The 144,179-nt window shown below is 34.6% G+C and overlaps 1 protein-coding gene and 1 long non-coding RNA gene across 3 annotated transcripts; one reads left to right on the top strand and one right to left on the bottom strand.

Annotated features, from left to right (window-relative positions):
- Positions 1-27,664: 27,664 nt before the first annotated feature.
- On the bottom strand, positions 27,665-53,528 carry LOC139854756 (ATP-dependent DNA helicase RRM3-like). The gene is made up of 3 exons (XM_071844040.1): positions 53,238-53,528; positions 41,609-42,226; positions 27,665-27,802 (listed from the first exon to the last, which is right to left on the bottom strand). Exons 1-3 carry the CDS (start codon positions 53,526-53,528, stop codon positions 27,665-27,667), a joined length of 1,047 nt encoding a protein of 348 aa, XP_071700141.1.
- A 44,289-nt stretch (positions 53,529-97,817) lies between these two features.
- On the top strand, positions 97,818-100,669 carry LOC139853587 (uncharacterized). Of its 2 annotated transcripts, XR_011761369.1 has the most exons (9): positions 97,818-98,008; positions 98,117-98,152; positions 98,268-98,523; positions 98,797-98,850; positions 98,963-99,093; positions 99,170-99,238; positions 99,318-99,387; positions 99,949-100,026; positions 100,387-100,669. It is a non-coding gene; the product is annotated as an uncharacterized lncRNA (long non-coding RNA). The 2 variants fall into 2 exon arrangements; XR_011761368.1 differs by having other exon boundaries at positions 98,117-98,523.
- Positions 100,670-144,179: the final 43,510 nt, after the last annotated feature.

Below are 144,179 nucleotides of genomic sequence, written 5' to 3'. Positions count from 1 at the left end.
CCTTGATTCCCTGGATTGTAACTTGATTTCTTGTCTTTCACCGTTTTCGCTCTAGAATCTTCGTTTTAGCTCCGATTCTCTTTATTCTTTTTGCACCGCCTTCGTAATTACTTGTTCTTCAATTCTAACCTACGAAGTGGGTATTTTGCTGACAAAGTTCGAATCTTTCTTGTTTTTGGGCCTCAATACCGGGGTGAAAACTTGACTTTTTAGCCGATATCACCAACCCAGACGACGAAGAACATACCTATGCCTTAAGCTTCTCTTTCCCAGTTTCCAACAATGAAGCCGAATATGAAGCGTTACTCTCTGGGTTACGCATAGTGGAAAATGGGTGTTAAGGCATTGAAAGTGGCGGTTGATTCACAGCTGGTGGAAAATTAGTTGAACGGAATGTTTGAAGCTAGAGATCCTGCAATGCAAAAATATTTTAAACTAGTGAAAGAATTGGCTAACAAATTCGATTCTTTTTCAATCACGCAAGTGCCTCGATCAATGAACAAGAAAGCTGACGCCCTCAGCAAGCTTGCTTCGTTGACGTTTAGCCACTTCGCTAAGGACGTATGGGTTGAAGTCATTGAGAAAAAATCTACTGACGTGGTACAAGTATCAAGCCGTCGCGCTTATAAAACCTACATACCACTAACAAGTTAATGGTAAAAACATGTTCAGGGACAATTAGCCTTGCGTAACATTTATAACGTGATGCTTTGCAGGTGGCAGCACCAGTCGAGGAAGTGAACACTTGAATGAATCCCATTATCAATTATCTCAAAGATGGCACGTTACCCATCGATAGCGTAGCAGCCCGGAAGATTCAAATGAAAGCACCCATGTATGTCATACGTGATAATGTACTCTACAAAATGTCCTTTTTGGGCCCGCTACTTCGTTGCGTTGGTTCGCAAAAGTCTGAAACCGTCATTAGGGAAGTACATGAAGGAACATGCGGGATGCATTCAGGGTTTCGTACCGTCATGAGAAAAACTATGCGTTTGGGTTACTACTGGCCATCCATGTACCGTGACACAAGTGACGTCATCAAAAACTGTGTTTCTTGTCAACGCCATGCGCCTTAAATTCACGCGCCATCTCATGAGTTGATCCCTATCTCATCAGCTTGGCCATTTTACAAGTGGGCGATTGATTTGGTTGGTCCGTTTCTAGATGGGCATCATCTTGTTATAGCAATTGATTTCTTCACTAAATGGGTGGAGGCAAAACCGTTGAGAAGCATTACTGGCAAGCAGATTGTTAATTTTGTTTGGGAGGAAATAGTGTGTCGCTTCGGTGTACCACATAAAATTGTAAGTGATAACGGGAAACAGTTCGCACATGATCCATTTCTTGCTTGGTGTGATGGGCTAAATATCAAGCAAAGCTTTAGTTCTGTTGCTCACCCGCAAGCAAACGGGCAAGTAGAAGTCACTAACAGGGATATTGTATCCGGTGTCAGAGCTCGGTTGAATACGAACCGTAAAGGTTGGGTAGATGAATTACCAATGGTTCTATGGGTGTTCCGGACCACACCTAAGGGAAGCAATCACGAGACGCCTTTCAGTCTTGTTTATGGATCTGAAGTTGTCATTTCAGCTGCGATAGCAGTTCCAATGCAAAGCGTCATGGAATTCAATGAGGAAACAATATGATACACCTAAAGGAAAATCTGAATTTGTTGGAGGAACGCAGGTGCATAGCAGCCATCATTGAAGCGTCCAACAAACAAAAAATTGCCAAGTACTACAACCGGCGCGTACACTAACGCTCGTTCCATCCCGGTGATTATGTTTGGCGCAATAACAATGTCAGCAGAGTTGAAGACCTTGGAAAGTTGGGACCTAACTGGGAGGGTCCGTACGAAGTTGTGAACGACCTTGGTAAAGGAGCGTACATCTTGAAGACGCCTAATGGCAAGTTTGTGCCACACATATGGCACGCAACCAATCTCAAGAAATTCTAGGTTTAGAATGTTTGGAATGTTGAAACTTGATGTTTTCCCATTTTCAATGTTTTTTACTTTTATTTTGTGACTGATCACCACAACGATGTAAGCGCGATGCGCCATGTATTGGTTTATTTTGGTTTAAATTTAATGCATTTTCCAGTTATTATCTAATGCGTTACGTAACTGTTTATGGCAACACTTTGGTGTATTAATTGTAAGTCCATTCCTATGTTACACATGCCTTGAACAAAGAATAATCTAGCTTTCGAACGGCATGAACGGCGCTTCACGTTTAAACGTACGCTGAAGTAACACCGTAACGGGATGCCTTCAGGTTTCGTACCCGTCGCGTCAATCCCGACATGGTCTAGATACATGCAAGTCATGAAAAATTTATCAAGTAAAACCTTGAAATGTCACGCTACCGTGATGACGACATCGTGCTAAACGTGAGCAAATGATACATATTGAAAAAATAATTAATATACATGGGATACAATTAAACATTTCCATTTAAAATAAAATTGTTCGATAACAACCATCAACAATTCACAAAATTACCGACCCTAATCTATTTGAGAATCATCCCTTCGATCTTCTTCACGTCAAGCCCTGGCTGGCTTCCTATCTCCTCCACAAAGGGAACCTTAACCCCCCTGATATCGGCTAAAAAGTCACGTTTTCACCTTGGTATTAAGGCCCAAAAACAATAAAGTTCCAAACTTTATAAGCAAAGTACCCGCTTCGTAGGTTAAAATTGAAGAATAAGTGATTACGAAGACGGTGCAAAAAGAATCAAGAGAATCGGAGCTAAAACGAAGATTCTAGAGCGAAAACGGTGAAAGACAAGAAATTAAGTTACGATTCAGTTAATTCAGCAAACTAGGGCAGGCCAAACGGCTTGCCAAATGGCCTGCCACTAGGGAAAATGACCTGTCACATGGCCAAGGCAAACGGGCACTGCAAACGGGAAAGTATGGCAAACGACCCCTGAAAACGGCTTGCCAAATGGCCTGCCAGCCGTTTGCAGGCAAATTTCAAGTCTATTTAAAGGGTCTTTGTCATCTATTTTTACATAAACTTCAATTCACTTTTTTCTCTATCTTTCTACAATATTAGTCATACTTTCAAGGTCTTCAACTCCGTGCGGGAAATCTAGTACCCGAAGAAGAACGCCGAAGATTGTATTAGGAGCGGTCTGGAGTTTGAAGTTGTCACTTTTGTATTCAGAACTCGTTTATTCTACTGGTACTTCTATCCTTTGTCTTTATATAATGTTTTTCATTATTATGCCTTGTGATATTGTTGCCATGATCAGCGAGTAGTTATCTTTAGTGTATGCTATGATGTAGTCAGTCATTATGCCGAAATAATATTATGGTTTGTGTATGTTGTCAAGACGCTTTTCGATTATGCTTTAAACTCAATCACTTTTCTAACTAATAGAACGTAGTTATTGGCTCTGTTATTGGAAAGTCGCAAACCCCGATCCAGAGTACACTATCTGTGTCACCCTTTGGTAAGAGAAGTCTATCAGATACAACGTAAGTTTGACCGAGGCACACCGGTTGTAGTAAGTCCACCGAGCCTTGGATTCCGACTGAGGATTCTTTCCTAGTGAAACATCTAACTAGACCCCTAGTACATTATCGGTCCTAGACCATGCTAGTGTAGTCACTAAGCGTATAAACTTCGTACGTGCATGCTGAAGCACAGCGGTTGTTGTAAGCTGTACCTCTGCTAAGTAAGGCCATGGAACCCGATCAGTGCTGATTAGTACACTTCACCATAACGCGGTCTCAAGCATTACACCTCGCTTGAGGGATTCTTGATTAATTAAGGAACTGTTTGTTTAAACACATAAAGAATTGGACCGTTAGGATAACCGAACATGTTCATGGAAAACCCGACTTGGCCATGGTGTTCTTATGGTTGAGCTCTTTTAAGGGCCTAACTATCTTTTAAACCGAATCACTAATGAAAGCATCGAAGCACATCACGTCTCTCGGATATGGCATGCCCTGTATTATATTATGCTTAAGAAAGTTTAAACCTTTGTGGAATGGTAATACGTTACTCAACCGAGTCGCTCAATTGGATGAGCCGTCTGAACATGTATGCCTGTAGTTAGACTGCACGGGCATCGGGGTAAGGGGCGTTGTTGTCTATTCAGAATCTTCAAGCCTATCACATTACCCAGTGACATGTCTTATGACAGGGGCGTTTAGGATCAGTGTAATGAATACAAGGCCACTACCTATTCATGAGCCAGCATTCCATAATCTCGGTAAAGTAACTGATGAAATCATAGCATGCGCTTGTTTTAACCTTATCTGAATTACAAATTTCACCGTATTTACTTTACTTCATCTTATAAACTAGAAAACCCAAAATTAGGTGACAAACCACTACTCTTTCATGCTAGGATTATCTTAAGCTTACTTATAGGTTCGATTATACTGATATCTCAAAAATATGACTCTAGTTCATACTTCCCTTACTCACAATAAGAAGTAGTAAGATTTAGGCCCCGCTTTATATAAATTTAAAACTATTGTTCGCTACCTTGATCAGCCGATTCTGACGGTGTGCGACCTGACGATACCGCATAAATAAAACCGTCCGTTTTGGCCATATCACCCCCTTAAATTCTAAGGCAACTGCATCATACTTATCGTACGCATCCGGGTTCAGGTTGTCTTGAAGTGCGTCGGGTAACGGGTCAGGCATCCGGGTTCAGGTTGTCTTGAAGTGCGTAGGGTAACGGGTCAGGAAGCATGGCGTTTTCATTAATCAAGGTATACACTTCCAGACGCCCAACACTTTTGGTGACATCAAGAAGTCTGCTGAACGGTCCCATGACATGGGATGGAGTGATGCCTTTGTTGAAAATGGTGGGGATCATGGAGCAAAGTTGTTGGAAGTCATTCGTTGCCTTTTTATGGGCAATGGTTGCGTCGAAAGGAGCTCCTTGCTTGCCTTTTCCTCAGATAATTCCTTCTGAGCCACATTTAAATCCGCAAGAGCCTGCCGTTCCTTTTCGACAATGGCTGCCAAATTCTTTGCAGCCCGCTGCGCCTCCTTCAGCGCTGTGAGCTTCTCACACTCTGCCTCCGCCTCTTCCACTGCCTTCCGGTTGTCAGCCATCTCCTGCCTCAACGTTTTAATCTCAACATTCACCCCCTTGAAAAGCGTCTCGGCCTTGCGGCAGCGCTGTTCCATCAAATTTGACCGAACAACTTCATCATGCGTCAGTGCTAGGCCTTGGTGAATGTGTTGGATCCTTGCACAGTGCACATCGCTGTTCGACATCTTAAGCAGTTCCTCTGATAAAGCAGGTGGACAGATAATTTGAAGATATTTGAATTGGGAGTACGCGTCGCCATGCGACAAGTCCCACATGGTGTTGAGATGGATAAAGGTTGGCTGTTTGCCAAACCCTGGAGTATGTGGAATCTCATGTGAGTCGCTGTGGTGGCTGGATTGTTGTTGACCGGAACAAGTGCCAGAATTGGACAACGTCACAGCCTTTTCTTTCTGTTGCACGTGGGAGATGTCCTCAATGTTGATGATTGGTGGGTTGGTATGTTGCCCTGAAATAATAACTTTTATTAGTTTCCGCCATTGTGATCTTGGTGACGTATTAGCATTATTATCGGGATTGTAATAATACCCACCCTGGCTGGGGTCATGTTGAAAACTTGCCAAGTAGCTCTTGGTAATTTTCTTGGCGCTTTTCGGCCTTTTGTGTACGCCGGGAGTAACCAAAAATGTGGCGGGTCTGTAACGCTTCTGCCCAACTGAGGGTTCCGGGATAACGACGGATATTGGATCCGGATTGGTGATCGGTGTGGATGTCTGTTTTTATGAAGCGCCACTAGTTTCGGTGGAGGCATTCATTGACGATTAGACGGATGGATCCCCCTGTTTTCGGGAATCACCTTCCGGCAGCTTGGAAATGGGCACCCTCTTGAATTTAAACCCTTCGGTGTTAGGGTGGCGGATTGCTTGGCCAAAGTCCATCTCTGCACAAAAAGACAATTAGTAAATATGAATAACAGTCGGAACGGGGAAACTTACAAAGAACGCTACGGAACGAAGAGTATACCCATTCCGTTGCAGATCACCATTGGCACCCTATTTGTCCAAGGCCAGTAACATTGAATGTTACCTAGCTTTAGCATCACATCGCCGTAAGGACGCATGTCAAACTCAGCGTCCTTACAAAAATTGAAAAGATCCTTTTCTTCGGAGTCAAGTCTGGTGTCTTTATAGTTCCGGAGAACGGGTGAAACGCCACGGAATCAAATGGGCATGACCTTCGCCTAGCGCGTCCTGGTGAACAAATATAAACATGTCCCTCCAGTCGTGAAGGGATGGGGATTTCTTCGAAGTGAAGTTACACTTCTTTTCAAATGTATACCAGCCCTTCCCAGACGCTGACAACTTGAACGTTGCTCGAAAAACGTTCAAGAGCACCGACCGGTCCTGTCCCCTAAAGAACATCTCAAATATGATTACGCTTTGCCACGTGTGAGGATGAAGTTGGGAAACACTAATTTGATAGTGCTCCAATACAGACGCAACGAAAGGCGTTAGCGGCAAGCGTAGGTTGCCAACCGATATCTCCTTCATATATAGCGTGAAATAATTAGTGGGTGGGGAATGGGCACGCTGTTCATCTGTCGCTACCATCGTATGCCACCCGGCAAGCGGCGGATAATCACCGATAAAGTCCTCAAGTAAATCCGTTGTGACACTACTCTGTTCCGTCGCAACATCCGCTTTAGACATGATGTACTAACCTTTGAAAATAAAATAATGGTACGCGACGAGAAAATGAAAAGCACGTGAAGAAATTAACAGCAATAGACTTGAATGATAATGTGCAAATGCAAGGGGTAAGTAAAAATGAGAGGGTAAACCCTCTATTTATAGAAAATGTTTTGGATGGGCCTCATTAGTGGGCTTTCATCCTGGGCGTCCACGTGTTTCTTCACCATGGCTTCTTGACCATTAGATTCGCACCATTTCAGTTCTTACAGCTGTAACAATGATGGCATTTACCTAGGGAACATCGCGTTTGGCGGCTGATGGGATGTTTTCTATATCAGATCCACTCATGATGTTCTTTAAACATTATAAAAATAAGGCCATTCAACATCACTTTGATAATGTACAAATACCGTCATTTCGCGTGTCGTATCGCCTATTATATCAGGTTTATATTTTAGGACTATTAGTTTGGTCACGTACAAGCACATTTTGTACCCAACCAAACTGGAGGGACTTAATGACGTACGTCACGCCACGCTGCGTCACGTGCTGCATCATGTGCAACGCATGGCGCCCAACACACTAGAGCCTTGGTCAGGAGCTTGTTTAATGCTGTGTCACGTGACACCCGCGACGTCCAACCAGCTGAACCGTGGCTAGTAGCTTCAGTATATTCAAGTCAACGCCACGTGACTGGTATCGTGACGACCTCACGGTTTTGACTTGTTATTGATGAGCTGGACTAAAATCCTACATATCAGGAATGTGGAGTAGGTTGTAGGCATGATTAGAAGGTTCCAGTGACAGTTATGGAGAGTGGACACTATTATAGCGGTTATTATACATAACCGCCTATCATCCATCTATGAATAGTGCTCCTTAGCCTCATTTTAAGGCTAATCAACTTGCACACATTCTAATCTTTTTTCATATCTACCTTGGAGGCTCGGCAAAAGATAAACAACACCACACCCCTCATATTCCATTTAACCGGAGGAACCCCTTCCAAAGGTTAGATTTTCCTTTTTTATTCACCTGCACTCAAACCAGACAACTTTGGTTTGATCACAACCATAACATTTAAACACGAAATAATTTTACGAACAAAACTCAACAAATTACATCGTAAACGACTAAACGGACGGATTTTGGTGGAATAATTTAAAGTTAAAAGTGAAATTATGAAGTTGAAGAAGAAAATTTAAGATGAGAACTAAATATGAGTTCGGTGAGGATGACATTACTTAGTTATTTTTCAATAAATACCCCTCAATTATTATTCCTATTTTATTTTTAACACCTCATTATAATAGTATGTCAATATATTCTACATATACAACTATATCACGTAAATTTGGAAGCCACATAAATAGTACAATTATTTTATTTTTGGTAATTAGTACAAAAATGATTTTTTTTTTTTTTGAAAGGCAGAAGAGATTTCATTAAACTAGAAGAAAAATAAGAATTAGTACAAAAATGATGGTGGAACTATAACTTTATAATTTATTATTTTAATAAATTAGAATAAGCCTCATACTTATATATGTAGCAATACATTGTATTTAAATTGTATTTAAACTATTAGTATCTAATCTAATTAACAAATTAGACATGGTAAAACATCTGAATAAAACAGGAATTGTATCATCCGTCATAGCGCACAGTGACAATTTCTAGTCACATATATAAAGTGTCAATTCAGGTTTTAGTAAAACCACCTTCACACATATTGCTAAACGGGACCCCGCACGTTGCAACGATAAAATTAGTGCAATACTGATTCGTGACAATGTATGGAGGGGTATTATTTAGCAACATACGTTATACTATATATTTATATAAACTAGTGTAATGTAGTTTTTACATATGTGATCGAATAAAACATTTGATAGTTATAGTGACGTCTGTGAACGTGGGTGTTTTTAAATTTTTTATTACGTATATATCGTTCATAGATTTAGCATTCTACCATCTCATATGTTGTATCAATAAAAATTTGATTATACATGTGGATGTAATTGTTTAAATACATAAAAAAATATGTTTAGAACATATGCATAAAAAATATGTCGCTCAACTATGTTTTTCTTTTTTGTGATGATTTCTCATTTTTGCATGATCACCTATTTATAAATGAAGACATACATGCATACACTTTACTTGGACAATTTCTAGCTACTTGTTGCATGCCTTCTTTGACTTGTAAGAAAACAAAATCAAACTTTGCTACATCAACAACCAACTTGACATATGAAAACAATAAACAAGTTGCTACCATGCAAAATCCTAATTTACTACCATCTTTGACTACATAACCATGCAAAAGGCAATTTTTATTTGTCTACTAAATGTTTGTCATAATTTGACCATAATTTGACCACTTTCCAAAAATCTCCACCTTGACAAACATTTATCTTCTTCGTCACCAAAAATACTATCACCTAGTACTTTCACCATTGGCCTCCGTTGAAATGTCCCGTTCATAATAATTATAAACGTTTCATATTAATTGATTTCATTGCGAGGTTTTGACCTCTATATGCGACGTTTTTCAAAGACTGCATTCGATTTTTAAAACAAACCATAACCTTTAAAATATTACGACGATTATCAAATAATGATAATCTAAAATATAGCGTTTTCACACGACCATTACATAATGGCTTACAATCATATTACACAACAATATATGTCTTCGAATGCAGTTTTTAAACAATATTATACAAGCATGCAGACTTCAATCCTATCTTTATTTAGCATGCAACAGCAGAAGCTCTTAATAATCACCTGAGAATAAACATGCTTAAAGCGTCAAGAAAAATGTTGGTGAGTTATAGATTTAACCTATATATTTATCAAATCGTAATAATATACCACAAGATTTCATTTATTCAATAATCTTACACTCGCAAGTGTATAAAAATCATTCATATGATGAACACCTGGTAACCGACATTAAATGTAATGCATATAGAATATTCCCCGCATACTCGCAAGTATGTCATAATTTAACAATCGGAATCACCATATAAATCGAAGTACTAAAGCCATTCATAACTTGAATGGGGGTTGTTAGGCCCAATAGATCTATCTTTAGGATTCGCGTCAATTAGGGGTCATTTTCCTAATTCTTAGGCTACCAGACTTGAAGGGGCAATATTCGATTTAATAATCCAACCATAGAATGTAGTTTCGCGTACTTATGTCTATTTTGTAAAACATTTATAAAGCTGCATGTATTCTCATCCCAAAAATATTAGATTTTAAAAGTGGGACTATAACTCACTTTCACAGATTTTTACTTCGTCAGAAATAAGACTTGGCCACGGGTTGATTCACGAACCTATAACGAATATATACATATATATCAAAGTATGATCGAAATATATTCACAACATTTTTTATTACGCTTTAACGATTTAAGTTTGTTAAGTTAGCAGTCCAACGTTACTAATCTACAACTAGTTGTCCACAGTTAGATGTACAGAAATAAATCAATATAAATTATATCGAATCAATCCCACGACCCAGTGTATACAAGTCTCAGGCTAGATCACAACTCAAAGTATATATATCATTTTGGAATCAACCTCAACCCTGTATAGCTAACTCAAGCATTACTGCATATAGATTGTCTATGGTTGTTCCCAAATAATATATATAGATGGGTCGATATGATGTGTCAAAACATTGTATACGTGTCTATGGTATCCCAAGATTACATAATATTTGTTAGAATACATGTATAATACAATATAAGTTAGTTAAGTTATAATTTGTATAGATTTGTTACAAATTTCACGTAGCTACAACAAGCAAAATTATCCAATCTTGTTTTACCTATAACTTCTTCGTTTTAAATCCGTTTTAAGTGATTCAAGTTGCTATGGTTTCATAATGAACTGAAATTTATGAAACTAAACAGAAAAAGTATAAGTTTATAGTTGGAAATACAGGTTACAAGTAAATATTGTAAGAGGTAGTCATTTCAATCGAAAGAACGACGTTTTGATGACCATTTTGAAAAACATACTTCCACTTTGAGTTTAACCATGATTTTTGGATATAGTTTCATGTTCATAAAAAAATCATTTTCCCAGAAGAACAGCTTTTAAATCAAAGTTTATCATAGTTTTTAATTAACTAACCCAAAACAGCCCCCGGTTTCACTATGACGGCGTATGTCCGGTTTTACGGTGCTCTTCGTATTTCCAGGTTTTAAATCATTAAGTTAGCTTATCATATAGATATAGAACATGTGTTTAGTTGATTTTAAAAGTTAAGTTAGAAGGATTAACTTTGTTTGCGAACAAGTTTAGAATTAACTAAACTATGTTCTAATGATTACATGTTCAAATCTTCGAATAAGATAGTTATATATATATGAATCGAATGATGTTATGAACATCGTTACTACCTTAAGTTTAGTAGGTAACTCTACTGGAAGTGACAAAAATTGATCTAGCTTTAAAGGATTCTTGGATGGCTTGAAAGTTCTTGAAGTAGAATCATGACACGAAAACAAGTTCAAGTAAGATTTCCACTCGAAATAAGATTATTATAGTTATAGAAATTGAATCAAAGTTTGAATATGAGTATTACCTTGAATTAGAAAGATATATTACTGTAATTAAGAAAGATTTCTTAAGATTAGATGATCACTTGAAATGGATTTGCAAGATTGGAAGTAAGACTTGCAAACTTGAAAGTATTCTTGATTTTATGAAACTAGAAGTTTTAGAACTTATGAAGAACACTTAGAACTTGAAGATAGAACTTGAGAGAGATCAATTAGATGAAGAAAATTGAAGAATAAAAGTATTTGTATGTGTTTTTGGTCGTTGGTATATGGATTAGATATAAAGGATGTGTAAGTTTGTTTTCTTGTAAATAAGTCATGAATGATTAATAATATTTTTGTAATTTTGTGAGATATTTCATGCTAGTAGCCAAATGATGGTTCCCACATATTTGATGACTTATTAAGGGCTGCTAAGAGCTGATCATTGAATGTATATACCAATAGTATATACAATTAGAAGCTGGGTATTGTACGAGTATAACACCCCAGATATATATATATATATATTTTTTTTACAGCGGAAGACCAATTTAACTAATACATAAGTTAAAAATGTATGTATATATATATATATATATACATATATATATATATATATATATATATATATATATATATATATATATATATATATATATATATATATATATATATATATATATAATCAACTTAATGATAACACGTTAATAAATAAACGACCAGGTGTTATATTAAAACGTAAATACAACTTTAATAGAAAAAAGCGACATCAGAGTTTCCGGCTTTGTCAAACATATCTTCTAACATCCCATCTTCGCCCTGATAACTAGCATACAACAAATCCATAACCTGCAGGGAAGATGTGGGGGATTAGCACGAAGCTAAGTGAGTGCAACTAGCTACAGGCAATAGTATACAGGAACAGTCGTACTAAACATGTCACATAGTCTAACACATAAACATCACCCAAGTGCTGTCTACAGAGACTCTGGCGGCTCGGCCAAACCATTAACCACCAGCTGATCAGACTGGGGCTTACCAGAAGTTCCTCCACCACCGTGTGTATATATATAATCCACACGCGATGAACACGTCATTCACATATGTATACACCTCGATTGTCTAGGCTACCACATGAGGAACCCAACCCGCAGGTTGATCTCTCCTACTGAGGCTACCACACAATAGGGACGCACTGGGCTCTAGCAGACAAGCATCAACTAACATGCATTCATCACAACATACTAACTAACCACAACAATAAGTATATCTAACAAGCATGGCAATCATAATATAACATGCTACTATATACTATGTTCTCCAGTTAGTCCCACTCACCGATACCGATATCACTCGGTAGTCTAATGTCACAGAGTCTTCTGCTCGTCTGTATCACCTGAAAACAATACTCACAAGTTAGTTAGTTATAATATTATTATCATCAAAATACAAACGGGCAGCATAACGGCTAAAAATCAACACTTAGTAAAATTTTACACTGCCAAAGACACTCGGTCGACTGTCAGAGACAGTCGGCTGAATGTCTACACTCACTCGACCGAGTATCTAGACACTCGATCGATGGTCTCTCACAGACACACTCGGCCGATGGTCGAGTCAGTCGGTCGATTATCAAGAGACAGTCGGCCGACTGTGTTTATCTGCAGAAGCTGAAGAAGAAAGTGACGGGTTTCACCCAAAATCGACCAATTCTTGCTCTAGAGCTCGATTACGACCTCAAAACTGATCAAATCGAAGATACTAAACATGTAGAAACATAAACCCACAAGATTTGGACTCAAACAACATCAAATCTAACCATTTTGACCCAAATTACACACTTTGTAAAAACTAACACAAAACTCCATTTTTCTCAAAGATTAAAGCATGAAGGCTTGTGATTCTTACCTTGTTAGAATCAGTAGACAACAAAGAACACGATTCTAAGATCAATTTGAGCCCAAGAACAAGTTTTGATGACTAGGGTTTCAAAGGAGAAAGAATTAGGTACGGGGTATTATTTTGGAAGCTTCAAGAAAATGAGAGAAGAAGTAGTTTCTTGCTTTTATACATAGGTTAAAAACAATACCCCATAACACACGGGTATTTATCAGTTACCTGATATCTTTCGTACCTAATTTGACTGCCCTAACGGAGTCCAAATTAAATAAACAAACCTGTTCTGTGTCCCTTGTCACAAACTGGTCCTATCCACATCATTAAATAATACAAAATATAAAATTAGAATAAAAGCATATAATAAAACCACACAACCTGAGGGCAAAATAGTAATCTAACAGCTAGGCCCGCTTCGAGAGTGTTACAAATCTACCCCCTTAAAGAGATTCCGTCCTCAGAATCTACTAAGTCATAGCCAACACGGGTCAAAGGTAACAAATACCAACACAATTGGTCACACCGGTAGCTACACCAAAACACATCCTAAGATAACAAGCATTGCCAAGGTTCATTAGTATTCTCATCTGTCAATCCATAAGCTAAAAATCATCAATTTAAAAACCCACCGTCACTAAGTCAATGCCAACCCGTTCTGTTACGACCAACTCCAATCACGCAACACAACATTCGGATAATTTATCCCACAATTGTCTATAACATCATAATTATCGCTTGAAGGGGTAACCAACTACCAACAATCTACTGTTTAACAAGGTCCGTGCACATCATCATTTATCCTACCGCTAAGCTATGAGGATAACGATCAAACAATTCAACACTAGATGCAATCAACATTCATTCAAATACAAGACAACCCAAAAGTATTATATAGACCCATCATCAACTTAAATGACTTCCACGAAACGATTCACAACAAGTTTCCACTTACATATCGTATTCTCGAATCATATGTAACTATCCATCATTTAGTCCTCTAATTTACATTAATCAGTCTGCATTCCTTGGTTTTCCACGAAAATTTTCACGTCAAACTGTCACTACACACCACTTTCTGAAGATACCAACGGTTATACACTGTCAATTTCATTGAATCGGACTGATCCATCAAATTTCCCATTCAGTTTATTCTAAGTCATCTGTCTGTTGCCCACGTGTCACATGAAGATACAACTCAGTTAAGCCCACAATTCTACATCATCAAATCAACAAAGGTCATGGGTATTACAAACCACCACAACGGGCCACAACATAATCTAAGTCAAAACATGTCCTACGGTCATACACCTTACAAAGCTCCGTCCATTCTCGTAGGTTAAAAGCTAACTTATCGGTCTAAGGCCAAACACATCATCTGCTAGTCTACTATCCAAGGGTCAAAGACCCGCCATACACTGATATGCAAACTTACTTACTTACACTACACGATATCCGAATCGTTCTTCACATTCTGGTCTAGAAAACAGTCTTTACCACTAGCTAAAGAAATTCAATGCTGACAATCTGCCTCTATCGAATAACTGAACAAGTATAATTTCGTCTGAATTCCAAACTTGATCTATCAATAATCTTACGAAATACCACGAAAATTCCATCTCATGTCTAGGTTTTACACACTAACTCTCGAGTCACTACTAATGACCCACTACATTATATTTGTCAATCATGATTTTAGGTTATTCTCGAGTCACTTTGATCAAATTTCCTAGATCAACCCACTCTAAAACACTGAATAATGGTTATCATTTACCTTAGAATACACAAACTTAGCTAGTTTCATCACTACAACATAGCCAAATCAACTCGGATTACACTAAATTTCCCAAACTCCGTAATTTAATACTTGTTTCAATCCCGATATTTAAGAATTTTATTGAAATTCGCTTATCTGGTTCAATATTCACCCAATTATTCAACGACTAAATCGTGATTTTGGTTTACTCAATCATAGTAGAAATGATTACCAACTCAATTTCAAATCAATTCAATCATTACATCAAAAATCTTGAGTAAAGAATAATCGTCCACACATTCTGAAAGTAATTATCCAATTATTAATTTCCTTAAGTAACATCAATACACATGCCCAACACCGATACAGTTACATCAGATAGATCGTTACTTGGTTAAAGTGCTACCAGAACCCACAATTAAATACCTAGTTCAAAATCAATTTCTAAGGGTTTCGTCATAAATCACTTATCTAGGTCGATACTTACCCGAAATTCATCACTTAAAGCATGGCTTTATTCATTTCATCATTAGAAGAAACACTTACAAATGCAATATTAAACCAACATTAATCATTCGAACATGGATTTCAAGTCAACGATATCCACTACCACAAACAATAATATGCATCTAGCAATTAAGTCCGTCAAATGACATCAATACATGCATTTGACACCACTAAAACGATCTCTTTATCGACTTAATTTTTGCTTCGAACTTCATCAGAACTCAAAACTAAAGCTTATTCGATCATCAATAGCCTAGGTCCAAATATTGTTCAACTAACATTACTATGTCAGAAAAGTCTACTCTCGGTCAATAGTTCATCGAAAATCACATTCATCGTCAAACAACACCCAATCTAACACTCGTTACATCTCTTTCGACTCTCGAAACTACTGTATGATTTAATACAATGTATTTCCGTTGGCCAGACGAAATACATCATTTTAAATCACACTTTCATTTCGAGTATTTCAGAACAAGACCTTAATAGAGTTCATCAATACAACACAATCTATTTTCTCAAGTCACTGGTAGTTATAAATTCTCCACAATACCCCAATCAAATAGATTTTACAATCTAAGACTATCAAAACCACAAGAAGTCTTGTAAGTAAACACCTAACTCGGTTCTAGCTCGATCTTAATTCTACTAAGTCCTCTTTAGCAACCACATTTGAAAATCCGATCCAACATTCAATAAACTATACTTACTTAATTCGTCTTATTTGAAATACTGTTATTGTCCGTCCTCAACCTTGCATTTAAATCTTTAAAAGATAAGATATTCACATTAGTCACTATCGAACTATCAAATAAATGATTCTACCTTAACAGTAATATGATCACTTGTCCTAATCATGTCTACTAACCTATTCAAGATTCATCACAATTTAGCTCGAACTGAATTCCTATTCCGATTAAAGTCTTCTCCACTTCCAAAAAAGTAACTAAACGAACGTCTCCTATACTGACATCTAATGAGTCACATCAATTCACAAAAGTCAACAACTTCTCAGGACAACTCTACAGGTCCTACTTCGCTAGTCAAATCCTGCAACAGTACATCCAGGCTAATAATACTCCTCACATAACGACAAAACATGGTTTTCCTATTTTTCAGTCAAGACTACATGGAAAACTCCATTCAAACTTACTTCTAAAAGGTCACCACTAACTCACATTAGTTTATGGTAGGAAAATGATTCTTCAAAGTCTTACTACGGCCACAATCATCTAAACTAAAAGTCAACATCATACGTGACACGCAAACCACCTACATATGACAACAACAAACAGGGTTCGGATCCTCTTATGAGAAGACAAGGAAACTACTACTCTATTTCAATCCTTAAGGGCCACTACGTATGTCCCGTCGATCCATGGGAAAGAATTACATTTCACCTAAGTCCATCACAACAAGTCCCGTCATACTATAATATCATAGGGTCCGTCATCTACTGGTTCAGTCACGGTCGCCAAGCATGAAGACTACACTTCACATAGTTACACAATAGGGTTCGAGACTTTCACTACTCATCAAGGGGTCATTACCCTAATCAGTCTTTATGGGTCACTACGTGTGTCCCATCAGTCAACGGTCAAGAAATGACTTTATATTCGTCTTTTGTTAATACTACAAATCATTCACTTTAATTCTTCTAGTCTAGGCCAACAATAATCTCACATATAGTACAACAGGCCATATAACAAACAATTCACAATAGCATGACACCATATCACAAAGGTCATATCTATAAAGTCTCACAGAACATAGCAGTCAGTCTAATGGAATAAAATCCCGATAGTGGCAAGGGTAGCTCTAGACACAGTCGCCGTAACTGTGTCCGTCAACTGTCATCTACTTCTATCTTACAAGTATAATTAATCAATCGTAACTTGAAACACTAATCGTCACAGATTATCATTACAACAAACATACAATTGACAAAAGCATGAACACAATCTACAGGTTCATTAATAATAACAGTTACAGTAATGTAACGGGAATGTACCTTTATGAATAAGAAGACATCTTCTGTTTCTATCAACACCTCGATCGCACCCGCACCCTTAACCCTCATCAACTCTGCAACCGAATCATCATCATTGGAGCCACGTCAACTAATACTCGTCAAATCCTTCATCCAAATCGGCATAAAAACGCATCCACCGAAGTTCTGTCAGCACTGAGGGTCAACGGGGCTCCAGCAGGGTGGACTCGATCTTCATACCTGTCTTATCACAACATCTCACACACAAAAGCTTAGTAGATAATCTGTTAGCTTCTATCAACTAACACATAGACACCTACTTCATTCACTTAACCCATCCCCGAGATATGTTTGACTCAACAAACGGTTTGGGAACATGTCACTTCCGTGCACATGCTGCCGAACCTCGCTCTGATACCAACTTATAACACCCCAGATTTTTTTTTTACATCAGAAGACCAATTTAACTAATACATAAGTTAAAAATGTATATATATATATATATATATATATATATATATAATCTACTTAATGATAGCACGTTAATAAATAAACGACCGGGTGTTATATTAAAACGTAAATACAACTTTAATAGGAAAGAAGCGACATCAGAGTTTCCGGCTTTGTCAAACATACCAACTTATAACACCCCAGATTTTATTTTTTTATTTTTTATTTTTTACAGCGGAAGACCAATTTAACTAATACATAAGTTAAAAATGTATATATATATATATATATATATATATATATATATATATATATATATATATATATATATAATCCACTTAATGATAGCACGTTAATAAATAAACGACCGGGTGTTATATTAAAACGTAAATACAACTTTAATAGAAAAGAAGCGACATCAGAGTTTCCGGCTTTGTCAAACATATCTTCCAACATCCCATCTTCGCCCTGATAACTAGTATACAACAAATCCATAACATGCAGGGAAGATGTGGGGGATTAGCACGAAGCTAAGTGAGTGCAACTAACTACAGGCAATAGCATACAGGAACTGTTGTACTAATCATGTCACATAGTCTAACACATAAACATCACCCAAGTGCCGTATACAGAGACTCTGGCGGCTCGGCCAAACCATTAACCACCAGCTGATCGGACTGGGGCTTACCAGAAGTTCCTCCACCACCGTGTGTATATATATAATCCACACGCAACGAACACGTCATTTACATATATATACACCTCGATTGTCTAGGCTACCACATGAGGAACCCAACCCGCAGGTTGATCTCTCCTACCGAGGCTACCACACAATAGGGACGCACTGGGCTCTAGCAGACAAGCATCAACTAACATGCAGTCATCACAACGTACTAACTAACCACAACAATAAGTATATCTAACAAGCATGGCAATCATAATATAACATGCTACTATATACTATGTTCTCCAGTTAGTCCCACTCACCGATACCGATATCACTCGATAGTCTAATGTCACCGAGTCTTCTCCTCATATGTATCACCTGAAAAAAATACTCACAAGTTAGTTAGTTATAATATTATTATCATCATAATACAAATGGGCAGCATAACGGCTAAAAATCAACACTTAGTAAAATTTTACACTGCCAAAGACACTCAATCGACTGTCAGAGACAGTCGGCCGACTGTCTACACTCACTCGACCGAGTGTCTAGACACTCAGTCAGTCGATGGTCTCTCACAGACACACTCGGCTGATGGTCGAGTCAGTCGGTCAATTATCAAGAGACAGTCGGCCGACTGTGTTTATCTGCAGAAGCTGAAGAAGAAAGTGACGGGTTTCACCCAAAATCGATCAATTCTTACTCTAGAGCACGATTACGACCTCAAAACTGACCAAATCGAAGATACTAAACATGTAGAAACATAAACCCACAACATTTGGACTCAAACAACATCAAATCTAACCATTTTGACCCAAATTACACACTTTGTAAAAACTAACACAAAACTTCATTTTTCTCAAAGATTAAAGCATGAAGGCTTGTGATTCTTACTTTGTTAGAATCAGTAGACAACAAAGAACACGATTCTAAGATCAATTTGAGCCCAAGAACAAGTTTTGATGATTAGGGTTTCAAAGGAGAAAGAATTAGGTACGGGGTATTATTTTGGAAGCTTCAAGAAAATGAGAGAAGAAGTAGTTTCTTGCTTTTATACATAGGTTAAACACAATACCCCATAACAAACGGGTATTTATCAGTTATCTGATATCTTTCGTACCTAATTTGACTGCCCTAACGGAGTCCAAATTAAATAAACAAACCTATTCTGTGACCCTTGTCACAAACTGGTCCTATCCACATCATTAAATAATACAAAATATAAAATTAGAATAAAAGCATATAATAACACCACACAACCTGAGGGCAAAATAGTAATCTAACAGCTAGGCCCGCTTCGAGGGTGTTACAACGAGTACGAGTACCGAACGAATACGAGTAGAATTCTTGATGAAAATGTATGAGAATGCAATTGTAACCAATTTTGTTAAGTACAAGTATTTTGATATGTGTCTTGAAGTCATCCAAAAGTGTACTAATACATCTTAATATATTACAATTATATACATTTTAACTGATTCGTTAAGTCATCGTTAGTCGTTACATGTAAGTGTTGTTTTGAAACCTTTAAGTTAACGATCTCATTTAATATTGTTAACCCAATGTTTATTATATCTAATGAGATGTTAAATTATTACATTATCATGATATTATGATGTATGAATATATTTTAATATGGTATATATACATTAAAATGTCGTTACAATGATAATCGTTACATATATGTCTCGTTTCAAAATTCTTAAGTTAGTAGTCTTGTTTTACATATGTAGTTCATTGTTATCATACTTAATGATATATATATATATATATATATATATATATATATAATTATCATTTTATCATGTCAAATATAGTGTAACAATATCTTAATATGATACATAAGTATTTAGTAAAACATTGTTATAACGATAATCGTTATATATATCGTTTCGAGTTTCTTAACTAAGTAGTCTCATTTTTATGTATATAACTCATTGTTAATATACCTAATGAGATACTTACATATCATAATATCATGTTAACTATATATATATATATATATATATATATATATATATATATATATATATATATATATATATATATATATATATATATCATCATATAGTTTTTACAAGTTTTAACGTTCGTGAATCGCCGGTCAATTTGGGTGGTCAATTGTCTACATGAAACCTATTTCAATTAATCAAGTCTTAACAAGTTTGATTGCTTAACATGTTGGAAACATTTAATCATGCAAATATAGTTTTCATTTAATATATAATCATGGAATAATCATGGAAAAGTTCGAGTCACTACAGTACCTACCCGTTAAATTAATTTCGTCCCGAAATTTCAAGCTGTTGGAAGTGTTGACGCATCTTCTGGAAATTGGTGCGAGTATTTCCTCATCATCTGGTCTTTACATTCCCAGGTGAACTCAGGTCCTCTACGAGCATTCCATCGAACCTTAACAATTGGTATTTTATTTTGCTTAAGTCTTTTAACCTCACGATCCATTATTTCGATGGGTTCTTCGATGAATTGAAGTTTTTCATTGATTTAGATTTCGTCTAATGGAATAGTGAGATCTTCTTTAGCAAAACATTTCTTCAGATTCGAGACATGAAAGGTATTATGTACCCCCGGCGAGTTGTGGTGGTAAGTCAAGTCGGTAAGCTACTGATCCAACACGATCTTTGAATGGCCCAATGTACCTTGGATTTAGTTTTCCCCGTTTACCAAATCGAACAACGCCTTTCTATGGTGAAACCTTAAGCATGACCATCTCCCCAATTTCAAATTCTATATCCTTTCTTTTAATGTCCGCGTAACTCTTTTGTCGACTTTGGGCGGTTTTCAACCGTTGTTGAATCTGTATGATCTTCTCGGTAGTTTCTTGAATTATCTCCGGACCTGTAATTTGTCTATCCCCAACTTCACTCCAACAAATCGGAGACCTGCACTTTCTACCATAAAGTACCTCAAACGGTGCCATCTCGATACTTGAGTGATAACTGTTGTTGTAGGAAAATTCTGCTAACGGTAGGTGTCGATCCCAGCTGTTTCCAAAGTCAATAACACATGTTCGTAGCATGTCTTCAAGAGTTTGTATAGTCCTCTCACTTTGCCCAACGATTTGTGGATGATAGGCAGTACTCATGTCTAGACGAGTTCCCAATGCTTGTTGCAACGTCTTCCAGAATCTTGAAACAAATCTGCCATCCCTATCAGAGATAATAGGGATTGGTATTCTATAAGAGGATTCTACAGTGAATGCGTGTGAATATCGGAGCAGGTGAAGAAGATCTTTTGATCTTCTAAAGTACTTTATAAAATATTCACGGTCAACGCTTTTCCCGGTGTTCTTTTTTGGGCCGTATTAAATGGGTTGATCAAGTGTTCAATGTATTTGGGCTTGCACCAAATTATTGTAAGATGCTGAATATTTTTTTGAGCCCATAAGTATGCATACATTTGATTTAGCTGGTGGATTTTTTTTTTTAGATTTCAAATGTCTGTGTTTGTATAATTTAGCACTTTTAAGTGTTAAAAAAGGACTTATTTGCTGATTGCAAATACAAATAGTATATGCAAATACAGATAGTATATGCATTTTCGTATACAAATAGTATGATAGTTATCTATTGCGCATTGTATTTACATGAGAAAGTAGTGTAGGGTGTAAAAGTTACCAAAACCAGGATGTTAGTGACAAACATAATTTAAAATGTAAAATATTTAGTTGGTACAATAAAAGTTACAGTTACAAATGTATTATAATTTACATGCTGAATTTTGCTACAATTAGAAATTTACAACCATGCGGCTACCCAAAAATGTAAATTGTTTTTCGGATAGGAACTTAGAAGTTCATACAACATTTCCACATCCTCGAAAAATATATACCCTGACAGTTGTGTACAAAAGAAAGGTTTTTGTGTACAAAAGAAAGGTTATATTGCAGCACCAAAAGACTATCGATCTTAATCAGCTTTCTAAAGCGCGTGTTTACTGTCCAAGACAACGAAAAAAGTTTTCAACCTCCTGAAAAACCCGATCATTAATTTATTGCCTGCGACATACCTATTAGCAACCAAAAACTTCAGCCCGCCTGTATAAACCAAAAGCTCCTTCTTCCTTGTTCCTCTTGCCTGAATCAAACCCCCGCCGTTGAGGTCCAGGCGTTGATAACTGGATCTAGCATTGAGCTCTCTAAGTTGATTAAACTCTGGAGGCAGTTCCTGAATGATACCAGGATTAAATTATTAAAGCGTTGTCAATTAATTAACCGTGAGTAATATTTAAACAAATGTTATTAACTAATTTGTCTTAAAATGTAACTAACTCACCCAAAAAGTTCCTTATGGGATTTTGAAAAACGTGTATGTAACATCGACAGTCCCCCAATGTTATACCGCTCAGTGAATGCTAGCTGTTGCTCAGCACGTGTTGGTCTTGGACTTGAAGATGCTTGACTTGAACATGTTTAATTTAATTGGCATAAACATATAACACAAAATGTTAGTTATTAGGTTCATCAATGAAAGCAAATGGTGTATTATGGTTAAAAAAATAAGTAAACAAATTGACATTTGTTATCCATCCAAATATCAAAAAGTGAATATATCAAATAAATGTTTATAATCCACATTAGGTACATAAAGTCTAAGTGTGTGTCTGCTTGTTTACAGGCACAGATGTTTTTGCAGATAATGTAATTTATGAATATACTCAATATGAACTTAAATTCATGATAACCTTTAAAGCATTGTAAATGTTGTAAAATCATGAATAGCTCAATAAGCAAGTGTTAAAAACAGAAACTAAGCTACAATCTTCAGTTATGAGTTTCTTTTACAATGAAAGATTTAACTAAACAGTCAATTTATGTGCAATTTAAGGACACAAACTGTACTTGTGCAATTAAAAAGGTTGATTCAAATTTTGTAGGGTTTCATATCTTTAAAAAATGGTCTCAGTGTAAAAGACATCGCCATCATTAACCTTATTGATTTGTGTGTTTAAAAGTTGTAAAAGCTAGAGTGTTACAATTATCATTTGTAAAAAATTGAAACAAAACTGACAATTATAAACCCTAACACACATTTAATAATAAGAAAGTTTGCGAATCACTTAAGCTATAAATTTACTTTACAATCAAAGATGAACACAAACAACAAATGTATGTGCAAATTAATGGCATAAACTGCACTTATGCGATTATAAAGCCTGAGTAAGTTCTTTAGGGTTTCATATTCGCTATCGCTGATATGAATGTACAGTGCATGCATCCACAAGTATAAAGTAACCTAAATCTTTTTTGAGGGAAAAGGGATAACCTGAAGTCGCCATGGAAGGGTTGCGTGTAGCTGAGCAGTTGAGTATAGGCTGGATGAAAAATGATGGCGGTTGAGAAGGTTTTGTAAGAAAAGAGATGGTGTTAGTTGAAGAGATCTTTCTAATGTACTTCGTATCTATTTGAGCAAGTGAAGAGTTCTTGCTTTAAAATACTCGCTGCTTTATAGGTAGATTTTTCCTTTTTTTTTTCCTTTGGGCCGGATGAAAAATTTCCCACCAAATAAGTTATCTCCAGTTTATACAATTGCTGTTTCTTTATTTTTATGTTTTTTGCAACCTTTAACTGTTGTTTTAGTTATCTATTAAATTGTTTTCATTCACATGACCATCCACTTTCATTTATTGATTGTTTGATATGTTAGAGTGTAAATTCCTAGCACACTTAAACCATTGGATAGTTGCTTAATGCACAAAATCTAGGGAATTAGGAATGATTACAAACTGTTTTAGTAACGATAACAAAATTAACAAATTAACGATGTTTTCATTAACGAAATTGCACGTTACCACATGAAAAATACAGTACGATAAGATTAGAAACCCAAGTTACATTACATCATCTATCGTTTTACTAACGATTACAAAGTTAACAAATGACCATAATTTACATCATAAAGTGTCAGATGATTACAAGCATCTAAAAAGTTAAAGTCCAAACATATAAATAAACGGATTAATGGTAGTTTTGGTAGTTTTCCAAAACTATACAAAGGTTTTTAGGGTGCTGCCTTGTTACCGTTAACGCCCCAAAAAATAAAGCAGTTGTGCTCTTCTATTTTCCCTCTTCCCCGCGCATTTTCTCTGCGCCTCCCACATTTGCATCATGTTCTGTAGTAAATAGAGTGCGCCAAGCTGACCTGCAGTTTATGACATCCTTTGCCTCTTTAACTAGTTCTGGCTGTTCACTTGGTGGAGGTGGTGTGGTGGCCCCCAAGCCTGCTCAATGGCATATTGGGTATAATGAGCATACATATATTGAAGGTTGAAAATGGAACAACAATAAAACTGCAAATGAGAAGGTCATGGAAAAAAACTAAATATAATACAGCAGGGAAAATAAGAAGAAGATGGTCTAAGAGTTGAACCTTCTGGGCCTTGTTGGATGTCCGTCGGGCTGTGAATCGGGGTGACAATTGGTGTGTCGTTGGGCACTTCATCAAGCAGCCTGTCAACAACAAATTATGGGTATTGTTTCCTCGATTGCGGATTATAATGGAATTGAAATGTGTGTGACTGTCCTACAATAGCTTTTATAATGTCTGGAAGTTCATGGGCCTGGTCAAAACCTCTAACTGTCACTAGCTCACTGCATGTGTGGCCAACAATTTGGGTTCCAGCGTCACCAAAGAATGTAAAAAATGCAGTTGTTGAGTCATCATTGATGATTGTTTTTAAATAGTATCTGACACATATAGAAAATATTTTTAACTTAGTATAAACATAGTTGACGCGTAAAGAGTTGGGTAATTTTATTAGCATGAATATGGCGGGAACAAAATTAAGGTGTTATCATTTCATACGCTGGTCTGTAGGTTGCCTGCGGGCCATGTGTCCTGCAAGTGTATTTGTCAGGCTCATCGACTTCCTCTACAACCTTGATGGTGCAGTCATTGCAACTTTTATAGTACCAGTCTCTGTTACCACCTACTTGCTCGATAATGGCCTGGCAAGTGAATTCTACAGACTGCACAAGTATTTTTATTCGCATGTAACGAACGTGCAATTACAAAGGATTCTATTTTTTTAAAAATATTATACTTACCCTGTAGTTGTTGAGATTGTGTGTCAGTAGTTTTGCGATGGGAAATCTGTTGCGGTTGCGCTCAATTGCAAGGTCAGGAGATTTTTGTCGGTTAATCAGCAATGGTGGGTTGGCTAAGAAACGTGCCCTGTGCCTGTGTAAATAAGTCATGGCAATTATTGTCAAGTATTTATTTATAAATGGTTTCCATAATGGGAGTAAAAGTGCTTCTCACTCATTAATCGAATCGATAAATTCTTGAATTGGAGGATTGAAGTAACAATGTGTAGCCTGTGTTCCATTAAGTTGCAGCACACCTTTTGAAACAGAAAATGTAAAAGTTAGTTAGTAAATCAGTCATCATTGACCCATGAGTAGTTCAAAAATTTGGGAAGCAAGCAAGTATTATTTTGTTTTTTTTTTGTGTTGTTACCGCGGTAAACTTTTGGTCGACATGAGCTGACTGCCAAAATAACGGGTTTTTCCATAGAATCGTACGTGTCTGCATCAAAAGCAATTGCTAGCTCATTCCAGAGGGTTACTTGAACTGCGTCACCGCTGCATATAAATTTGCAGACAAAACATTATTTAGAAACTAATTATGGGACTACGTTGTAAAAGTCGCCTATTGTACAATAATGCTTGGAGTAAAAAATACATAAAAAAACAGTTTTAAATTGTAAATGGCTAAATGTTTCTAGCTGTATAGCCTAAATAAGGTAAATTATTTTTTTATTTTTTTTCAAATTTTGGTTAACAATGACTTACTTGAGCTTTGTGAGATCAATGGTTCTTCTTATAACCTGCCTGCGATTAGGATCTCCCATGACTATCGAGTCTTCAAGGCGGTCAATACAACCAATGTAGTCTGTTTGTTTAAAACATATATCAATGAGTGTCTAAGTGTAAGCTTAAAAAATAACTGCAACCATGGTAAGTTTACCTGCAAGTACAGTGTTGTTTGGCACATGGCTACGCAGCTGATTGTATGCTACAGAATCAAAGAAGTGGTCGGGGAAGTCTGCAAGTGGGAGGTTTTCGAAAGTTGTATTACGATCAAAAGCGAGGGTTGTCGGACTGGCTAACACTTTCTCCCACCTAGTTGTGTCATGACATGAGAAGTTTCGAATCATGTACACTTTGTTCAAATGCATAAGGTTGTCAAGAAAATCTTTGTCACCGTAGCGCATGTTCACAAGCATAGGATAATTCTGCCTAATGAAATATAGAATGCCAGACATGTGTATCAAATTGAAAATACAAATATCTTACAAAGTATTGTGAAAGTAACAAACCATTTCATCAATGAGCATGCAGCAGTAGCCAGTAGGTGCCTGGTTATGATAACTGTAAGTTACCCACTTTCGGTAGATCCTAGCTGTGATTGTCCTGTTTCTATCACCCGGTATTAACTGTCCTAGAGCTGTTATTTGTGCCATACTATTAAAGTAAAAAATATATTAGTAATATAACAATACATATGTATTAACTATGTACATATTTAATTTTCTAGCTTTTTTTTTAAACAGACACTATGGCCATTTGGTCCTGGCTTAAAATCGGCAATCGAGGAAAGGAAATCTGTGTAGACGATGTTCTTTGTTACATTGGGCCCACGATCTTTTTGTTGTTTTATCAACACTTTTAAACCTTATGGGGAAGTAGCTCGTGAGAGTGCAACATATAATTGCCCATGACCAAAGATAGGTTTTGGTAAATAAACACCTATCTTGTTGAGTGATTGACCTTGACTTTTGTTTATGGTCATCACATACGAAACTTTCATCGGAAACTGTAGTCTTTTTAAAACAAACGGTAATGATGGTTCTTTGTGGATGAGTTTCATTCTTGGGAAGAAGACTTTCTCACCAACAAGGGTGCCCGTGATTATTTCAGCCTCGACTGATTTAGTTAACAGTTGAGTGATAATCATTCTTGTACCATTACAGAGGCCACCAGTAACATTTACATTACATAGTAGAATGGCTGGTACGCCCACTTTCAAATTTAGGATGTGTGGTGGGAGGACAAGGTAGTTGAGCGAGTTTAAGTACTCCGTTGGATACAACATTTATGTCGCACCACCGTCATTTGCATGTGGTGTTGCACTGTCATAACTATTGCAGGTTGTTACTGGGCCATCAACCATGTCAACAATTAACTTGTTTATAGCATCTGCGTCGTCATTTTTTGGACAAACGATTGCCTTCTGTTGTAGTTCAACGGCAGTTGGATGGTACAACGATTCTGAAATGTCCCGTTCTTATTGATTAAAAACGTTCCATATTAATTGATTTCGTTGCGAGGTTTTGACCTCTATATGAGACATTTTTCAAAGACTGCATTCATTTTAAAACAAACCATAACCTTTATTTCATAAATAAAGGTTTAAAAAGCTTTACGTAGATTATCAAATAATGATAATCTAAAATATCCTGTTTACACACGACCATTACATAATGGTTTACAATACAAATATGTTACATCGAAATCAGTTTCTTGAATGCAGTTTTTACACAATATCATAAAAACATGGACTCCAAATCTTGTCCTTATTTTAGTATGCAACAGCGGAAGCTCTTAGTATTCACCTGAGAATAAACATGCTTTAAACGTCAACAAAAATGTTGGTGAGTTATAGGTTTAACCTATATATATCAAATCGTAACAATAGACCACAAGATTTCATATTTCAATACACATCCCATACATAGAGATAAAAATCATTCATATGGTGAACACCTGGTAACCAACATTAACAAGATGCATATATAAGAATATCCCCATCATTCGGGGACACCCTTCGGATATGATATAAATTTCGAAGTACTAAAGCATCCGGTACTTTGGATGGGGTTTGTTAGGCCCAATAGATCTATCTTTAGGATTCGTGTCAATTAGGGTGTCTGTTCTCTAATTCTTAGATTACCAGACTTAATAAAAAGGGGCATATTCGATTTCGATAATTCAACCATAGAATGTAGTTTCACGTACATGTGTCTATTTTGTAAATCATTTATAAAACCTGCATGTATTCTCATCCCAAAAATATTAGATTTTAAAAGTGGGACTATAACTCACTTTCACATATTTTTACTTCGTCGGGAAGTAAGACTTGGCCACTGGTTGATTCACGAACCTATAACAATATATACATATATATCAAAGTATGTTCAAAATATATTTACAACACTTTTAATATATTTTGATGTTTTAAGTTTATTAAGTCAGCTGTCCTCGTTAGTAACCTACAACTAGTTGTCCACAGTTAGATGTACAGAAATAAATCGATAAATATTATCTTGAATCAATCCACGACCCAGTGTATACGTATCTCAGTATTGATTACAACTCAAACTATATATATTTTGGAATCAACCTCAACCCTGTATAGCTAACTACAACATTCACATATAGAGTGTCTATGGTTGTTCCGAAATATATATAGATGTGTCGACATGATAGGTCGAAACATTGTATACGTGTCTATGGTATCTCAAGATTACATAATATACAATACAAGTTGATTAAGTTATGGTTGGAATAGATTTGTTACCAATTTTCACGTAGCTAAAATGAGAAAAATTATCCAATCTTGTTTTACCCATAACTTCTTCATTTTAAATCCGTTTTGAGTGAATCAAATTGCTATGGTTTCATATTGAACTCTATTTTATGAATCTAAACAGAAAAAGTATAGGTTTATAGTCGGAAAAATAAGTTACAAGTCGTTTTTGTAAAGGTAGTCATTTCAGTCGAAAGAACGACGTCTAGATGACCATTTTAGAAAACATACTTCCACTTTGAGTTTAGCCATAATTTTTGGATATAGTTTCATGTTCATAATAAAAATCATTTTTCCAGAATAACAACTTTTAAATCAAAGTTTATCATAGTTTTTAATTAACTAACCCAAAATAGCCCGCGGTGTTACTACGACGGCGTAAATTCGGTTTTACGGTGTTTTTCGTGTTTCCAGGTTTTAAATCATTAAGTTAGCATATCATATAGATATAGAACATGTGTTTAGTTGATTTTAAAAGTCAAGTTAGAAGGATTAACTTTTATTTGCGAACAAGTTTAGAATTAACTAAACTATGTTCTAGTGATTACAAGTTTAAACCTTCGAATAAGATAGCTTTATATGTATGAATCGATTGATGTTATGAACATCATTACTACCTCAAGTTCCCTGGATAAACCTACTAGAAATGAGAAAAATAGATCTAGCTTCAAAGGATCCTTGGATGGCTTGAAAGTTCTTGAAGCAGAATCATGACACGAAAACAATTTCAAGTAAGATTTCCACTCGAAATAAGATTGTTATAGTTATAGAAATTGAATTAAAGTTTGAATATGATTATTACCTTGTATTAGAAAGATAACATACTGTAAGTAACAAAGGTTTCTTGATCTTGGATGATTACTTGGAATGGATTTAGAAAACTTGGAAGTAAACTTGCAATCTTGGAAGTATTCTTGATTTTATGAAACTAGAACTTTTGGAATTTATGAAGAACACTTAGAACTTGAAGATAGAACTTGAGAGAGATCAATTAGATGAAGAAAATTGAAGAATGAAAGTGTTTGTAGGTGTTTTTGGTTGTTGGTGTATGGATTAGATATAAAGGATATGTAATTTTGTTTTCATGTAAATAAGTCATGAATGATTACTCATATTTTTGTAATTTTATGAGATATTTCATGCTAGTTTCCAAATGATGGTTCTCACATGTGTTAGGTGACTCACATGGGCTGCTAAGAGCTAATCATTGGAGTGTATATACCAATAGTACATACATCTAAAAGCTGTGTATTGTACGAGTACGAATACGGATGCATACGAGTAGAATCGTTGATGAAACTGAACGAGGATGTAATTGTAAGCATTTTTGTTAAGTAGAAGTATTTTGATAAGTGTCTTGAAGTCTTTCAAAAGTGTATGAATACATATTAAAACACTACATGTATATACATTTTAACTGAGTCGTTAAGTCATCGTTAGTCGTTACATGTAAATGTTGTTTTGAAACCTTTAGGTTAACGATCTTGTTGAATGTTGTTAACCCATTGTTTACTATAACAAATGAGATGTTAAATTTTTATATTATCATGATATTATGATATATAATATATCTTAGTATGATATATATACAGTTAAATGTCGTTACAACGATAATCGTTACATATATGTCTCGTTTCGAAATCATTAAGTTAGTAGTCTTATTTTTACATATGTATTTCATTGTTAATACACTTAATAATATATTTACTTATCATTTAACATAATTAACCAAGTGTATCAATATCTTAATATGATTCATATGTACCTAGTAAGACGTTGTTATAACGATAATCGTTATATATATCGTTTTCGAGTTTCTTAAATTAATAGTCTCATTTTTATGTATATAACTCATTGTTAAAATACCTAATGAGATACATACTTATAATAAAATCATGTTAACTATATATATAACCATATATATGTCATCGTATAGTTTTTACAAGTTTTAACGTTCGTGAATCACCGGTCAACTTGGGTGGTCAATTGTCTATATGAAACCTATTTCAATTAATCAAGTCTTAACAAGTTTGATTGCTTAACATGTTGGAAACACTTAATCATGTAAATAACAATTTCATTTAATATATATATAAACATGGAAAAGTTCGGGTCACTACAGTACCTACCCGTTAAATAAATTTCATCCCGAAATTTTAAGCAGTTGGAGGTGTTGACGTATCTTCTGGAAATAAATGCGAGTATTTCTTCTTCATCTGATCTTCATGCTTCCAGGTGAACTCAGGTCCTCTACGAGCATTCCATCGAACCTTAACAATCGGTATCTTGTTTTGTTTAAGTCTCTTAACCTCACGATCCATTATTTCGACGGGTTCTTCAATGAATTGAAGTTTTTCATTGATTTGGATTTCGTCCAACGGAATAGTGAGATCTTCTTTAGCAAAACATTTCTTCAAATTTGAGACGTGGAAAGTGTTATGTACGGCCGCGAGTTGTTGAGGTAGCTCCAGTTGGTAAGCTACTGGTCCGACACGATCTATAATCTTGAATGGTCCAATGTACCTTGGATTTAGTTTCCCCCGTTTACTAAATCGAACAACGCCTTTCCAAGGTGAAACCTTATGCATGACCATTTCTCCAATTTCAAACTCTATATCTTTTCTTTTACTGTCCGCGTAGCTCTTTTGTCGACTCTGGGCGGTTTTCAATCTTTGTTGAATTTGGATGATTTTTTTGGTAGTTTCTTGTATTATCTCCGGACCCGTAATCTGTCTATCCCCCACTTCACTCCAACAAATCGGAGACCTGCACTTTCTACCATAAAGTACTTCAAACGGCGCCATCTCAATGCTTGAATGGTAGCTGTTGTTGTAGGAAAATTCTGCTAACGGTAGATGTCGATCCCAACTGTTTACAAAATCAATAACACATGCTCGTAGCATGTCTTCAAGCGTTTGTATCGTCATTTCGCTCTGCCCATCAGTTTGTGGATGATAGGCAGTACTCATGTCTAGACGAGTTCCTAATGCTTGCTGTAATGTCTGCCAGAATCTTGAAATAAATCTGCCATCCCTATCAGAGATAATAGAGATTGGTATTCCATGTCTGGAGACGACTTCCTTCAAATACAGTCGTGCTAACTTATCCATCTTGTCATCTTCTCTTATTGACAGGAAGTGTGCTGATTTGGTGAGACGATCAACTATTACCCAAATAGTATCAAAACCACTTGCAGTCCTTGGCAATTTAGTGATGAAATCCATGGTAATGTTTTCCCATTTCCATTCCGGGATTTCGGGTTATTGAAGTAGACCTGATGGTTTCTGATGCTCAGCTTTGACCTTAGAACACGTAAAACATTCTCCTACATATTTAGCAATATCGGCTTTCAAACCTGGCCACCAAAAATGTTTTTTAAGATCCTTGTACATCTTCCCCGTTCCAGGATGTATTGAGTATCTGGTTTTATGAGCTTCTCTAAGTACTATTTCTCTCATATCTCCAAATTTTGGTACCCAAATTCTTTCAGCCCTATACCGGGTTCCGTCTTCCTGAATATTAAGATGCTTCTCCGATCCTTTGGGTATTTCATCCTTTAAATTTCCCTCTTTTAAAACTCCTTGTTGCGCCTCCTTTATTTGAGTAGTAAGGTTAGTGTTAATCATTATATTCATAGATTTTACTCGAATGGGTTCTCTGTCCTTCCTGCTCAAGGCGTCGGCTACCACATTTGCCTTCCCCGAGTGGTAACGAATCTCAAAGTCGTAATCATTCAACAATTCAATCCACCTACGCTGCCTCATATTCAGTTGTTTCTGATTAAATATGTGTTGAAGACTTTTGTGGTCGGTATATATAATACTTTTGACCCCATATAAGTAGTGCCTCCAAGTCTTTAATGCAAAAACAACCGCGCCTAATTCCAAATCATGCGTCGTATAATTTTGTTCGTAAATCTTCAATTGTCTAGACGCATAAGCAATCACCTTCATTCGTTGCATTAATACACAACCGAGACCTTGCTTTGATGCGTCACAATAAATCACAAAATCATCATTCCCTTCAGGCAATGACAATATAGGTGTCGTAGTTAGCTTTTTCTTCAATAATCGAAACGCCTTCTCTTGTTCATCCTTCCATTCAAATTTCTTCCCTTTATGCGTTAATGCAGTCAAGGGTTTTGCTATTTTGGAGAAATCTTGGATGAATCTTCTGTAGTAACCAGTCAATCCTAAAAATTGACGTATATGCTTCGGAGTTTTTGGGGTTTCCCACTTTTCAACGGTTTCGATCTTTTCCGGGTCCACCTGGATACCTTCTTTGTTCACTATGTGACCGAGGAATTGAACTTCTTCCAACCAAAATGCACACTTTGAAAACTTAGCGTACAGTTTTTCTTTCCTCAATACTTCTAGCACTTTTCTCAAATGTTCTTCGTGCTCTTGATCATTTTTTGAGTAAATAAGTATGTCATCGATGAAAACAATGACAAACTTGTCAAGATATGGCCCACACACTCGGTTCATAAGGTCCATGAACATAGCTGGTGCGTTAGTCAATCCAAACGGCATAACCATAAACTCGTAATGACCATAACGCGTCCTAAAAGCAGTTTTTGGAATATCATCCTCCTTTACTCGCATTTGATGATATCCAGAACGTAAATCGATCTTCGAATAAACCGACGAGCCTTGTAGTTGATCAAATAAGTCGTCAATTCTCGACAGTGGATAACGGTTTTTGATGGTAAGTTTGTTCAACTCTCTGTAGTCAATACACAACCTAAATGTACCATCCTTCTTCTTGACAAACAAAAAAGGAGCTCCCCGTGGTGATGTGCTTGGTCGAATGAAACCACGTTCTAATAGTTCTTACAGTTGGCTTTGCAGTTCTTTCATCTTGCTGGGTGCGAGTCTATAAGGAGCACGAGCTATTGGTGCAGCTCCTGGTACAAGATCTATTTGAAATTCAACAGATCGATGTGGAGTTAGTCCCGGTAATTCTTTCAGAAATACATCGGGAAATTCTTTTGCGACGGGAACATCATTGATGCTCTTTTCTTCAGTTTGTACTTTCTCGACGTGTGCTAGAACAGCATAGCAACCTTTTCTTATTAGTTTTTGTGCCTTCAAATTACTAATAAGATGTAGCTTCATGTTGCCCTTTTCTCCGTACACCATTAAGGGTTCTCCTTCTTCTCGTACAATGCGAATTGCATTTTTATAACATACGATCTCTGCTTTCACCTTCTTCAGCCAGTCCATGCCAACTATTACATCAAAACTCCCTAACTCTACTGGTATCAAATCAATCTTAAATATTTCGCTACACAGTTTAATTTCTCGATTCCGGCTTATATTATCTGCTGAAATTAATTTACCGTTTGCTAATTCGAGTAAAAATTTACTATCCAACGGCGTCAATGGACAACTTAATTTAGCACAAAAATCTCTACTCATATAGCTTCTATCCGCACCCGAATCAAATAAAACGTAAGCAGATTTATTGTCAATAAGAAATGTACCCGTAACAAGCTCCGGGTCTTCCTGTGCCTCTGCCGCATTAATATTGAAAACTCTTCCGCGGACTTGTCCATTCGTGTTCTCCTGGTTCGGGAAATTTCTAATAATGTGGCCCGGTTTTCCACATTTATAACAAACTACATTGGCATAACTTGCTCCGACACTACTTGCTCCGCCATTACTCGTTCCGACACCATTTATTCCTTTCGTTCTGTTAACCCCTGGTCCGTAGACCTCACACTTCACCGCGCTATGACCATTTCTTTTACACTTGTTGCAAAATTTGGTGCAGAACCCTGAGTGATACTTTTCACACCTTTGGCATAGCTGCTTCTGATTGTTGTTGTTGCGGTTGTTATTGTTGTTAGGATGATTGTTGTAGTTGATGTTGTTGTTGTTGTTGTTGTTGTTGTTGGGCCGTTTGTTGTAGTTGCGATTGTTGGGATAATTGTTGCGATTATTATTGTAATTGCTGTTGTTGTTGTATTGGTGATTCTTATCACCATTTTCCTCCCACTTTCTTTTGACTTGCTTCACATTGGCCTCTTCAACCGTCTGTTCTTTAATTCTTTCCTCAATCTGGTTCACTAGTTTGTGGGCCATTCTACATGCCTGTTGTATGGAGGCAGGCTCGTGTGAACTTATACCTTCTTGGATTCTTTCCGGTAATCCTTTCACAAACGCGTCGATCTTCTCTTCCTCATCTTCGAACGCTCCCGGACACAATAGGCACAATTCTGTGAATCGTCTTTCGTACGTGGTAATATCAAATCCTTGGGTTCGTAACCCTCTAAGTTCTATCTTGAGCTTATTGACCTCGGTTCTGGGACGGTACTTCTCGTTCATCAAGTGCTTGAATGCTGACCACGGTAGTGCGTACGCATCATCTTGTCCCACTTGCTCTAGATAGGTATTCCACCATGTTAACGCAGAACCTGTGAAGGTATGCGTAGCATACTTTACTTTGTCCTCTTCAGTACACTTACTTATGGCAAACACCGATTCGACCTTCTCGGTCCACCGTTTCAATCCGATCGGTCCTTCGGTTCCATCAAATTTCAAAGGTTTACAGGCAGTGAATTCTTTGTAGGTGCATCTTACACGATTTCATGTACTGCTAGATCCAAGGTTATTATTGGTATGTGGCGCAGCCTGTACTGCAGCTATGTTTGAAGCTAGAAAAGTACGGAATTCCTCTTCATTCATATTCACGGTGTGTCGAGTTGTCGGTGCCATTTCCTTCAAAATAGTCAAATGGAACAAGTTAATCATACAGAATATTAAGAGTAGTTAATAGTATTTCGTAGCATAATATGAACTCATTTATAAAAGCTTTTTCTTCATATTAGCATTTTATAAGTTTAAATTTGGGTAGTACCTACCCGTTAAGTTCATACTTAGTAGCTAATATACAATTCAACTACTACAATTCTATATGAAAAACTGATTATAATAATATTTCGCGTTCAAACTTTTATACAATATTTTACAAACTTACCATACCGCTTATTTTACATAAAGCATGAAATATAGCACACAATAACTTTAATACAAGATAGTTGTGAAGATAATTCTAGCTAGTACACAAGTCGTTCAGCAAAGGCAATAAAGACACGTAATTCATACGTCCAGAAACAAGTCATGCATTCTGGTTTTACTAGGACTACTTCCCATCCTTGGTCTTGTGGAACATAACCGTTATGGCCGTTGATAAGACAGCGTGTTGTAACATCGTCAAAGGGATGAGGGTTATGTAATGTCCAACAGTCCCGTAACAATCTAAAAACCTTGTTTCTCACCCCAACTACTGACTCCGTTACTTGTGGAAATTTTTTGTCTAATAGTTGTAGCCCGATGTTCTTGTTCTCACTTTGGTGAGAAGTGAACATTACTAACCCGTAAGCATAACATGCTTCTTTATGTTGCATGTTAGCCGCTTTTTCTAAATCATAAAGTCCTATATTCGGATACATTGAGTCAAAATAATTTCTTAACCCGTTGCGTAAAATAGCATTTGGGTTCCCTCAATATATGCGTCAAAGTAAACACATCGTAACTTATGGGTTTCCCAATGTGATATCCTCCATCTTTCAAACGAAAGTCTCTTATAAACCAAGACATTCTTGGAACGTTCTTCGAATGTCTTACAAACTGATTTCGCCGTAAATAGTTGTGCCGAAGAATTCTGACCGACTCTAGACAAGATTTCATCAATCATGTCTCCGGGTAGATCTCTTAAAATATTGGGCTGTCTATCCATTTTGTGTTTTTATACTGTAAAATAGACAAGAGTTAGATTCATAAAAAAAAAAAACTTATTAATACAAGCAATTTTTACATATATCATAAAGCATAAGCACACTATATTACATATATTACACCACACGAATACAACTATCTTATTCCGACTCGCTCGTTTCTTCTTCTTCGGTTTTGATTCGTTTTGCCAAGTTTATAGGGATATATGATGTTCCCCTAATACGAGCTGTCGTTTTCCACAACGGTTTAGAAAAACCTGGTGGTTTAGAGGTTCCCGGGTCATTGTTACAACTTAAGGGCTTCGGGGGTTGACGATACATATAAAGTTCATCGGGGTTGGAATTAGATTTCTCTATTTTTATGAACTTTCCCTTATTATTTTCTTTTGCCTTTTTAAATTCAGTTGGGGTAATTTCTATAACATCATCGGAATTCTCGTCAGAATCCGATTCATCGAAGAATTGGTAATCCTCCCAATATTTTGCTTCCTTGGCGGAAACACCATTGACCATAATTAACCTTGGTCGGTTGGTTGAGGATTTTCTTTTACTTAATCGTTTTATTATTTCCCCCACCGGTTCTATTTCCTCCTCCGGTTCCTCCTCTTCCGGTTCTGATTCTTCTTTTGGTTCTGATTCTTCTTCCGGTTCTTCTTCGGGAACTTGTGAATTAGTCCAATATATATTCGACTCTTCGTTATTATTAGGTGAGTCAATGGGATTTGTGCTAAAGGTAGACATCTATCACACAATATCAAACATGTTAAGAGATTAATATATCACATAATATATACATGTTAATAATATATAGTTTCCAACAAAAATGTTAAGCAATCATTTTTAAAGAAAACACGGTCGAAGTCCAGACTCACTAATGCATCCTAACAAACTCGATAAGACACACTAATGCAAATTTTCTGGTTCTCTAAGACCAACGCTCGGATACCAACTGAAATGTTCCGTTCTTATTGATTAAAAACGTTCCATATTAATTGATTTCGTTGCGAGGTTTTGACCTCTATATGAGACATTTTTCAAAGACTGCATTCATTTTAAAACAAACCATAACCTTTATTTCATAAATAAAGGTTTAAAAAGCTTTACGTAGATTATCAAATAATGATAATCTAAAATATCCTGTTTACACACGACCATTACATAATGGTTTACAATACAAATATGTTACATCGAAATCAGTTTCTTGAATGCAGTTTTTACACAATATCATACAAACATGGACTCCAAATCTTGTCCTTATTTTAGTATGCAACAGCGGAAGCTCTTAGTATTCACCTGAGAATAAACATGCTTTAAACGTCAACAAAAATGTTGGTGAGTTATAGGTTTAACCTATATATATATCAAATCGTAACAATAGACCACAAGATTTCATATTTTAATACACATCCCATACATAGAGATAAAAATCATTCATATGGTGAACACCTGGTAACCGACATTAACAAGATGCATATATAAGAATATCCCATCATTCCGGGACACCCTTCGGATATGATATAAATTTCGAAGTACTAAAGCATCCGGTACTTTGGATGGGGTTTGTTAGGCCCAATAGATCTATCTTTAGGATTCGTGTCAATTAGGGTGTCTGTTCCCTAATTCTTAGATTACCAGACTTAATAAAAAGGGGCATATTCGATTTCGATAATTCAACCATAGAATGTAGTTTCACGTACATGTGTCTATTTTGTAAATCATTTATAAAACCTGCATGTATTCTCATCCCAAAAATATTAGATTTTAAAAGTGGGACTATAACTCACTTTCACATATTTTTACTTCGTCGGGAAGTAAGACTTGGCCACTGGTTGATTCACGAACCTATAACAATATATACATATATATCAAAGTATGTTCAAAATATATTTACAACACTTTTAATATATTTTGATGTTTTAAGTTTATTAAGTCAGCTGTCCTCGTTAGTAACCTACAACTAGTTGTCCACAGTTAGATGTACAGAAATAAATCGATAAATATTATCTTGAATCAATCTACGACCCAGTGTATACGTATCTCAGTATTGATTACAACTCAAACTATATATATTTTGGAATCAACCTCAACCCTGTATAGCTAACTCCAACATTCACATATAGAGTGTCTATGGTTGTTCCGAAATATATATAGATGTGTCGACATGATAGGTCGAAACATTGTATACGTGTCTATGGTATCTCAAGATTACATAATATACAATACAAGTTGATTAAGTTATGGTTGGAATAGATTTGTTACCAATTTTCACGTAGCTAAAATGAGAAAAATTATCCAATCTTGTTTTACCCATAACTTCTTCATTTTAAATCCGTTTTGAGTGAATCAAATTGCTATGGTTTCATATTGAACTCTATTTTATGAATCTAAACAGAAAAAGTATAGGTTTATAGTCGGAAAAATAAGTTACAAGTTATTTTTGTAAAGGTAGTCATTTCAGTCGAAAGAACGACGTCTAGATGACCATTTTAGAAAACATACTTCCACTTTGAGTTTAGCCATAATTTTTGGATATAGTTTCACGTTCATAATAAAAATCATTTTCCCAGAATAACAACTTTTAAATCAAAGTTTATCATAGTTTTTAATTAACTAACCCAAAACAGCCCGCGGTGTTACTACGACGGCGTAAATCCGGTTTTACGGTGTTTTTCGTGTTTCCAGGTTTTAAATCATTAAGTTAGCATATCATATAGATATAGAACATGTGTTTAGTTGATTTTAAAAGTCACGTTAGAAGGATTAACTTTTATTTGCGAACAAGTTTAGAATTAACTAAACTATGTTCTAGTGATTACAAGTTTAAACCTTCGAATAAGATAGCTTTATATGTATGAATTGATTGATGTTATGAACATCATTACTACCTCAAGTTCCCTGGATAAACCTACCAGAAATGAGAAAAATAGATCTAGCTTCAAAGGATCCTTGGATGGCTTGAAAGTTCTTGAAGCAGAATCATGACACGAAAACAATTTCAAGTAAGATTTCCACTCGAAATAAGATTGTTATAGTTATAGAAATTGAATTAAAGTTTGAATATGATTATTACCTTATATTAGAAAGATAACCTACTGTAAGTAACAAAGGTTTCTTGATCTTGGATGATTACTTGGAATGGATTTAGAAAACTTGGAAGTAAACTTGCAATCTTGGAAGTATTCTTGATTTTATGAAACTAGAACTTTTGAAATTTATGAAGAACACTTAGAACTTGAAGATAGAACTTGAGAGAGATCAATTAGATGAAGAAAATTGAAGAATGAAAGTGTTTGTAGGTGTTTTTGGTCGTTGGTGTATGGATTAGATATAAAGGATATGTAATTTTGTTTTCATGTAAATAAGTCATGAATGATTACTCATATTTTTGTAATTTTATGAGATATTTCATGCTAGTTACCAAATGATGGTTCCCACATGTGTTAGGTGACTCACATAGGCTGCTAAGAGCTGATCATTGGAGTGTATATACCAATAGTACATACATCTAAAAGCTGTGTATTGTACGAGTACGAATACGGGTGCATACGAGTAGAATTGTTGATGAAACTGAACGAGGATGTAATTGTAAGCATTTTTGTTAAGTAGAAGTATTTTGATAACTGTCTTGAAGTCTTGCTCATAAGTTATGCTAGTTGACTAATTGTTGGTTACACATGTTTGTTGACTATATAAGGCTGCTAAGATCTGAATTATTATGTATATATACTAATAGTATATTCGTCTAGGAGCTGGGTATTGTACGAGTACGAATACAGTTGCATACGAGTAGAATTGTTGATGAAAATGAATGAAAATGCAATTGTAAGCATTTTTGTTAAGTAGAAGTACTTTGATATGTGTCTTGAAGTCTTTCAAAAGTGTACTAATACATCTAAATACACTACATGTATATACATTTTAACTGAGTCGTTAAGTCATCGTTAGTCGTTACATGTAAATGTTGTTTTGAAACCTTTAGGTTAACGATCTTGTTGAATGTTGTTAACCCATTGTTTATTATAACAAATGAGATGTTAAATTGTTATATTATCATGATATTATGATATATAATATATCTTAGTATGATATATATACAGTTAAATGTCGTTACAACGATAATCGTTACATATATGTCTCGTTTCGAAATCATTAAGTTAGTAGTCTTATTTTTACATATGTATTTCATTGTTAATACACTTAATAATATATTTACTTATCATTTAACATAATTAACCAAGTGTATCAATATCTTAATATGATTCATATGTACCTAGTAAGACGTTGTTATAACGATAATCGTTATATATATCGTTTTCGAGTTTCTTAAATTAATAGTCTCATTTTTATGTATATAACTCATTGTTAAAATACCTAATGAGATACATACTTATAATAAAATCATGTTAACTATATATATAACCATATATATGTCATCGTATAGTTTTTACAAGTTTTAACGTTCGTGAATCACCGGTCAACTTGGGTGGTCAATTGTCTATATGAAACCTATTTCAATTAATCAAGTCTTAACAAGTTTGATTGCTTAACATGTTGGAAACACTTAATCATGTAAATAACAATTTCATTTAATATATATATAAACATGAAAAAGTTCGGGTCACTACAGTTTCACGGGGGTATATAAAAGAAATTAAATTTTCTAGACCATTTTCATCATCGGGATTGTAGTACCTATCTGGGATACATACCCAACGACTATTATGTGGGTCTTCCGATTCAGGAGTCCCTATAAGACCGTTTTCCAAACTTAATAAGCACCGCGAAAATTCCTCATTCCTCGCCTTTTCAGATGCTGACAAATCTGGACGGAGTAACCTCATATTTTGTGTTAGAACAAATACTTTGAAGTCTCGCCACAGATATGAAGTTGTAATGCAAGCACGTAAAATGTCAGATTTGCTCCCTTTTTTCTTTACTGGTAGCGTTTGCTTAAAATCACCCCCAAGAATAAAAGACTTTCCCCCAAAAGGTGAATTGTTTTCTAGGATGTCTCTTAGGCTCCTGTCTAGAGCTTCGAAACAGCGCTTTTCATTCATTGGTGCTTCATCCCAGACAATTAGATCTGTACTCTTGATCAACTTTGCCATCTGAGTATTTTTCTTTATATTACACATTGATTCATCTGTTGGGTCCAATGGCAGTTTGAACCGAGAATGCGCAGTTCTTTCGGAAGGCAGCAGTAGCGAAGCAACACTGGACGATGCCACAACCAGTACAATCTTCCCTCTTGCTCTTAATGCTGTGATAATTGACTTCCATAAGAAAGTTTTGCCCGTACCGCCATGTATCACACCCCCAGTTAGGGCCTGGGCAAAATGTGACTTAATATCAAACAACCAACATATTATAATAAACGAGAATAATACTAAATGATAAAATCAAACTTTATTGAGTGGAAAATGATATGTCGTTACAAAGGAATAAAGTAAATGTTTAAATGCAATAGTAATAAATGCGATATCTCTTGATCCTATATCCAAGTAGCATCACATAAGCAGTAAGTATAAGAGCTTGAATTAAACAGCACCTGAGACAAAACATGCTAAAGTGTCAACCAAAAAGGTTGAGTGAAGTTCATAGGTTTAACAAATATGTTTGACCGTTGTTTTAGACCACAAGATTTAGTTTGTAAAGTTGATCTCCCGCAGGATCAAAAAGTTATGCCAAGGCGTGATATTTAGACTAAACGTTCAAGTTTGCCCCAATGACAAGTTGTGTCTGTCCTTGTCGGTTTAATTTCATTATTAAGTAATACAAAGACTTAGTCAAATGTATCGGGGACGTTACTCCCGATAGGCCTACCCCCAATAAATAAGGATCCAATCAACGAGTAATTAAAAATATCACTGTAGGGACTTAGTCGGACATAGCCGGGTATAGCATAGTTTTAGCAGTTGGTACTTGTGTCTAAAGTGTAAAATGTAAAAATAGCATGTGTCTCACCCCAATAAAAGTAAGTAAGTTTGCTAGCAATAAAGAGTGGGGCTATGAGTTCACCTTAGTAAGCAGAGAGATGAGCTAGTTATTCCTCGGAATAGAAAGTTGGAACGAACAGAAAGTCAACCTATTGACATTTAAGAGTAGTAAGTGTTTTTGCCCATGTTTAAGTAAATGTTTAGGTATGATAGTGTTTTAAGTATAGTTCGTTTTCCTTTTCTAGTAAGTTTCTATTTTTAGAAAGTTTTCACTTTTAGTAGGTTTCTTATCTTAGTAAGTTTCTATAACTAGAAATTTTCTACTTTAAGAGTGTTTTCCATTTTAGGATACTTGCCGTATTAGATAAGCTTCCAATCACCCCTTTCCCTTCGAATGGCCATTTCAGGTCTAGGGGCTTGATCTATAGGACCCTTTAAATCAGAAATCCAAACCCTTCTGCCTAGAGTTTCGTAGAAACCATTCGTCAAGAAAGTTTGAAGATCTATACATCTCTAATACATATCCCAAAATGTTTTTATGTGTTATAATATAAGTAGTAGGTTATAGGTATTAGTAATAGTAATAGTGTATACATGTTAATTAATAGTATAAGTAGTATTAGGGTTTCATTAATTAGGGTTAGTTAATTAAAGTAGTATTTAATAACTAGGGTTTAGTAATTAATGTCCTAGGATTTAATAAATTAGGGTTTAGTAAATTAGGGTTTTATTTAATGTAGTAATGATTAGGGTTTTAATAATTAAAGTGGTATTAAATAATTAGGGTTAGGTTTAATGAATTAGGGTTTAATAATTAATTAGGTTTAGGGTTTAAGTAATTAGGGTTTAGTATATATATATATACATATATATATATATATATATATATATATATATATATATATATATATATATATATATATATATATATATATATATATATATGTATGTATATTTTCGTGTGTGTATATATATATATATATATATATATATATAATAAAAATTTTTTTTTACATGTATATATATGTATATGTCGATATATATGTATATGTATATATATTTATTTTGTCTCCTAAATTAACCATAAACAAATCTTTATCTAATCTCCTAGCTTTTAAAGATCAAACTTCCTTTTCCCCCCTTTTTTTTAAAAGTCGACATGTATGTATGTACATGTATATTTATTTTTTTACATGATCAATATAAATGTATATGATCCAGGTGTGTTTATGTATATACTTATGAATAAACAAGTTTATATTATGAATATGAATTAACAAAGATCAAGTTTATATAAAAAGTTTAGGGTTTATGTTATACCTTTGAAGATTCAAGGTGACTAACAAAGAAGCGATGAACACGATGAAGATTGAAGATTGAAGCCTTGATAAACTTGAAGAACTCCTTGAAGACTCTTGAAGAACATGAAGAACGCGAAGAACACTTGAAGATCACTTGGAAATCCCTTGAAGATTTCGATGGTGATGATGGTGTTGGGGTTCGGTTTTGGCCGAAAACAAGAGAGGGGAGAGAGATTTTTGGGAGAGAGTTTTAATTGTGATTTGGTACATAGAATGGGTTAGGTTAGGCCTCTATTTATAGGAGTGCTAGGAGGATTCTAAAATTAGAGTTTAATTAGGAATTACTTAGGGAACAATTTGGCTTGAAAAGGGGGTTAGGGTTGGTCATGGGAGCCGAAATTTTGAGGGGTAGAAGGGGTATTTTACCCTTCCAAAATTGGCTAGGGTTTATGGAGCTAGGGTTTAGGATTTTTCACTTTAGTCCTTGTACTTAAATTTAGCTTAAATAATTCTTTAATTATCCAAGTTTAATTATTTTAATCACACAAGTTTTAAAGTTATTTATTTACTCACAAAAGTTTATTAACTTATTATTTTTATTAACTTGTCGATTAATGTACAAGGTTAATTAGTATATTTTATAATTATTAACGCTTAACAATTATCGATTAAAGTTTAATTATATTGTTTGGCATTTAATAAGGAAAAGTTTAGAATGGAAAAATGAGAAATATAGAATGGAAAAATGAGAAATGTAGAATGGAAAAAATGAGGGTCGTTATAGTACCTCCCCGTTATTGAAAACTTCATCCCGAAGTTTTTAGGTAGATTCCTCGTTTGCATCAGCAGTTGAGAAGAGATGGGGATATTTCCGTTTCATGTGGTCTTTGCATTCCCATGTATATTCGGGGCCTCTACGCGAATTCCAACGGACTTTAACGATAGGTATGTTGTTTTTACGCGTTTGTTTGACCTCTCCTTCCATGATTTCTATAGGTTCTTCAACGAAGTGCATTTTCTCATCAATGCGGACATCATCCAAAGGAATAACCAGTGTGTCATCAGCAAGACACCGTTTAAGATTTGAGACATGAAACACATCATGTACTTGACTGAGTTCGTTTGGTAGTTGTAATCGGTACGCCACGGGACCAACTCTTTGAGTGACTGTGAAAGGTCCAACATATCGTGGACTTAGTTTACTTCGTTTATCGAAGCGAACAACACCTTTCCAAGGGGATACTTTCAACATGACTTTATCTCCAACTTGGAATTCTATATCCTTTCGTTTCTTGTCGGCATAGCTCTTTTGTCGGCTACTAGCAGTTTCTAAACGTTGCTTAAGTTGAGCGATCTTTTCAGTAGTTTCGTGAATGATTTCAAGACCAGTTAAATGTCGGTCCTCGAGTTCGTCCCAACACAAAGGGGATCTACACTTCCGGCCATATAAAGCTTCAAAAGGTGCAGCTTTAATACTGGAGTGATAACTGTTGTTGTAAGAAAATTCAACTAAAGGTAGATGTCTATCCCAACCTTTGCCGAAATCAATTGCACAAGCACGTAGCATATCTTCCATGGTTTGAATAGTTCGTTCACTCTAACCATCAGTATGCGGATGATATGCTGTACTCATGTCGAGTTGAGTTCCAAGATCAGATTGTAAAGTTTTCCAGAATCTGGATACGAATCGACTGTCGCGATCAGAAATAATCGAGATAGGAACACCATGACGTGAGATAATTTCTTTAATATAGAGTTGCGATAATCTCTCCATCTTATCGGTTTTCTTGATCGGTATGAAATGCGCAGATTTAGTAAGGCGATCAACTACGACCCAAATAGTATCATTATCGTTTGCAGTCTTAGGTAACTTAGCAACGAAGTCCATAGTGATACATTTCCACTTCCACTGCGAAATATCGGGTTGAGTCAACAGACCAGAAGGCTTTTGATGTTTGGCCTTGACCTTCAAACAAGTGAGACACTTACTAACATAAGTAGCAATGTCGGCTTTCATGTTAGGCCACCAGTAGAATTGCTTCACATCATGATACATCTTACTGGAACCGGGATGAATAGAATATCTAGTCTTATGTGCTTCAACCAAGACTAGTTCATGGAGATTACCGAAGCGAGGAACCCAAATTCTGTTGTCAAAGTACCGTGTACCATTAGCTTTCACTTGAAGTTGGTTCTCAAAACTGATAGGTCCTTCACCTTCGATAAGTGTCGGTTTAATAGCTTCCAATTGAGCTTCACAGATTCGTGATATAAGATTCGATTTGATTTTTAAATTTAGAGCACGAACACGTTTGACATCGTCCTTCCGACCAAGGGCATCGGCAACTACATTCACCTTGCCAGGATGATATTTCAGCTCACAGTGATAATCGTTCAATAACTCGAGCCATCGGCTTTGCCTCATGTTCAGCTGTTTTTGATCAAAGATGTGTCGAAGACTTTTATGATCAGTGTACACCGTAAACTTAGTACCATATAGATAATGTCTCCATATCTTTAATGGAAATACCACGGTACCTAACTCAAGGTAATGTATGGTATAGTTCTCTTCATGTTTCTTTAACTGCCTAGATGCGTAGGCAATGACCTTTTCTCGTTGCACAACCAAAGCCTTGCTTCGAAGCATCGCAGTAAACAACAAAGTCGTCAGTACCTTCGGGTAAAGATAGAATCGGGGCTGTGGTCAATTTCTCCTTCAGAATCTTGAAAGCAGATTCCTATTCTTCGGACCACTCAAACTTCTTTCCTTTTTGAGTTAGCTTTGTAAGAGGTTTATCAAGTAGGGAAAAATCTTTTATAAACCTTCGATAGTAACTGGAAAGTCCCAAAAATTGACGAATATACTTCGCAGTCTTTGGTATCCCCCAGTTCTGAATAGCAGTAATCTTAGCTGGATCGACATGTATTCCATTTCTATCAACAACATGTCCAAGGAATTGTACGGTTTTGAGCCAAAACTCGCACTTAGAAAATTTAGCATAGAGTTGTTTCTTTCTTAAGAGTTCAAGAATCATGCGCAAATGTTGCTCATGTTCTTCCTCACTCTTGGAGTAGATCAAAATGTCATCAATGAAAACAATGACGAATTTATCAAGATAGGGTTTGCAAACACGGTTCATAAGATCCATGAACACAGCAGGTGTGTTAGTTAAACCAAAAGGCATGACACAAAATTCATAGTGTCCATAGCGAGTGCGAAAAGCAGCCTTAGGAATATCGGATTCCTTGACTTGGAGTTGGTGATAACCAGATCTTAAATCAATCTTTGAATAGATGCTTGACCCTTGGAGTTGGTCGAATAAATCATCAATACGCGGCAACGGATAACGATTCTTGATAGTAAGCTTGTTAAGTTCGTGATAATCAATGCACATCCTTAATGTACCATCTTTATTCTTAACAAACAGAATAGGAGCTCCCCTTGGGGACGAGCTTGGATGAATAAAACCTTTATCCAAAAGTTCTTGGAGTTGGTTGGATAATTCCTTCATTTCGGAGGGCGCTAAACGATACGGAGCTTTAGCAATAGGAGCAGCACCGGGAGTTAAATCAATTTGAAATTCAACTTGTCGAGGAGGTGGAAGACCAGGAAGATCTTTGGGAAACACATCAGAAAAGTCTTTAACCACTGGTACATCTTCAATATGCTTCTCTTTCGATTCAATCATCTTAACGTGTGCTAGAATAGCTGGATAACCTTTCATAAGGTACTTGCGAGTTTTAATACAGGAGATAATGTTGAGATTGGAACCACTCTTTTCACCTTGGATGATGAGAGTCTCTCCATTTCCCAATGGAATTTGGACAGTTTTATCGTAACACATGATAGCAGCATGTAATGGACGTAACCAATCCATTCCAACTATGACGTCAAAACTTCCGAGCTCGACCGGCAAAAGGTCTATCTTAAATTCTTTATCGGCTAAGATTAGGTTGCAGTTATTATAGATTTCATTGACTTGCATGACTTTTCCATTGGCTACTTTTACTAATCTTTTAGTTTCTAAGGGTTGAGGTTTTTCAGTAAATAGGGTACAAAAATCACTAGACACATAATTTCAGTCGGCACTAGTATTGAATAAAATAGTTGCATAACAATTATTGACAAGATACGTACCCGTGATGACCTCATCCTCATCTCGGGCTTCAGCAGCAGTAATAACAAACGCACGACCCTTCGCAGCAGTAGCATTAGCTCCAGTAGCAGGATTATCCTTCTTCTTAAGACAATTTGGACTAATGTGTCCCTTTTCTCCACAAGTATAGCAAGTTGGAGGAGCTTTAGCTGGAACAATAGCCTTATCCTTTGGAGGAGTCTTACACGTCTTAGCTACGTGTCCCACTTTCTTACACAACGCATAAACAGCAGTACACTGCCCAGGGTGATGCCTCTCACAACGAATACAGAAAGGATATGAACCCTTATAATTCGACTTTGTACCATCCGCAGGCTTCTTACTAACATTCTGAGTCAAACCTTGAGATGGTTCAAACTTCCTCTTACCATCATTACCCTTAGTTTCAACCTGCTTATTAGCCGACGCTCTCCTTCTCTTGCCTAACATCAGATTTTGTGCCATGAGAATCACATCATCAAGAGTAACCTTCTCGACAGTAATAACATTCCCTTGAACATACTCGGGGAGACCTTCAATATATCGTTCAATCCTTCTAGCTTCGGTAGGAAACATCTCGGGACATAGAGTAGAAAGCTCAAGATAACGGTTGGTGTAGCTTTCAATATCAGTTCCCTTTACCTTTAATTCCCAGAACTCAGCTTCAAGTTTCTGAACTTGACTTCGAGGGTAGAATTTATTAATCATCATGCTTTTGAGTTCGTCCCATGAAATTTCATTAGCATTATCAATTCCTATGGACTTGGCATGAGCAGACCACCAAGTTAAAACATTGCCACCCAATGAGCTAGTGGCATACTTTACTCGATCGTTATCACCACAGTTGCAAATACGAAAAATGGATTCCATCTTCTCGAACCAGCGAACTAGTTCAACTGCTTCTTCATTTCCCTTAAATGCAGGAGGATTACAGTTTGTGAAATCCTTGTATGAACAAGGTTTTAGTTGAGGATTAACATTAGTGGCTTGAGCGTTGCCTTGTGCGGCAGTGAGTAGTTGTTTGAATTTTCGGTAGTCAATACGATATTGTTAACAGTAGGTGCATCTGGACGAACCATGATGTTGCTACATAAGTGAACATAAGCCGGATAAGTTAACAAGTTATAGGGTTGAGCAATTACAAGTAGGAGTAGGATAAAGTATTGATATCACATGATATAAATAAAACACTTTATATTATTAAGGAACGAGGCGTTAAAATAAGCCTTTTAATACACGATTCGGGAATAGGAATAGTTTAAGGCATAGCCTTTACATAGATGGAAAATGGAAAAATAACTAAAGAATATTAAGATTGAAGTAGTCTTCATATTTCTTCTTCTCGTCCTCAAACTGCTTCATCACTTTCTCCATGTTATCCTTCACAAGTTTCTCTAACCTTTCGGTTTGAGAATCGAGGGACTCTTTGATAATTTCCTTCAAGATTTTGTTTTCTTTTTCTAGGTTGTTTAGACGCACTTCTATTCGAGCAACATGACGTCTACTAAACTCCCTATTCTTCTTACAACTACTCTGAAGGTTGATGATATCAGACTTTACCCTTACGTGTTTCATGTTATTAAAAAATAATGGACTGGTAGCGGGTTCCGGTTGCTTCCTCTTTAGAGTTGAGTTTTCAGATGATTCTTCAATAGGTTCTTCTTCAGGTTCGTAATTTGAGAAGTCACTGTCTTAGTTAGGGAGGTTTTGAAGAGCATCCCATTCAGGAGTACTCATTGGTTTATGTACCAATGAGTGAAAAGAGTCAGAGTCAGCAGAATCAACATGGCTTTCTCCTTTGCTTTTCAGATCCTTGAGTTGGGTGAAATTCAGGAGAAGCAGGTAGAGTATCTGGACTATAGTTTGGTGATGGTGAGGCAGGACTATAGGAAGGACTTCGAACAGGTCTCGAAGTTGCAGAGTGTCCAACACCTACTTCGGTGGTAGGGTTATGAGTTACTTTGTTAGGTTTATTAACGCTTGAGCTTGACATCCTAACATTAGGAAAGAGACTTTGATTAGAATCTTTTAGTCAAGTTTAGTGAAGCATAAATGTTAAGATTATAGGGCAATCCTAAGTGCTTTAAAGTCTAAGGCAGGAAAGGTTATAGTTTCCTAGATTGCTAAGGCACCCTAGCTAGCAAATTAGGCACACATAAAGATGCAATCCTGGTTCTCAATAACAACCTGGTTTGATCTGATACCAATCTATCACACCCCCAGTTAGGGCCTGGGCGAAATGTGACTTAATATCAAACAACCAACATATTATAATAAACGAGAACAATACTTAATGATAAAATCAAACTTTATTGAGAGTACGCAGCGTAAAATGATATGTCGTTACAAAGGAATAAAGTAAATGTTTAAATGCAATAGTTATAAATGCGATATCTCTTGATCCTATATCCAAGTAACATCACATAAGCAGTAAGTATAAGAGCTTGAATCAAACAGCACATGAGACAAAACATGCTAAAGTGTCAACCAAAAACGTTGAGTGAAGTTCATAGGTTTAACAAATATGTTTGACCGTTATTTTAGACCACAAGATTTAGTTTGTAAAGTTGATCTCCCGCAGGATCAAAAAGTTATGCCAAGGCGTGATATTTAGACTAAACGTTCAAGTTTGCCCCAATGACAAGTTGTGTATGTCCTTGTCGATTTAATTTCATTATTAAGTAATACAAACACTTAGTCAAATGTATCGGGGACGTTACTCCCGATAGGCCTACCCCCAATAATTAAGCATGCAATCAACGAGCAATTAAAAATATCACTGTAGGGACTTAGTCGGACATAGCCGGGTATAGCATAGTTTTAGCAGTTGGTACTTGTGTCTAAAGTATAAAATGTAAAAACAGCATGTGTCTCACCCCAATAAAAGTAAGTAAGTTTGCTAGCAATAAAGAGTGGGGCTATGAGTTCACCTTAGTAAGCAGAGAGATGAGCTAGTTATTCCTCGGAATAGAAAGTTGGAACGAACAGAAAGTCAACCTATTGACATTTAAGAGTAGTAAGTGTTTTTGCCCATGTTTAAGTAAATGTTTAGGTATGATAGTGTTTTAAGTATAGTTCATTTTCCTTTTCTAGTAAGTTTCTATTTTTAGAAAGTTTCCACTTTTAGTAGGTTTCTTATCTTAGTAAGTTTCTATAACTAGAAAGTTTCTACTTTAAGAGTGTTTTCCATTTTAGGATACTTGCCGTATTAGATAAGCTTCCAATCACCCCTTTCCCTTCGAATGGCCATTTCAGGTCTAGGGGCTTGAGCTATAGGACCCTTTAAATCGGAAATCCAAACCCTTCCGCCTAGAGTTTCGTAGAAACCATTCATCAAGAAAGTTCGAAGATCTATACATCTCTAATACATATCCCAAAATGTTTTTATGTGTTATAATATAAGTAGTAGGTTATAGGTATTAGTAATAGTAATAGTGTATACATGTTAATTAATAGTATAAGTAGCATTAGGGTTTCATTAATTAGGGTTAGTTAATTAAAGTAGTATTTAATAACTAGGGTTTAGTAATTAATGTCCTAGGGTTTAATAAATTAGGGTTTAGTAATTAGAGTTTTATTTAATGTAGTAATGCTTAGGTAATGATTAGGGTTTTAATAAATAAAGTGGTATTAAATAATTAGGGTTAGGTTTAATGAATTAGGGTTTAATAATTAATAGGTTTAGGGTTTAAGTAATTAGGGTTTAGTATATATATATATATATATATATATATATATATATATATATATATATATATATATATATATATATATATATGCATATTTTCGTGTGTATATATACATATAATAAAAATATTTTTTTTACATGTATATATATGTATATGTCGATATATATGTATATTTATATATATTTATTTTGTTTCCTAAATTAACCATAAACAAATCTTTATCTAATCTCCTAGCTTTTAAAGATCAAACTTCCTTTTCCCTTTTTTTTTAAAAAAAGTCAACATGTATGTATGTACATGTATATTTAGTTTTTTACATGATCAATATAAATGTATATGATCTAGGTGTGTTTATGTATATACTTATGAATAAACAAGTTTATATTATGAATGTGAATTAACAAAGATCAAGTTTATGTAAAAAGTTTAGGGTTTATGTTATACCTTTGAAGATTCAAGGTGACTAACAAAGAAGCGATGAACACGATGAAGATTGAAGATTGAAGCCTTGATAAACTTGAAGAACTCCTTGAAGACTCTTGAAGAACATGAAGAACGCGAAGAACACTTGAAGATCACTTGGAAATCCCTTGAAGATTTCGATGGTGATGATGGTGTTGGGGTTCGGTTTTGGCCGAAAACAAGAGAGGGGAGAGAGATTTTTGGGAGAGAGTTGTAATTGTGATTTGGTACATAGAATGGGTTAGGTTAAGCCTCTATTTATAGGAGTGCTAGGAGGATTCTAGAATTAGGGTTTAATTAGGAATTACTTAGGGAACAAGTTGGCTTGAAGAGGGGGTTAGGGTAGGTCATGGGAGCCGAAATTTTGAGGGTTAGAAGGGGTATTTTACCCTTCCAAAATAGGCTAGGGTTTATGGGGCTAGGGTTTAGGATTTTTCACTTTAGTCCTTGTACTTAAATTTAGCTTAAATAATTCCTTAATTATCCAAGTTTAATTATTTTAATCACTCAAGTTTTAAAGTTATTTATTTACTCACAAAAGTTTATTAACTTATTATTTTTATTAACTTGTCGATTTATGTACAAAGTTAATTAGTATATTTTATAATTATTAACGCTTAACAATTATCGATTAAAGTTTAATTATTAAGTTTAATTATATTGTTGGGCATTTAATAAGGAAAAGTTTAGAATGGAAAAATGAGAAATATAGAATGGAAAATGAGAAATGTAGAATGGAAAAAATGAGGGTCGTTATACCATGGCCATACACAAAAACTAATTCAGGTTGGTTAACAATAGAAGAATTTGTTACCAGTTGATACACTTGTTTCTGTTCTGAGTTCATACTACGTTCCATCTCCAATCGTTCGACGTCGAGAGCTTCGCGGTTGTAGTTTTTCTCCTCCATGATTAGCCTATTTGCTAGATCGACAAGGAGGTCGGCTGGTAATGTTGGAAGCGCATAATCAGAAATTGACTTTGAATATTGATTTAAAAGGACTTCAACCTCAAACAGAACATAATTATGGAGGTCCTCATCATTTATGTGCAGACTTGGCATATTTAATGTCGCTGCTGCACGTAGTGGTATGTCGTCTGACATCAATTTCCAATGGTTCTCTTAGAGTTCAGCTGGATTACTGACCATGCAGTATACCAATATATGAGCAAAAAAGGAGCGAAGCTATTGCAGAAGTAGATGCTTCCTTCAATGCCGTTGCCCATTCTTTATCATCGCCTAACAAACCAGCAGACTGACAGGCCAACCGATATGTACCATGGACAACTTTGTTAACAGTTCTGATATCTTCAAAACTTTGGCAACCTGTCTGATGGCAAAGTAACATTCTAAGAAAGAAAGCCTCTTCATACGAAGGATGTATGTAGGATATTCTCCCAATAGAAGGTTTCTTCAAGTTTGTTCGCCGTTGCCAACATTTTTTTGCGTCGTACCAAACAAATTCAGAAGGAAATTCCAAATAGGTGAGGTGTTTTCCAAGGGATGAAGACGCGTTATAACGTAGCCACTCAGTTAGAGTTGTTTTTTTCATCGGATTGTTTGCAATCACCGAGGTGAGCTGTTGCTGTTCATGAAACATCATTAGTTGCATGTTTTCTAAATGAACAGCGAGGATCTGAACAGCTGGTTCACGGTGATGAATTGGGAACTTAAAAATGCGCCAGCAAGCTTCATGTGGGCATATAAAGCGGGCGTCTATAAAATTCTGTATCTCATCAACCGGTTGAGAAGTTCTAGTTGACCTGTCGCTACCACTGCCTATTGGTTTGGTAATGCGAGAAGCCACGCGATCAGTACCCTTTGAGATGTATTTAAAGAGATATTTGATAAGAGTAGTCGAGCAGCAGCACTCAACATTGATGTGAGCGTGATAATTCATACATAACAGTCTATTATAAGGTACAATGTAACTGTTATCTAGCTTAACACCATTTCATGTGGTATAGACACCAGTACTGCGCCTTCGGTAGTGTGCGCAGCCATCGGTGTCGAAGAAAGTCTTATTGTTTTATTTATTTTGAAACTTCTTTTTACAAGCAAAACCTTCCATACATGGTGCACGAGGTTTTTTTGCGCCGCATGGCCCGTGCATTATAGTAGCGGAGATGACTGCGTAACCAGCCGGATCACTTTTGGGATCAGGGAGTTCCATACTTATGTAATCATCTAGGCATTCGGTTATTGAAGTTGAAGCTGTAGAATGCAGCCATAACAATGTATGGCAGTGTGGTAGGCCTCTTTTTTGAAATTCAATCGTATAGAGAACTGAAAAAAAAGTTAAGTGATGTTTTTTTTTGTGTATAACATAGATGATATAAAGTAATATTACCCCCAAAAACTTTAAAAGATAAAGATAGATCAAGTAGTACCTCCTCTGAAATCGCCCAAGGGTTGCTGCTCTTTTAAGAACACGATAAACTCTTTATCTTTCATGTAAAATACACGAACAACAACATCAGCCCGATCTGAAGGTGTAAGTCGTGGATAAGCCCGTAAATATCGAGTTATCTCAGGCCACTTAGCGTTACAGGTGAAAGTGATAAAAAATTGTGGATTTACAAAGACCCGGCAAATGGCCAGAGCATCTAGATAATGGCTATACATATAACGGGGACCGCCAGTGAATGAAGCTGGAAGAATAGTCCTGCTCCCAACGTCTGAACCACGCTTGTCACCTCTATCAATAGCATCATACAAACCCGAAAAGTATTCACTGCGTATATCTTTCTACTTCTTTCTAATATAATCCATCCGATCAAGTTCTATACTGCAATAAACTATCACCACATACTGCTGGAACAGGCGTCCACACTTTAACATAAGGCTGTAAACATTAAGCCTATCATGAATCTGATAACTATAGTACATGTTCATTGACCTTTTCTTCGCCCGTCCGCCCTGCGAACTAAGTATACCACGTAGCATCAAGTCGGGATGGAAACCTTGTTCACCGTAGAAAAACATTAACGGGTACTGTAAAGACATGTATAATGGGTAAAGCTTGTTAACTCTCGTCGGTCTATCAGACCTTGGTTCAATTATTACGTAATAATCAGAAATAGTTTGCGGACCACTGTCGAAGACAATAGCCCCAACTACATCGAAGGTTGGAAGAGCACGCTGCTTTGAACCAGCCAAGCTGAACAATTGAACTTTGAAAGTTGGTACCTCCTCAGCAGAACACTTGTCTCTAGCGGTACGGAACAGCTTTACCAGCTTATTATGAAAATCAAGGAGATGTATCAGCTGAGTGACAACTGCTTGGCAAAGTCAGTTTGATTCCTGCCCACCAAAGTGGGCCATCCTGTTTTCAACTTCATTATCAGTATCGTATATATGATGCTTGTAGCATCTCTTACACTGAGGAAGGGTACCTTTGTAGTTAGGGTTTGAGCTAGGATTCAGGTTCGGGTTCATCCAGTCGTTGTTCCCTTTGAAATTCTCATACCTCTTAACTGGGTTCTGGTCAAAACATTTTCCCTTGTTTTCGTCCCACTTACGTTTCCCATTACTAGTTCCCGATTCTGATTTCGCCTTCTCTGGCTCTTGGCGGGTAATCTGATTCATCAGGGTGTGTGCCATACGCATAGCTTCTTGGACATTCACTGGTTTTGATGAAGTGACATTTCCTTGAATATCCTTGGGGAGTCCCCACAGATACCTCTCCATCCGCTTGTACTCCGGAGTAACCATTGTGGGGCACATCAATGCTAACTCCAAGTACCTTCGGTTATAGCCATCAAGGCCAGTTCCTACCACTTTCAGTTCCCAAAACTCTGCTTTCATCTTCTGAATTTCTGTCCCGGGGCATTACTCCTCGATCATAGCCCTCTTAAACTCTTCCCATGGTGTAGCATAAGCTTCGTAAATTACCTGAGCCTGGGCAAACGTATTCTACCAAGTCAAAGTGCCATCTGACAAAGTGCAGGATGCAAACTTAGTCTTATTCCCTTCAGAGCAGTTACTCACACGGAACACAGATTCCAACTTCTCAAACCATCTCGTCAGCCCAACTGGCCCTTCTGTTCCATTGAAATTATGGGGCTTGCAGCTCTGGAACTCCTTGTAAGTACACCCGTTCTGAACAGCTGGGGTAGCCGGTGGAGCTGGAGCAGGGTTGGCATTCGCTATAGCCGCGACTACTCGAGTAGCTATCATCTCCTCGATCTGAGCTGTGGTGGGGATTTCTTGCAGACCTCTTCCGTTAGCCATCGATATTCCAAACAAAAATTTCGACTTAAGTCAAAATCCGGTAATCGGTAACGTCATAGCATAAGGTAAACAGTATGGAAACAACACAACACACGATTACTAAGCATGGTAACAAGCAGCAGGTAGCACAAAAGCCAACATGTAATAAAACGTTGTACAACAACTAAGTAGCAGTAATCCCATTCATAATAAGAAAGTTACGTACAATGGCATGAGGTTCGTATAATACATTAATGAAAACAGGAAACTACAAACGGAATACATAAGGAAATCTAATACAATAGTCCTAGGGCGAAGGTGGGTAAATGATGTCCATCAGGTGGGACATCTGATCCTCGAGCTCAGTTACCCGAGCACGGAGGGCATGCACTTTACTCGTCAGTTCCTCGATGACGGGGGATGCTGGTGGGGCAGGTGGTGCAGGTGATGGACCAGATGATGTAGATGTAGACGGCACAGTGCGGGCGGTCTTACGCACGAATGGATCGGCAGGATACGGTACGACCCGCTTACTGGCTGTGACCCTAACCAACTGTCCATGTGCGTCCACGAACGGCCTTCCTCCGTTAACCCCTGGAATAACAGTACCATCGAAACGTTACAGGTGAAAGTGATAAAAAAATTATGGATTTCCAAAGACCCGGCAAATGGCCAGAGCATCTAGATAATGGCTATACATATAACGGGGACCGCCAGTGAACGAAGCTGGAAGAATAGTCCTGCTCCCAACGTATGAACCACTCTTGTCACCTCTATCAATAGCATCGTACAAACCTGACAAGTATTCACTGCGTATATCTTTCTGCATCCTTCTAATATAATCCATCCGATCAAGTTCTATACTGCAATAAACTGTCACCACATACTACTGGAACAGGCGTCCACACCGTAACATAAGGCTGTAAACATTAAGCCTATCATGAATCTGATAACTATAGTACATGTTCATTGACATTTTCTTCGCCCGTCCGCCCTGCGAACCAAGTATACCACGTAGCATCAAGTTGAGATGGAAACCTTGTTCACCGTAGAAAAACATTAATGGGTACTGTAAAGACATGTATAATGGGTGAAGCTTGTTAACTCTCGTCGGTCTGTCAGACCTTGGTTCAATTATTACGTCATAATCAGAAATAGTTTGCGGACCACTGTCGAAGACAATAGCCCCAACTGTATCGGAGGTTGGAAGAGCACGCTGCATTGAACCAGCCAAGCTGAACAACTGAACTTTGAAAGTTGGTACCTCCTTAGCAGAACACGTGTCTCTAGCGGTACGGAACAACTTTACCAGCTTATTATGAAAATCAAGGAGATGTATCAGCTGAGTGACAACTGCTTGGCAAAGTCAGTTCGATTCCTGCCCACCAAAGTAGGCTATCCTGTTTTCAACTTCATTATCAGTATCGTATATATAAAGTTGTAAAAACCTTGGTTGACTTCCCTCTGGAGGACATAGAGCACCAATCCAATGGTAAATCTGGCCAGAAACTTTGAACACGTAAGGTGAATGACCAGTATTTACACTGTCATCAACGTGGGCACCAAAGGAAGTCATGCTAAACATCTGGTTATAGGTACAGATGTTTTCAATGAAACCATGACGCTCTAGTAGTTGCCTTAACACAGTAGGAGGATCTTCATAACGTGGCAAACGTACGCGTCCATTCTCACAACAATGATATTAATGTATTTTTTTATCTTTAAAGGAGCCTGTAAGGCATTCAGCACGCCAAAATAGTGCCCCACACGGTGAGCATACGCATGTGGAGTCACCCAAATCACAATACAAAGGTGAAATAGCTGGAATAAATAAAAAAAAAATCCATCAGTCATGCAAGTTACTGGCAAGGGTAAGAAAAAAAATAAAATAAAATAAATATAGTTGTAAGTTATTTGACCCTCTTTAAACAAAGCTTGCTTTATATAAAGGCATACCCATTTGAGACAATAATAACAAAGTAAAAAAAATCTAAAAACAAAACAAATACAGACATGAGATTAAACAAAACATATAGGAACTCCTTGGTTTTGAAATTTTCCTCAAAAAGAATTTTTAATGACCCACACCGACCCCCAAACAGGAAAGCTAAATCAAAACAGTTTCAGAGACTCAGGGATTCCAAATTGGTTACAACTTTTTACCCCGTAATTTTTTAAATGGGTTATATGTGTCTTAAAAAAATAAAACTAAATAAAATGTATTACTTGGACATTCGAAACAATAAATACCAGTAACTCACAACCAAGTTTGTACATATCCACTTGTCAACATGAGAAAATAATAACAAAGTAAAAAAAGTAAAAACAAAACAATTGTAAGTATGAGATTAAACAAAACATATAGCAATTCTTTGGTTCTGAAATTTCCTAAATTAATTTTTTTAAAGACCTACATGTGCCTCCCAAAACCAAAGCAAAAGCAGAGTTGTTGGTAAAAACATGGTTACTAAATACAATAATATTAGGGAGGATAAATAAAAGAAATTTCACTATTCTGCATGTACATATTTTTTGTTTTTTTTTCTATTGGTAATATAAACAACACACACATGTTGTATCTTTTGTTAATTTAATTCAATCAAGCAAATACACTCTCAACAACATTTAAGCAAAGCATTAACAATAACGTGCTAAAGAATTCCTAAATAACAAAATATACTCTAAAAAACACAATGTAATGACCCTGGATTTTCCAACGTTTATTTATTAATAATTATTATTATTAATACGTGTGATAAAACGAATGTACGTTATTACATTTACATGTTGCCATGATTGCCCGAAACGTCTTTGTGACACCCGGAACTTTCACGAATAATATTTTTAGATATTATTTGCATTCATGATTAAGTTTATTAATCATTTTAATTAACTAAAGTTATTAGTTAGTTACTTGGGCTTTTAATTGGATTAACTTGTTAATTACATACATACTTGGGCTTTTATTTGAACTTGGGCCTTTATTAGTATTAGTGGACTTTAGAAGCCCACCCTACACTTTAATGGACTTATTTAGCCCACTCATTCATGTAAGTATCCATTTAGTTATAACTAGTTAGTTTAAGAAGACTTGGAATCTAGTTGGCACATAATCCCCATGAACTAACACCAAGTATCCAACTTTTAAGACTTTTCATCCAAGTAACCAACAAACAAATCCTTCCCCCTTCTTTTTTACTGCAGGCTGTGGGATACCATGGGGGGAATGGGATTCAAAATCTTTTCTTTTACATCACTTGTTCATTTGTAAACCTCATTCTTCACACACACACTTTACTTGCAAAATCCTCTCAACATTTCTCTCATTTATTTCTCTCTTTTCTCTCTAACAATTGTAAGTAACATGAAGCTTTTCTCTTTTCTTTCTTTGTCCTAAAACCGAACCAAAACACCCCTATATCATCATCAACTTTGTTCTTTAATGTTGTAAAATTACTTGATACTTGTTAGATGTTGTTGTTACTTTGTTACTTATTCTTGTTATTACTTACTTATATGTTTAAGAATCAAACTCTTTAGTTTGATTCTCCATAATATCTTGTATTTTTCAAGAACACAAGAACATAAACTCACTAGTTTATAATGCTACATTTATTGTTTCAAAAGATTTAAGGTTCATGTGTTGTACATCATACTTGTAATTCATGTTAGTAAACTTTAAGGTTTACTTTCTTAAAGATCAAACTTTAGTTTGAATCTTTAAAGTATGAAACCCATGAACTTATTTACTTATTTATTTAGTTTTACTTGCACTTTAATTTTATGATTTTGGTTGTTGTTGGTCAAGTACTACAAGTTAGTCTTGATCTCATATCTCTTGGAACTAAAAGTTAAATTAATAGTTCAAGAACATGTAAATAAGTTTTCTTTAAATATAACTTTGTATACTTATGCTTGATCTATACTTTTGGGTCTTGGATCTTCAAGATCTAACTAAGAACTATGTTCTACATCTTAAGATCTTGATTAGTTAGTTTACTCTCAAGTTTGTAACTTGTTATTAGCTTTAAAGTTCATGTATATGTTAGATCTAAGACTTTGATGTAACTTTGGTTCATCAAACTTCATACAACTCTTAAGTGAGTTGTGCTTCATGTCTTAGACTTACACTAGGGTTATGATGGTCAAAACTTGGTAAATATGATGTAAACACATCAATAAGTTGTACACTTGAAGCTATAGGCATCAAGGATGAGAATCATGATGAACATCAAACACCAAACCCACCGGAACCCATTATTTTTCTGCCTACTGTTCCCTGCCTACTGTTCTGCTGTTTCTGTAACAGACCAGTAAACCTGGGCTGTTGTGATTATGATTTTCAAATATCTCTTTTCTAGTATATAACTTTTCATATAGGACTCGTCTTAATCCGAGTTACGGTTTAGGATTTATGGTCCTCCGATCGTCACTATGTCCTTTTAACGTTGTGCAGAAATTTCTGACCTACTCGCACTTAGACCGTCACCACAGTCAAACAAAGACGAGTTTGCTTCTGTAAATTTTACCACACTTAAAGGACTCATATATGGAGCCATGGCCACTGGTCTCACCTTAATTCAGTACGGGTAGAGGCCGTGGTGACTGACTGAAGTCAGTCTTTGTTTTAAACTACTTTCATAAACGAAACTTACTTTACGCCTTTTGTTTGATGATGAATGATGATGACCCTTAAGACCTTATTTACATACTTTTAAACCTATTAAGACGATTTACTGACTTAGTACTATTTGCCTTAGTTTGAGGACCTTCGGACCGATTACTTGCACACCTTTTCCGAACCGACTTTACGACTACATTATCATTGTGAGTTATAGCATTCCCTTTTTACTTTAACTTATTTTGGGAACTGAGAATACATGCGGATTTTATGTTTTACATACTAGGCACGAGTACTTAAACTTATATATGTGTGGGTTATACAACGGCATAAACATTCCCTTTAGCTCGGTAACGTTTAATCATTGGTTTTTGAACCATGAATGCGAATCTTAGATATGGATCCATAGGGTTTGACATCCCCACTCGGGCTAGTAGCGCTAGCATTTAACGAGTGTTTAATACTTCGTAGACATACGCACTTGCCAAGTGTACTTTCAGGGGGTATAAACGTTAAGTTAGTTACCAAGTGCCCACGGTTAACATATACTTTATCATACTGTTTTGAAACGCTCTTTGTAGCACTGAAATCTCGTGGCCTACCTTACTTACTGTTATACTTAAACTATAGCTCACCAACATTTGTGTTGACGTTTTTAAGCATGTTTTTCTCAGGTGCTTGAGGTTAGCTTCCGCTGTGTACTAGTCGTGCTGTAGACACCCGTTGCTTAGAGTTGTCATCGCATGAACTACTTTACCTTGCATTCAAACTTTAGTACTTTTGAATTATGACTTGTAACGACCATTGTGGTCACATACACTTATTATTTGCTTCTACTTAGTGAAGCATGCTTTTGGATTGTAAAACATTCGATGTTGGTTTAGACATCACTTTATTTATGAATGCAAACTCTTTTTGAAATCGCATGTAGTACTTAACCTTGTAATGATCCTGTTGTTGATGACTCGTACACGATGGTTTTGTACGGGGCATCACATTTGGTATCAGAGCATTGGTTGTAGGGAATTAGGTTGCATTAGTGAGTCTAAGACCGACCCGAGTAGGATTAACTAATAGGACTAATCTACAACTTGCTAGTTTACGTGTTTCTGCTGAACTTACTGCATGCTGCTGCTTACTGTTACTGCTATATGCCGTATGCTACTACATGATTTCACTACTGCATGCTATTACTTGCTTTCGATTGCATGCTACTTCTGTATGATACGTTATTATTGCCATGCTACTTATTGTTATACATGATTTAAACTGTTGGCCTAATACGTGCTTGCTTTATGACTTACTGACATGGAAAATTTATTTTTCCTTGTTCAGATGTCGGATGTACCACCTGCTAGCATTTTGGGCAGTTTAGACTCTTCAGCTACTCCACCTACCACCGTTGCCGATCCACCGATCCTGATACGCACGAGTGACCCTGGCGCTTCATCTTCCGGGACTAGCAGCCAGCCGCCTGCACCAGTGGCTACTATTGACGAAAATGTGGATCCTACGGAGATTCCAGCTCCGTCTGCTCCCGGACCCTCGGATTCACAGCCCCATATTGGTGGTGTTGTGATCTCCGCGGAGTTCGGGGAAGGGCCATTTCGTAACCATATGCGCATGCCGTGCCGACGCGCTCCAGATAGACGTTTAGTGCCGATTCCGCCAGGTAGACACAGAGAGATGTTGGCCTCCTTCGGACTGCCAGTTCAGCCACCCGTACCACCACCATATGATTCTGATGATCCTTCATCCGATGACTCCTCTACAGATGACTCCAGTGACTCTGACGAAGAGAACCTTGATGACGTACCTATACAGGCACCCTCCACCCCGCCGAAGAAGCGGTACCGTCCTGATGGCACCGTCATTCCAGGGGTGAATGGAGGTCGTGCTTTCACTGACGCTTTTGGTCGACGTCGGAGGGTTACTGCCCATAAGCGGCTTGTGCCATACCCTGCCGACCCACTCATACGTAAGGCACCTCGTTACGTGCTGACTATTTCTGGAGCCGGGACATCTGCACCCCGTTTCGTGCGGTCTGCACCACCCGCTCCACCAGCACCATCCGCTCCACCGGCCCCACCTGCACCACCGGCACCACCTGCACCGCCGGCACAGCCTGCCCCACCATCTCCCACAGTCGAGGAATTGACAAGGGAGGTAGAGATTCTCCGAGCTCGGGTTACTAAGCTCGAGGAGCAGCTGGCACAGGTTTTGGACATCCTACACCCACCTTCACCGTAGGACTTTTGTATTAGATTTCATGATGTAATCTAGTAGTAGCTTCTTGTACTATTTATGTATTGTAAGAACTTATGCGGATGTATGAAACTTATTATTAATGAATGGAACTTTGCGTTATTTAAATTTTTGCACGATGTTCTATTTACATTAATGTACGATGATTCTGTGGTATTTGTACCTAGATGCGTTATTTAATAACATGTGATGTTTTGATTCCATGTTGGTTACTATATACTATATTATTACTGTATTGAATGCTGGATTTTGACTTGAGTCAAAATTTTTGATTAGAACATCATGGCTAACGGTCGATCCACACCTACTGCTGCTCAAATTGAAGAGATGATCCAAGAACGTGTAGCCGCAGCCCTAGCAGAAAGAAACCTCCAAGCTCCACCACCACCACCACCAGTTATCCCACCCGTTCGAAATGGGTGTACTTACAAGGAATTCCAGAGCTCCAAACCACATAACTTCAATGGAACCGAGGGACCGGTTGGTCTCACCAGATGGTTCAAGAAACTTGAATCAGTATTCCGAGTTAGCAACTGTTCGGAGGATAATAAAACCAAGTTTGCTTCGTGCACACTATCTGACGGCGCGCTAACGTGGTGGAACACGTTAGCTCAAGCGAAAGGTATCGATGAGGCGTATGCTACGCCATGGGAGGAATTCAAAGCGGCTATGATTGATGAGTATTGTCCGAGAATCGAAATCCAGAAGATGGAAATCAAATTTATGCAGTTAAAGGCCGTTGGGAACGACCTTGATGGTTACAACAGGAGATTTTTGGAACTAGCTCTTATGTGTTCGACAATGGTCACCCCGGAATTCAAGCGTATGGAGAGATACTTCTGGGGACTCCCTAAGTCCATCAAAGGAAACGTCACATCGTCCAAACCACCGAATGTTCCCGAAGCAATGCGCATGGCGCATACCCTCATGAATCAGATTCTTATTGATGAGCCGGAGAAGGCTAAGTTTGAGGCTGGTAGTAGCGAAAAGAGGAAATGGGACAACAACCACAACAACCACAACAACAACAACAACAACAACAACAACAACAACAACAGGGGGAGAAACTACGAATAAACCCCCGCCAAGAGGCACAACAACGGTGGAAACCCTAATCCCAACAACAACACCAACTCCAACCCGAACTACAAAGGAACCTTACCACAATGCAAGAGGTGTTACAAACACCACACTGGGTATTGCAATGTTGTCTGCGAGAAGTGTCAACGGGCTGGGCATATCGGGAAAGACTGCAAGGTCACCACTTTGAATGGGAAGCCAAACACCAATGGGCCGAAGAAGTGCTATGAATGTGGACAGACGGGCCATTTCAGAAATGCGTGCCCAAACAAGCGAAAATATGGCGGACCACCCCGCGCTAGAGCTTTCAACGTTAATGCAAGGGACGCACGCGAAAACCCCGACTTGGTAACAGGTATATTCAAAATCAATAATCTGTTAGCTTCTGTCTTGTTTGATACTGATGCGGATAGAAGTTATGTATGTAGACATTTTTGCGATAAGATTAATTGGTCATTAGTCCCGTTAAAAGAGAGTATGCTTGTCGAGGTCGCCAATGGAAAACTTGAGAAGGTTGACCACATTAGTCGTGGAGCTATTATCAACATAGCCGGTGCAGATTTCGAAATTGATTTGATACCTATCAAACTGGGAAATTTTGACGTGATCGTTGGTATGGATTGGTTGAGCAAGATAAAGGCTGATATTATCTGTGGAGATAAAGCACTATGCATACCACAAGGAGATGGCGAACCACTGGTTATCTATGGAGATAGATGTACCTCGAAGTTGAACCTCATTAGTTGCGTGAAAGGGCAAAAGATTATGAATAAGGGACGTTTTACTGTCCTAGCACATGTGAAAGCGGTAGAAACCGAGGTGAAGAGCGTGAACGACGTTCGAATTGTGAACGAATTTTCTGATGTCTTCCCAGAGGAATTGCCTGGATTACCGCCGCAGAGAGCAGTAGAGTTTCAGATTGTTTTAGTGCCAGGAGCTACACCTGTAGCTCGCGCACCTTATAGACTCGCACCTTCCGAGATGCAAGAATTACAAAGTCAACTACAAGAACTACTTGATTGAGGATTTATCCAACCAAGTTTCTCGCCTTGGGGCGCACCTGTTCTGTTTGTGAAGAAGAAGGATGGATCCTTCCGTATGTGTATCGACTACCGTGAACTCAACAAATTGACTATCAAGAATCGGTATCCTCTTCCACGAATTGACGATCTTTTTGATCAACTACAAGGATCGAGTGTCTACTCAAAGATCGATTTGAGATCCGGATATCACCAGCTGAGGGTGAAATAAAGTGACATGATGAAAACTGCATTCAGAACTCGTTATGGTCATTATGAGTTTCTCGTGATGCCATTCGGTTTGACAAATGCATCTGCCGTGTTCATGGACCTCATGAACCGTGTCTGCAAGCCGTACTTGGATAAGTTTGTTATCGTCTTCATAGATGATATCCTCATCTACTCTAAGAGCAAAGAAGAGCATGAGCAACACCTCCGACTAGTACTTGAACTCTTGAGACAAGAGCAACTTAATGCCAAATTCTCCAAGTGTGAATTTTGGTTAAAGGAAGTCCAGTTTCTGGGTCATGTTGTGAGTGACCAGGGTATCAAAGTTGACCCCGCCAAGATTGAAGCCATCAGCAAGTGGGAGACCCCCACTACTCTGACTCATATTCGCCAATTCCTAGGTCTCGCCAGTTACTACCGAAGATTCATCGAAGGATTTTCTCTGATTGCGCGTCCTTTGACCGCGCTGACTCACAAGGGCAAGAAGTTCATTTGGTAACCCGCACACGAATCAGCATTCCAAACATTGAAGAAGAAGTTGACCACCGCACCTATCCTATCACTTCCTGAAGGCAGTGACGACTTTGTTGTTTATTACGATGCGTCGAAAAGTGGTTTTGGTTGTGTACTGATGCAGCGATCAAAGGTTATTGCCTATGCCTCCCGCCAATTGAAGATTCACGAGCGGAACTACACTACTCACGATCTTGAACTTGGAACCGTTGTCTTTGCGCTCAAATTGTGGAGTCACTATTTGTATGGAACTAAGAGCACTATCTTCACCGATCACAAGAGTCTCCAGCACATCTTTGATCAGAAGCAACTGAATATGAGATAGTGTTGATGGATCGAGATGCTCAACTACTACGATTGTGAACTCCGTTATCACCCTGGCAAGGCCAATGTTGTAGCTGACGCTTTAAGCCGAAAGGAGAGGACGGCACCTCTTCGTGTTAGGGCTCTGAACATCACCATCCATTCGAACCTCAACAGCCAGATCAGAGTAGCCCAAGATGAGGCTCTCAAGGAGGAGAATATATCTCATGAACATTTGAACATACTTGTCTCTCGATTCGAGGTTAAGGAGTCTGGACTCCGATGTTATGCCGGAAGAATTTGGGTACCTCTTTATGGAGATCTACGGAACCTTATACTTGACGAAGCCTACAAGTCGAGATATTCGATTCATCCTGGAGCGGGCAAAATGTACCACGACCTTAAAGAACAGTATTGGTGGCCAAATCTTAAGAAGGACGTTGCGACTTATGTTGGTAAGTGTTTGACTTGCTCGAAGGTTAAAGCCGAGCATCAGAGACCTTCTGGTTTACTTCAACAGCCGGAGATCCCACAATGGAAGTGGGAAAGGATCACAATGGATTTTATCACCTAGCTGCCAAAGACGGTGGGCGGATGCGATACCATTTAGGTTATTGTTGACCGCCTCACCAAATCTGCACACTTCCTACCGATGAAGGAAACTGATACAATGGAAAGACTTGCTCAATTATACATTAAGGAGGTTGTATCACGACACGGTGTACCTTTATCGATCATCTCCGATCGCGATCCCCGTTTTGCCTCTAGATTTTGGCGTTCTTTGCAAGAAGCCATGGGAACTCGTCTTGACAAGAGTACTGCTTATCATCCTCAGACTGACGGGCAAAGTGAACAAACGATTCAGACCTTGGAAGACATGTTGCGTGCATGTGTCTTTGATTTTGGAAAGGCTTGGGAAAGACATTTGCCACTCGCCGAATTCTCGTACAACAACAGTTATCACTCGAGCATTAACGCTGCACCTTTTGAAGCATTGTATGGCCGTAAGTGCCGATCTCCTATTTGTTGGGCCGAAGTAGGCGAAAAGCAAATCACCGGACCCGAGGTAGTCCACTAAACCACGGAGAAGATTGCTCAAATTCAAGCTAGACTTAAGACTGCCCACGATCGTCAGAAGAGTTATGCCGATCTTAAACGTAAAGACTTTGAATTCAACATTGGTGATCGTGTAATGTTGAAGGTTGCACCTTGGAAAGGTGTGATCCGTTTTGGAAAACGTGGAAAGTTAAACCCACGATACATTAGTCCTTTTGAAATCTTGGAACGTGTTGGACCCATTGCATACCGTTTGGATCTACCAGCACAATTGAGCTCAGTTCATCCTACCTTCCATGTGTCAAACTTGAAGAAGTGTCTTGCTGCACCTGAACTTATCATACCATTGGAAGAACTTACAATTGACGACAAACTCCACTTCGTGGAAGAGCCTGTTGAAATTATGGATCGTGAGATCAAAACTTTGAAACGCAACAAGATTCCGATTGTACGAGTACGATGGAATGCCAAACGAGGACCTGAGTTTACTTGGGATCGAGAGGACCAAATGATGCGGAAGTATCCTCACATTTTCCCGACTCCTCCATCACCTTCAGCTTAAAATTTCGGGACGAAATTTTCTTTAACAGGTGGGTAATGTAATGACCCTGGATTTTCCAATGTTTATTTATTAATAATTATTATTATTAATACGTGTGATAAAATGAATGTACGTTATTACATTTACATGTTGCCATGATTGCCCGAACTTGACTTTAATTGGCCGAAACATCTTTGTGACACCCGGAACTTTCACGAATAATATTTTTAGATATTATTTGCATTCATGATTAAGTTTATTAATCATTTTAATTAACTAAAGTTATTAATTAGTTACTTGGGCTTTTAATTGGATTAACTTGTTAATTACATACATACTTGGGCTTTTATTTGAACTTGGGCCTTTATTAGTATTAGTGGACTTTAGAAGCCCACCCTACTCATTCATGTAAGTATCCATTTATTTATAACTAGTTAGTTTAAGAAGACTTGGAATCTAGTTGGCACATAATCCCCATGAACTAACACCAAGTATCCAACTTTTAAGACTTTTCATCCAAGTAACCAACAAACAAATCCTTCCCCCTTCTTTTTTACTGCAGGCTGTGGGATACCATGGGGGGAATGGGATTCAAAATCTTTTCTTTTACATCACTTGTTCATTTGTAAACCTCATTCTTCACACACACACTTTACTTGCAAAATCCTCTCAACTTTTCTCTCATTTATTTCTCTCTTTTCTCTCTAACAATTGTAAGTAACATGAAGCTTTTCTCTTTTCTTTCTTTGTCCCAAAACCGAACCAAAACACCCCTATATCATCATCAACTTTGTTCTTTAATGTTGTAAAATTACTTGATACTTGTTAGATGTTGTTGTTACTTTGTTACTTATTCTTGTTATTACATACTTACATGTTTAAGAATCAAACTCTTTAGTTTGATTCTCCATAATATCTTGTATTTTTCAAGAACACAAGAACATAAACTCACTAGTTTATGATGCTACATTTATTGTTTCAAAATATTTAAGGTTCATGTGTTGTAAATCATACTTGTAATTCATGTTAGTAAACTTTAAAGTTTACTTTCTTAAAGATCAAACTTTGGTTTGAATCTTTAAAGTATGAAACCCATGAACTTATTTACTTATTTATTTAGTTTTACTTGCACTTTAATTTTATGATTTTGGTTGTTGTTGGTCAAGTACTACAAGTTAGTCTTGATCTCATATCTCTTAGAACTAAAAGTTAACTTAATAGTTCAAGAACATGTAAATAAGTTTTCTTTAAATATAACTTTGTATACTTATGCTTGATCTATACTTTTAGGTCTTGGATCTTCAAGATCTAACTAAGAACTATGTTCTACATCTTAAGATCTTGATTAGTTAGTTTACTCTCAAGTTTGTAACTTTTTATTAGCTTTAAAGTTCATGTATATGTTAGATCTAAGACTTTGATGTAACTTTGGTTCATCAAACTTCATACAACTCTTAAGTGAGTTGTGCTTCATGTCTTAGACTTACACTAGGGTTATGATGGTCAAAACTTGGTAAATATGATGTAAACACATCAATAAGTTGTACACTTGAAGCTATAGGCATCAAGGATGAGAATCATGATGAACATCAAACACCAAACCCACCGGAACCCATTATTTTTCTGCCTACTGTTCCCTGCCTACTGTTCTGCTGTTTCTGTAACAGACCAATAGACCTGGGCTGTTGTTATTATGATTTTCAAATAGCTCTTTTCGATTAGATAACTTTTCATATAGGACTCGTCTTAATCCGAGTTACGGTTTAGGATTTATGGCCCTCCGATCGTCACTATGTCCTTTTAACGTTGTGCAGAAATTTCTGACCTACTCGCACTTAGACCATCACCACGGTCACAAAAAGATGAGTTTGCTTCTGTAAATTTTACCACACTTAAAGGACTCATATACAGAGCCATGGCCACTGGTCTCACCTTAATTCAGTAAGGGTAGAGGCCGTGGTGACTGACTGAAGTCAGTCTTTGTTTTAAACTACTTTCATAAACGAAACTTACTTTACGCCTTTTGTTTGATGATGAATGATGATGACCCTTAAGACCTTATTTACATACTTTTAAACCTATTAAGACGATTTACTGACTTAGTACTATTTGCCTTAGGTTGAGGACCTTCGGAACGATTACTTGCACACCTTTTCCGAACCGACTTTACGACTACATTATCATTGTGAGTTATAGCATTCCCTTTTTACTTTAACTTATTTTGGAAACTGAGAATACATGTGGATTTTATGTTTTACATACTAGGCACGAGTACTTAAACTTATATATGTGTGGGTTATACAACGGCATAAACATTCCCTTTAGCTCGGTAACGTTTAATCATTGGAATTTTTAAACCATGAACGCGAATCTTAGATATGGATCCATAGGGTTTGACATCCCCACTCGGGCTAGTAGCGCTAGCATTTAACGAGTGTTTAATACTTTGTATACATACGCACTTTCCAAGTGTACTTTCAGGGGGTATAAACGTTAAGTTAGTTACCAAGTGCCCACGGTTAACATATACTTTATCATACTGTTTTGAAACGCTCTTTGTAGCACTGAAATCTCGTGGCCTACCTTACTTACTGTTATACTTAAACTATAGCTCACCAACCTTTGTGTTGACGTTTTTAAGCATGTTTTTCTCAGGTGCTTGAGGTTAGCTTCCGCTGTGTACTAGTCGTGCTGTAGACACCCGCTGCTTAGAGTTGTCATCGCATGAGCTACTTTACCTTGCATTCAAACTTTAGTACTTTTGAATTATGACTTGTAACGACCATTGTGGTCACATACACTTATTATTTGCTTCTACTTAGTGAAGCATGCTTTTTTTTTATGTTGGTTTAGACATCACTTTATTTATGAATGCAAACTCTTTTTGAAATCGCATATAGTACTTAACCTTATAATGATCCTGTTGTTGATGATTCGTACACGATGGTTTTATACGGGGCATCACACACAATTCATAAGCAAATACACTCTCAACAACATTTAAGCAAAGTAGTAACAATAACGTGCTAAAGAATCCCTAAATAGCAAAATGTACTCTAAAAAACACAATTCATACCTGAAACATTAAAGACCGCGGACAAAGTATAAATTGGTACGACTGGCTGTTTACTGGATTCATGAGATAATTGCACAGGTGTCCCACAGTTAACAACAGCCAAGGAGTTCCAATCACAAAAACAACATTTAGAAACAGTGTTAGAATTTTTTTTTAAAAAACCATTTGCGTAGGTAACATAGACATGATGATGACCTGTAACTGCAGAAGCGGCAAGATTAGATTTTCGCAAATAAGCCCTCTTCGTAGTTAGTTTAGGTGAAACACCCTGTGTTTCGGAAGTACCAATACCACTCGACAGGTAATCACTGACTACATGTACGCTTTGGTCATCTTTCTTCCATTTTCTCGACCGTTTCATTAGAACAATTAACAAACCAATTGTGTATCTCCCAACACAATTAAAAAATGCCAAAAAAAAAAAGAATGAACGCTATAACGATGAAACAGCAAATTAACACAACACAACACATAGCATCGTGAAAAAAAGCCAGCAATAACGAACGAATAACATATCCCAAAAAAGAAACACGCACCTTTAACACCGAAGAACACGAAGCGTTATAAACACCTAAAATTCCTGGTAAAAAATAGAATCCAATTGTAGCAAAGGAACCACTAATCAATATAAAATATGAATCGATGTAAAATTTTACAAAAAACATACCTGGGACACTGATGACCTGCAATTCTCGAAGGCTTCAATAACAACAATATAATCGGGTAAAAAATAACATTCAATTTTCAGTAATTAAAATAAATCCAATATAAAATTTGTTACCTTTGTGGAAGAAACCGAGAGCAAAGAAATTCTATAAAACTGATTAGAGATGTGATGAGGTAATGTATAGAAGAAGAAAGACACATTCGACATGCTTTGATGTCTCCAGAGGGATGGCCGACCATGACTTCCGTTTCAAGAGTATGGTGTCAAGTACAGGATTTGTACCGGCAGTTGAACTATTTTGGTTCACTTGACCGAAATTTGTACCGCTAGTTGAACTATTCTGGTTCACTTGACCGAAGCATCCTGTTGGCCAAGCATACAGTTGTTGGGCCAGCACTTCTGTAAGCCCATTTGAGCAACTTAGCCCTTTTAAAGGGTTTTCTGCTAGAAACCAGCCCACATAGGCGAAAATAATAAAAAATACATTAAACCTATTATAAATCAGAAGAAAAAAAATGTGGGGGGACAAATCATGAATAGTGAGTTTTCAACCAATGGGGAGAGGGCAATTTGACCCACAAATAGAAGATGTATAATAAACAAGTTGCTACCATGCAAAATCCCAATTTACTACCATCTTTGACTACATAACCATGCAAAAGGCAATTTGTATTTGTCTACTAAATGTTTGTCATAATTTGACCGCTTTCCAACAGTCGCGATTTGTGTTTCCTCTTAACACGTGTGTGAGTAAAAAATGAGAGAATTCGATGTCGATATCGCCGTTAAAAAAAAAAACTAGAGAGAGGAAGTAATAAATATTGAATCAAATATCATTGTTTCTTGTCTTTTACTCCGTAGTTTTTCCGGCTAAACTCATTTATCCAATTTATGTTCAAATGAAAACTAATCTTTTTATCTTAAGTTTAACCCGGATGCACGTTTCATTAATTTATAAAAATTCATTTGAAACTAACGTTAAACTTTATAATTATTATAATACATATAATAAGATAATATAATGTGGTGAATTAAATTGTTAGATAAATAATTTTGTATAATTTAAATTATGTAAAAAATTATATAAGTAAATAGATTATTATATAGTTTTTTCAAAATTTTGAACCTTTTAAAATGTTAAACATGTATTGAGCTTTACACATGTTTAAAGACATTCCTATTAACCCGTATCATCAAATCTTATTTTTTCCATAAGTTATAAGTTAATATGGATGGATTAGAAGAAAAGACATCAATATCTCTCTTTTACAACAACAACAAAACAACAACAAAAATCCAATATCACATAAGTGGTGTATAGAGAAGGTGAGATGTAGACAATTATTCCCTTATCCGAAAATAAATACTAGTCATTTCTCCACCCAGAGTGTAAACACTCTCAAAAGTAGAGAAAGTCATCTCTCTCTATTCGACAGATAGAGAGATTGCTTTCGAATGGTGATCAAACCAAAATCGACTAGTTAGGGTAGATTTCGGGTTTGAGTGCTTGATTTGGGAAAAAGAGTGAGTCGAAATGTTTTAACTCCAATAATTGTGCGAACCCTGATTTGGAATCTGGATTTCAAGGGCGTAAAATAATCGATCAGATTAACCTTATTCGATTGAAATCGAATAAGTTAATATCTAAAAGTGGGGATTAATTTCGACGATGATCAGAGCATTGATCGGAATAGAGTTAACGACAGGAGTAATGCTACCATAGTCGATTTGGGCAGAGTAACATTAATGCATCCAGTGTTATGGAATAAATGATCTTGTTCACGATTTTATAGATGTTAGGAGGGAATGATGACGTGGCATATGTCCCTTTCATGGTTGTAACAAACTTTGCCAATCCCGAGGGGTGACGTGGCACCTGTCCCTTTCATGGGAATAATCGAGCAGATCCTAATAAATTTTCCTAGATTCATGAGCTGACGTGGCATGAAACTTTTTTGCACGTGTGCTCCGAGGTCAAGTACTCGTTCCGGAATGAAGTATCTGTTCCGGGACAGTGCACTATCTCCGGGACGGCGTGTTTGACCCGGGAAGGTGTCTTTATGTCGGTTTGGAATACTGAACTGGGAAGTGGTGACGGTACCGGTGGCATGTTGGTTTCGGCTAAGGCATCACGGTGCTCTCAGTTTAGCCAGGAAGGTTTTGCTTTCTATTTATTTCAAGTGTTTCTTCACGGTTAAAATCATCATGACTGGCTACATGATGCCGGTTACGTGTATGTCATCCGGGCTCTCAGCCTAGCCATTCTTTCGGCGTGGTAAAGTTGCTGAGATGATGTCGAATGAATGTTGGGAGAGGTTCCGTCTTCCAGGACGAACGGTGCCGGGTAAGATCCTTGTCGGGATGCTTGTTTGTTTTGAGACGGATCATTATGCGTATCATTAAGTCCCCCAGTTTGGTAATGCCAGCCGTAATGTGGCTGCGTTATTAAACTTAAGAAACTGTGTCAAGCGCCTGAGTGGACGTGCATTAAATGCGTATATCTCCTGAAAAGACGCTCTTTTGCAACTGTGTCATTTTTAATGATTATGTTCCGTTTATCGATATCTTGAAACATTTTCCAAGAGACAACTATATGCCACTTTCATCATTGCTTCTTACTTCCCTCGTGGTTATAAATAGCTGCGATTATCATCTGGGTTTTTCACTTTTCTTACTTCCAACTATGCTACACTTGTGTCTTCGACACCGCTTCATTTTATAAATTTGTAGCCTTCAAAAATTGCCTTTCGTTGTATGAATAACCCCTTTACTTGGTTAATCATTGATGTTGTTGTTGTTGTTGTTGATGCCCAAAAGATGGCGCTGCCGTTATTCGCTGAGGCATATTACTCACAATATTGGTAAGTGTTTGTGTGTTTTTCCTTTTCTGTTTTCTCTTCTTGTGCGGCTTTCTTACTGTTGTTTTATGCTATTTCAGGCTTCGATGTGGATCTGAAGATTTGTTTTGAATCTTTGAATTTTTTCGAACGTATTCCGCCTTTAACTACGGATAGATTGGAAACTACTGAACGCCGATGGTCATTCGATGTATCCCTAGTCATTCCATTGGTTGCCGCATTATTGGATCTCCCGGATTCGAAGAATACAATACGTTTGCGCTCGGGTAACTATGTGATATGCGCATCTCCTGCAACGAATGTTGGTATTTGTGCTTCCGGTTGATTTCGAACATCGAATTACGACCCGTGGTGCTAACGGACATATCTCTGTCTTGCAATCATCTCGATACCAGCTGGGCCATGTTGGCGATTTCTCGTTGAGAGCTTTTGATTTCTTTCAACATATGTGCCTATTTTCACTTCCTTTATGGGTGAGCTTTAACAGATCATATACAAGGGTTTCCGTTTGTTTGTATGGGATTTGACGTTATTTATGTGCTAAAACCATAGGTTGTTAGGGTTTTCAGCTTTTATACATGTAGCTTCTGCGCTTAGTAATGAAATACTGTGATATCTTTGTGTTTGTCTTCTGTCTTGAAATAAACTTCTACACGGGATACGAATGACAAATATGTTTGATGAGCTGCTTTTATTTCCGTCATTGTCTTTGTACTGATGTACCTTGTTTTGAAATTTTGTAACTGTTACTGTGGAGTCATCTGTGAATCCCCTTGACTTTCATTTGTGTGCTCAAAATGAAAGCCCATCATAGTTTGCTCAAACTTTCTATAGCGCCGGGTGGATCTTGTCAGTTTAATTTTGAGGATTTGGCCGAGGGCCAATTTGAATTTACCGGGAGGGACGAGTTTATCCGATCGTTCTCCAAATTCAATGTTAAATATGATGTCAACAAAGATATCGTCTCTAAAGGGTCTTCCCCGGATATGTTGGGATCTGTTTCCGCCCTTCCTGTTGATAAGGCGAGAGCTGCTTGGGTCCGAGCTCTGGTGGTTTGTACTACTTCTTTCCTGGTCGGTCATAACCGGGAAAAACAACCTGTCATGACCCAAGAGTCTATTGCTCAGGATCTGCAAGTGAATTTGAAGGCTGCTTTTGGGGAGCTTGACCGATTGAGGTCTGAGCTTCCGTCTTCCCTGAAAAGATGTATGGCCTCGCCGTATGTGATGGGACCATCTGGTTCTTATTTGAAGTGGTTTGGCACTGGCAGTGCGCTTGATATGTTTCAGCTTGTACGGAAGCATCATCTCGGATCGACCTTGCTCTTAGTCTAGAAATGGCTGATAAAGTCAAGGTGAATTCCTTTCAAGAGATTCGTACGACGCAGGCAGCGGTTAATAACATCTGATTTAAATGATTCAAGAGTTTGTGTGCCGAGGAGAGTACGACGGTCAACCAATTGTTAGAATATAAGTTCTAGGTTGTTTTGTTAGACATTTGTATTGTATCCGAGGTATGTATCTCGGATACCAATTTTTGTAATGGTTACTCTATTTTGGCTGTGTAACCATGTGAATATTTATGTGATTATCATACTTTCTTGTTGAACTAGTTCATTTCTTCGTATGTAGGTCTAGACTACACTTGTATTAGTTTTGGTGTGTACACCGTGCAGTCACGCGTGTTTATGCCATCTACTCATTGGCCGTTTATCAGTATAAACTTGTACCGACGAGGGCTAGACAATCACCTCTTAAGGGGGTACAAAATAACCTGCATGGGACTTATGTGGATGTCAGAATCCATCTGCCGTTAGCCGGTTATTATTATTATGTGAACTTCATTGTAAATAACATAATGACTAAGTTATTGTAAACGGTAAAAATTCTTTTATTCATTCCTAAAAAGGAAAAACATACACAGAGTCTTTATTAGGAGAAAAAGACATAAATATCAAGATAAGCATGAGTTGAAGTGATCAGTTTCAATCACGGTATCTATCTAAATCTCAGTTTTTTCATTTAGCCACTTTTGTTTCCTTCAACCGTTGTCTTGTCTCGATTAGAGCTCTCACAGCTTTCAGTTCTGGAACGTTTGGATGTCGGATTGAAGGGTTCAGCCTTTTTGTACACACCATTAAATGGTTTCTCCATTCCCAGCCGGTGACGCAAGCCGGTAACTGCCTTCTCTACCTCATTAACAATGACTAGATTTTTACCACTGAAGTGTGCTGATGGGGAAAAAAAGTTAGCCTTTTAAGAACAGATACACGTTTTTCCTCCATGACATGTGGTGTCTTCTATGATTCGGCACATTGCCTATCTCGAGTGCCTTCATTCCCAGGGAAAGGGTGTCGGGTGGATTGAACTATTGCCACACCTCGCCAGGTTGGGAGTTTGAGTATACCATGAGCGGTAGAGGTTATTGCAGCGAACTTCCTGAAGAACTGTCTTCCTAGTATCACATTTGTGGCAGTCACAGATTTGACGACATAAAAGTCGATGACTTCACTACAGAGGTAGGGTTGAGTACCCACCGTGACCGTCGCCTTGAGTCTACCTATGGGCTCTTCAGTGGAACCCGTGAACCTAGAAATGATAGCATTAGATTGTCTCATCTTCCTTTCGACACACTTTGGGAGCTTTGAAAGGCAATGGGCATACAGGACTTCAACTTCACTTCCCGTGTCGGTGTGCATTTCGCTGACCGGGAACCCGTCTATTAAGCCGGTAATTACTATCGGTTCGTCCCTAGAGTGTCGCGCCGGTAATCCCAGGAATGTGATAGTAGCATCTTTCCAGGAGCTTTGCGGAGCGAACTCGTCCTTCTCGATGTTGATCATGTTAATGACAACTTTATCTTTGGCCTTCTCACGCTTCTTGCCGTCTTCCTTTTGCCAACTGAATGTTTTGCTGGGGTCAGCCTTTTTTGAACTTCCGACCTGACAACAAGTGATTAAGTTCGCCTGCCTTGATTTTGGCAATGATTTCACGTATAAGTTCTTTGCATTCATCGGTTTCATAACCGTTGTCTTCGTGGAATTCACAGTATTTGTCTGACTTTTGACCATCACGTTTTTCTAATGGTGCCGGAGGGGTGAACTTTGCCTTTACGGGCTCCGTTAATAGTATCTCTCTTGGAGTTTTGGAAAGGCTGTCAATTAGGGATCCCTTATCGTATGGTCTTCGGCTGCTCTTATCATGCCTATGGTTGTCATGACTTTTGCCGTGGCTGTTGTGGCTTTTATGATAGCTTTCACTGCGTGTGCTGCTGTCATGATGGTGCCTGCTATCGCTTCTCCTTTCCTCTTCTCTTTTCTTTTCATCCCGGTGATACCCAGCCTGTCTTTCTCTTCCAGAGTGTTGGTATTGCCTTGCTACCGTCACAGCATCTACAAATGTACCCGGGATGTTTCATCGGAGTTCAGAGACAAGCGACATGTGTGCATCTTTGTCCAGGCATGTTAAAAACCAGAAAATCTGCTGTGTTTCTGGGAGTCCTGGGAATAATTTTACCGTATTCGATTTGGGCAGAGTAACATTAATGCATCCAATGTTATGGAATAAATGATCTTGTTCACGTATTTATAGATGTTAGGAGGGAATGATGACGTGGCATATGTCACTTTCATGGTTGTAACAAACTTTGCCAATCCCGAGGGGTGACGTGTCACCTTTCCCTTTCATGGGAATAATCGAGCAGATCCTAACAAACTTTCCTAGATTCGTGGGCTGATGTGGTGTGTAACTTGTTTGCACGTTTGCTCCGGGGTCAATTACTCGTTCCGGGATGAAGTGTCTGTTCCGGGACAATGCACTTTCTCTGGGACGGCGTATTTGACCCGAGAAGGTGTCTTTATGTCGGTTTGGAATACTGAACCGGGAAGTGGTGATGGTACCGGTGGCATGTTGGTTCTGGCTAAGGCATCACGGTGCTCTCAGTCTAGCCGGGAAGGTTTTGCTTTCTATTTATTCCAAGTGTTTCTTCACGGTTAAAATCATCATGACTGTCTACATGATGCCGGTTACGTGTATGTCATCCGGACTCTCAGCCTAGCCATTCGTCCGGCGTGGTAAAGTTGTTGAGATGATGCCGGATGAATGTTGGGAGAGGGTCCGTCTTCCGGGACGGACGGTGTGAAAGGACCTGTTCATATACATTATAAATGATTCACAATAGTTGATTTCATTACGAGGTATTTGACCTCTAAATGATACATTTTACAAACATTGCATTCGTTTTTAAAAGACAAACTTTCATCACATCGAAAGTTGACGGCATGCATACCATTTCATAATATATCCAACAATAAATGACTTAATAATATTCTTGATGAACTCAACGACTCGAATGCAATGTCTTTTGAAATATGTCATGAATGACTCCAAGTATATCCCTAGAATGAGCAAATTAACAGCAGAAGATTTCTTTCATACCTGAGAATAAACATGCTTTAAAGTGTCAACCAAAAGGTTGGTGAGTTCATAGGTTTATCATAAGCAGTAAAATTCATCATTTTGATAGACCACAAGATTTAAATACAGTACACCTATCTCGTGTACAAAACCATTTTTCATAATGCTTAGCAGAGTAGGTTCGCATCCTTTTCTCCCCCGTAGGTTGCCTCGCGATTTTTAAATAACCGTACACATATCTCGTGCACAAAAATAATACACATAACCTGTGTATAAAATCATTCTCTCGATACATAACATTCAATTTGATTTCATTGCTCAATATGGTAACCGAGCTTAACATATAATGCGCATCAATAATATCCCCAAAATAGAACATCTCGTCTGTATAATAAATAAACTTCGAAGTACTAAACACCATGCCCACTAGCTCTTCCGTCTAGTGAACATTCTGGGTGGGGGTGTTAAACTCGATAGCTACCTTTAGGATTCACGTGAATTAGGGCCATACCCGATTATAATTATTAGGTTACCAAGCAATAATAATCAAGGGAAAATATTCACAACAATTAGTGGCAATTATCACGTCCAACTAATTCAATAATAATCCATAGAACTTCTGTCTGCATAATAATTCATTCGAGGAATGTTTTGCTTGTATCTATCTCGTCAAACGTTTATAAAAGCATTTCATGTATTCTCAGTTAAAAATATATTTCAAAAGCATTTAATAAAGCAGTTGTAAAAACATCGCATGTATTCTCAGTCCCAAAAATGTAAAGAGTAAAAGGGAATCAAATGAACTCACTATAAAATATTTTGTAGTAAAAATATTCATACGACAATACTGAACAATGCAGGGTTGACTTCGGATTCACGAACCTATATCAAGTATATATATTAACACATATAATCACATAATTCCTTCTATATAATATTTATGTATATTAATTGTTGTAGTTATATAAATATATATCCTTTATTTATGTTTTATATTTTCAGTTATATTTTATATATGGTTATTTTGTAAAATAATCAATATTCATACATATAGTTATATATATATATATATATATATATATATATATATATATATATATATATATATATATATATATATATATATATATATATATATTTTTGTAATTGATATTATATCAAAAATCAATAATTTGTTATAAAAACAACACTATTAATAATAATAATAATGATTCTAGTAATAAGAAAAATGATAATAATAATAATAATAATAATAATAATAATAATAATAATAATAATAATAATAATAATAATAATAATAATAATAATAATAATAATACTAATTATAATGATAATAATTTTAATAATAATACTAATACTATCATTTAATAATAATAATAATAATAGTTATATGTTAATATTGAAAATAATGATTTTAGTAATCTTAATGATAATAATAACAATAATAATAATAAGAATAATAATAATAATACTAATAATAATAATAATAATAATAATAATAATAATAATAATAATAATAATACTAATAATAATAATAATAATAATAATAATAATAATAATAATAATAATAATAATAATAATAATAAAAATAATAATAATAATAATAATAATAATAATAATAATAATAATAATAATAATAATAATAATAATAATAATAATAATAATAATAATAATAATAATAATAATAAGTAAACTACCTCAAAGAAGTAGCCCTTAAAAAAATGCCCAAGTCCGGTTTGAATCCACGACCTCCCGATAACATCCTTAACCATGTACTCCGATTCTATTTTTCTGTAGTAATTCGTGATTTGTTTCCATTTAGCTCGTTAATATGTTCAAGCCCAACAGGAAAAAGAATATCGGCCCAAAATAACTAGGCCCATCTAAAAATACCGACCCAACAATAGGCAGTCCATTAACGGCCCAAATTGATAATCTATATCAATTAAAGAAGCCCAAAAGAAAATTTTTGTGGCCTACTTTGATGAATCTTAACCGAAAATAATATAGCAGCTAATCACCAAATCGGTTCCTCACTAAATCAATCTAGGATTTTATTTCCACATACAGACCCCACCATTATCGTCATAATCTCCATTAAGATTACGATCAATCATACAACATTATTTATAATTATCTTCATGTTATCATTATTAACTTAACATCATCCATTATCATTTTTATAATCTCATCACCTAAACCCTTATCATCATTCATATCATCATGGAATCCTTATTCGTTATTGTAATTGCTATTCATTATCATCGACCCCCCATAGATGATGAATAATAATCGAGCAGGAAGAAAAGGGAGAGCAGTAACCCAGCAGCCCAACATAATAAAGTAGAAGCCCAACATAATTACTTGGATAATGGCTCTAAATAAGTGTAAATGTCCCAACACATAATATAAAGGCCTACGTATCAGTTAATATTGGATTGAGGGTTTTGGTTTTTCTTCTCCTTCTTCCTTTTTACCAACTGGCACAGACAAGTTAGGCATATACTCTGTATTAAATTGGATTTTGATTTGTGGGGTTAAATGGTTATCGGCTGGGTTAAAGAAAAAATAACGCATGTGGCTAAGGAAAGTTAAAGTCTTTGTGGGGTTTATGAACCATTTGCAGAAGATATAAATCAATAATTGTTAGGACCCCGAAGTTGTATAGTGTTAATGTGAAATAAGCTTAAATGAAGGTTCCTTAGAAGTGGGCTATATAAGGAACCTAAGTAGTCCTAATTAGATAGCCATTGCATTGTAACTGAGTTCTAGAAGCTATGGAATGTAATTTGTACCGATTCTCTCTCTTATCGAATCTCCTTCTCACCTACTGAATCTTATTCTATCTTATCATTTCTCTCAATCTCAACATGATCTGACCTATCATTTGGTATCAGAGCAAGACCTTCAACGAAATGAAAGAGTCTCCTACGAATATCGTGTGTATCTTTAAACCATCTTCATACCGAATCTTCAAATCTTCAACACATCTTCATACTCATCTTCGAATATTCATCGAATCTTCATACTCATCTTCATAACTTCATCCAATCTTCGAACCAAACCTTCGAATCTTCGAACAAAATTTTACCGAACCCGAACTTTATTCAAATACCGAATCTCATCAAAATTAACTTTTCTTATTACATATTCACAATAAAAAAAAGGACTACCGAATCTCAAAGATCTGACTTCTACAGTACTGAGTGACCAGATCTATCTTCTCTCTCCTCAAATAATTTTACATCGATCTACAGTAACAGTCATATCTCTCTCTTTTCACTGTACAACATCAGATAAATAAATAAAAAAAATACCGAATCTGACTTTCTACATCGAGCATCATCAGTATATCATCGACCTTCAACATAAATTCATATCACAACAAATTCATAAAACATCATAAACAATCTGATTCATACTCCTACTTTTCGGTACTGTACATTGAGCACCATATATATACACATACCGAATCTAATTCAACTTCATCAATTGATCTTCATCTACATATTTTGCAATCAAATTCGTGATTCTTAACTACAAGTGAACACTCGAAATCATTCTATTTCAATTAACAGCTACGGATTGAAGAATATTCAGACCGTGTTCTTCATCATCCACATCTCAAGCTCGTTTTAGTCTCCGGAACTTTATGAAATGAATTGACAAAAAGTAAAAGTGCAGAAGTGTTGTGATTCAGATCGAGAAACTATCTACAAGTTTATAGATCCTAACTTGCTAAATCGAGATCTAATTTTGGAGTCAAACCTTCGAATTAAAAAGTCCACTGTAATTTCATAAATCAAATTTGAGAGCTGTGATTCATTTCAGGTTATGATTTCGGTTGTCGAGCATTCTAAAGGTTAATTCAAATGTTTTTCATGAAGGATTCATAGTCTGAAGGTGCTTGATTCGAAAATTCAATATTTGGTGGTCTTCATCCTCACGCCTCTGTTCATCACGATTCTAGCAATTTGATGATGTTTTGTCTGAAATTTATTCACAAAAGATCTAAATCGCTGGTCTATGATGCTGTTACAATAGATTTCAAGCATCAATTTAATCGAAGTGAAGCTTGTGAAAATTTCAAAATCTGCCTTGAAGAACACATTCGGTATCTAAACTTGATTCACACTCGGTATTGGATACTCGTATATCATTCGGTATAATATTCGGTATGGATCTATATCTGATTTGAGACTCAATGGTTACAACATTCGGTACTGAAACACATTGAGGAAGCCCACATTACTTACCGAATCTCATTCTATCTTATCGTTTCTCTCAATCTCAACATGATCTGACCTATCAATAATAGTAACAGCAAATATTACCGAACTTATTTCGGTTATGGCTCCACAATTCTTCCATCATCTTTACACGTCATTCCTCATCATGCAATACTCTATAAAAATCAAGTGGGTTACTTAATTTAGTGGGATTTCTTGATTTAGTGGTTGTTGGTCAAAAAGAGAGGAAAAAAAAACGCATGCCAATTCCTTTTTCATTTTAATACTCACCAAGTGGTTGTCACTCTTGTACTTGTCGGCCAAATAACTACACAAGAAGCATAATTGGAACACTTTCTGTAATATATAATATTATCAAGTTGCTAAAGCCTCACTAATATTTAAGGCTGTGTTCGGTTATGCTTGGTTTGTGAGAAAAACATCGAAATGTAGCAGAAATTAACGAGCATCAAAGTAGTAGCAGGTAAGGCTTGTTTGGCCTGGTCCGTTTGATAGAAAAGAGAATAGAAGGCAGGTCTATCAGCGAGCAGTAGTAGGTTGATCATAGTGGTTCGATACCAACAGCAACAACATGAGTTTGCAGGTGGTTTAGTAATTCAAATTAGAGGCAGAAAAGTGGTTCTAACAGATGGGTTAAATGTGATGTTATAAGGTGGTCTCGATTTGTATGATAAATACGTAAGTAGTGTCGTGTTTTGGTGATATTGGTGTCGTTGTAGGGATTCTATGATGGTGGTCTCTTGTCGAAGAAAGAAATTGTATATTAGCCAAGGTGATCGATGTCGTTTATATTGGGTGATGGTTTTATGGTGATGATGAGTGGTTCTCGGACAATAAGAAGGAAGCAGAGAAAGATTTAAAAGGGTGCAAGGGTGGTGAGTTGTTTATGTGTTTTTCTGTTTTTGATTTCAATTGCATTGTGAATATAGAATTATATATAGATAGTAATCGAATATTTGATACAGTAAACTTGATTGTTTGTATTGTAAATTGATTTAAACGTATAACAAAATGCAGACAGGGTTCTTCAAATAAGAAAAAGAAAACAAGAAAAATAAGTCAGATAGTGATGGCTAACAGAATCGTACAATTTCTACTAACAGCTTGATTTGATCAGGTTGTTTGTATTGAGAAGTTCATCTGGACGGGTAACAAGTTGGAGACAGGAAGGACGAGTAAAAAAATATATCTAGAAAGTTGATGTGGATGCCCATCTGAATTTGATTCTTCATCTGCTGAATATATCTAGTAATCTTTGTATCTTACTGAATTATTATATCTGATTTTTGATTCTCTCAGATTTTTATTGTGTATCTGTGATTCGATTCGTAACCAATTTAGAGACAGAAAACAAAAATCCATACAGTTTGATGGTAATGTGAAACTGATTGGTAACAGATTTTAGATTTACTCTTGTGATTAAGCATTGATTTGTACGATTTATTTGGATAGAGGGACAAATCACTACAGCTTTGAAAAGGATATGAAACAGATTATGATTCCTCATCTGCTTTTATATATATAATTATAATTAATATTAAAGAATAATAATGATATAATAATAATACATATTAATATTAAAAATACTAATAATAATAGAATTAATAGTTGTAATAATATCTAAATAACACTAGTAATAATAAAATTAATGATAAAAGTATTAAAAGTATAGATATTAATAAATTTAAATAAAAATGAAAATTTTTAGTAATAACAATAATATTAATTAAAATAATAATTGATATCATAATTTTACTATTAATTATAATAATAATAATAATGATATTAATAATAATATGATAAAACTATAACAAATTAAATGTATCAACTTCATATTTATATATTATATGTTATAATAATATTAATAATAAAAATAATAATAATAATATTAATAATAATGATAAGAACAATAACAATAACATAAAAATTATATTTTTAACTTGTAATTACATTTAATATATTAATATTACAATTATATAACATTTATTTAATTTTTATAAATTTTATATATAATAGAAATAATTATTAATATAAATCATATAGATATTTATATATATTTATTTTTTAATAGTACTTAATTATTTCATTTATCATTTTACACCTTTAATTCCAATTTAATAAAGTGTATTTTATTAACTCAAAACATTATATATATACCCTTATATTTATTTTGATATATATATATATATATATATATATATATATATATATATATATATATATATATATATATATATATATATATATATATATATATATATATATTCACATTTATTTACACACAATTGTTCGTGAATCGTCGGGCATAGTCAAAGATTAACTGAATCCATATATACCATTCAAAAATTTTGAGACTCAACATTACAGACTTTGCTTATTGTATCGAAATCATATAAAGATTAGGTTTAAATTTGGTCGGAAATTTTCGGGTCGTCACAGTACTACCCGTTAAAGAAATTTCGTTCCGAAATTTGAGTGAGGTCGTCATGGCTAACAATAAAAATGCTTTTATGACGAATATGAGTTGATAAATAGGGTTTTATCATTATTGAAAAATATAGATAAAACGATTCGATTATGTGGAGCGTTCGAGTGAAGCTGTCGCAAAAGATTGAGATAGAGATTTAACTTTTGATGTAGTCACGGTGGATTTCCAGAATTCAAGGAATGAAAATCTTCGAAATCTATATAAGATTTGATTCTTCGATAATTAAGGAAATTTAGGATCCTCTTTAATTAAATGCGATAATCTGTCTCGATTGCTATGTCTGATATTTCACTATAAATTCACCTTCATTTGTTTCCTTATTGTCACCATTCTCATCCTACTTCAAGTCAAGCAAATAATGGTTCAGAATTCGTAGGTATAGAGTTTTGAATGACTATAATATTCTAAGCAGAAAGGAATGTATTAGCACGATTTGATTTGTCAAATTACTAGTATATCCAGGAAAGATAGAACTATTAAGTAATTATGTTCTTGATATATTTAGAGGTTAAATAGAACGAAAGAGTTATGTAACATGGTCTATGATGACGGTATGATCTGTGAACCATCATCAAGTTCCATTAGAAATTCAGCATGACTTACTGTAATATAATCACGTTGGTCGGGCGTCATTATATTATACTAACTCATGCTCCAATTCCCTACACTTCTCTAAAAACCATTCATAATTCAACTCAAATTTTAAAGAAAATTTAGAAATTAAAGTAATTTCCTTTATGATGTAACATATATAGCACGATGAGATAGATAATTTCAGACAAAGATATTTATGAAGGTATCTTCAGAAATATCGAAGATATTTATAACGAAAGATACGATGATCTCTTAGAATTTAGAATATTTAGAATCAAAAGATGTTGAAGAAATATGTCCGCAAGGATTTAGAATAGATAAGGAGCAAGATATTCGCTAGAGATTTTGTCAGTTACAGAATCATCTGGATTCATTAAGTATAGGTTTAGTCTTTGTGGTGTGTCTACAGTTTCCTTCATAGTTTGCTCAATCAGTTTTCCAGTACCACTTTTCTTATTGAGTGTTTCCAACACTCCATTCTTTATCATCAAACTTTTGGCCATTAAGACCATCTACAACTTTTGCTGCTTCATCAGCATTCTCATATCTGAATTATTGGTTATCAATCCGAGGTGTTTTCAAGAGTTTGAAGGATTTGAATGAAGATTGTAATTGTCAAAATTCAAATGATGTTTAAGATGGAATCAAGGGACAAACTTGAGGAAATGTTTAACTGTAGAAGATGTAGCTTATTAACGATATCAAAATGTGTTATAATTTATATTTCCTACTCTTTTAATACTTTTTAATTGTCCAAAGTTAGTAGTCCAATAATCCAATAGTCCAATATATAATTTTAGCATTTAAAATATTTAAGATCAGAAGATGATGAAGAAATTTTACTTAGTTAATTAATTGGTTACTATTAAATTTTTTTTTGTCCATTATTTTCTTCATTATGCCACTTGTCAAATCTTGACTTGGATTCTGGTCGGTCAATATCTGAATATGAAATTGAATTTGAATGAAAATGATTATTTTGCGGTGAACAGATACGTATGTCTGCGGAGTTGAATTGGAAAGATAACGATTGTTAAATCGTAATTGAAGAATGTATCGTGTAATATATTAATGTGAAATCTAAATATTTCTCGGGTATTACCTACCCGTTAAAATATTTTCATCATTAATAGTTTGTACAAAGGAATTTTTAATTATAACTTTATAAAAATATACTTACATATATATTGTCTTCAGATGTAATCATGGATTTAATGAGTCAATATGGTATTAAACTTATCTGATTTACGGTTAGAACTAGAGTACATAATCTCTAAAATATTAGAAATTACATAATCGTCAGGTAGAACGAAGATAAATGACGTAGAATGATGGTAGAACGATGATTAGGTTCGAGGTCTAGGTTGTGATGTTGAGGCATGTGATGTTGAAACTTGGGTTGTTGGTGCTGGTGATGTTGCTGAAGCTGGTAAGTTTTGCACCATATTCTCCAAATTGATTACTCGAGTGCTAAGTTCATTGACTCCATCTATTACTCTGTGACGATTGGCGATTTGAACAAGGGAATGAATAAGGTTTAGAATTATGGATAGAATATAATTGTGACGAGCTACCCTGGAAATGAGGCTGAAAATGGTGTTTCGGATAGGTTCGCCGGTAAGTGCTTCAGGTTCTTCGCCAAGAGGTGAATTCGGTTGGTGGAAGGGATCGCCTTCTTCGCGTCTCCATTGATTAAGTCGACTACGAACCCATCCCCAATTCATCCAGAATTGGTGATGACTGATTTGTTGATCCATTCCGGTTATACTGCTTTCGGAGCTCGAGTGAAAATCCATATCGGAATTTGAGGGACTTGAACTAGTGACGAATTCCATTTCGTATGATTGATTAAAGGATTTTTCGATATGAAATAATTTTCCGGCTATCGGATGATATTCTATTTATATAGAATATCTATATATATAGAACAAAAGATTTTGTAGCTTACGGAGGAATTACGGAATATGTCAGACAAAGTTTACAGTAATAGATATGCTAAGATATGGATTAGCAGATACGCTAAGATATGAATTTTGTCTATACACTATTCATGCAGTCAATGCAGTAAGATGTGTCTAGACTAAGATTGATAAGCAAGTGATTCTATAAGAATGATAAGCAGGTAATTTCCTAAGGATGATAAGCAGGTAATTTTTGACAAGAAATGATAAGCAAAACTTTTGACATGCAGACATGGTCGAAGTCCAGATTTACTAGTGCATCTTAACAACTATCAGTCAGACACACTAATGCAAGACCTGGTTCGCTAAGACCACCGCTCTGATACCAACTGAAAGGACCCGTTCATATACATTATAAATGATTCACAATATTTGATTTCATTACGAGGTATTTGACCTCTAAATGATACATTTTACAAATATTGCATTCATTTTTAAAAGACAAACTTTCATCACATCGAAAGTTGATGACATGCATACCATTTCATAATATATCCAACCATAAATGACTTAATAATATTCTTGATGAACTCAACGACTCGAATGCAACGTCTTTTGAAATATGTCATGAATGACTCCAAGTATATCCCTAGAATGAGCAAATGCACAGCGGAAGATTTCTTTCAAACCTGAGAATAAACATGCTTTAAAGTGTCAACCAAAAGGTTGGTGAGTTCATAGGTTTATCATAAGCAGTAAAATTTATCATTTTGATACACCACAAGATTTAAATACAGTACACCTACCTCGTGTACAAAACCATTTTTCATAATGCTTAGCAGAGTAGGTTCGTATCCTTTTCTCCCCCGTAGGTTGCCTCGCGATTTTTAAATAACCGTACACATATCTCGTGCACAAAAATAATACACATAACCTGTGTATAAAAATCATTCTCTCGATACATAACATTCAATTTGATTTCATTGCTCAACATGGTAACCGACCTTAACATATAATGCGCATCAATAATATCCCTAAAACAAAACATCTCCTCTGTATAATAAATAAACTTCGAAGTACTAAACACCACGCCCACTAGCTCTTCCATCTAGTGAACATTCTGGGTGGGGGTGTTAAACCCGGTAGCTACCTTTAGGATTCGCGTGAATTAGGGCCATACCCGATTCTAATTCTTAGGTTTCAAGCAATAATAATCAGCAGAAAATATTCACAACAATTAGTGGCAATTATCACGTCCAACTAATTCAATAACAATTCACATAACTTCTTTCTGCATAATAATTCATTAAAGGAATGTTTTGCTTGTGTCTATCTCGTCAAACGTTTATAAAAGCATTTCATGTATTCTCAGTTAAAAATATATTTCAAAAGCATTTAATAAAGCAGTTGTAAAAATAGCGCATGTATTCTCAGTCCCAAAAATGTAAAGAGTAAAAGGGAATCAAATGAACTCACTATCCAATATTTTGTAGTAAAAATATTCATACGACGATACTGAACAATGCAGGGTTGACCTCGAATTCACGAACCTATATCAAGTATATATATTAACACATATAATCACATAATTCCTTCTATATAATATTTATGTATATTAATTGTTGTAGTTATATAAATATATATCCTTTATTTATGTTTTATATCTTCAGTTATATTTTATATATGGTTATTTTGTAAAATAATCAATATTCATACATATAGTTATATTAATATATATATATATATATATATATATATATATATATATATATATATATATATATATATATATATATATATATATATATATATATATATATATATATATTTGTAATTGGTATTATATCAAAAATCAATAATTTGTTATAAAAACAATACTATTAATAATAATAATAATAATGATTCTAGTAATAAGAAAAATGATAATAATAATAATAATAATAATAATAATAATAATAATAATAATAATAATAATAATAATAATAATAATAATGATAATAATTTTAATAATAATACTAATACTATCATTTAATAATAATAATAATAGTTATATGTTAATATTGAAAATAATGATTTTAGTAATCTTAATGATAATAATAAGAATAATAATAATAATAATAATAATAATAATAATAATAATAATAATAATAATAATAATAATAATAATAATAATAATAATAATAATAATAATAATAATAATAATAATAATAATAATAAGTAAACTACCTCAAAGAAGTAGCCCTTAAAAAAAATGCCCAAGTCCGGGTTTGAATCCGCGACCTCCCGCTAACCCGATAACATCCTTAACCATGTACTCCGATTCTATTTTTCTGTTGTAATTCGTGATTTGTTAACATTTAACCTGTTAATATGTTCAAGCCCAACAGGAAAAAGAATATCGGCCTAAAATAACTCGGCCCATCTAAAAATACCGACCCAATAATAGGCAGTCCATTAACGGCCCAAATTGATAATCTATATCAATTAAAGAAGCCCAAAAGGAAATTTTCGTGGCCTACTTTGATGAATCTTAACCGAAAATAATATAGCAGCTAATCACTAAATCAATCTAGGATTTTATTTCCACATACAGACCCCACCATTATTGTCATAATCTCCATTAAGATTACGATCAATCATACAACATTATTTATAATTATCTTCATGTTATCATTATTAACTTAACATCATCCATTATCATTTTTATAATCTCATCACCTAAACCCTTATCATCATTCATATCATCATGAAATCCTTATTCGTTATTGTAATTGCTATTCATTATCATCGACCCCCCATACATGCTGAATAACAATCGAGCAGGAAGAAAAGGGAGAGCAGTAACCCAGCGGCCCAACATAATAAAGTAGAAGCCCAACATAATTACTTGGATCACGGCCTTAAATAAGTTTAAATAGCCCAACACATAGTATAAAGGCCTACGTATCAGTTAACATTGGATTGAGGGTTTTGGTTTCTCTTCTCCTTCTTCCTTTTTACCAACCGGCACAGACAAGTTAGGCATATACTCCGTATTAAATTGGATCGTGATTTGTGGGGTTAAATGGTTGTCGGCTGGGTTAAAGAAAAAATAACGCATGTGTCTAAGGAAAGTTAAAGACTTTGTGGGGTTTATGAACCATTTGCAGAAGATATAAATCAATAATAGTAACAGTAAATAATACCCAACTTATTTCGGTTATGGCTCCACAATTCTTCCATCATCTTTACACGTCATTCCTCATCATGCAATACTTTATAAAAATCAAGTGGGTTACTTGATTTAGTGGAATTTCTTGATTTAGTGGTTGTTGGTCAAAAAGAGAGAGAGAAAAAACGCATGTCAATTCCTTTTTCATTTTAATACTCACCAAGTGGTTGTCACTCTTGTACTTGTCGGCCAAATAACTACACAAGAAGCATAATTGGAACACTCTCTGTAATATATAATATTATCAAGTTGCTAATGCCTCACTAATATTTAAGGCTGTGCTCGGTTATGCTTGGTTTGCGAGAAAAACATAGATATGTAGCAGCAATTAACGAGCATCAAAGAAGTAGCAGGTAAGGCTTGTTTAGCCTGGTCCATTTGATAGAAAACAGAATAGAAGGTAGGTGTAGCAGCGAGCAGTAGTAGGTTGATCATGGCGGTTCGATACCAACAGCAACAACATGAGTTTGCAGGTGGTTTAGTAATTCGAATTAGAGGCAGAAAAGTGGTTCTAACAGATGGGTTAAATGTGATGTTATAAGGTGGTCTCTGTTTGTATGATAAATATGTAAGTAGTGTCGTGTTTTGGTGATATTGGTGTCGTTGTAGGGATTCTATGGTGGTGGTCTCTTGTTGAAGAAAGAAATTGTATATTAGCCAAGGTGATCGATGTCGTTTATATTAGGTGATGGTTTTATGGTGATGATGAGTGGTTCTCGGACAATAAGAAGGAAGCAGAGAAAGATTTAAAAGGGTACAAGGGCGGTGAGTTGTTTATGTGTTTTTCTATTTTTGATTTCAATTGCATTGTGAATATAGAATTATATATAGATAGTAATCGAATATTTGATGCAGTAAACTTGAATGTTTGTATTGTAAATTGATTTGGACGTATAACAAAACGCAGACAGGGTTATTCAAACAAGAAGAAAAAAACAAGAAAAATAAGTCAGATAGTGATGGCTAACAGAATCGTACGATTTCTACTAACAGCTTGATTTAATCAGGTTGTTTGTATTGAGATGTTCATCTGGACGGGTAAGAAGTTGGAGACAGGAAGGACGAGTAAAAAAAATATCAAGAAAGTTGATGTAGATGCCTATCTGAATTCGATTCTTCATCTGTTGAATATCTAGTAATCTTTGTTTCTTACTGAATTATTATATCTAATTTTTGTTTCTCTCAGATTTTTATTGTGTGTCTATGATTCAATTCGTAACCAATTCAGAGACAGAAAACAAAAATCCATACAGTTTGATGGTAATGTGAAACTGATTGGTAACAGATTTTGGATTTACTCTTGTGATTAAGCACTGATTTGTACGATTTATTTGGATAGAAGGACAAATCACTACAGCTTTGAAAAGGATATGAAACAGATTACGATTCCTCATCTGCTTATATATATATAATTATAATTAATATTAAAGAATAATAATGATATAATAATAATAATACATATTAATATTAATATTAAAAATACTAATAATAATAGAATTAATAGTAGTAATAATATCTAAATAACACTAGGAACAATAAAATTAATGATAAAAGTATTAAAAGTATAGATATTAATAAATTTAAATAAAAATGAAATTTTTTAGTAATAACAATAATATTAATTAAAATAATAATTGATATCATAATTTTACTATTAATTATAATAATGATATTAATAATAATATGATAATACCATAACAAATTAAATGTATCAACTTCATATTTATATATTGTATGTTATAATAATATTAATAATACAAATAATAATATTAATATTAATAATAATGATAAGAACAATAACAATAACATAAAAATTATATTTTTAACTTGTAATTACATTTAATATATTAATATTACAATTATATAACAATTATTTAATATTTATAAATTTTATATATAATACAAATAATTTTTAATATAAATCATATAGATACTTATATATATTTATTTTTTAATAGTACTTAATTATTTCATTTATCATTTTACACCTTTAATTCCAATTTAATAAAGTGTATTTTATTAACTCAAAACATTATATATATATATATATATACCCTTATATTTATTTTGATATATATATATATATATATATATATATATATATATATATACACATTTATTTACACACAATTGTTCGTGAATCATCGGGCATCGTCAAAGATTAACTGAATCCATATAAACAGTTCAAAAATTTTGAGACTCAACATTACAGACTTTGCTTATCGTATCGAAATCATATAAAGATTAGGTTTAAATTTGGTCAGAAATTTTCGGGTCGTCACACGGTGCCGGGTAAGATCCTTGTCGGGATGCTTGTTTGTTTTGAGACGGATCTTTATGCGTATCATTAAGTGGACCTCCGGTCAATAAGTAGGAGAAAAGTTTTTTAAAAAATAAGATCAAATTAAAAATAAAATTGAGACGCCATGAAAATGGTAAATTCAAATTTCTATGGGTTTTAAATCTTGCCTGAAATTTAATTTAGGCTCTAAGAGTCAGTCAAGTCATCAATAAATCGACGCTTGCTGTTGACTCAATAACTGGAGCCAACTATAATAGTATAATAGTACATATAAATAGGTAAAACTTAGAGTTAAATTTAATTTTTACATCGACATTCTGACATATTTTGGATAAAGATATATAGCATTAAATTTCGGCTCCCGATGAAGTTAAATTTAATTTTTGATTCTATTTGTTTCACGTCTTCTGTTTGGATTAGTAGTAGAAGAAATTCTGATGTAAATTGAAACATATGACTATTGAAGCCATTATAATATGTGGTCTTTCACTAGCTCCTTTTTAGGGGGGGGGGGGGTGGTGGGAGGGTTTGAGTTTAATATTTAATAAAAATTGAGTTGTTCAAAAAAAAAAGTACTTAAAGTTGGTTCATGAATAGTTTTAGATCCACTCAATATAGGGATTAAAAATTGGGCCAATCTAAAGATACATACGTTTCACTGTTAGAGATTAACATATGAGAATTCATACACAATATATGTCGTTGGTCTAGTATGTGTCCAATTGCGTGGATGTCTCTAAACTTTTTTTTTTACTTGGTAGGTCATCGTGGTTCGCACGAGTTACGTGGTTGGTCTTTGACACCGACGATCATTAAAAATCTTGTTAAATCAAATCACGTGCCTTTTTTTTTTTTGGCGAAGAACGTAATATTATGAATAAAGAAAAATAGACCCAATGATCTAGGCCGTTACAAGAGTTGTTACATTGACAGATATTAATCTGTTTGACGATACCACAAGTGTTCAAACGTGAACTATGACCGTGAAAATTACCCTATTACAATAACATTAGTACAACAACAATGACCAGATGTTGCTGCTTCGTGAAGTAACCGCCGCCTAGACCACCGAATCATGAAAAAAGTCCTCACCTGAACTGAAGTCAGCAACAACGAACAACAATCCACGAGCCCACCCACCAAACCGCATTAACCCCAAACAAATAACACCGAACCCAAATCGCTCGCCGGGCAACCCAAGAACACCCACCCCGAAACCGCATCAACCAGAAACCCAAATCATAACCCCGTTGGCCAGCACAACCAAGCAAACCCAAACAGCAAACAACTCGGAAACCCTAACCTGTCAAAACCCTACCATACGGATGATCGGGCACCAACCGAGAATATTACTCCAGGAGATCAATCTTTTGGCGCTTAACAACCCTAAAGTCACTAAGGCGACAACAACACCGGACCATTCCGAACCGAATCCGGCGACGAGGAAGATGGAACGAGCGGGATCAGACCCAACGAAACCGCCAAGGGACAAACGAACATAAGGCCCACAAAATCGAACAACCTCACACAAAACCCAAACCAACTAGCTGAACGACCGACCAACACGCCAGACTCCAGCGAGAGTCAATCAACGATGCAGACCCAATGAGGTGAAATGAGGGTGAAGCAAAACTGTCATTTTGTAAAAAAAATAAGGAAAAAAAAGAAGAGAGTGGTGGTGAACCAGAGAAAGTTCACTGGTACGACCACCAAGAAGAAACCCACAGCGGTCGGAAAAAATGGCGACAGTGAAAAAAAAAACCTTACCACACATCCACAGACCTCTAAAGGAGGTCGTCGCCTATAGAGAAGGAAGGTAAAGACTGTCGCCGACATAGAAGAGCACAACCAAACCCTAACCCGCCGAAATCACAACGACCAATGATCTCAGTAGCACCTCCGGCGAGCAGAATGCACGTGAGAACCCTCACAGCACTCGCCGCCTGCTGCCATAGGTAACCGGAAAACACCATCGAAACGGAAGTTGCCGGAGAAGAGCGAAAGAAGCGTGGATCTGAACCGGGAAGGAGAGGAAAGCATTAAAAAAGCAAGAAAGTAAACGCCTGACCTCCGGTGAGCTGCCGGAGGCCGTAACGGCGGCGGAAAAAAATTAGGGTCTGCAAAAGTGAAAAAGAAAATGGCAGGAGAAATATATATAAGAGAGAGGAAAGTAGAACCTTAAATTAGTGAGTTACCTTGTAAGTAGTAGTCTTTGGAGAGAAATTAATGGAAGGGTAAAGAAGAAAATGATAAAACAAAGTAAAGAAAATCTTACCGGAAAAATCAAAGAAATTAGCCGGAAGAAAATAGATCTGAGAAAAAGAGATGCGCACGGTAACCAATAGAGAGAGAAATTTAATTTATCACAAAAGTATGTCTAATCACGTGCCTTGCATGTGAGTTTATTTTTCGTTTTTTTACTCTTTTTATATCCTGTTGCATTAAGCACTCAAACATCAAATTTATCATCTTTTCAACACTTCTTAATACTGGTAGATCTATTCATCGATCATCTTATTTTAACACTTTTTGACACTAGCAGATATATTCATTGATCATAGTATCATACATAGATATTCATTAATCATAAATAAATATTCATTCATTTTCATCACTAATTATCATTAAACATTTCAATTTTGTATAAACGATTGAGATCGAAATGGAGACACATCTAGTATATGCAGAAAATGAAAATTAATAGTATCACTCAAAATTCAGTATTTCAAACTTACAAGAACATAATCACCCTAACCATGTACATCATGACCAGTGCTTTCAACAATCCTATTAACTACACCACCACCTCCATACTTTCAAAATCAACCTAATCCAATATCTACACTAATCAACAAAGGTTTTAAATAAATCATTTTCCTCATATGATATCAACTCCTCAAAAAGTTAACTCAAAAAAGAAAAAAAAGAAAAAACAAAAAAACCTAAAAGAAAACCAGAATTTAACCCATTTTGCAAGTAAACTTAATAACCATGACCTTGAACACGTAATCAATAACAATGAAGTCTCAAATTTGAAATTGGGAGTCGGGCAATTAGCATGTAATAGGATTTAAGGAAATTTATTAACGAATGTTAAAATCGAGGACCAACCACGTAACTTGTGTAAGTCAAGGTGACCAATCAAGTTTCAAGTCAAATAATGTTTAGAAACATCAACACAATATGACACAAATCTTGGGGACTATCGTTGTAATATTGTCTAATTCATATATATCTATACATCTATATCTATCTATACATCTTAATAAATCAAGGGAATAAATTCAATGTAACATCTCCTCATTAAACATTGACATGACAATGTCTACTTTTAATTGGTTTATAGTATGAAGGGCTATTGACATGGAGTTATTGCAAAATTTGCTATTCGGAGATTAATCGATCGGGACTTTGAAAAGATTAATTGGCAATTCAGAGATTGATCGGAGATTAATCGGATTGTACTGTATATATCTACATATTAAATTTTAAAAATTATATGTGTAAATATAGAAAAAACCATAAATATAAAAATAAACTTTAACATAATTATTTAAAGTGTTCATTTTGCTCCAAAATTATAAATTTATAGTTTAAATTCATGTTAAAATGTTAATCATTTTTTACTTTGACCGATTTTGGTTACTAAATTCAGTATTATTGACCCATCAATTGACGTTAACCGTTTAACTAAACGAACTTTTGTAAATCGTAACAGATTTCTCTTAAAAATGATTAATCGGAGATTATTCAGCGAGTAATCGGGTTTTTTACTAACACTTGTTACGGTTACGGGTGTACAAAATTCACATTCAATAACCTTGAATCCACAGTTACCTCACGCCATTTCAAACGCACGAAACAGTGTATCCAGACATAACTCTGCTACAAATCCTAATTCATCAATTGTTTCGTTCTTGAATTGATTCATTATGTTTACGATACTTCTTTGAATTGCAATCCATCAATTGAAGCGGAATTACGGTATGTTTTCTTCATCATATAGTTTGTGTTTGATTTCAATCATCAATCAATACGATATCTGTGAAATCGTTCAAATCTTCATAACCTAATTTTTTTCATTATATGCAGAATATAAAAATTAAACCTTGCAAACCGTCTAACCGGGTATATAGTTCTCATTGGACGATTCAATTGGACACATTTGGTTAATTTTCATGTTCTCTCAATTTCTTAATGCTTATTCAAATTTATAATCTAATTACCTGTAATTTTGATGCAGATCTTCGTTATGTTGTAGGGATAGAAATTGAGTTTGTTCAACTTTTTTAGTTATAAGTAGTTGTTATTTTGTTTCAATTTCATTTTTTCTCAATTTCTTATTACTTATTTAAATCTATATTATATGCGTAACCTTTTTGGCTTGTGGTATTCTGAATTTTTTTGATAATAATGGTGTTTGTTTAACTTTTAGTTACTGAATAAAATAAAGTCAAGAATCTCAAACTGCATAATGTTGATGACCAAAATCATTTGAGGTAACTGTTAAGGCTTACTTAAAACTCTTTAATTGTATGCTTTTTTACAGTTATAATTTTGCAACATATGGAATGTGGAAATATAAATAAGAGTGTACATGCATTGAAATCATTCACAACTCATTGTCTCTTTTACTCATGTAACTCACTTTATTGCGTATAGGTAGCCAAATGGGCGGGTCAGGTGGGTGTAAAGATATATCATATATGTATAGTCAACTTTGTCCAGTTTTATAGTTGCATTTATGTTGATTTTTGTATCTTTTATATCAGTGGTAGCAGAGGAACTTGTAACGAAGATGACGGATCAACTTAATTGTGATAATGGTATGAATGGTGATCGTTTGTCTTTTATCAATCAATCGATTGGTCTGATTTTGGTTGTATCGTTTGTCAATCAAAAGATTGTCTCCACAAATTTGTTGTTCTTTTCTTACAGAAAATTGTGCATGACTGTTGACTAGATGATTCATAGATGTTTCATCGATGAATTTTGATGATAATTCATAGATGTTTCATCCAATTATTGTATTCATAATACAAATATGAAATATATTCTAATTTGATCAGGTATGTCATTTTCACAAATTGTATAATGGCAGTTAATGAGCTATGATTCACACACAAACAATATGATGGCTGTCAGGTTTCAATGTGATGGAAAATGGATGTATTCAGGTTATGAAGATGGAACTGTTAAGATTTTGGATTTATGGTCAGTCAACATTCATGTTATTTTGGTAAAATATACATGGTTTCGAATATTGATCTCCGGTATTTGAAATGTGGAACAGGGCGCCAGGTTGTTAGCGAGATCACGAAAGTCGTGCTTCTGTTAACATAATTGTTTTGCATCCCAATCAGGTGTTTGTTTTTTCTTGAGTAATAATAAAATCTACTTTTAGCTCAGATGATTTTTGTTATACTTGTAACTTTTATATTGTGAAATGTCTGTGTTAGTGCAAGCCATTGAACTAAATAATTTAATATAGCCGTAACTACAACTTAGTTCTTTGTTTTGACTAATGTTAGACCATCAGTTATGCTCGGGTTTGTTATTTAGGTTACTAAACCAACCCAAACCATCATCATGGATTGATATTGTGTTGATTCGTTGGTTTACCTAAATAGTAATATGAAAATTGTAACAAAAAAGTAATTTAAATTTAAAAGACACGTAATAACACTATTGCTATTATTATGTCTATTTTTTTTTTTGTTTTTATTATTTAGAATATCATAGTCACTTTTAGATTACACATCCAAGAACCACCTAAGACATAAAAAAATCCAAATTTTTTAGATCACGAAATCGGATCAGATTTGATTGTTTAGTCTCTGTTTGAAGGGTTTGGTGGTTAGGACTTAATTGTTACCAAACTGAACCAATTGCATACTAATGTTAAATTGTTGTTGGCTTTGCAGACGGAGCTTATATCTGGAGATCAAAATGGGAATATACGTGTATGTGATTTGACTGCAAACTCTTGCAGCTGCGAGCTGGTACACGATGATTTTTGTACCTATATTCTTTTAAAATATATATATTCACTAATTCAGGTGCCAGCGCTGCGAGCATGTTATGTTTGTGTGCCCATTTTAGTCAATTGTAGAGGTGGCACTTTCAACCCATTAATAAAAACGGGCCAGTTTTGGTCAAATTTAAAAACTTTGTTGTAAATGTAACCCATCAAGCAGGTCAAACTGATTGTAAGTTGCATAAGTTGTTATGTAATCTGTTAAATCGATTTAATAAAACCTGGCCCGATCATTTTGACGCAGATAAAAGTTACCTATTTCGGCATGTTTATTAACCCATCTATAGTCTATAAAGCCTACTGATCACTGTATGATGTGTTACAGACCATGACAAACTTCGAGCCACTTCACAAGCTACAGGCTCATGTAAGTGGAATTCTTAAATGTCTCCTTTCACCCGAGTTTTGTGAGCCTCAACGGTTAGATCTCTCAAATCTTTTGTGGTGTTACCTGAATGATATCATAGAGTTTTTAGTGTCTGTTGTTTCATGTAATAAGTAGTCACAATCTATAGATGCTTATGCTATAAACACGTTACTATTTTGTGGTGTTACCTAAATGATTTTTGTTTTCTATATATGAGGGTTTTGATGTAAATCTATATATTGAATGCAACTCTCGTAAGACTTTGGATAACTAGGACTTATATTCACGGTAATTTGTTAGATGCGTGTTGATTTATTTTGTTTATCAATTAGTGTAACGACCTAGCCCGAGGCCTTCAGGACGTGAGGTGATCCATAGGTCCCAACAACATTCGTACATCGGTTAGTCAGCTCAGCTGACTCTCGTGATGTGATTATCCATATCTTCAACCAGAGTGCGGTAATTGTAAAGTTAAATACCTGAGAATACATGCATAAAAGACGGTTAACGTAACGTTGGTGAGTTCAGAGGTTTTAGTTGCACAAGTAAAACGATTTGAACACAAGGATTCAAAGTTTAAATCAGTTTGTGATCTGTCGTGAAAATAGTTTTAAAAGGTTTCACAGATCACACATAAGTTGACGGTAAAATGAATCACAAGTTCTCAAGTTCGTAAATAGTTTCATGATTTACTAGTTTTAAAATTTATAATAGCCTGAACCTAAGTAGGATCATAAGATCACAAGTTTTGAAATAGCTTACCAGTAACATGGATCACAAGAATTCAAGTTCATAAATAGTTTGACCATAACACAATTAACAAGATCTCAAATTTATAAATTATTTCACGTTTCACAAAATTTCAAGTTTATAAGCAGTTCTACGGATAATAAGTTTTCACAGCTATCAAACAGTACTGTGGACCACAAGATTTTATAAAATAACAACAGTTCATGTTTGAAGCTAGTTTCCAAACGGTTATCAAGTTTGTTTAAAAACAGTTTAACATATATTCCATATACAAGAGCTCCCAATATTGAACTTAACCAATTGGATACATAAGTATCCCTACCCGAAAAGTTTAGTCACTCATAATCCAAAAGTGACCCATAACGAAGGCTGAGCATCCGACTAGTTTAACCACTAAGTCCGGATGTGGATGTCAATCCCAAATAGATCTATCCCCATTATTCGCGTTTACCATAATCCAGTAATTAACAATATTAGAATCTGGATTTGAGTGGATTATAAATATTACTCCATAGAATATAGTTTAGTTACTCATGTCCACAGCGTAAAACATAAGAGAAACATAATTCTCATTGCAAGATACAAAGTGTTTAAAAGGAATCACAAACTTCACTTATATCAAGCATGTAGTAAAAAAAATAAACATGTTTTGATAGCAAAAAGCATGTAATAAAACATCAAGCATGATTCTCAGCCCAAAAATATTGAAAAGGAGAACTATGAAACTCACTTTGCAATAAACAAGTGTTCGTGTTGTCAGTTGCGGTGTCAAAGCTAACTGATGAAATTCGAGACATTGTACCTAAGTCAATTGGTTTAGGTCAGAGACTATATTATATTAAATGTAGTGTTTGATTAAGTTTATGATCTGATTTGGTAAGTTTTACGTATTCGTTTCAGTTTTTGGTTTCGTTTAGTACTTAGTTTTCTAACTTAGTATTTCTAGATTTTTTTACTTCGAACCATCACTTTGACCCTATTGTTTCTCCCAAAATACACATCCATTTAGGATAAGATTACCACCTCCGAAAAGGTTTTTGTGTCTTGTTTCCAACCATGTAAGGTTCCATCTCAGATTCAAAATAAAAGTTGGTCAAAAGTTCATCCTCTTGCAGGTGTGCAAAACTGTCTAGATTTACACTATAAGCTTCCATGCTAGCTTAAAAATAGTAAAACACAATTATTTGACTTAAGATTTTTACAGAAAGTTTAGAAGATGTAAATAAACATATGTAAAAAAGAATTCATCTCCAGGTCTTCATTAACCTAGTTTTTATAGGAGGTGTTCTAGACCATTATTAGACTACAACAATTTCATACGTCAACTTGGGATTGCCATTTATCCATGATTACTACATGGTTTTAAGTGGTTCAAATTGTGATTTACTCCTATATGTGTGCCATTTAAAGAATAAAAGCTTATATTTCTAGAACCTTTTTAGTTTTTGATTTTTACTTAATCCTTTAGACCTTGGTCAGATCTGCCCAAAATCTGACATGTAGTGAGAAAATAAAATTGAAAAATACCTTTATCTTTGAGAAAATTCATGAAAACTTTACATAGAGTCAAGAACATATATATGAACATGGATTAAAATTATAAAGTCTAGATTCAAATTCTAAGTTAGTTTTAAGTCGTGAACATAAAAAGGCTGATTTAGACAGATTCATGTTTATGAAGTTTCTATGTGTTTTAGTTACTTCTTCTTGGTTTTAAGTGTTCAAATTTTTAAGATAACTCTTGTTAGTGTTATATATATATATATATATATATATATATATATATATATATATATAGCCACAACTTTACAAGATCATGGCTAGCCATATGAACATCCTTGTGTTTAAAACACTAGTCCTAGCATTTCCACCAAGTTTGATCTTGTTAGAGGGCTTTGTAAAAGAAAATGATGATAAGAGTAGTTAGATTTTTATACCTAGATGATGATGAATGATGTATGAAGATGAAGAAGGTTGTTGAAGATGGATGAAGATGATACTTGAAGATTTAGAGAGAAGTGTAAGGAACAAGTTTGGTAATGGTAAGAATGGTGGTGATGGATGGCGTGAATCAAGAAGAAAAGGGAGAGGAAAGTTGGTCAAAAAGTCCATGCAATTATTAAATGAGATGATGTGATCTTTTTACATGCAATTAAGTTATGCTAATGACATGCGTGTGATCTTAATCTTCATTAAGGTTAACTAATGGTAACTAGTTTTCTTAATCATGAGTTTAGGAGTTAATTGTTGCTAGTTTGTTTAAATTTTGCAAGTATCATTTTAATTTACATGTTCATGTATCATTTTGATCTTAAAAGATGTATTTTAAATGTTACTTGACAATATAGTATTTCATTTACTATAGTAAGGTACTTAAAATATTTATTTACATACTTATACAAATATATAAATTACATATATAAGTGTTAAATATTTTATCGTAGTCAAGGTATGGATTCGAGTTTAAGTGAAAGTACGTTTTCATAAATACTTATGAAAATTTAAAGTCCCGTTGAAAAGGTGAAAGACTTAACAAAAATATATTGCTTATCATATCGGAAATAAAATCCTTTCCGGTTTAGGTGTATACTTATACATTTTTATAGTTCATAATCTATATGTGTAGGCATAAGGGTGTGTCTAAGGGTTTCTGTGATTGTATAAACATCAAGAAAAATGCAAGAAGCAAAAATAACACTTTGCTTATCATGCTGGGAATTCTATTACTACATTTGAAAAAATGTAGTCGGAAAATTTGGGGTCGTCACAATCAGTGAAGTTAATTAATAATTAATCACTTAACTTGTCATGATGGTGAGTGGATAGATGCGTGTAATATTCAGTGGGATTCTATACCGAATTGTCAGTTCTAGAATAGTAAATGGGCAACTATTATGGATCGTGTTATTAATAATTATCAATCTAATGACTGGGAGGATCTTTTACATGAGATATTTAGTCGATTTGTGAACATGTTTGAGGTACTTACAACATATACTAATGTAACAAAAATGTAGTAATGTTTCAGTGACAATATAGGCAAAATGATTTTATGTTATATTACTTGTGCAGGTACCTGTGGTAAGTGGAGGTGGATCATACCTGTTCTCTATTAATGTCCCAAGAAATACAAGATTTTTACTAATTCTAGAGGCGAAAAGATGGACGGGTCGGGTAATAGTGTAAAGACCCGTCCTAATCCATAAGAACGAATACAATAACATATGATTACATTTCGAGGTATTTGACCTCTATATGATACATTTTACAAACATTCCATTCGTTTTAAAAGACAAACTTTCATTACATCGAAAGTTGACAGGCATGCATACCCTTTCATAATATATCCAAACTATAAATGACTTAATAGTAATCTTGATGAACTCGACGACTCAAATGCAACGTCTTTTGAAATTTGTCATGAATGACTCCAAGTAATATCTCTAATATGAGCAAATGCATAGCGGGAGATTTCTTTCATACCTGAGAATAAACATGCTTTCAAGTGTCAACCAAAAGGTTGGTGAGTTCATAAGTTATCGTAAACAATAAAATTCATCATTTTGATAGACCACAAGATTTAAATACAGTACACCTATCTCGTGTACAAAACCATTTTCATAAATCTTAGTAACCGTACACATATCTCGTGTACAAAAATATCATATACATAACCTGTGTATAAAATCATTCTCTCGATACATAACATTCACTTTTCATTCATTGTTTGGCTTGGTAACTGACCTTAACATATAATGCGCATCAATAATATCCCCAAAAATAGAACATCTCATCTGTATAATATATAAACCTCGAAGTACTAAACACCACGCCCACTAGCTCTTCCGTCTAGTGAACATTCTGGGTGGGGGTGTTAAACCCGGTAGCTACCTTTAGGATTCGCGTGAATTAGGGCCATACCCGTTTCTAATTCTTAGGTTACCAAGCAATAATAATCAGGGGAAAATATTCACAACAATTAGTGGCAATTATCACGTCCAACTAATTCAATAATAATCCACAGAACTTCTGTCTGCATAATAATTCATTCGAGGAATGTTTTGCTTGTGTCTATCTCGTCAAACATTTATAAAAGCATTTTATGTATTCTCAGTTCAAAATATATTTCAAAAGCATTTAATAAAGCAGTTATAAAAACAGCGCATGTATTCTCAGTCCCAAAAATGTAAAGAGTAAAAGGGAATCAAATGAACTCACAATACTGTATTTTGTAGTAAAAATACATATGACGACATTGAAAAATGCAGGGTTGGCCTCGGATTCACGAACCTATATCATTTATATATATATATTAACACATATAATGGTAATCAAACAAATTTACATATTATTAGTATTATAGTTGTTATTTTAATGTTTCATTAATAACCTCATTAGATATATTTATTTTTATATACTTTAACTAGATAATTAATATTTATTAGAAAAATATTAATACAGACATGTTTTTTTGTCATAAATATAATTTTTATATAGAAAAATCTTTATTTGATAAATTAATAATACTAATGATAAAATAATACTTTTAATATTAATAATAATGATAATATTACTAAAAATAAATAAAAATGTTATATATTAATAATAATAATAATATTTTTGATAATAATAATGATAGTGATATTAATAATAATAATAATAATAATAATAATAATACTTTTACTAATAATAATACAAATAATGATAATAATAATGATAATAATAATGATAATAATAATAATAATAATAATAATAATAATAATAATAATAATAATAATAATAATAATAATAATAATAATAATAATAATAATAATAATAATAATAATAATAATAATAATAATAATAATAATAAGAGTAATAATAATAACTACCTCAAGGAAGTAGCCAAAAAAAATGCCCAAGTCCGGGATTAAATCCGCGACGTCCCGCTAACCCGATAACATCCTTAACCATTACTCCACCCATTTATTTCTGATTGAACCCAGGTTAATATTTATGTAACCCCTTACTATCAGTTTATTTCCTCATTCTTCTACTTAATCAAATCCATTTAATTCTCTTCATCATTATCATCTATCATCACACGGCTTCATCATAATTATCATTATATATATATATATATATATATATATATATATATATATATATATATATATATATATATATATATATATATATATATATATATATATATATATATATATATATATTATATCATCCTTTTTATCGTCTACTAACATTTCATGATCCATTTTCATCACCTCATTTTATCCTCGCGTTCATCAACTTCTTAACATCATCATTATCATCGTGACATAGCATTATCTTCACCTATATCATTATCTATACTATCATAATCAATATCATGCGTATCATTATCTACTAATCATAATCTCATTATCACACTCGTTAATCCTCACGTACATCACCAATCTCATAATCATAACCATCACGTAAAAATCTTAACTACATCATTCTCGCCGTTTAACCTCATTTTTGTTACCATTGTCCTAGTATATTCACCATCATGATCATCCTTAATTACCTCTTTCGTAAGAAAAAAAAATTTAAAACAGTCCAACATGGACTGATTACACATTCAGCCCAACAGGGATCGTTAATTCATGGCCCAACTAGGAAATCTAGTCTTCGGCCCAACTAGGAAATCAGGATACGGCCCAATTAGCAATTGTCTATGGTTGCGCCTTATTAATCGTAACAGAAACAGGAGGCACGTATAGAATTAGTGGAATATTGAGTCACTATCTTTAATATCATTATTATGCCCACACTTATCATTATCTTCATTAGTCATTGTCACTCTATCATTACAAAAGAAAAAGAATTTGCAGCAGTCTTAATATTAAATAACGGAAGGTGACACGGTTTTGATGGGTTTCGAATTATTAAAAGAAAAGTTTCGAAGAATATTATTGTTCGTTGATTATTTGATTAATGAATGTAAACAGAAAACATTGCAGCTGCAGTGGTGACTTACGGTTTTGCAGGTGGGTATTTGGTGGTCGGAGATGGCAGGTGATGGTTGTGAAACGTGGTGGTGATCGGCAGTTGGTGACAGGTGTGGTTCAATATTTGCAACGGTGGTTATCCGCTGAATACGAAAACAACAAAGAAGAAAGTAAAAAATAATAATTGAAATGAGATGGTGGTGGTTGTTTTTGAAGGGAGACAGAAACAATAGATGTATAGTAGTGGTTGTTGTTCACGGTTGTAGGTGTGTGTGTGATGGTGGAAGGTGTCGTGAGGTGGTGTTCTTGTGGTTACAAGAGTGGTGGTTATTGTGGGTTCACGAAGAAGGAACAAGAAAGGAGGTGGCGAGTAGTGGAAGAGAAAGGTAGTTCTCGGTTCCATATTAGAAGAAGAAGAAATTGGGTTGATGATTATGGTTTCACGTTGGTGATCGAAGTTTGAAGATATTCATGCGTGTGTGTTTAAACCGAATAGTAGCAACAAACTAAAAGGGTGTTCGAATGGTTGGGTCATGGTTAAAACAGAAGCATGCAGGTGGGTTTTGAGTTGGGTTTGAAAATTAGTTCAAACAAGTGGGTTCTTGGTTCTTAGTTTGATTGAATAGAAAATATGAACGAAAGTAGTAGCAAAGAAAAAAATATTGATCGATGTTGGTTTGTTGTGTTCACGATCAAGGAAGGGGAGAGAGATGAGATGGTGAAGTTTTCATTCATCCATCTGTGTGTGATTAAGAGGTGAACTGTGTTGTCTTTAAAGAAACTCTAACCTACACATACATATATAGATAGATGATAATATATAATATAATAATAAATAATAATATAATAATAAAATCACATATCAATTGCGATTGAGCTTACAGTGTAAACAGGATATCAGCCTCAAACTTGTTTTACTCTACTGACAGTTTTCACGGACTGTGTATCGTGCGAAACTAGTGGCGAATAAAAGTGGTCAGAAAAATCCCATATTTTTAAATTAACTATATTTATTTATTTTGGTCATTATGGTATAAAATTCGATCATTAATTTATTAAATAAAAATTACATCAATTGTCCCTCTCATTTATGGGTGAAATATAAAAAGTGTTAAAACTAATTTATTAGCTTCTAAATGTGTTTTTAATAAGCCTAAAATTTATATTGCTCATTTTTGGATCACTGTTTATTTTAAAATTACAAAGTTTGAATTTAATTTGCTTAATATCAATCGAAACATCAAACGAGTATTAATATACTTTATTTATATATAGAGATATATTTTAAATAATAATTAATATAATATCCTATTTTTTTTATTAATTTTTAATAACAACAACATATTATACTTTAAATTATATTTCGAATTATTATTTATATATACATACACACATATCTATTTAAAATTATTTGTTCGTAAATCGTCGAGAGCAGTCGAAGGTCAATTGAATATATAAACATCATTTCAAAATTTTTCTAGACTCAACATTACATACTTTGCTTATCGTATCGAAATCATACAAAGATTAAGTTTAAATTTGGTCGAAAATTTTCGGGTCGTCACAGTACCTACCCATTAAAGAAATTTTGTCCCGAAATTTAAGTGAGGTGGTCATGGCTAACGATAAAAAATGTTTTCATGACGCATATGAGCTGATAAATAAAGTTTTATTACTGTTGAGTAATATAGATAAAGCAATTTCGATTACTTGAAGCGTATGAGTGAAGCTATCACAAAAGATTGAGATAGAGATTTAACTTTTGACGTAGTCACGGTGGATTTCTGGAATTAAGGGGATTTAAAGAAATCTTCTTATCAGGAAGAAAATGTAATCGCACGATTTATTAGCAAACTGTCGGAATTACGGAAGGATAGAAATATCAAGGAAAATATTTTCCGTGATATGCTTAGAGATTTAGTAGAATGAAAGAGTTATGTAACATGGCACATGATGACGTTATGGTCTGTGAATCATCATGTTTCATTAAAAACTCATCATGACTTACTGTAATATAATCACGTTGATCAAGTATCATTATATTATACTAAATCATGCTTCAGTTCCCAACATTACTTCAAAACATTCTTATTTTAAATTCGAAGTTTTACAGAATATAGAAACTAAAGCTGTTTACTTTTCTGATATAATACAGATAGCTCGGAGAGATAAATAATATCAGACAAGAATATTTATGAAGATATCTTCAGAAATATTTGAGGATATTTACAATGAAAGATACGATAATATCTGAGAATTTTAGATTCAAAGTGTGATGAGGAAATTCATTCACAATGATTTAGAACAATTACGGAACAAGACATTCGCTAAAGATTTCATCAGAAACAAAATTATCTGAATTCTTTATGTACAAGTTTAGTCCTTGTGATTTGTTCAGAGTGTCCTTCATGGTTTGCTCAATTCATTTTTCAGTATCAAAATCTTTGAGCTTTTCCAACACTCCATCTTTGATCATTAAACTTTTGACTGTTAAGGCAGTCTTCAGTTTTCACTGCTTCATCAGTTTTTTTTTTCTTTCAAAACTCAGAAAACTGATTCATAGGCTAAAGCGCTTTTCAGAAATTCAGAATTGAAGTTCGTAAATCCAGGAGATAGGAATTATATATATATATTTATATATATAATTGTTGTCGTAGAATCGCTGAGAAATTCGAGATTATCGATTGATACCTCCCGGTATTTGGTATGGTAATTATCGTTACAAGATGCCGATGAGTTCATAATAAGACTTCAATAGATAACTATAGTGATTTGTCAGAGAGATTTAAGTCAAGGAGCAACGAGGTTGCTGGTACGTCTGCTGGTAGTATGGTGGAATATAAAAAGTTCCCCGGTAACAATAAAAGTGTACGCATATATATCAAGGTTATAATAAGGTTGTTTCGAACGAAAAGTCGAAGTTGATTTGCTGGAGCTGTGACAAAATTGGCTACTTTGAAAAGGGATTGCAAAGTTATTTTCGGTAATAATAACGCTAAAGGAATTAGTACAGCTACGTGTCAAAAATTTACTCAGGTTCCGAGAGTTTTTCAGGTGCATAACTATATGCATAAATCTTTCCTTCCGTAGATGAGATGCAGTTGGTTCATTCTCTTGATTGAGGTGTTTTCAAGAATTATGAAAGGTTTGAACGCAGATTGTAATCGTCAAGATACAAATGAGGTTTAAGATGAAATCAAGTGGCAAACTTGAAGAAATGTTTAGTTTCATATGTTATAATCAATATTTTAATTTATTTTAATTGTCCAATATTGGTAGTCCACAGCTAGTAGTCCACAATTAGTAGTTCAACAATTCATACATAGTTTAACATATATAATATTCGAATTAATTAATACGAGTCGTGACCCATTGTATACATGTCTCAGACTCGATCACAACTCAAAGTATATATATTATTGTAGAATCAACCTCAACCCTGTATAGCTAACTCAAGCATTACTGCATATAGAGTGTCTATGGTTATTCCAAATAATATATATAGATGCGTCGATATGATATGTCAAAACCTTGTATACGTGTCCCGATATTTAAAGTGCGTAAAATAAATAACAGAAATTAAATGACGATAAATAAAATTGCGAGAATATAAATTGCGATAATTAAATTGCGATAAATAAAATGTAATCAGTTAGCTAGGAACAGTTAGCATGGATTCTTAACAAAATTTCTCATAGTTAATTTGTTTATTTCTAACAAATTTTATTTTGTCCAGTGTTTTCTTCATTATGCCACTTGTTGGATTCTGATAAGTCAAAATTCAAATATGAAATTGAATGAAAATGGTTATTCTGTGATGAACGGATTCGTATATCTATGGATGTAAGTAGAATAGTAATTGACTGTTGAATCAGATTCGAAGAATGTACAATGTAACTTATTAATGTGAAATCCAAATATTCCTCGGGTATTACCTACCCGTTAAAATATTTTCACCATTAACAGTTTGTACAAAAGAATTTTTAATTATAATCTTTATGAAAATATACATACATATATATTTTCTTCAGATATAATCATGAATTTAATGAGTTAATATGATATTAATCTCATTTGATTTACCTTTACAACAAGAATATATAATCTCTAAAACATTAGAGATTACATAATCGCCATGTAGAACGAAGATATTTGATGTAGAACGATATGTAGAATGATGATTATACTCGAGGTACAGAATGCGATGTTGAGGCATGTGATGTTGAAACTTGAGTTGTTGGTGGTACTGTTGGGGTCGATGATGTTGCTGAAGCTGGTAAGTTTTGCACCACGTTTTCCAAATTGATTACTCGAGCGCGAAGCTCGTTGACTTCTTCCATTACTCCAGGATGATTGTCGGTCAGAACGAGCGAATGAATAAGGTTTAGAATTGTCGATAGAATATAATCGTGATGAGTTACCCTGGAAATGAGGCTAAAAATGGTGTTTCGGATAGGTTCGCCGGTAAGTGCTTTAGGTTCATTGTCAATAGGTGAATTTGGTTGATGGAAAGGATCACCTTCTTCTTGTCTCCAATGATTGAGGAGGCTACGAACCCATCATATGAATTGGGGATGGCTGATTGGTTGAATTCATTCTGGTGACACTGCTTTCAGAACTCGAGTGAAATTCCATATCGGAATCCGAGGAACTTGAACTAGTGACGAGTTCCATTTCGTACGATTGAATAAAGGATTTTTTGATATAAAAATATTTCCGGCTGTAGGATGGTATTCTAATTATATAGAATATCTATATATAGAACAAAAGATTTCATAGATTACGGAGGAATTTATGGGATATGTTAGGCAAAGTTTACAGTAACAGATACGCTAAGATATGAATTTTGTTTATATACTATTCATGCAATCAATGCAATAAGATGTGTCTAGACCAAGAATGATAAGCAGATAATTTTCGACAAAAATGATAAGCAAAACTTTTGACATGCAGACACGGTTGAAGTCCAGACTCACTAATGCATCCTAACGACTATCAGTTAGACACACTAATGCAGACCTGGTTCGCTAAGACCACCGCTCTGATACCACATGTAAAGACCCATCCTAATCCATAAGAACGAATACAATAACATATGATTACATTACGAGGTATTTGACCTCTATATGATACATTTTACAAACATTGCATTCATTTTAAAAGACAAACTTTCATTACATCAAAAGTTGACAGGCATGCATACCCTTTCATAATATATCCAAACTATAAATGACTTAATAGTAATCTTGATGAACTCGATGACTCAAATGCAACGTCTTTTGAAATATGTCATGAATGACTCCAAGTAATATCTCTAATATGAGTAAATGTACAGCGGAAGATTTCTTTCATACCTAAGAATACACATGCTTTCAAGTGTCAACCAAAAGGTTGGTGAGTTCATAAGTTTATCGTAAACAATAAAATTCATCATTTTGATAGACCACAAGATTTAAATACAGTACACCTATCTCGTGTACAAAACCATTTTCATAAATCTTAGTAACCGTACACATATCTCGTGTACAAAAATATCATACACATAACCTGTGTATAAAATCATTCTCTCGATACATAACATTCACTTTTCATTCATTGCTTGGCTTGGTAACCGACCTTAACATATAATGCGCATCAATAATATCCCCAAAAACAGAACATCTCGTCTGTATAATATATAAACCTCGAAGTACTAAACACCACCCCCACTAGCTCTTCCGTCTAGTGAACATTCTGGGTGGGGGTGTTAAACCCGGTAGCTACCTTTAGGATTTGCGTGAATTAGGGCCATACCCATTTCTAATTCTTAGGTTACCAAGCAATAATAATCAGGGGAAAATATTCACAACAATTAGTGGCAATTATCACGTCCAACTAATTCAATAATAATCCACAGAACTTCTGTCTGCATAATAATTCATTTGAGGAATGTTTTGCTTGTGTCTATCTCGTCAAACATTTATAAAAGCATTTCATGTATTCTCAGTTCAAAATATATTTCAAAAGCATTTAATAAAGCATTATAAAAACAGCGCTTGTATTCTCAGTCCCAAAAATGTAAAGAGTAAAAAGGAATCAAATGAACTCACAATACTGTATTTTGTAGTAAAAATACATATGACGACATTGAACAATGCAGAGTTGGCCTCGAATTCACAAACCTATATCATTTATATATATATTAACACATATAATGGTAATCGAACAAATTTACATATTATTAGTATTATAGTTGTTATTTTAATGTTTCATTAATAACCTCATTGGATATATTTATTTTTATATACTTTAACTAGATAATTAATATTTATTACAAAAATATTAATACAGACATGTTTTATGTCATAAATATATTTTTTATATAGAAAAATTTTTATTTGATAAATTAATAATATTAATGATAAAATAATACTTTTAATATTAATAATAATAATAATGATAATACTAATAAAAATAAATAAAAATGTTATATATTAATAATAATAATAATAATATTTTTGATAATAATGATAGTGATATTAATAATAATAATAATACTTTTACCAATAATAATAGTAATAATGATAATAATAATAATAATAATAATAATAATAATAATAATAATAATAATAATAATAATAATAATAATAATAATAATAATAATAATAATAATAATAATAATAAGAGTAATAATAATAACTACCTCAAGGAAGTAGCCAAAAAAAATGCCCAAGTCCGGGATTAAATCTGCGACGTACCGCTAACCCGATAACATCCTTAACCATTACTCCACCCATTTATTTCTGATTGAACCCAGGTTAATATTTATGTAACCCCTTACTATCTGTTTATTTCCTCCTTCTTCTACTTAATCAAATCCATTTAATTCTCTTCATCATTATCATCTATCATCACACGGCTTCATCATAATTATCATTATATATATATATATATATATATATATATATATATATATCATCCTTTTTATCGTCTACTAACATTTCATGATCCATTTTCATCACCTCATTTTATCCTCGCGTTCAACAACTTCTTAACATCATCATTATCATCGTGACATAGCATTATCTTCACCTATATCATTATCTATACTATCATAATCAATATCGTGCATATCATTTTCTACTAATCATCATCTCATTATCACACTCGTTAATCCTCACGTACATCACCAATCTCCTAATCATAACCATCACGTAAAAATCTTAACTACATCATTCTCGCCGTTTAACCTCATTTTTGTTACCAATATCCTAGTATATTCACCATCATGATCATCCTTAATTACCTCTTTCGTAAGAAAAAAAATGGAAAACAGTCCAACATGGACTGATTACACATTCAGCCCAACAGGGATCATTAATTCATGGCCCAACTAGGAAATCTAGTCTTCGGCCCAACTAGGAAATCAGGATACGGCCCAATTAGCAATTGTCTATGGTTGCATCTTATTAATAGTAACAGAAACAGGAGGCACGTATAGAATTAGTGGAATATTAAGTCACTATCTTTAATATCATTATTTTGCCCACACCTATCATTATCTTCATTAGTCATTGTCACTCTATCATTATAAAAGAAAAAGAATTTGCAGCAGTCTTAATATTAAATAATAGAAGGTGACACGGTTTTGATGGGTTTCGAATTATTAAAAGAAAAGTTTCGAATAATATTATTGTTCGTTGATTATTTGATTAATGAATGTAAACAGAAAACATTGCAGCTGCAGTGGTGACTTACGGTTTTGTAGGTGGGTATTTGGTGGTCGGAGATGGCAGGTGATGGTGGTGAAACGTGGTGGTGATCGGCAGTTGGTGACAGGTGTGGTTCAATATTTGCAACGGTGGTTATTCGCTGAATACGAAAACAACAAAGAAGAAAATAAAAAATAATAATTGAAATGAGATGGTGGTGGTTGTTTTTGAAGGGAGACAAAAACCATAGGCGTATAGTAGTGGTTGTTGTTCACGGGTGTAGGTGTGTGTGTGATGGTGGAAGGTGTCGTGAGGTGGTGTTCTTGTGGTTACAAGAGTGGTGGTTATTGTGGGTTCACGAAGAAGGAACAAGAAAGGAGGTGGCGAGTAGTGGAAGAGAAAGGTAGTTCTCGGTTCCATATTAGAAGAAGAAGAAACTGGGTTGATGATTATGGTTTCACGTTGGTGATCGAAGTTTGAAGATATTCATGCGAGTGTGTTTAAACCGAATAGTAGCAACAAACTAAAAGGGTGTTCGAATGGTTGGGTCATGGTTAAAATAGAAGCATGCAGGTGGGTTTTGAGTTGGGTTTGAAAATTAGTTCAAACAAGTGGGTTCTTGGTTCTTAGTTTGATTGAATAGAAAATATGAACGAAAGTAGTAGCAAAGAAAAAAAATATTGATCGATGTTGGTTTGTTGTGTTCATGATCAAGGAAGGGGAGAGAGATGAGATGGTGAAGTTTTCATTCATCCATCTATGTGTGATTAAGAGGTGAAGTGTGTTGTTTGTAAAGAAACTCTAACCTACACATACATATATAGATAGATGATAATATATAATATAATAATAAATAATAATATAATAATAAAATCACATATCAATTGCGATTGAGCTTACAGTGTAAACAGGATAGCAGCCTCAAACTTGTTTTACTCTACCGAAAGTTTTCACGGACTGTGTATCGTGCGAAACTAGTGGCGAATAAGAGTGTTCAGAAAAATCCCATATTTTTAAATTAACTATATTTATTTATTTTGGTCATTAGGTATAAAATTCGATCATTAATTTATTAAATAAAAATTACATCAACTGTCCCTCTCATTTATATGTGAAATATAAAAAGTGTTAAAACTAATTTATTAGCTTCTAAATGTGTTTTTAATAAGCCTAAAATTTATATAGCTCATTTTCAGATCACCGTTTATTTTAAAATTACAAAGTTTAAATTTAATTTGCTTAGTATCAATCGAAACATCAAACGAGTATTACAATCATTTAATATTTATTTTTAATATACTTTATTTATATATAGAGATATATTTTAAATAATAATTAATATAATATCCTAATTTTTTATTAATTTTTAATAACAACAACATATTATACCTCAAATTATATTTCGAATTATTATTTATATATACATACACACATATCTATTTACAATTAATTGTTCGTAAATCATCGAGAGCAGTTGAAGGTCAATTGAATATATAAACATCGTTTCAAAATTTTTCTAGACTCAGCATTACATACTTTGCTTATCATATCGAAATCATATAAAGATTAAGTTTAAATTTGGTCAAAAATTTTCGGGTCGTCACAAATAGGTCATGATAGGTACAGTTCCAAATGAATCTGTTCAGAGCAGTTTTTGGCCCCCAAACACCTATTTATGTGTTTGTTTCTGTTTTATTTTTATAAAGAATGATTTTTTTAATTACAGTTAACAAGATGCAATAATGATCTAAATTTTGATGATTTGGGAGTTGTATGCATTAATAATAGACTTTAGACAACTTCCAACCCATTTTATCAACTTGAGATATAGCGAAGTTCAAATTGACCCGTTTATAAGCAACTGAGTTTTGGTTTCCACCTCTAATTGATCAATATTTGGTCCCAAATGCAGGTTTATCTGTTAAAGCATGGTAGCTCGACGCAAAAATGTAAGGACCTGTGATCCAAGTTTTGCCTTTTTTGCTTCACCACATTGTGTTCGTTATTTCTTTCATCTATATTTATATTATATTTTGATTAAAAAGGACCTGTGATCCTACAATTGGTATCAAGAGCTAAGGTGTGACTTCAACTAGGGTCATGTTGTACGTAGAAAGAAATTAAACCGGAGTACAAGAAAACGGTATAACCAGGTGGGTTTGTTTTCTTGGATGGTGGAGAGTTTCTTGACCAACTCGATCGGAAAAGTTGGAGTTGTCAAAGGGTGAAAGGAAAGCTGAAAAAAGGAGGTGTAAAACTTGTTCGTGAAAAGAGACTAACCTGGGTATAAGAAATCGGTAGAGCCCATGACCAGGATTTGATTTCTTGGGTAATGTAAAAGTTTCTTTGAACAAGTGTGGGGTGTCCAGAAAGAGTCGAGATGGTGTTGAATGTGTCCGGAAAAGTCACGGTATATGATTATGTGTGATCAACGAGTTGCATGGAAAGATCGATTAACGGGGTAATTGTTGGGTTAATCGATTTATGTAACTATGGGTTTTGATAATTATGTTATTTATCAAATTATCGGTATGTTAGTTTAGTTTAAATTAATTGTTTCGTTAATGAGAATTGGTATCTCTTGACCAAGTATTACGTATTAAGGAGAAAGTGAGCTTGGTCAATTAGTGGAGTATATGGGTAAACAATTATTTAGGAGTAAATGGGTAGTTAGTAAATAGGTAGTGAAGGTGTAGTAGTACATGTGGTGTGGAGTTGTAACTTGTAAGAGTATAAATATGGTCCATTGGATATGAATAAAATTATGGCAAAGTTTTACTCCTTCTCTTTACTGTCATCGAGTGTCCCTTTTATTCAAATTTATTCCCTTAATTCTATATATTTGTGAAGTAATTAAAGGTCCTGTGATCCTACAAAAAATACTTTGAGAAATTGATCAACCTTTTAGAACAGTTTGTATTATGGATTCTGTTATTTTCATTTTTATGAGTTGTGTTGGTAAATGTGTATCGTTTACATATTGGATACTTTCTGCATATATTACCTCAAACATTTATGACTAGTGAATATGTAGGGTATAAAGTGCTTACATACATTGTTACACCCGGAGACATGTTCCCAAAATGTGTGAGCATCCTTTGTTGAACGTATGTACTCTTTTACTACTTTTTTGATAATATGATAATTTCAACCTGTGCCATATAGAAGAGTACTTTGTATAATAGTTAAATTATACAGCATAGGGTTAGTGATAGTAGGGTGAGAACAAATGTTTGTGCGCTTTCATTTAAGAAATATCTTGCTAACATTTTTATAATTGATTTGTTAAATGTTCACTTTTGTTGTTATTTTCAAGTGATTTAATATTTTTAGTTGGATTGTTTTAAAGTAATTTATGTTTTGTGAAATATGGTTCTTCAACTAATGTATTTGATGATGCATTTTACTTACATATTAATCTTGTTTTTATCTCTGTGTTTCTGACATTTTATTGTTTGAAAATTAGGAATTTTGATTTGAAGATTGTGGACGTAAATTTGTTTCAATTCACATATAGTACTCAAAGCAATTTCATCCAGAAGATATGGCAAGGTGAATAGATCAAAAGAATTTCATAATAACTGGAGCTAATTCTGGGATTGGTTATGCCACATTGCGACCGCACATGGCCTTGCATCGAGGTGCTTTCACTTTTCAACGATTCACGATTTTATGTGGTTTGAAGTCAAGTTTAACTTTTAAGAGTATAATCTACGTAAATGAGATTATAACCTTTGGTTAATCATATTGTGTTCTATGTTCTGAACAATCCTATGCTAATGACATGTTAGTTTTTTCATAGGCTTTTTTGAAAATATCTTCTTCTATAATTTTTGATGTAAACATCTTTAATTGTATCACATTTTTAGCCCTTTGGTTTTTCCAAGTCAACTGTAACTCAATTATAAGGGGAATTGGCTCAAATACATTTTTTTTAAAAGTTTTATTTCAAAATACACTTTTTGTAAAAAAATTGTCTTTTTACACCATTGGGTAGACCAAAGTGTTGGTCGACCACCATATACCTTGGTCGACCACCTCATTTTTCAAGGTGGTCGACCAAGCTTCATTGAGGTCTCAGTCGACTACTGTGTATTCATGGTCGACTACCTCTCATATTTTCATGGTCGACTACCCCCACAAAAAATAACGCGGGCGACCCAAATGGTGGTCGACTACCCAAGCTTCATAATTTGGGTCGACTACCTCTCATAATAATAATAATAAAAAATTCTTAAATGGTCGACTACCCAAGCTTCATATTTTGGGTCGACTACATCTCATAATAATAATAAAAAAGTCTTAAATTGGTAGTCGACCACCATTTGGGTCGCCCGCGTTATTTTTTGTGGGGGTAGTCGACCATGAAAAGATGAGAGGTAGTCGACCATGAATACACAGTAGTCGACCGAGACCTCAATGAAGCTTGGTCGACCACCTTGAAAAATGAGGTGGTCGACCAAGGTATATGGTGGTCGACCAACACTTTGGTCAACCCAATAGTGTAAAAAGACAATTTTTTTACAAAAAGTGTATTTTGAAATAAAACTTAAAAAAAAAAAGTGTATTTGAGCCAATTTCCCCAATTATAATGGTATTCAAATTTTCAAAACCCAAACTTAAGCTTGCATCGTGAAGTCTCACACAACTTAAGAACACGGCTTGAACTTAAAGTTGATTGCAATTTGATGATATTTATAAAATTTCATATGAAATTTGTCAAGACAACAGAGGCTGGGTAATTCCTTAGTGGTGCTTTGGATGGGGGCTATGAGAGAATTTGTTCTTTCTCCTCTTGAAATCGTTAGGTTCATTCATATTTACTTACACTTATATGTGTATATTTTGATGTATATGTACTCTTATAATAGTTGTCTAATATATCTTACTTTCAATTGCCCTTGAAGATGTAGCTCATAAGACCTTTTTCGGATGTTAAGGATGGTTAATCATTAAATGCTCCATCATATACATCCAAGGCACGTTACATTTGGGTAATTGATAGCTAACAACATTAATTATGAGAAATGAGCACGTCCACTGTTTTTTTTTTCTCTGCTTATAAAGTTGTAGTTGAAGACCACTAATTTATTTGATAGTAACTAGATCCGGATTGGCCCACGCGATGCGGCGGGGCCTTCCAGGTTGAATATTCATATTTAACGTAACGTTTTGTATTTATAGAATTACAAACGCGTTGTGGCGGGTGTGTTTGGATACACGTGATTAGTACCTAGCATACCTTATGCATGCGCGTTTGTAACGCCAGAAAAATCGCTTAATTTGAGTTGTTTATTATAGGTGTATGTATATGTGTGAAAGATAATCAGGATTGTGTTCGTAAAATTATTTCGAGTTGAACGGTATTTTCGAAAATATTTAACGTGTGGTGCACGGGGAGATATGGACCGTTAAAAATATGGGTGGAGTTCGTTTAAACTTTTTTAATATAATATTAATATTACATTTTTTACCCTGAGGAATTGACAAATTTAAGATAGTTTAAGGGTGAGTTTTGTAACTTTTGTTGTAGTTGACGTTTGAAAAATGTGGGGTGGGTAAAACAACACAAAAGCCCACCTATTTTAAGCAATATGCAATGGTCCGCCACCAACCATTGTTAATGGCCGCCACCCACTCACAACCATCACCAGCAATCTGCCATTGAAGTCGCCAGTGGAGTGTGACACCCTGAATTTTTTTTTTTAATCACAGCGGAAGTACATTTAGTTACTAAAATAACCCTGGTTAATACTTACAAACCATAGTAAACAAATCAACTTAGTTACTGTTATTACAATATTCCAAAACATCGGTGTTAAGTGAAAACGTTATTAAAATTGAAACATCGGAGTTAATCACATAGTCAAACATGTCTTCAAACCCGTCCGCAACAACCATCCTAAACAGCAGTAGCTAAACCTACAAAGGTGGAAATGTGGGGTAATTAGCACAGTGGCTAAGTGAATGGATACTATCTAACAGATCAAGTATAAGCAACTAAACATGCAAAGGTCACAGATATGCTAACATCATGAACTAGCATATAACAACTGACAATATGAGGATCGGCGACTTGTACGAGCACACGACTTAGTTGATCAAGCTACAGTCTACCGATAGTCCGCTTTACTGACTCCACAACATAACCGTCCAGACGCAACACATGCGTCCTTCTATGCTATACTGAACAATCAGTAACACCATAACCCGACCAAGCTACCACAGTCGACCTCACATCAACCCTACCTTGCCGCCTCGGTGGGTTCCCAACCTTGCCGCCTCGGTTGGTGCCCAACTAACAGTGCGCACATAATTTCACAGATATTCAGTCATGCAATCGTCCTAACTAGCATGACAATATCTAACTACACATGGTATTCATACTGAACATAAACATAAGAGTAAAGTGTCTGAACAAGTAGCGTGTCAGCTACTTAATACTGTATTCGGAGATAGACCCACTCACAGAATACCAGCAATAAGCTCAGATAATCTATCACTAAGCGGCTTCCTTATCCTTATCACCTGAACATAAGGCAAATCAAGTTAGTTTATGTCTGTTAACACAAAACAGCACTAGACAGAAAATCAGTCACAAAAAGCGCCGCTAAAAGTCCACCTAACACTTACGCATTTTTAGAATTTACATCCTGATAATCACAAGTCTCGTGGGCAGCATAACGGCTAGGAAACAGCTAAATTAAACAACAACTACTGATCTGATCTGCATCCGTACAGTTGCACATGCATCCGTACGGTTGCAAGTCCATCCGTACGGTTGCATAATGCATTCATACGGTTTCACACTTTCTGCCCGGTTGCACCAGCACCACTGCATCCGTACGGTTGCACATGCACCCGTACGATTGCACCGTGTACCCGTGCGGTTGCAAGCTGCAACCGTACGATTCTGTTCATCGAGCAGCAGCAACAGAAAACTGACGGGTTTTGCACCAAAATTACCAATTGGTGCTCTAGAGCTCGTTTCTTACCTCTAAACTGACCAAATCATATACACTTAACATCAATAAGCATAAACTCACAAGATTTTGACACAAACAACATCAAAATCAACCATTTTGACTCAAAATTGCTCTTTTGACAAAGTTAACACAAAATCATCATTTTCTTAAAGATTAGAGCTTGAAATTCTTTGATTCTTACCTCAATAGACTCTGTAAATTGTAAAGAACAAGATGATATGAATTATTTGAGCTCTAGAACACAAATTAGAAATCTAGGGTTTGATGGAATGAGATTGAGAGTGTACGGGGTGTTTGAGAATTTTCTAGAAAATGAGAGAAGGAGCTGGTCACAAGCTTATATATTTAAGCTAAATACAATACCCCATCACACACGGGTATTTACCAGTTATCTGATAACTTTCGTACTTAATTTGACTGCCCTAACGGAGTCCAAATTAAATAAACGAACCTGTTCTGTGACCCTTGTCACAAACTGGTCTTAACCAAATAATAAAGTAACACTAAACATATAATTAAAATAAAAGCATAATTAACCACACAATTATGCCTAAGGGCAATAAAGTCATCTTACATCTAGGCCCGATCTGAGGATGTTACAAATCTACCCCCTTAAAGAGATTCCGTCCTCAGAATCAGGTCTTGGTCAAACAGACGTGGATAACGAGCCTTCATCAGCTCTTCGGTATCCCACGTAAGGTTCGATCCTAAACTATGCTTCCACTCAACAAGCACCCTATGGATCTCTTTCTTTCTCAACTTTGTCACCTTTCTATCGACAATCCTAACCGGTTCTTCAACTAACTTTTGATTTAAGTCAACCCTCAAATCACTTAACGGAACCAGTTGCCTTTCATCATCAACCTTACACTTCCTAAGGTAACACACGTTGAAAGTGTTATGTATCCCTGCTAACTCTGCTGGAAGCTCTAACACAACAGTTTGGTCGTTAACCCGTTGAATAATCTTGAATAGCCCAATGTACCTTGGAACTAACTTACCTCGCTTACTAAACCTGATAAATCCTTTCCACGGTGAAACTTTCAAGTAAACACGATCACCTACCTCAAAGGTTACCGGACGTCTACGTGGATCAGCATACATTTTCTGTCTGTCACGTGCTGCTTTTAACATTTCACGCTCTATCACTACCTTGTAGGCTGTTATCTGAACAAATTCTGGACCTGCAAACTGTTTCTCACCGGCTTCTAACCAACAAGTCGGCGTTCTACACTTGCGACCATACAACATTTCATAAGGTGGCATACCAATACTCTAATGATAAGTATTATTGTAGGCGAACTCGATCAATGGTAGATGTATATCCAACGGACCACCGTACTCTAACACACAGGGCCTAAGCATATCCTCTAGCGTCTGTATTGTACGCTCACTCTGACTGTCGGTCTGTGGATGATACGTTGTACTCAGATTTACCCTCGTTCCCAAACTTTTCTGTAAACTATTCCAGAAGTTAGACACAAATCTAGAATCCCTGTCGGATACGATAGACAATGGAACTCCATGTCGACTAACTATTTCTTTCAAGTACAATTCTTCCAAAGTACTCAACGAAGCTGTCTCCTTTGTAGCTAAGAAATGTGCACTCTTCGTCAGTCGATCAACAATTACCCATATCATATCATTAGCTCTCTCAGATCTAGGTAATTTAGTTATAAAATCCATCGTAATATGATCCCATTTCCACTCTGGAATTTTCAACTGTTGTAACGAACCATATGGTTTCTGGTGTTCAGCTTTAACTTGAGAACAAATATGACATCTTTCTACTAATTGAGCAACATCTTTCTTCATCGTTGGCCACCAATACATCAGCTTTAGATCATTATACATCTTGGTACTACCCGGATGGACAGTTAACCTCGATTTTTGCGCTTCATTTAAGATCAATTTTCTTAAATCTCCAAGCATAGGCACCCAAATTCGGTTCTTAAACGTCTTAAGTCCACGAGAATCGTTAGTCAATTGGTCCTTGATTTTGATCATCAGTTCAGTCTTTAAGTTCTCCTCTAATAAAGCTTGGGCTTGAACTTGTCTTATCTGTTCAATAAGGTCTGAAACTATTTCAGTTCTCATAAATTTCATGGTCTCTACGGTCTTTTTACGACTTAAAGCATCAGCAATAACATTTGCTTTACCCGGGTGATACTTTATTTCACAATCGTAGTCTTTTATAAGCTCAATCCACCGTCTCTGATAATGCTAAAAATGAACATATATTTCATAGCGTTATCCTTCCAGAAAGACAAGCTTTTAGTTGCAATTGTTCTAATTCCAAGTAATATTCGTTTAAATAATAAAAGGTGAAGACAAAAGACAGATTCGACGATTTGAAGACGCAAATGACCAAAAAGCTTAAATGTACTAGATACAATCCAAGTGGTTCAATTTATTGATGAGAAACGTCTAAAAATTACAAGAGTACAAGCCGCGAAACGTAAAGTACAAGATATCTAAGCGTACGAAAAGGCGTTCAAAAATCCAGCACTGAGACATGAACCAACTATCAACGTACGACTCAACGAAGCTAAAAATACAAGTCAACTATGCACAAGAATATAATATAATATATAATTAATTATAAATATATTATATTATAAAATATTCAGCAGCCCACGTTTTGGAATCGAGTGATGAGCTGGAATCCAAAGCTCCGCAGTCACAGAGCTGTAAGGAACAAAACATCCGCAGTCGCGGAGCACAACATGACACGAATCCCCCTATAAAAGGCCATGCAATTCGACGAATATATTACACCTTTTTCATTCTTTCTTCCTTCTGTAAGATATATATATATATATATATATATATATATATATATATATATATATATATATATATATATATATATATATATATTTATATTTTATAATTATAATTTAAATTTAAGTTAATAATAATAATAAGGTTATTGTAGCGAATGTTTTAAGGTTTTGTAAGTCGAAACTTTATCCGTGTAACACTATGCGATAAATAATCACTGTAAGCTATGTTCTTCCTTTTTAAATTAATGTCTCGTAGCTAAGTTATTATTATGCTTATTTAAGCCGAAGTAATCGTGATGTTGGACTAAATATTAAAGACGGGGTTATTGGGCTTTGAACCATAATTGGGGTTTGGACAAAAGATCGAAACTTGTGGAAATTGGACTATGGGCTATTAATGGGCTTTATATTAACTAAATGATATCTCGTTAATTTAATATAGAGATTTATAATTTGACGTATTTATATATAACCACATACGCTTGACTGGGTACGGTGGGCGGGATGTTTATAAATACGAATAATTGTTTATTTGATCGGACACGGGGATGGATTAATAGTCAATGGACTCATTAAAACAGGGGTGGATTACATTCAAGGGTAATTGGTGTAATTGTTAACAAAGTATTAAAACCGTGGATTACACGCAGTCGATAACCTAGTGTAATCATTAACAAAGTATTAAGACCTTGTTACGGTTATAATATGACCGATGGATTATTATGGACAAAACCAGATGGACGTATCAAATAAACCAGGACAAAGGACAATTAACCCTTGGTAATAAACGAAAATCAACACGTCAAACATCATGATTACGGAAGTTTAAATAAGAATAATTCTTTTATTTTATATCCCATCGCACTTTTATTTATCGTCATTTTATTTATCGTACTTTAAATTATCGCACTTTTAATTATCGCATTTTTTATCAATCGTCATTTACTTTACGCTTTAAATTAAGTCATATTTATATTTAATATTTTGCATTAGGTTTTAACTGTGATATAAGACTTAAAATCGATAAACCGGTCATTAAACGGTAAAAACCCCACTTTATAATATATATATATATATATATATATATATATATATATATATATATATATATACAAATATAATTGTTTAAAAATATAGTGTACGCAATTGCTGAATCCCTGTGGAACGAACCGGACTTACTAAAAACTACACTACTCTACGATTAGGTACACTGCCTATAAGTGTTGTAGCAAGGTTTAGGTATATCCATTCTATAAATAAACAAATAACTTGTGTAAATTTTATCGTATTTAATAGTATTTCGTAATTAAAATATAAGTATTTCGTATACACCGCTGCACACATCAAGTATTTTTGGCACCGCTGGCGGGGACTCGGTGAAAAACGCTATATTATTTCTTATTTCGTAAAAATATTTTGTATAAGTATTAAAAAAATTAAAAAGAAAAAAATATATATATATTTTAAGATTTTATTTATAAAATTAAAAAGTGTTTTTATTTTTATTTTAGTTTTAAAAAAAAAACTTAAGTTTATTTTTATTATATATCTTTTATTTTGTAAAAAAATCAAATAAATATAAAAAACTGTAACTGGGCCGAATTAATTCGGATCCCAAATTCGAAGCCCAAAATACAAATAATTAAACAGTGGGCCGAACTGTTTAAGCCAAATCAACCGGATCCATCACTGTTTAACTCCGCAATTGTGGAGATCCTTGGGCAGAAAAGTACCGCAGTCGTGGAGCCGCTCTGGCAGGAAACCTTGGAGTGCATTAATTACGGATTTAGGGTTTAATTTTATAATAATTATTATTAAACCTAATTATGGGTTTTAGTTAATTAATACGTATTTATTTCTAGTTTTAATTTATATTTTGTAATATTAAGTTTAATATTATTATTAATTATATAGATTAATATTTTTATAAAATAATATTATAAAAATAAAATTTTTATATAAAATTTTATTTTATTAATCGTATCTTTTTAATCGTATCGTTTGTAAATATAATTTTAGTTTCTTTTCGCCTTAGTTTAAGTTTAGTTTGTAATTTGTGCCGTAATTTTCCCTTAAGATTTTTTTTTCTTAGAACTAGATTTTAGAGGCCTTAGAAATTTACGACATCGCTTATCGCTTTAGTTTTTAATTAATTTTAGTGTCTTTTAAGTAATTGCCGAATTTCTTATAGAATTGCATTATAAGTTTTATTACCTTTAGAACTTTAGTCGCAACTTTTAGACGCTAAGCTTTAGACGTAAAATTTTAGTTTCTAAGTTTAGATTGTTTTTCGACGTTTGTTTTTTGACTTCTTATTTTTTTCGAAGCGCTTTCTCTTTTCTACGCACTTGTTTTTAGGACATAGATTTTTTTTTTTACTTTCTTTAAATTTCGACGAAAAATTATTTTAAGCGATTAAATTGATAGACATCCAAAATTTTCTGGTTCGAAGTAATAGTTGGATTTGTTAGTGGCGAGTTGTGGATTTTCCGATTTAAAGGATCCTGGCTACCTGCTGCATCTATTGACTATTCGAAACGTGGGCAAAATCAGAAAATTCTATTAATTTGATAACTTATATAATTTTTATCTTTATAACTAATTGGATATTCAGTGAATGCACCGAGCAAAACGTTCACCACCTTTCATACGTTCACCACATGTAACTCGATCAAGACATCTAGCCAATATTGTCGCCTTTGATTTTTCTTTAGAATCATCATCTAGTCGAAGGAGTACTCCAATTCAAATTTCCGATAATCCATTTTTTGAACCCAACTTCACAATTGAGAACCCGGAGGATATTCAAGGATAATTCAGAGATCCTGAACCACTAATCATTCCTCCTGAACCACAAATCATACAACCAGAGGTTGTCGAGGAAGAAACCATTAAATCAGAATCCTCTAGTGATTCAGATTCAACAAATTCAATCGTGGAAAATCCGGAACCTCTAAGTATGGAGGTTCGAATGAGAGCAACACGCACTGGCCAAGGTCATGCCATTACTCAACCAGACATTAATGCGCCAGAATATAAAATCAAAGGACAAATCCTACACATGGTAACTAATCAATGCCAATTTAGTGGTACGCCAAAAGAAGATCCAAACGAACATCTTCGAACCTTTAATAGGATCTGTACTCTACTTAAAATCAGAGAAGTTGAGGATGAACAGATCTATCTCATGTTGTTTCCCTGGACTTTAAAGGGAAAAGCCAAAGATTGGTTAGAATCGTTACCCGGAGGAGCGATTGATACATGGGATGTTTTCGTTGAGAAATTTCTTAAAAGATTCTTTCCAGCATCAAAAGCCGTGAGACTTCAAGGAGAAATTGTTACGTTCGCGCAAAAGCCAAATGAAACATTATATGAGGCGTGGACAAGATTCGGAAAGTTGTTGAGAGGATGTCCTCAACACGGTTTAGACACTTATCAAATAGTACAAATATTCTACCAAGGTGTCGACGTCGCTACACGAAAAGACATTGACATAGCAGCTGGTGGTTCCATTATGAAGAAAACCGCAACTGAAGCTCACAAAATTATTGGTAACACAGCCTCCCACTCACATGAGTGGCATCAAGAAAAAGATATTTTTCGTTCATCTAAAGCGGCTAGAGCCGATTCTAGCCATGACTTTGATTCCATTTCCGCAAAGTTAGATGCTTTCGAGAGACGAATGGAAAAGATGACTAAAGATATTCACGCAATACGAATTAGTTGTGAGCAGTGTGGAGGACCACATTTCATAAAAGATTGTCTTAGTATTGAACAAACAATGGAACAAAGAGAGAATGTTTCATACATGAACCAAAGGCCTGGAAATAATTATCAAAATAATTATCAACCGCCAAGACCAAATTACAATCAAAATCAGAATTATAACCGAAATGTTCCATATAACAACCAACAAGGTCTTAGCAATTAACAAGTATCTAATAATACTTACAACCAGCAAAGACCTATTTTTCCAAATAAACCACCACAAACCGATGATAAAAAGCCAAATTTAGAAGATATGGTGTCGAAGCTAGTTGAATCTCAAACTCAATTTTTCACATCTCAGAAACAAACTAATGAACAAAATGCTCAAGCATTTAGAAATCAACAAGCTTCTATACAAAATCTGGAATAAGAAGTGAGTAACCTAGCAAGGTTAATTGGTGAAAGAAAACCGGGGAGTCTACCTAGCGATACAAATGTTAACCCCCGAAATGAAACAGCTAAGGCCATTACCACAAGAAGTGGTATTACACTTAAACCACCTGAAATGCCTGTAATTTCTGATGACTCTATTCCTACTACACAGGCACCACAGCCTGAGCAAGAGAAGGAATCAGAACCGGTAGTTGAAAAGGTTAATGAAGATAACACAGTTAAGGCTAAACCTTATGTTAAACCATAACAACCACCGCTTCCTTACCCGAGTAAAATGAGAAAAGAAAGACTTGAAGCCGAGCAATCCAAATTCTTGGATATGTTTAAACAAATAAATGTCAATCTTCCTTTCATTGATGTGATTTCAGAAATGCCAAGATATGCTAAATTTCTGAAAGATCTAATCACAAATAGAAAGAAAACAGAAGAACTCTCGGCTATTACAATGAATGCTAATTGTTCTGCAGTGCTGTTGTGTGACGACCCCGAAATTTTCGACCAAATTTAAACTTAATCTTTAAATAGTTTCGACATGATAAGTAAAGTCTATTAAATTGAATCTCAAAAGTTTTGGAAACAATATTCATGTAATCATTTGACCTTGACTATTCCTGGCGATTCACGAACAATTGTTTTTAAATAAATATGTATATATATATATATATATATATATATATATATATATATATATATATATATATATAATATGTAAATGTATGTATATATAATAATCTGAAAATATCAAATGTAAAATAAACATTAGATTCAAATATGTAAGAATAAGATACAAAACAATTAAGTGAAATTTAAAATGAATCTATATATATATTTATGATTTTTATAATCACTATGATATGTATATTATAATAAAATTTATAAATAATAAATATTCAATAAAAGTATTATATAACTAATAAATATTTCATAATTAATAATATATAATAATAATATATTAAAAGTAATTACAAGTTAGAATATAGTTGTTATGGTAATAATATTAACACTTTCATTAATATTAATATTAATATTAATATCAGTATTATTAAAATTATTATTGTAATAAGTATAAATATGAAATTTGATTTATATATAATTTTTTTATATTAATATCATTATTACTAATATATTTAGTATTATTAGTAATGATATTATTTTATCATTTATATATCATTACTATTATTATTATTTGTATTATTAGTAATTTATTATTATTATTATTATTAATAAAAATGGAATTATATTTATTAATTATTAATATAAATTAATCTGTATAAAATATTAAAGACACAATTTACGCGAAATATGTTATATCACTATCTGCTTTATTTTTTGTTTCTTCTTCTTGTTTGTGATATTCTGTCGACATAGCAGACATACGAATCCAATAATCGATTGTCCTTTTGATTTCTAATTCAATCATTCAAAAACCAACATCAATTATTCATCACATAATCTACTGCCATTCGAAAATATAAAACAGAAATTTAAGGGAACAAGAACCGTTCCTCTGCTCGTGACATGGGATAATCAATATCTCAATCCCGAATCAATCTTCAAAACTAGAATTTCAGTTATGTTAGGAACTCTTCAATTGAAATTTCTGTGAAGTTTCACATTCCAATTCTTTCTATTGAGTAAGAAATTGCGAGTCAAAGTTTATAATCGAAAAGTCAACTGCTTCTTTAAAATTTAAATTTGTAAATTAGATGTTGTATTAGGATCAATTGATGATGCCTGAAGATTCCTGAAAGGATTTGTTATGTATTTCGTGAAGAAATCATAGGCTATAAATGTTCGAATTTCATAATTCAATTTCACCTTCATTTTGTCCATCGTGGGTGTTCATCAGAAATTCTATGATTTCAATGTTGTATAGAATGAAGTTTACTCATGAAATCAGCTAGTCGCAACTACTAGACCACAGTTTTTTTTCTTTCGAAATCACGCTTCAATTATATCAGGGAGAATGAATCCGATTTTATGTTCATTCTGATTCAGTTAAACTCCCTTATTTAATTCGTTCCTTTTCTTTTCTGTAATTCAAGACCAATCACAGTAATTTGATTCTGTTGTAATTTAAAAATCTAAACGGATGTTGTATTAGATGTTATGATTATTGAATCTCTGAACGGGTTAAATTCTTGGGGAAGAAGATGAATACTAGATTAAGAATAAAAGCAATTCAGATTCCTATAATAACAGATAAACAAGGATAGCTCGATGGTTAAGTGTTGGTTTGAGTGTGCGAGAGGTCTCGGGTTCGATTCCGATTCGGTGCAATTTTTTTAAAAGCTTTTGGGAAGGTAGTTTCCTTATCAATTTTTTTTATTCCTATTGATTATTATTATTATTATTATTATTATTGATTATTATTATTATGAGTATTGTTATTATGATTATTATTATTAATATTAATATTACACTTATCATTGTTGTTATTTATTAGAATTATTATTATTATTAGGTATTATGAATATTAGTATTAATAAAATAAGTATTATGATAAAATTTTCATGTATTATGATTATAACTACAAGTATGAATATTATTATTATTATTATTATTATCACTAACAGTTGTATTAGTATTATTACCATGATTTGGGTTATTATTGTTATTACTATAATTAAAGTTATTGATATTATGAATATTAGTATTATTATCATTATTATGATTAAGATTACTATTATGAAGATAATAAAATTTATTACTTCATTAATATTAGCATTGGTATTATTTTATAAATATTGGAATTTCTGTTATAAACATAAGTATTATTGTTAATATTATTAGTATTAATAAATTGTTAAAATCATTATTATTAGGTATTAAGTATTACTATCAAAATGATTATTTTCATTACCAGCAATACTAAATTTTTCATTTTATTAAAAACTACTATTATTATCATTATTATAAGATTTATTATTAAAACTATCATTAACAGTAAAACTAATATTTTTATAGTTATTATTATTATTATTAACATCATTATATTTATCATTAATAAGATTATTAACATTATTATTTTTATTAGTAATATTAAGAATTATCAATATTATCATTTTTTACCATTTCAAATACTATTTCAGTATTATTACAATTACAAGTTTCAACAAACGAATGATATATATAAAAATATATTTAACATACATAACTTAACAACATTCACACTTGTATATACAAAATGAATACATTTAACTAAATAATGATAAATATATAATTTAATAATATAAAGATTATATCACTAATAATATATATATTTATTCGATTACGATTATGTGTGTTAATATATATATATATATATATATATATATATATATATATATATATATATATATATATATATATATATCACTAATAATATATATATTTATTCGATTACGATTATGTGTGTTAATATATATATATATATATATATATATATATATATATATATATATATATATATATATATATATATATATATATATATATATATATATGAATGATATAGGTTCGTGAATCCGAGGTCAACCCTGCATTGTTCAGTTCCGTCGTATGCATATTTTTACTACAAAATATCATACTGTGAGTTTCATTACTCCCTTTTTAAATGCTTTTGCAATATATATTTTTGGGACTGAGAATACATGCGCTTTTATAAATGTTTGACGAAATAGACACAAGTAATTGAAACTACATTCTATGGTTGAATGATCGAAGCCGAATATGCCCCTTTTTGCTTGGTAACCTAAGAATTAGGGAACATCACTAATTTTGAGAATTAGTGCACCCCTAATTGACGCGGATCCAAAAGATAGTTCTATTGGGCCTAACGAACCCCATCCAAAGTACCGGATGCTTTAGTACTTCGAATTCATTTTTATCATGTCCGAAGGATTTCCCAGAATGATAGGGGATATTCTTATATGCATCTTGTTAATGTCGGTTACCAGGTGTTCAATCCATATGAATGATTTTTGTCTCTATGCATGGGACGTATATTTATGAGAAATGGAAATGAAATTCTTGTGGTCTATTAAAATGATGAAAATGAATGTTTATGATAAACTAATGAACTCACCAATCTTTTAGTTGACACTTGAAAGCATTTTTATTCTCAGGTATGAAAGAAATCTTCCGCTGTGCATTAGCTCATTTTAAGGATATTACTTGGAGTCATTCATGGCATATTTCGAAAGACGTTGCATTCGAGTCGTTGAGTTTAGTAAAGATTATGATTAAGTAAATGACAGATTAGATCATTTATAGATGGATATTATGAAATGGTATGCATGCCTGTCAACTTTCGATGTAATGAAAGTTTGTCTTTTAAAACGAATGCAATGTTTGTAAAATGTATCATATAGAGGTCAAGTACCTCGCGATGTAACCAAATGTAATGTTTTCGTCCAGATGGATTAGGACGGGGCATTAGAGTTGGTATCATAGTGGTGGTCTTAGCAAACCAGGTCTTGTATTAGTGTGTCTAACTGATAGTTGTTTAGATGCATTAGTGAGTCTGGACTTCGACCGTGTCTGCATGTCAAAATCTTTGCTTATCATTTAGTGTCGAAAATTATTTGCTTATCATCCTTAAAGTCTAGACACGTCTTACTGCCTCTACTGCATAGACAGTGTATAGATAAATTCATATCTTAGCGTATCTATTATTGTTACCTTTGTCTGACAGCTTCCGTAGATTCATCCGTAACTTATGGGATTTTAGTATTATATGCATATGTAAATTATGTATTGCAGGGTACTAATTTACATCCTATAATCTATTTCTTATCGAAAATCCTTCATCTGATCGTACAAGATGAATCCCTCAATCAGTTCGAGTCCCTCAGATTCCGATAGCTATTCCGATAGTTATTCCGACAGCTATTCCGACATGGATATCCACCTAAGCTCTGAAAGCAGCGTAAACGAAATGGATCAATAAACTAGTCATCTTCAATTCTGGATGAATTGGGGATGAGTTCGTAGTTGACTTAACCGATGGAGACGAGAAGAAGGCGATCCTTTCCACCCACCAATCTGTACTCTTGGCAAAGAACCTGAAGCACTTACCTGCGAACCTATTCGAAACACCATTCTCATATTCATTTCCAGAGTATCTCGCCACGATTATATTCTATCTAAAATTCTAAACCTTATTCATCCTCTTGTTCTAACCGCCAATCATCCCGGAGTAATCGAAGAAGTCAACGAACTTCGCGCTCGAGTAATCAATTTGGAGAATATGGTGCAAAATTTACCAGCTTCAGCAACATCACTGGCACCAACAGTACCATCAGTAACCACACCAGTACCATCAACAATCCATGCCTCAACATCTCATTCTGTACCCCGAGTATAATCATCGTTCTACGTATCGTTCTACATCAATTATCTTCGTTCTTCATGACGATTATGTAATCTCTAATGGTTTAGAGATTATGTATTCTAGTTCTAACGGTAAATCAAATGAGTTTAATATCATATTGATTCATTAAATCCATGATTACATCTGAAGAAAATATATATGTATATATATTTTTTCATAAAGATTGTAATTAAAAAATTCTTTCGTACAAACTGTTAATGGTGAAAATATTTTAACGGGTAGGTAATACTCGAGGAATATTTAGATTTCACATTAATAAGTACACTGTACATTCTTTCAAATCTAATTCAACAGTCATTTACTATCCTATTTACAACCACCGATATACGTATCCGTTCACCGCAGAATAACCCTTTTCATTCAATTTCATATTTGGATTTTGATCTATCAGAATCCAACAAGTGGTATAATGAAGAAAACATTGGGCAAAAAAAAAATTTTGTTAGAAACAAACAAATTAATCATGAGAAAATTTTGTTAAGGATCCACGCTAACAAAATCCTAGCTAACTGCTCATAGCTAACTGTTAAATTCCTTATTACATTTTATTTATCGCAGTTTATTTTTCGCAATTTTAATTCTCGCAATTTTATTTATCGTTATTTAATTTCTGTTATTTATTTTATGCACTTTATTTATCGTCATTTAAATACTGTTATTTACGCATTTTAAATATCGGGACACGTATACAAGGTTTTGACATATCATATCGACACATCTATATATATTATTTGGAATAACCATAGACACTCTATATGCAGTAATGCTTGAGTTAGCTATACAGGGTTGAGGTTGATTCTACAATAATATATATACTTTGAGTTATGATCGAGTCTGAGACATGTACACGGGTCACGATACGTATTAATTAATTAAAATATTATATATTAAACTATATATGAATTATTAGACTGTTAACTGTAGACTATCGACTGTGGACTAATAACATTAGATAATTAAAATGAATTAAAATATTGATTATAACATATGAAACTAAACAATTCTTCAAGTTTGCCACTTGATTTCATCTTAAACCTCATTTGTATCTTGACGATTACAATATGCGTTCAAACCTTTCATGATTCTGGAAAACACCTCAATCAAGAGGATGAACCAACCGCACTCCATCTACGGAAGAAAAGATTGATGCATATATTTATGCACCTGAAAACACTTGGAACCAGAATAAACGTTTAACATGTATCTGTGCTAGCTCCTTTGGCGTGGTTATTACGAAAAATAGCTTTGCAATCTCTTTCCAAAGTAGCCAATTTTGTCACAGCTTCAGCAAGTCAACTTCAACTTTTTGTTCGAAACAACTGAAATGTCCCGTTCATATTGATTATAAATGTTCCATATTAATTGATTTCGTCGCGAGGTTTTGACCTCTATATGAGACGTTTTTCAAAGACTGCATTCATTTTTAAAACAACCTTAACCTTTATTTTATCGATAAAGGTTTATAAAGCATTACGTAGATTATCAAACAATGATCATCTAAAATATACCGTTTACACACGACCATTACATAATGGTTTACAATAAGAATATATTACATCAAAAATAAGTTTCTTGAATGCAGTTTTTACACAATATCATACAAGCATGGACTCCAAATCTTGTCCTTATTTTAGTATGCAACAGCGGAAGCTCTTAATAATCAACTGAGAATAAACATGCTTAAAATGTCAACAAAAATGTTGGTGAGTTATAGGTTTAACCTATATATTATCAAATCATAATACTAGACCACAAGACTTCATTTTTAAAACACATCTCATATCAGGCATTTCGTAAACTGCATAGAGATAAAAATCAATCATATGTTGAACACCTGGTAACCGTCGTTAACTTAATGCATAGAATATCCCCAAAACATAACCTCTCATCTGTATAATAATCTCAAAGTACTAAACCATCCATAACCTGAATGGGGGTTGTTAAGCCTAATAGATCTATCTTTAGGATTCGCGTCAATTAGGGGCCATTTCCCTAATTCTTAGGTTACCAGACTTGAAGGGCGATATTCGGTTTAATAATCCAACCATAGAATGTAGTTTTGCGTACTTGTGTCTATTTTGTAAAACATTTATAAAGCTGCATGTATTCTCATCCCAAAAAAAATATTAGATTGTAAAAGTGGAACTATAACTCACTTTCACAGATTTTTACTTCGTCGGGAAGTAAGACTTGGCCACTGGTCAATTCACGAACCTATAACAAATATGTACATATATATCAAAGTATGTTCAAAATATATTTACAACATTTTTATTACGTTTTAATGATTAGAGTTTGTTAAGTCAGCAGTCCTCGTTAGTAACCTACAACTAGTTGTCCACAGTTAGATGTACAGAATAAAGCAATATATACTATCTAGAATCAATCCACGACCCAGTGTCTACAAGTCTCAGACTCAATCACAACTCAAAGTATATATATTATTTTGGAATCAACCTCAACCCTGTATAGCTAACTCAAACATTACGGCATATAGAGTGTCTATGGTTGTTCCGATATATATATATATATATATATATATATATATATATATATATATATATATATATATATATATATATATATATATATATATATATATATATATATATATATATGTATATATATATATATATGGGTCGATATGATATGTCAAAATATTGTATACGTGTTTATGATATCCCAAGATTTCATAATATGTATAATACAATATAAATTAGTTAGGATATGTTTAGTCTAGATTTGTTACAAAATTTTCGTAGCTAAAACTAGCAAATTTATCCAATTTTGTTTTACCCGTCATTTCTTCGTTTCAAATCCGTTTTGAGTGATTCAAGTTGCTATGGTTTCATATTGAACTTAAGTTTATGAATCTAAACAGAAAAAGTGTAAGTTTATAATCGGAAATACAGGTTACAAGTCAATATTATAAGAGGTAGTCATTTCAGTCGAAAGAACGACGTCTTGATGACCATTTTGAAAAACATACTTCCACTTTGAGTTTAACCATGATTTTTGGATATAGTTTCATGTTCATAAGAAAAATCATTTTCCCAGAAGAACAACTTTTAAATCAAAGTTTATCATTGTTTTTAATTAACTAACCCAAAACAGCCCGCGGTGTTACTACGACGGCGTATGTCTGGTTTTACGGTGTTCTTCGTGTTTCTAGGTTTTAAATCATTAATTTAGCATATCATATAGATATAGAACATGTGTTTAGTTGATTTTAAAAGTCAAGTTAGAAGGATTAACTTTATTTGCGAACAAGTTTAGAATTAACTAAACTATGTTCTAGTGATTACAAGTTTAAATCTTCGAATAAGATAGCTTTATATGTATGAATCGAATGATGTTATGAACATCATTACTACCTTAAGTTTAGTAGGTAAACCTACTGGAAGTGACAAGAAATGATCTAGCTTCAAAAGATTCTTGGATGGCTTGAAAGTTCTTGAAGTAGAATCATGACACGAAAACAAGTTCAAGTAAGATTTCTGCTCGAATTAAGATTTTTATAGTTATAGAAATTGAATCAAAGTTTGAATATGAGTATTACCTTAAATTAGAGAGATAACCTACAGTAAGTAACAAAGGTTTCTTGATCTTGGATGATTACTTGGAATGGATTAGAAAGCTTGGAAGTAATCTTGCAAACTTGAAAGTGTTCTTGGTTTTATGAAACTAGAACTTATAGAATATATGAAGAACACTTAGAACTTGAAGATAGAACTTGAGAGAGATCAATTAGATGAAGAAAATTGAAGAATTAAAGTGTTTGTAGGTGTTTTTGGTTGGTGGTATATGGATTAGATATAAAGGATGTGTAAGTTTGTTTTCATGTAAATAATTCATGAATGATATATAATATTTTTTATAATTTTGTGAGATATTTCATGCTAGTTGCCAAATGATGGTTCCTACATGTTTAATGACTCACATGGGCTGCTAAGGAGCTGATCATTGAAGTGTATATACCAATAGTATATACATCTAGAAGCTGTGTATTGTACGAGTACGAATACGGGTGCATACGAGTAGAATTGTTGATGAAAATGAATGAGGATGTAATTGTAAGCATTTTTGTTAAGTAGAAGTACTTTGATATGTGTCTTGAAGTCTTTCAAAAGTGTACTAATACATCTAAATACACTACATGTATATACATTTTAACTGAGTCGTTAAGAAATCGTTAGTCGTTACATGTAAGTGTTGTTTTGAAACCTTTAAGTTAACGATCTTGTTAAATGTAATTAATTCATTGTTATTATACTTAAATGAGATGTTAAATTGTTATGTTAACATGATAACATGGTGTATGAATATATCTTAACATCATATATATATGTTAAAATACTATTACAACGATAATCGTTACGTATATATATTGTTTCGAAATTCTTAAGTTAGTAGTCTTGTTTTACATATGTAGTTCATTGTTAATATACTTAATGATATATATAATTATCATTTTATCATGTTAAATATAGTGTAACAATATCTTAATATGATACATATGTATTTAGTAAGACGTTGTTATAACGATAATCGTTATATATATCGTTTCGAGTTTCTTAACTTAGTAGTCTCATTTTTATGTATATACCTCATTGTTAATATACATAGTGATATACTTACTTATCATAATATCATGTTAACGATATATATATATATATATATATATATATATATATATATATATATATATATATATATATATATATATATATATATATATATATATATATATATCATCATATAGTTTTTACAAGTTTTAACGTTCGTGAATTGCCGGTCAACTTGGGTGGTCAATTGTCTACATGACACTCATTTCAAATAATCAAGTCTTAATAAGTTTGATTGCTTAACATGTTGGAAACATTTAATTATGTAAATATCGATTTCATTTAATATATATAAACATGGAAAAGTTCGGGTCACTACAGTACCTACCCGTTAAATAAAATTCGTCCCGAAATTTTAAGCTGTAGAAGGTGTTGACGAATCTTCTGGAAATAGGTGCGAGTATTTCTTCTTCATCTGATCTTCACGCTCCCAGGTGAACTCGGGTCCTCTACGAGCATTCCATCGAACCTTCACAATTGGTATCTTGTTTTGCTTAAGTCTTTTAACCTCACGATCCATTATTTCGACGGGTTCTTCAATAAATTGAAGTTTTTCGTTGATTTGGATTTCTTCTAATGGAATAGTGAGATCTTCTTTAGCAAAGCATTTCTTCAAATTCGAGACGTGGAAAGTGTTATGTACAGCCGCGAGTTGTTGAGGTAACTCAAGTTGGTAAGCTACTGGTCCGACACGATCTATAATCTTGAATGGTCCAATGTACCTTGGATTTAGTTTCCCCCGTTTACTAAATCGAACAATGCCTTTCCAAGGTGAAACCTTAAGCATGACCATCTCTCCAATCTCAAATTCTATATCTTTTCTTTTACTGTTCGCGTAGCTCTTTTGTCGACTCTGGGCAGTTTTCAATCGTTGTTGAATTTGGATGATTTTCTCGGTAGTTTCTTGTAATATCTTCGGACCCGTAATCTGTCTATCCCCCACTTCACTCCAACAAATTGGAGACCTTCACTTTCTACCATAAAGTGCTTCAAACGGCACCATCTCAATACTCAAATGGTAACTGTTGTTGTAGGAAAATTCTGCTAACGGTAGGTGTCGATCCCAACTGTTTCCGAAATCGATAACACATGCTCGTAGCATGTCTTCCAGGGTCTGTATCATCCTTTCACTTTGCCCATCAGTTTGTGGATAATAAGCAGTACTCATGTCTAGACGAGTCCCCAATGCTTTTCTGCAGTGTCTGCCAAAACCTTGAAATAAATCTGCCATCCCTATCAGAGATAATAGAGATTGGTATTCCATGTCTGGAGACAACTTCCTTTAAATATAATCGCGCCAACTTCTCCATTTTATCATCTTCTCTCATTGGCAAAAAGTATGCTGATTTGGTAAGACGATCGACTATTACCCAAATAGTATCATAACCACTTGCAGTCCTTGGCAATTTAGTAATGAAATCCATGGTAATATTTTCCCATTTCCATTCTGGGATTTCAGGTTGTTGAAGTACACCTGATGGTTTCTGATGTTCAGCTTTGACCTTAGAACACGTCAAACATTCTCCTACATATCTCACAATATCGGCTTTCATACCGGGCCACCAAAAATGTTTCTTGAGGTCCTTGTACATCTTTCCCGCTCCGGGATGTATTGAGTATCTGGTTTTATGTGCTTTCCCAAGTACCATTTTTCTCACATCTCTAAACTTTGGTACCCAAATTCTTTCGGCTCTATACCGGGTTCCTTCTTCTCGAATATTAAGGTGTTTCTCCGATCCTTTAGGTATTTCATTCTTCAAATTCCCTTCTTTTACGACACCCTGCTGCGCCTCCTTTATTTGAGTAGTAAGGTTAGTACGAATAATTATATTCTTAGCTTTTACCCGCATAGGTTCTCTATCCTTTCTACTCAAAGCGTCTGCTACCACATTCGCCTTCCCCGGATGGTAACGAATCTCGAAATCGTAATCATTCAATAACTCAATCCACCTACGCTGCCTCATATTTAGTTGTTTCTGATTAAATATGTGTTGGAGAGTTTTGTGATCGGTATATATAATACTTTTGACCCCATATAAGTAGTGCCTCCAAGTCTTTAATGCAAAAACAACCGTGCCTAATTCCAAATCATGCGTCGTATAATTCTGCTCATGAATCTTCAATTGTCTAGATGCATAAGCAATTACTTTCGTTCGTTGCATTAATACACAATCGAGACCTTGCTTCGAGGCGTCACAATATATCACAAAATCATCATTCCCTTTAGGCAATGCCAATATAGGTGCCGTAGTTAACTTTTCCTTCAACAATTGAAACGCTTTCTCCTGCTCATCCTTCCATTCAAACTTTTTCCCTTTATGCGTTAATGCAGTCAAGGGTTTTGCTATTTTGGAAAAATCTTAGATGAATCTTCTGTAGTAACCAGCCAGTCCTAAAAATTGGCGTAAATGCTTAGGAGTTTTCGGGGTTTCCCACTTTTTAACGGTTTCAATCTTTGCCGGATCCACCTGAATACCTTCTTTGTTCACTATGTGACCGAGGAATTGAACTTCTTCCAACCAAAACGCACACTTTGAAAACTTAGCGTACAATTTTTCTTTTCTCAACAACTCTAGCACTTTTGTCAAATGTTCTTCGTGCTCTTGATCATTCTTTGAGTAGATAAGTATGTCATCGATGAAGATAATGACAAACTTGTCAAGATATGGCCCACACACTCTGTTCATGAGGTCCATGAACACAGCTGGTGCATTAGTTAAACCAAACGGCATAACCATAAACTCATAATGACCGTAATGCGTCCTAAAAGCAGTCTTCGGAATATCATCCTCCTTCACCCGCATTTGATGATATCCGAAACGTAAATCAATCTTCGAATAAACTGACGAACCTTGTAATTGATCAAATAAGTCGTCGATTCTCGGTAGTGGGTAACGGTTCTTGATGGTAAGTTTGTTCAACTCTCGGTAGTCGATACACAACCTGAATGTACCATCTTTCTTCTTGATAAACAAAACAGGAGCTCCCCACGGTGACGTGCTTGGTCGAATGAAATCTCGCTCTAAAAGTTCCTGTAATTGGCTTTGGAGTTCCTTCATTTCACTCGGTGCAAGTCTATATGGATCACGGGCTATTGGTGTAGCTCCTGGTACCAAGTCTATTTGAAATTCAACGGATTGGTGTGGAGGTAATCCCGGTAATTCTTTTGAAAATACATCGGGAAACTCTTTTGTGACGGGAACATCATTGATGTTCTTTTCTTTGGTTTGTACTTTCTCGACATGTGCTAGAACAGGATAGCAACCTTTTCTTATTAGTTTTTGCGCCTTTAAATTACTAATAAGATTTAGCTTCGCGTTGCTCTTTTCTCCGTACACCATTAAGGGTTTTCCTTTTTCTCTTACAATGCGAATGGCATTTTTGTAACATACGATTTCCGCTCTCTTCTTTTTCAATCAGTCCATGCTAATTATCACATCAAAACTCCCCAACTCTACTGGTATCAAATCAATCTTAAACGTTTTGCTAACCAGTTTAATTTCTCGATTCTGACATATCTTATCTGCTGTAATTAATTTACCGTTTGCTAATTCGAGTAAAAATATATTACCCAAAGGCGTCAATGGACAACTTATTTTAGCACAGAAATCCTTACTCATATAGCTTCTATCCGCACCCGAATCAAATAAAACATAAGCAGATGTATTGTCAATAAGAAACGTACTCGTAACAAGCTCCAGGTCTTCCTGCGCTTCAACCGCATTAATGTTGAAGACTCTTCCTCGACCTTGCCCATTATTATCCCCCTGATTTGGACACGCATTTTTGTAATGGCCCTTCATCCCGCATCCGAAACAGGTAATGTCGGCATAACTTGTTTCGGCATTATTTGTTCAGTTAGCCATTGATCCGTAGATTTCGCACTTTGTCGCACCATTGCCCTTTCTTTTACACTTAGTATACACTACCATACAGAGCCCAGTCGGATGGTATCCTTCACACCTCTGACATGGTTTCTGCCTCTTGTTGTTATTGTTGGGATTGTTGTTGTTGTAGTTGTTGAAACGGTTGTTGTAGTTGTTGTTGGGGTGGTTGTTGTTGTTGCATTTGTTTTTGCGAAAATTGGTGCGATTGTAGTTGTGATTGCTGTGTTAATTGTTAAAATTGTGACCCTTGTCACTAGTTTCTTCCCACTTTCTCTTGATTTGTTTCATGTTGGCTTCTTCGGCTGCCTGCTCTTTAACTCTTTCCTCAATCTGATTTATGAGTTTATGAGCCATTCGACTCGCCTTTTGTATGGAGGCGAGCTCGTGTGAACTTATATCTTCTTGGATCCTTTCTGGTAACCCTTTTACAAATGCGTTGATTTTATCCTCTTCATCTTCGAACGCTCTTGGGCACAATAAACACAACTCCGTGAATCGTCGTTCGTATGTGGTAATGTCAAAACCTTGTGTTCGTAATCCTTTAAGCTCTACTTTGAGCTTATTGACCTCGTTTCTGGGACGATACTGCTCAGTCATCAGATGTTTGAATTCTGACCACGGCAGTGCGTACGCAGCATCTTGTTCCACTTGCTCTAGGTAAGTATTCCACCATGTTAATGCAGTACATGTGAAGGTAAGCGTAGTGTACTTTACTTTGTCTTCTTCAGTACACTTACTTATAGCAAACACCGATTCAACCTTTTCGGTCCACCGTTTCAATCTGATTAGACCCTCGGTTCCATCGAATTCTAAAGGTTTACAGGCAATGAATTCTTTGTAGGAGCATCCTACACGATTTTTTGTGGCGTTATTTGTATTGCTAGATTCAGAGTTATTGTTGTTTTTTTGCATTGCAGCCTGTACTGCAGCTATGTTTGCTGCAAGGAAAACACGGAATTCTTCCTCGCTCATGTTCAAATTCTGACGAGTCGTCGGTGCCATTTCCTTCAAAAAGAGCCCAAAAGAATTAAGTTAATCATATAGAATATTAAGAGTAGTCAATAGTATTTTGTAGCATAATATGAACTAATTTATAAAATCTTTTTTTTTCATATTAGCGTTTTATAGTTTTATTTCGGGTAGTACCTACCCGTTAAGTTCATACTTAGTAGCTAATATACCATTCAACTACTACAATTCTATATGAAAAACTGATTATAATAATATTTCGTGTTCAAACTTTTATACAAAAATTTACAAACTTACAATACCGCCATTATACATATAGTATGAAATATAGCACACAATAACTTTGATACAAAACAGTTGTGACAACAATCCTAGTTAATACGCAAGTCGTTCAGCAAAGGCAATAAAAACACGTAATTCATAAGTCCCGAAACAAGTCATGCATTCTGGTTTTACTAAGACTACTTCCCATCCTTGTTCTTGTGGAGCATAACCGTTGTGGCTGTTGACAAGACAACATGTTGCAACGTCGTCAAAGGGACAAGGGTTTTGT

This window comes from Rutidosis leptorrhynchoides, chromosome 6 (genome assembly GCF_046630445.1).
Source record: "Rutidosis leptorrhynchoides isolate AG116_Rl617_1_P2 chromosome 6, CSIRO_AGI_Rlap_v1, whole genome shotgun sequence".
Lineage (NCBI taxonomy): Eukaryota > Viridiplantae > Streptophyta > Magnoliopsida > Asterales > Asteraceae > Rutidosis > Rutidosis leptorrhynchoides.
The sequence above is the reverse complement of the archived record's forward strand: the minus strand, read 5'-3'. Positions and strand labels throughout refer to the sequence as shown.

Bases quoted from the DNA above. Each gene is read 5' to 3' on its own strand.
- LOC139854756 (XM_071844040.1), bottom strand. From the start codon at position 53,528: ATGTCAGACGACATACCACTACGTGCAGCAGCGACATTAAATATGCCA. The intron at 42,227-53,237 runs GTAACAAATTCT...CATTTTGCCCAG, and splicing joins AGAAACAAGTGTATCAACTG to GCCCTAACTGGGGGTGTGAT. The intron at 27,803-41,608 runs GTATGTATCCCA...GAACTACAACAG, and splicing joins ACCCACATAATAGTCGTTGG to AAGGCAATCGTTTGTCCAAA.